Source organism: Podarcis muralis, chromosome 3, assembly GCF_964188315.1.
Source record: "Podarcis muralis chromosome 3, rPodMur119.hap1.1, whole genome shotgun sequence".
In the NCBI taxonomy this organism is placed as follows: Eukaryota; Metazoa; Chordata; class Lepidosauria; order Squamata; family Lacertidae; genus Podarcis; species Podarcis muralis.
The window spans coordinates 30529632-30673810 of NC_135657.1; the positions used below are offsets into that span (position 1 = coordinate 30529632).

Consider the following 144179-nt stretch of genomic DNA (forward strand, 5'->3'; position numbering starts at 1 on the left):
GGGCTAGTGGTTTAAAGGCTAAGAGGACCCTGCTACTGAAACAAGCTTCCCACCAAGGATGTGAATTGTGGAAGAAACACCACTGTGTTTGATCCTGTGTATATGGATGTGGGCCTTTCAACCAAGGATAGCAAACATAGTGCCCTCCGGATGTTGCAGTCTACAAACTCCCACCAGCCTTCTCAATGCTGAGAACATAAGAGAAGTCATCCTGGTTCCTGTAGTCCAGCGCTATGTTCTCACAATAGCCAACCAGATGCCTATGCCCAAAGCAGGATCTGAGCATAGGTGGGTGATGGGGGTTGTCCTTCACAACATCAGGAGGACACCACGGCAACAACCCCTGCTTTAAACATTAAAGCCATTATCATGGGATGAACCTACAGAATGAGGCTCCTCATAACATGTAAATGGGCATGTTATAGTTTGTGCAGAACACTGTCGTTTGCCAGCACAGGAAGAGCCAGTTTTGTTTTTTAAGAGTTTATTGAGATTATAGCTGGAATAAATGACTGAAAACCGGAGGAATTTTTTTTTTGTCCCCTTCAGCATTATTGTGTTCAAAGTTAATAAGCATAAACTGCTGTGGAACCGAAATCCCTGCAAGCCATCCCATAAATGTATGCTTTTAGGGGGAGCAGGGAGGAGAACTGGGCCATGGGCCAGCAATTAACAAATAGGCCAGTGCCATGAATTATTGATACGGAATTAACTGAAGTGCTGCATTCACAGAATGGGCTGCCAGCATCTTGCACAGACTGCTTTTTGCAAAAGGTTTTCTGCTGGGCAAATGCTTGGGTTGTTTAATTACTAGAAACGTTTGCAGTCTTTTGAAGCAGTACAGATATCACTTAAGAGTTTATATTTGTGACAAAATAAAGAGCAACCTGCCTTTTTTACTGCTAATCTGGACGGCATATTGGAATGGCTCTAACCCCAGATCAGGTTTAATCCAAAGCCACCAGCAGCACGGAGAAGGGTTTTGGGGAATGTGTGGGCAAACCAATTGCACACCAGTCACTTCATTGTCCATTTTGGCTATTAAAAACCTGACAGCAGAAGTTCCCTCTCCTTTTTTTCTTTTCTTCAGGCATTCCCATTTCTCCAATGCGCAAATTCCATTCATCCCCAGTCAACATGCCAATGCAGTGATTATGGAAAATGTAACCCAGATGGCACCTGAAAGGCCACATTTTCTCCTTATCAGCTGCAAAGTAAAAGGAGGACCGCCTAAAAAGCATAAATTGTCAACCTCATCATATTAAAAAAACCCAAAAGTTTACTGCCCCAAGCTCATTTTAAAAAGAAACTATGGACAAGGTGATTCACTAACAACTGCAATTTCTGGATGCCTATCAGATGGGTTAATGGAGGTTGAACACATGAACTCAGTAAAGGCTGTTAACTGATATTCTTCCACCCTGACTGGGAGATGCTGGTGACTCAGGAACTGTTAGTTAATAGGAACATAAGGAAGACAGACTACTGCAACACACTGAACACGGGCCTGCGCACAACGACTGTTCAGAAGCCTCAGCCAGTGCAGAATGCAGTAGCAAACACAGTGAGGAAGGCTGTGACAAATATATTATATTGTCACATCAAATCTGCATTGACTGCCAATGTGCATCCAATTACAATTCAAGATGCTGGTTGTTACCTAATATTATGCATAGCCCAATGATAGCACTACCTGTGTTTGGTTTTCTTTGGATGGAGGTCATTGGAGGCTGGTTGGTGCTTTGCAATATTTGTGTTTATTTACAAATATACAAGTTACAAATATATATGGGGGTCTCATCCACATGGCTTCTTCTTGTGCAAGCAGGAGGCCTCCACCTACAGATTCAGCAGTCTCTGTGTGAATGAGGCTGCCCATCAACACTCACTCACCTTTGATGTACATCCTTAATGTACATGCTGTTCTTGGCAAGGCTTTCATACCAGACTTGAAATACAAGATTCCTTGTCCCCCAGTGAAAATATTATTAGTGGGAGTACAGCCTCAAAGAACAAAGAGAGCCAACAGTGCCCTCCAGATGTTGATGGATTACAATTCCCATCATCCCTGACCATCAGCCATGGAGGTTGGGCCTGATGGTCCAACAACATTGGTGGTGGTGGTGGTGGGATTATCACCTTGGCTCAGAAACATCAAGCTGAAGATCTAGATGTGATCAAAAGCATTTCTACAGAGCCATAAATTAGCGACACTGAACAAACCACAGATGCACACAAAGAGGAACTTGGGCATACTGCTGAGCTTGTAAAAACTGACCTGCACTGCTTGCACAAGACACAACCAGAATCAAGCTGTTCTAAGCCAACAGTGACTTCAGCTTTACCGCCCCCCCTCCCTGCCCCCACCAGAGAGCTGGGAAGCATGTGCAACAGGGTGTCTGCCCAGTTCCTTCCCTTTCACCAACTCTATCTTCCATGGCTTAAGCAACAGCAGGAGTCAAACATGTCCTTTTTGCACGGCCATTCTGAATTCTGAATGGGGATGGGTAAAAAAAGAAAAGAAAAGAGGCCTCAGGAGGTTGGGTTTTGGACAAAGGAGTGGCACCATAGTGTGGGGATGTGTGCATGCGCACCCACCAAGACTTATCCTGACAGCTCTTCTGCTCAAAATAGTTCCCTACCCAGCTGGTTCCCCTGCAGATCTGAGATGTGTAGAGGCGCCTCCCTATTTGTGCATGATCGATATGTGTATGATGTTTTCAGCACCGCAAGGGGACGGGGCAGGGGCAGAACGAGGTGGGGTGGGCTTACGCACATCCTGCTAATGCACCCTGTGCCTCGGAATGTAATTGCTGCGTAAATAGGAAGCCGCACTTGTAAATGTGCATCTGGAAAAGAAGCTGCAGGGAATTTTGAGCAGAAAAGCAGCTAGTTGGGAAAGGGTTAAGTATTCCTCCTCCCCTTCTCCTTAACCCACTGCCATTACTCTCTTCAATATCTTTGCCTTCCAGCATGCTTTTCAGTTAAAAAAACAAAAACATTATTATTATTATTATTATTATTATTATTATTATTATTTGAATTTATATACCGCCCTGTACCCAGAGGTCTCAGGGTGGTTCAGACTAGTAATTACTTGTCCCTAATTCTTAAAACAGTCTCACCACAAACTATAGCAAATACAGAATACTGTTTGCAACCAAAATACAATATTATAACCAAACCAATATACCGATGCCATCCTTTCCAATATCAAAGATGTAATGAGACTTAACATTATCATATATTCTTGGTGCCTCAGACTGAGTTAGACTGTTTCTATTCCAAAAAGAAAATAAACATGGGGTGGGGAAGGGAATTTATTTTCCCCCACCCCGTGAGATTCAAAGTGGTTTACCAAAAAGAAAATACAAAAAAATTACCAGCAAGAAAAATTAACAACAATTTAAAACCATTCTGCCTAATAACTACTTGATCTTGTTACTGAAATTGGTCTGAGTTCTTGACATGCCCGTGATCTTGCTCAGTGACTTGCAAATGCAGAGACAGAAAATGGGGTGGGGGGAGAGGTAGAGAAATTAAATGCCATATTCAAACACACCAGTTTATGTTATTGTATCTGATTAACATTTAGTCCCCATCCTTCCTAATATAGCTTCATACAAATCATGAGCAAATTGAGCAATTAAATGAGCTATGTAACTTGTACTATTTTCTGAAACAGTAAAGCTGTCATATAGTATTTAAGAATTTATAGAGTTATATAGCTCATATTCTTAAGTAGTGGAAAGGCTCCGTTTAGCTATATCACAGCATGTTTTATGGTGATAACTTTAACCTTAGGCAGGCACCCTTGCAATCCTGTTTTAGATGCCTGCTAAAACTTTTCCAGGCACATAATTTAGCTACATATACTTGTTTTTAAAGGTTGCTGATCTATGTAACTGATTTTTCTCCCTCCCTCTCTCTCTACCCACTTACCGTATTTTTCGCTCTATAAGACACACTTTTTCCCTCCTAAAAGGTAAGGGGAAATGTGTGTGCGTCTTATGGAGCGAATGCAGGAGCCTTCATCCCGCTGCCCTGAAGAGGCTGCACAGCTATCGCAAAAGCCAGAAGAGCAAGAGGGATCAGTGCGCACCGATCCCTCTTGCTGTTTTGGCTTCAGGGATAGCCACGCAAAGCCTCTTGAGCGCAGCGGGAGCGCTCCTGCCTCTTCATTCAAGAGGCTTTGTGTTGCTTTCTTGTTTTCGTCCTCTAAAAATTAGGTGCGTCTTATAGTCAGGTGCGTCTTATGGAGCGAAAAATAAGGTAGCAGTTGTTTGATTCAGGTGTTTATAAATGAATCTCAAACAAAGAACAAGTAAATTAGTGCGCACTTTTGCTGAAGAGAAATAGCCAGTGTAGAAGTCAGAAACCTGATCTCAAAGATCCACTGAGAGCAACCTTTTAATTGTCCAGAAATATAGTCCAGCCTGATCTAAAGGCTTAAGGAGTGCGGTAAGTATCAACCCCTACTAATCTTACCCATCTGTACAACAATCCTATGCTGTAGTTCAAAGTGGGGAAATCCAGGCTTGTGACATGAATGTGGCCCTCTGTGCCTCTCAATCTGGCCCTTCAGGCTCTCTCCAGCCACACTGCCTCCCCCAGTTGCACCCCTCACCAGCTCTGCTTCACACTTTTGCCTGACTGGAGAAGAGAGGTGTATTTTTTCCGCTCACTTTTGCCTGTGGCCCTGCCCACTACTGATATGTGGCCTATGGAAATTTGCCCAGAAGGGGAATGCAGTACTTTGACCAAAACAGATTACTCACCCCGATATTGATCCACTGCTGCTCCTGTTTCCATACAGGGAATCGGCTACTTGCCAGATCTGCTTTGGGTGGGGCTAAGGTTCCCCCAGTTAATAGGTGACCTTTCAGCCAGTGGATCGTATCTGCCCCTAGCAAACAGGAGGGCCATTTGCCCTGCTCCCACAAATATTGGCAAGAATACACAGCTCACATTGCAACAGTCAAGGTCCAGCCAGGCCCTACATTCTCATTCCCCACTAAAGAGGAAAGTATTAAAGCAGGCATAGGCAAACTCCGGCCCTCCAGATGTTTGGGACTACAATTCCCATCAACCCTGACCACTGGTCCTGCTAGCTAGGAATGATGGGAATTGCAGTCCCAAACATGTGGAGGGCCGGAGTTTGCCTATGCCTATCAGCCTTCTGAGATTTAAAAAAAAATAAAAATCCAGTGTGACTCAGAGAACAGTTCTCTTTTTTTAACAGGAACGTGACATGTTTAAAAGGGATCTATCCATAGAGACACTTTATGCACACAATATGAGTCAAATAGGTTTCCTATCTAAAATATTCCAGAGATTTAGCAAACTTCAAGCTGATGATTTCATTTGGGAGTGAGGGTGGTTTGAATTGGAAAGGACTGGATCCTGCACTATTAGTAAAGGCACGTCAAAATTGCATTAAAGGGGAATGCAATACATTGTAAGGGAAACTTCAATTTCTACACTTGATTAATAAATTTGGTGTGAAGGACATAGGGTCAGAATGCATCCAGCACACCATAGTTTTACACACACACTCCCAGTACATACAAGTCATTCAAGGCTGGATAGTGTACGGCTCTGGAACTGATTTTGAGAGTTCACCAGAGCATAGGGGGGCTGCAAGGGAGAAGAGAGGAGGGGAAAGTTCTGTTCTGCTAGTGCACATCTCTTGCATTGGATAACATCCCATATTTGGGGCTTTAAATACTTAAAGTCCAAACATGCCCCGTCTCTGTGTGCAGGTGTGATTTGAGCTCCAAGCCTTAAATTAAACAGTTTAAAGAAATCAGATAGTTGCTATGCCTTCAAGAGCTAAGAATACAGCAGCTTTTTGTCTAGCTTTGCAAAAGAAAATATTTATATTATGCAAGGAAGATGATCCAGGATTAGTGGCACGAAAGGTAATAGCTGACGAGATTAAAAACACTCACACAACAATGAACACTCATGGTAGTCTAGCTATTCCAGATTACATGTATTTTATACTTAGGGTCTGTCACCCAATTACAGTAATTGTGGTCAACCAAACAACAAGATGTGATACAAAATATCCAGTTATTTTTTCATATGAGTAAAACACTAGTTTTCAAGCAAAAAGCATTCAAATTGTTGCAAACCACCCTAAGTGGTGTATGAAAATAAGGAGGGCTGGAAAAAAATGTTACAAACAGTAATAAAACTGTTCTATTTTAAAGGAGCAACATTGCAGTCATTAAAGTTGAGAAAATAAGCTTGAAAATGAGTCAGCAATGCCTGCTGAACTTCCAAGTGCTAGGGATGTGGCTGAGTAAAATTCCAAGGCTTCACCAAAATCCTTTCTCTTCCCTTGACTAACAAACACAGAAGTGATTTGAAAGCATGAGAAAATTCTGACCGATTGATAATGCAATAAAAATTGCCTGACACTGATACCTATCTGGAATGGTTTACTCAGACACTGAATTTGTCTTGTTCCTTGTTCTCACTGACAAACCCATCTGAACACTTCCCCTTTAATAAACACGTTGAACAATACTAGGAAGTTGTCTTAAGAATGTAATATGGAACACCCAAAAGAAACAAGTTACTGTCTTTCTTTTTCATCAGCTGCAAAGATGTTACCTGTATTATTGTAACTTGTTGAAATTCTGGTTAGTAAGTTCGTTCTGTACATTACTCAATTACAGTTTGCTCTGTAATGGAAGCAGAATGGAACAGCAGCTGCTCCTTGTCCAAGTGTTCCCCTTAAGCTAAATTCATTGGCAAAGCACATCAATACACGGTAAGCTAAGGTATAACTTTAGGACACAAATCAAGGAAACATGAGATCAAGGGAAGGATTCACTTAAGGACTCCTGTCACCATAGGAAGAGACTTCTGCTATAGGGATTCCCCACTCTCCTCCCCAGCACACACCTGGTGCACCCTAAAATAGGATTCAAGGGAGTTGGGTGAACCCCCAGAACAGCATGCAGAGTGGAGACGATCATTCCACCTGGAAAGCTGCAAGGATGGAAATAGCCTATAACTTACTGTAGTATAAGGCAGTGAAAGGAACAGAGACAATCCTATAATGGTACTCATTACTTGGACACTACTTATCTCTCCTGAGCTTTCTAAAGCCATGTATGCACACTGGGATTTAGAAAGAGAAAGCAGTAGTACCCACCCTAATCTAGCTAAAATACATACATGAATTGCACCCATTTGAAAATCATTCATAACATCAAAAAGCTGGTGGGGCTGATACAGCATTACTGCTGATCATTAATTGATGAGATTAGGCATGCACAGCCCCAGCCACTGAACATGCGCACCACTGGATTGGAGGTCCATGCTAGGACTGAAATCTGGATGCAAGGCTGGTACATTTATTTCTGTAGTGGGGAACTTCAGGCCCAGGGGCCTTAGCTACGTCCTGGCTGGACTACTGCAACACACTCTACATTAGGCTGCCTGAACACTTTTAAATGTTCAGAAGCTTCAGCTGGTCCAGACTGCTGCAGTTGGACTGCTGACTGGGGCCACTTACAGGGAGCATATTTCTCCCTTGTTAAAAAAACTTGGTCTGTTTCTGGTCTGCTACTGGTCTGTTTCTGGGCACAATTCAATGTGCAGGACCTATGAAGGCCCATATGGCTTGGGCCCAGGCTGCCTGAAAGGCTATATCTCCCTGTCTGGGTGCTAAGATCCTCAGGTGAGCACCTTCTCTTGGACCCATAGGCATCAAAAGCACAGCTGGTGGTGAAACGAGAGCGAGCCTTTTCTGTGGCTGCTCCCATTTAGTGGAATTCCCACCCAAGAGAGGCTGGATTGTCTTTGCTGTCCTTCTGCCAGCAGGCTAGCAACTTCCTATTCTGACAGGACTTTGATAATTCAGGAGCAGATAATGCCGCTCACTGGGCTGCCGTTAGGGCAAACTGCATTTTAACTGCTAGCATTTTAACGTGTTTTGGTGTGCTTTAATTATTGCTTTTCAGTAGTGTGTTTTTATTAACTTTGTATTTTACAAAGTTGTTCTTAAATGTTGTGAGCTGCCTTGGATTCCTATGTGGGAGAAAGGTGGGATATAAATATATTAGATGAATAAATATAAAAAATAAATATCTGTCCGGTCCTCAGAACTCTTTGCAGGCCACACTCCTCACAGACCCACTTTGCACCCTGGTCTTTTTGTCCAGATGGAATGTGTCCTTGAACTCTGATCATGCCTAGTTTGGATGGCGGACAGAGAGGATTGTGTAGAAGCTAGTACACTGTGCAAAGGTAGTGTTTCCATGCCCCCATCCACGTTTGCCTCTGGCCCCACCAACCTCTGTCAAGTGCCTCTCAGGTGGCTGTCCATAAGAGAAGGTGGCTCAGGGGTCTGAACCCTGCTTAACCTCTTGAACCTGTGCTAGTAACTGGCTGACTGACCGAACCCAAAGGGTGCTCATCAATGGTTCCTCTTCATCCTGGAGAAGAGTGACTAGTGGGGTGCCACAGGGTTCTGTCTTGGGCCCGGTCTTATTCAACATCTTTATCAAAGACTTGGATGATGGACTCAAGGGCATCCTGATCAAATTTGCAGATGACACCAAACTGGGAGGGGTGGCTAACACCCCAGAGGACAGGATCACACTTCAAAACGACCTTGACAGATTAGAGAACTGGGCCAAAACAAACAAGATGAACTTTAACAGGGAGAAATGTAAAGTATTGCACTTGGGCAAAAAAAATGAGAGGTACAAATACAAGATGGGTGACACCTGGCTTGAGAGCAGTACATGTGAAAAGGATCTAGGAGTCTTGGTTGACCACAAACTTGACATGAGCCAACAGTGTGACGCGGCAGCTAAAAAAGCCAATGCAATTCTGGGCTGCATCAATAGGAGTATAGCATCTAGATCAAGGGAAGTAATAGTGCCACTGTATTCTGCTCTGGTCAGACCTCACCTGGAGTACTGTGTCCAGTTCTGGGCACCACAGTTCAAGAAGGACACTGACAAACTGGAACGTGTCCAGAGGAGGGCAACCAAAATGGTCAAAGGCCTGGAAACGATGCCTTATGAGGAACGGCTAAGGGAGCTGGGCATGTTTAGCCTGGAGAAGAGGAGGTTAAGGGGTGATATGATAGCCATGTTCAAATATATATAAGGATGTCATATAGAGGAGGGAGAAAGGTTGTTTTCTGCTGCTCCAGAGAAGCGGACACGGAGCAATGGATCCAAACTACAAGAAAGAAGATTCCACCTAAATATTAGGAAGAACTTCCTGACAGTAAGAGCTGTTCAACAGTGGAATTTGCTGCCAAGGAGTGTGGTGGAGTCTCCTTCTTTGGAGGTCTTTAAGCAGAGGCTTGACAACCATATGTCAGGAGTGCTCTGATGGTGTTTCCTGCTTGGCAGGGGGTTGGACTCGATGGCCCTTGTGGTCTCTTCCAACTCTATGATTCTATGATTCTATGATTCTATAGTAACTTAGGTCCTCAGCATAATAAGAGAAGGCTAATATTTTCCTGTTTTAGGGGACAAGAAGAACCACTGGACAAAAGCTTGAATAACAGGTTTAAACAAAATCTACTGGGTGTCAGAGTCTACAATAGAGATGCTGGGGTTTCATATATTAACACCCTGCTCCCAATCTCCAAAAAGGTTTGAAATATGACCTTTCAGTATCAAGCTGCATCTACAGAAGAACATTCAGTTCTCTAGCCATTCGGATGCATCCACACTCCCAAAGGCTGCATAAATCATCCTTCTCTTAGAAGCCAGCAGGAAAGAACAATCCAGCAAGTTTAACTTCTGCAATTCTCAGTTTGCTGTGATGAGCCAGCAAGATAAGATTCGCTTGCCTTTCATGTTTTGATCAGAAACTTCCATAGAGCAGAGGTAGGGAACCTGTGGCCTTCCAGTTGTTGTTGGACTCCAGGTGTTGTCTCATCAAACCCAGCCAGGATGGCCAAGGGCCAGGGATGGTGGGAATTAGGCTCCAACGACATATGGAGAGACATAGGCTTCTCAACCTTGAAAGCAAATATGACCACCCTCCCCTGTGTGGGCACAGATACTGCATGCAATAGAAAAAAATATGAAAAAGTAAAAGCAGACAAATAATTACAAAATGATAAGACCTACAGAACTATGGGGGGGAGGGGACAGCTTAAAGTACACACAAGAATAGATTAAATGTTTTCCAATATTTACATGCACATGAATTATTGTCGACCAGTGTAATAGCCTCTACCAATAACATTATATAAACAAAGGCAACAGACAACAGACAAAGACCAGACTCTGCCTTGTGCCTTGCTTACTCTAACACACCTTTCTTTCTTTCTTTCTTTCTTTCTTTCTTTCTTTCTTTCTTTCTTTCTTTCTTTCTCTTTTTGCCCCAAACAGCTGCAGGGTCTGCAATCTGCTTCAGTGGGAAACTGGCATCAGGTGACAAGGGAGCAGTTTCTTGCCTCTGACATTTTCTCTCACTAAACACCACCACACTAAACACTGCCTTTTCCCTCATGCAGAAAAAAGATAACAGGTCCTTGCATCACTTTCCTCATGGGGAAAGATTCAGGTACATAGCCACGTTGGTCTGACGCAGTCAAAATATATATATAAAAAAATTGTCCAGTAGCACCTTAGAGAACAACTAAATTTGTTCTTGGTATAAGCTTTCATGTGCATGCACACTTCTTCAGATACACTGAAACAGAAGTCATCAGACCCTTATATATAGTGGGAGGGTGGGGTGGAGTTTTTCTAAGGAGGGTAGTAGGAGATGGGTGATTGACTCAATGGGGAAAAAGAGCAGCTTGGGGTAGTGACAGTTGATTTTAAAGGGAAGTCTGTTAAGAAACCTCTCTACTTCATCAGCTGTCCACACCTTTTGCAGCTGATGTAGGTTAAAAAAACCCAAAATAAATCACCAGTAACTTAAACAACTACAGTACTGGCGTTTGGCCTGAAGTCCATCCAGCAACCCAGGTTGGTCGATATGTATGGTATTGTTTAAAGGTAAAGGTAAAGGTACCCCTGCCCGTACGGGCCAGTCTTGACGGACTCTAGGGTTGTGCGCCCATCTCACTCAAGAGGCCGGGGGCCAGCGCTGTCCGGAGACACTTCCGGGTCACGTGGCCAGCGTGACAAGCTGCATCTGGCGAGCCAGCGCAGCACACGGAACGCCGTTTACCTTCCCGCTAGTAAGCGGTCCCTATTTATCTACTTGCACCCGGGGGTGCTTTTGAACTGCTAGGTTGGCAGGCGCTGGGACCGAACAACGGGAGCGCACCCCGCCGCGGGGATTCGAACCGCCGACCTTTCGATCGGCAAGCCCTAGGCACTGAGGCTTTTACCCACAGCGCCACCCGCGTCCCTATGGTATTGTTTACGAGGGAGCAAAATTAGATATAAAAAGAACAACTCTGAAGGCACTGTTCCAACAGTCATGGAACAAGAGGCAAGTCCTCTTGTGGGTCAGGAGTTGGTTAAGCAGCAGGAAAAACAAAGTAGGAATAAATGGACAGTTCTCTGAATGGGGAGATGTAGAAAGTGGAATCAACCAAGAATCAGTATTGGGACCTGTGCTTTTTAACTTATTCATAAACGGGTTAGGGGTGAGCAGTGAGGCGGCCAAATTTGCTGATGATACTAAATTGCTCAGGATTGTTAAAACAAAAAAGAGATTGTGGAGAGCTCCAAAAGGACCTCTCCCAACTGAGTGAATGGGCAGTAAAATGACAGATTCAATTCAATGTAAACAAGTGACCAGGAACAAGATCTTGGGGTTGTAGTAGAGAGCTTGATGAAGAGGCTAACATGGCTGATGAGAAAAAGGCAAATTCCATGCTACGAATCAGTAGGAAGGGAACTGAAAAATAAAACTGTTGCTATCATAATGCCGCTATACAAACCTATAGTGTAACTACATTTGGAATACTGTGTAGTGTGTGCATTTCTTTCCCCCTCACCTCGAAAAGGATATTGTAGAGTTAGAAAAGGTTCAGAAAAGGGCAACCCAAATGATCAAGAGGATGGAGTAACTTCCCCTCTGAGGAAAGGTTGCAGCATTTGGGGCTTTTTAGAAAAGATAAGATAAAAGGTTAAGAGAAAAAATAAGAGGTGACTTCATAGAGCTTTACAAAATTATGCATGGCATGGTGAAGGGGGTAGTATAACTCTCTCTAGTATAATGCTAGAACTCGTGGCCGTCCAATGAAGCTGAACGCTGGAAGATTCGAGTGTTGTGAAATCCTTAAGGTTATATTTACCAATGGGCATTTTGCAATCTAAGGCAGAAGCGTTCTGCTTAAATCATTGTGGCCATTTCCCTTCACGGTACGGTTACCAAATCTTGCTTAGAACAGCAGGCTGTTCTTAAACAGCATTTTACTACGCCCCCAACACCTCCATGTTCCTTCCCCAAACTAGGGGCACCAAAAGGTGAAGTATGGCTCAAGTGCTAAGGAAATATGCAGCATCTTGCTCCCATCCCAGATATGTAGCCCAGCACACAGGCAGATGGTGGGGGGGGATGAGCTCCAACAGTATTCAGGGGTGCTTTCTTCATTTCATTTCTTTCAGGCATTCCTCTCAGAGTTAAGCTCTTTCGCTCTCCCGCCACATGTGCACGTTTGGTGGTGAAACTTCACATGGAAATACAGTGGTACCTCTGGTTAAGAACTTAATTCGTTCTGGTGGTCCGTTCTTAACATGAAACTGTTCTTAACCTGAAGCACCACTTTAGCTAATGGGGCCTCCCGCCGCCGCCGTGCGATTTCTGTTCTCATCCTGAAGCAAAGTTCTTAACCCGAGGTACTATTTCTGGGTCAGCGGAGTCTGTTACCTGAAGCATCTGTAACCTGAAGCGTCTGTAACCTGAAGCGTCTGTAACCTGAGGTACCACTGTACACTTTAAACATGCTCAGAGGCACTAGCTCATTTGGCCCTCCTGAGACTAAGGCTGTCTCTCAAGGAGGGAATAGTAGCTTACCTTGGGTTGTTTCCTATATTCCTTCCCGGGCTCTGCGTCCCATGACAGAAGGGAGAAAAGTGAAGAGGAGGTGACCATGGCCGCAAGCAGAGACTCTGTGGCAGAGGCGGGGAGAAGGCGTCCCTCCAAGCCAGACGTTTCCTAGCTTACGCCTCGCCCACCCACTGCCACCCGCACACCTTCGAGGGCCAGCGAGGAGTCCGACGGAGCAGGTGCCTCGCGCTGCCCTACCTGGACGCACCTGGATGCAAAGCAGGGGCCCGACGCGACCACTGAGCAACGGGAGGGGCAGAAGCCGCCTAGGCAGAGACCCCTCCCCTCTAACGAACAATATAGGGCTTCCTCCCACCCCCCACTGTCCCGTGGCCAACTAGTTCCGCCCAAGAGGGTGGCAAAAGCCAAGCGCCCCCTCAGAGAAGCGACCAAACGGTGCCTGTGCGCCTAACTCTCCAGGCATGGTCACTCCTCCTCGACCCTCCTGAGGACTAGCTACGTGCGCTTGCTGCATTCAGCCCCCTCTTTCGTCACAAGGCGAATGCAGGGCAGAGGCGCCGCCCTCTTCCTTGAATCTTCCCCTCGTTAATCCTTCCGCCGCTCTGCAAACTGGAAGTGTAGAAATAGGAAAGGCGCCTGTTTTTCGAGCCTGTAGGGGACTCTGTGTTTTTTAGCAGAGAAGACGCTCTTTTCTTGTCCGGGAGCCGCGTCGACTGCGCGGCCGCTTTCCGGGCCCATCCTCCCTGAGAGCTTAGAGTTGGCGTCGCAGGAAAAGAAAGCCCCCCTCCCCACCCTGGTGGGTTTGCACAAGGCAGGAAGGCTTAACACTGCCACAAAAGAACTGCCCCAACTTTTAAGGAAGGCGACGGACCGGGTGAGCGGCCCGCGCTTTCTCTGTATGTCAACACTGCAGCGAGGATCCTGGCAATGGATCCTCTGCGCAGCCCTGACAGGAAATCGTGCGCTTCTCCAGGCAGTCAGGGAACAACAAATTCCAAAGGGCGAAATTCAGGTGCTGTTGGGGCTCCTGCAGAAAGTCGGCCTAAGGCCAGTTGAGGCGTGCTAGAGACCACTGGAATTAACTATTCTCCCAGGATACCTTTAAAACACATTCCAAGCACATTCCTTTCCCCCAAAGAATTCTGGGCACTGTAGTTTAAGGGTTGCTGGGAACTGTAACTCAGAGGTGTGAACTACATCGCTCAGAATTATTTGAGGGGAAAGATAGTGCTTCGAATATACAGTGGTGCCTCGGGTTAAGTACTTAATTCGTTCTGGAGGTCTGTTCTTAACCTGAAACTGTTCTTAACCTGAAGCACCACTTTTAGCTAATGGGGCCTCCTGCTGCTGCTGCGCTGCCGGAGCACGATTTCTGTTCTCATCCTGAAGCAAAGTTCTTAACCTGAGGTACTATTTCTGGGTTAGTGGAGTCTGTAACCTGAAGCGTATGTAACCCGAGGTACCACTGTATTATTAAAAGTCCAGTGAGTATGCATCCAAAGGATTGCATGCTCTATAAAATCTCTAACATGTTCCCAGCATCTTCTTCTTTCTTCTTCTTTGGCGATCACTCGTAGCCGAGAGATTGTCTTCCATAAACAAGGTTTTAACAATGAGTCCGTAGGTGACTGTGGAGGCCAATTCTGGACCTGATTATTATCTTCCAAAGCAACTACAGTTGCTCCCAGCATAGGCTTCTACCAACAAGGGTGGATTATTTCACACACCTGCCAATATAAGGATTTGATTAGCTGTGATTCCTGCACTGGGGTGGGTTTTGATGGATTGGTTATTTAATTTTTATACTGCTTAATATATTTTTAAAAATCTGTAAGCATTGCACAGAAAAGTGAAGCAACAACAGACACCTTAAACAAAATAATACAAAAATGCACCGTTACTTATAAAAATGCACCCCATACATTTAAGAGCATGTTTAAAACTCTTGGTGTCCCCCAAAGAATCCTGACAGCTGTAGTCATTTGGGAATTGGAGCTCTTTGAAGGGTAAACTACAGTTGCCAGGATGTGGAGTGCTTTACATTTATGGTATACACAACAGCATCAGCAAAGGCAAAATATGGAAATTAAAAGGCCCTAGACCTACTCAACAAGCTCAGCAGGAGGAAATGGGACTTTGACAACAATTCATGCATAACCACCCAATTGGTTGTGATGTCCTTCTTCCTCCACAACTCTTTAAGAAAACATGGAGCAACATTGCTAGATTTAGACCCTAGATCTTATCTGCTGTCCTTTTAAAGTTGCACAAATAAAACAGCTACAATCCAGATTCATAAGAAAAAGTAATGAAAAACAGCAGAATTTGTTTTAAGAGAGATGGCTTCTGTTGGGGGTGTTCTGGAGTATCAAGTTTTAAGGCAATACTCAATCTTATACTTTTTTGACTTATTAAATATGTCAAAATAAACTAAAATATGTATGATTCATTGTAAAGTAACTGAATGTTTAAAAAAGGATTCGTGTTTGACATCCATAGAGAGGTTGGTATATATGCATTTGCATCAAGCATGTTTGTTGTTGTTTAGTCGTTTAGTCGTGTCCGACTCTTCGTGACCCCATGGAACAGAGCACGCCAGGCATTCCTGTCTTCTACTGCCTCCCACAGTTTGGTCAAACTCAAACTATACGGATCAAGCATGTTTAAGACCCTGTATAAAGGCTCCTACCAATGTGGGTGAATTATTTCCCCAAAATCTAAGCATAAATATAGGAAAAGCAAACTACTTGGAAGAGGAGCTAATTTATAGAAGGCGCTGGTTCTCCCTTTGAAATGCCAGCCTTTACTAATAGGTGCTTTTGATAATGCCAGTTGGCTTGGTCTTTGCTCATCTGTCATCTTTATTATTATTTAATATGACATTAAGCAGTAAAATGCTCCTCTAAGTGGTATAGAAGAGCCAGTCCAATAATACACACTCTACACATGAAAGGAAAAAAGGGAACAGAGTAGGGAAGACCAGGGCTGGCCTAAGCTATTTTGCTGCATGAGGCGAAGGTAAAGATGGCACCCCCATCCATTTCAAGATGGTGACCCCTACTTTTCCATATATGCCACACTTGAAGGCAGGGAAAGCTGAGTAGCACACACAGATACCTTGCTGCCACACACCAACACCTTGCTGCCACTCACCTCTTACTCCAGCATCTGCTGTCTGAGCCAATTGCCTCACTGTCTAATGGTAGGACTGGCCCTGAAGAATGTAGTAACCCACATTCGCGCCAACCAGCTTCCAGATAGAAACCAATTTAGTTCTTAAAAAGCTGGCTCTTGATAGGGGCTCACACGTATTGTCTTCTTCCAGGTCATATGCTGAGTGTCAGACCGATGTGGAAAGTCTGCAATCAGGCTTTCCTTCATTTTAAAGAAGGTACAGGGCTGGGGGGCTGGGCCTGGACCAGGGACTAGTGGTGTGGGAATCTGCCCCATATTTTCCCTATACTGTTTTCCAGATTTAAAATTCCCACCCATCTCACAAAGCTGTTTGCCCTTTGAGAGGAAACATTCACTTACCTTATAGGCCAGGGGTTCCCAAAGTGATGCCCTCGATGATATTCGACTCCAACTCCCATGAGCCCTAGCAAGCACAGCCAATGGTTATGGGTGTTGGGAGTTGTAGTGCAGCAATATCTGGAGGACACCACATGGTTACCGCTGGTATAGGTAGAGAAGCTATTTAAACCAGTGATTTTCAAAGAATGAGGCAGAGATTTTGGTGATTTGGTCAGAGCGGAGGGAACACCTTTGGGAGGTTATGGAATCCTTCCTTGGAGGTTTTTGAGATTCCTGCATTGCAGGGGGTTGGACTAGATGACCCCTGGGATTCCTTCCAACTCTTATGATTCTATAATTCTAAGCCTCACCTTCTGCAGTTAACAGTAGTGTAGTTTTTCTGAGTCAGCATTCTAGCAGACCAAGGAAGGGGTGGCTGTAGCATTTTCATAGATCTTGAGCAATTTGATACAGAGTGTTATAAGAATTTTAAGGTCATATATATATATATATATATGTTCATAACTGTATATATAAACCACAGGTCTGAAACCCCACAGATTAGGTCCTGAACAAATTGACCTCAAATATTTCTCTGCAAGGTCAAAGTGGGAAACCTCGACATTGTCTCTTTCCTCACAAATCCTGTCCTCACAAATCCTGTCTTAAGGGTATATTCAAGATATGAACAGGGTGTGAACCTGTGATTTAGATTCAGGAATTAAGTAGTTATAATAACAAAAGAGTAGCCAAAACCCAGATAATGCAATCAGGTAACTTGCCAGACAAGAGATAAACAACGCACTCAGATTTCTGTTGTTGACCGCCTTTTCTGTGATGTAGGTATGATGTATCTGGGGGGTGGTCTTGGACTCCAGGGCGGGCAATTTAAAATGTCTATATAAGGGCGGGCACACCTATGTTCTGGGTCCTCCTCCTTTCTCCTGCGTGTGGGGGAGCACCCTGTTGCAACAGTTAATAAAGATCAGGCTTACTAGCTGCTTTGCTTCTCAATATTCTCTGGTTGGTCTCTGTTATTTCCTCCTACTGATAGAGAACATAAAAAGAGGACTCTATATGGGCTCTTGGGTACCTCATAAGGGGAAAAGAGCAGTTTTTTTTCTTATAACAAGAGCTTTACTTCTGGAGTGAATTCAAAAGAAGAAAATGAGTTCTAAACTTGCCCATTATCTCACTACTGAAGTTTATAAAAACACTGAGATTTGCATGCACTGTGGACTATGAAAGAGGAACTTGACACCTCTATATTCACCCTGACAACTCTATATTTGCTTTATATCTAATTGCATTTACTTGTTGATAAGACATTTTGTTGGATGTTTTACAAAAAAGGATATTATTTCTTTTAGGGGCGTGCTTGGGTTAACCCTGTAAGAAAAAAACAACCACTGAATTATTTCTCCAGTTTTGACTAAGCAGTACACCTTGCTCTAGGACTATTTCAAAGCAACACAGTTTGCAAATAATATTTTCGATCTCTCATTCCCAAAAAGCAGGTATAAAAACTGATCATTGATATTTTATTAACTGGATGTTGGTCCAATAAAAAGAAATAATTCATAATAGATACTGAGTCTTTCTTTCTCCAGTACCAAAATAGCAACAACTCTAACCTCCAACGTAATTTTTGTCTACAAATAGCAAAGCCCACAAGGGCTTGAATGAATCTGCTCCGCAGGGATGTGTTTGTGCATAGTCACGCATAACACGCCCACCTTGTAATTCATTGGGCTGAGCTATATGTTTTATTTGCGAGTGCATCTGCTCTCACACTTTGGGGTACCAGGCAAATGTAAACGTCCTCAGTACGGTAGTCTGAAGTCTGTGAGTGTGTGTTTTCCCCCCAGAGTGTTCCCCAGTGTGTGTTTGTTTTTTGCCAACTGTCACATCAACAGGGACGACCTCAAGAGGGAGGTGATGGCCACAGCATGTTGTTTGCATGCAGCAACTGATTTTCAGTCGCTGCCTTTTCAGAGCTCAGCCATTCCATTCCATTCCTCCTCCCCCTGGTTTTCCGTTTTCACTAAATCAGCATTTTATGGTCATGGAGCATTCTCCACATTGGGCTGTTTTGAGGTCCCTGCCTCTTGGTTATTTCTCTCCAAAGGAAAATAAGCTGTTGCCTCTCTCATAGTAAACAGAAGGAACCCTGCCATCTCTGTCCATGGAGGTTCTAAACAAAAAAAATGTTTTCCTTCCAGTAGCACCTTAAAGACCAACTAAGTTAGTTCTTGGTATGAGCTTTCGTGTGCATGCACACTTCTTCAGATACCTGAAGAATATCTGAATATTCTTCAGATACCTGAATATTCTGAATATTCAGAATATTCTGACTATTCTGACTATTCTGAATATTCCTCAGATACCTGAAGAATATTCTTCGGGTATCTGAAGAAGTGTGCATGCACACGAAAGCTCATACCAAGAACTAACTTAGTTGGTCTTTAAGGTGCTACTGGAAGGGAAAAAATTTTTTTGTTTTGACTATGGCAGACCAACACGGCTACCTATCTGTAACATGGAGGTTCTGTTTCATAACCAAGGTTAAAGGTTATTCTCCACAAGCTTGTCTAGCCCTGTAAAACTACCAAAGCTAGCAAATCAATTTAAAATGTTAATGATGTATTCTGTAGGTAAGTACTTTTTGTTTGTCCTGCCTTAACTCAGATAGGTTTTATTGGGTGACACTCCCCAGAATCCTGGTATTATACGAGGGGGGAAATTCTACCCATTCTGTTGTTAACTGTTTCTACATCCTCATTTATTCCCCTAAGACAACCCCCCAGCCTCAGGTGCTCAACGTTTTGTGGAACTGGTTATCTTGTTACAAAATCCCCAAACTATTACTGAGGAAGTTATTTCCTCATATTTAGCTTGAAGCGTGCTGCTTTTCAGTTTGACCCTTGGTAAATTGTCATATAGTGGTACCTCGGGTTACAGACGCTTCAGGTTACAGACTCCGCTAACCCAGAAATAGTACCTCGGGTTAAGAACTTTGCTTCAGGATGAGAACAGAAATTGTGGCGTGGCAGCAGCAGGAGGCCCCATTAGCTAAAGTGGTGCTTCAGGTTAAGAACAGTTTCAGGTCAAGAACGGACCTCCGGAACAAATTAAGTACTTAACCCAAGGGACCACTGTAATTTTCTTGGGCAAACTGTCACCTTTCTCTTTCCTCTAAACCAGGGTTTCCCAAACTTGGGTCTCCGGTTGCTGTTGGACTACAATTCCCATCATTCCTGACTACTGGTCCTGCTAGCTAGGGATGATGGGAGTTGTAGTCTAAAACCAGCTGGAGACCCAAGTTTGGGAAACCCTGCTCTAAACCAAGAGTGGGTTACCTCATGTTCTCCAGGCCTCCCTTTCTGCACCTTGGGACTCTTCCCCAGGCCACATCCTTCACGGGACTGCAAGCCCTCCAGGAGTGCATCGATCTGGCTGGAATGTGTCCTTAACTTGTGATAACATCTCTTGCTTGCCTGGATAGAGTGTGGAGTGTGTGTGTGTGTGTGTGTGTGTACAGGCGCGCAAAAGGGACCAGAACTGGTGAACCAGCTGTAGCTGGAAAAGGGTATTCTTAGCCATCCAGGCCACCTGAGCCCCCAGTGACAGTACTGAACTTGGGACTTGGGCATTTTCGTCTCTTTTCCTTTCCTGACAGCTGCAACATGAAACGGTAACTTCAGCCGACAGATTCCTCAGGAAACACCATACATACAAACTCTAGCTCATTGTACTAGTTAAATATTAGCTAGGAAAAGGAGCCTTTCAACTTTTCACTTCAGGTTACAAATACCTTTTTAAGGCCAGCACAGCAGGCCAGATCCACACAGCACAAGTCATCTGAGGGACAGAAATTCCTTCAAGCCTGAAGCAGACCACACTATCTTCCCCTGTTCCTGTTATACAGACAGTAACACACACACACACACACACACACACACACACACACACACACATTTTTGTGTAACATTCTAACACAGCCAGCACAATATTGGATCCCATTCCCATTATGGCTATCACGTTAGTGGCTCGAAACACAATGAACTTGTTTCTCCCCACGGCATATCAAGTCAAACTGTTACATTGCTGTATATAATGTGGGGTGGTGAGGATGTCTTCACCCAATGTGTTTTATCTGATTTGTTTACCTGCATTCCCCCCCCCCAGCTCCAATTCAATGGACAGCAGCTGTCTGAAGTGTACACAACTCAAGATAACCATGGCTTGCATTTTCAAAGTAAATAGAAGCTAGCTTGAGGGAAAACACATGACACGGGAGTATTTCTCAAGAAGCTACAGAATACATATGGATTTATGACTAGCATGATGTGTGTTGGGCTTCAAACACCAGTGGTGAGAGCACATTGGAGCCTGAGTAAATGGAAATGTGTGCACAGCCTCTCTCTCAAGCTGCTGCTTAGTTTGTTCTCTCTCTCACCCCCATACCCATCAGTCAAGGAGGACTCACTTTCTCAAGCTGATGGATTTCACATTTCCAGCATGCCAGATCTCCACCTTGAAGTAAACGCCTCTGGCCATATTAGCCCCCTGTAAAGAGTCCCTGTATCCCTGTAAAGGGATGCGGGTGGCGCTGTGGGTTAAACCACAGAGCCTAGGACTTGCTGATCAGAAGGTCAGCGGTTCAAATCCCCGTGATGGGGTGAGCTCCTGTTGCTCGGTCCCTGCTCCTGCCAATCTAGAAGTTTGAAAGCACGTCAAAGTGCAAGTAGATAAACAGGTATCGCTCTGGCAGGAAGGTAAACGGCGTTTCCGTGCACTGCTCTGGTTCGCCAGAAGCGGCTTAGTCATGCTGGCCACATGACCCGGAAGCTGTACGCTGGCTCCCTCAGCCAACAAAGCGAGATGAGCACCGCAACCCCAGAGTCGGTCATGACTGGACCTAATGGTCAGGGGTCCCTTTACCCTTTACCTAAAGAGTCGTCACATTACCCGAACATCTAAGGTCTTTCCAAGCAATTTGTCAGGGAAGGGGAGGTATGACTAGGTCAGCATTTAGAAGAGCCCTGCTGGATCAGTCCAATGGCCCATCTAGTCCAGCATCCTGTTCTCACAGCGGCTGACCAGATGCTTGTGAAAAGCCTGCAAGCAGGACATGAGCACCACAGTTTTCTGCCCACCTGCAATTTCCAGCAACTGGTACTGAGATATGATGCATTCATAACAGAGGAGGGATAAACTAAAACACTCAAATACCACAGACATGATTTAGGTATTCAGAGAGAGAGAGAGAGAGAGAGAGAGAGAGAGAGAGAGAGAGATGATTTTACTCAGGATGCTAATGCTACAAGGAGCTGCCTTATACTATGTCAGGGCAAAGTACTATCAGCAATAATTTGTAACAGCTTTCCTTGATCTCTGAAGCAAAGGTTCCCCCTGGTCCCAGGCTTTCATCCACCATATATTTGCTAACTAGATATGTGAGGGATTTTTACTTGAGGCTTCATGCATGCAAAATATGTTTCATGACTCAACCGCAGCTCCCATCCTGCACTCTGTCCCTCATGACTTAAAATCTCCGACTGGTATTTTACTTCAGCTCTAGAACAGTGTTTACTCCTGTAAGCGCCCCATGTGACAGAAGAAAGGAAGGCAGATTTTCATAATTTATGGAATTAAATTATGTATTTAACCAGTGTAAACATGTTTAATTAATGTCACAAACAATTAGGGGAAGTCTGACTCTCTGCCTCATATGAAGGATATATGGTGCTGTCATGCTGAAATCAGACCACCACTTCTAAATAATATTTATTTGCCTGGAAGGGGAAAAAAACCCTCACAGATCTTATCTCAGACTGAACAGACTGAAAGGATAGATGAATCACCAACTATGCTGTGCTGGCAGCAAATTAAAAATGTAGTGTTAGAACATAGTTCATAAGCGATAGACACAAGTGCTATAGTGGAACAAGCACTCAATATCTGCGAATCTATAGTTTTGAAGAATTTATAATGCTTCATTAAAAAAAAAAATAGAATGCAGCTGTTTAGATATTTAGGAGTTAGCCACCCAAAGTGGCTCCTTTCTTCTTCTTCTTCTTCTTCTTCTTCTTCTTCTTCTTCTTCTTCTTCTTCTTCTTCCTCATTTCATTTTTATACTGCTTTATATTTTTCAGAAAAAAATCAAAGCGCTTCACAACCTACATTAAAATATCCACTAAAACAATCCAGAATATAACCTTGCTAAAGAAAGTCAAATATATACACCCAGAGCAACATAATTAACAGGAAACTGAAATATTATCTTAAAAGATTTCAAAACAGAACATTACAAAGGAGGTCAGCTACAGAACGCATCTTTAATGCAGCAAAGTTAACAAACAAAATATTAATTAACTCATGGAGATGTTAGATGTAACAAGTGCAATCTAATATAATTCTGTTACCACCCTGATATTACTGATGAACTGCCTTGGTGATATTGTGAGCGACCCTGGTATTCTTGATGCAGGGTTTTACCGAAATGCTTTAAATAAAATCAACACAGGGACAGGAAATATTTCAGACTGCCAACACTCCTATATGGTGCTTTTGTGCAGTGTTCTGCTTAGTTGATAGATAAGCTGATGAACCTATCAGTCTGTTTGTCACTGAGTTTACTGTTTTGGCAGTGAGACATGGATGACTCCAAGAAGGGCTGCTTGCCACACCTTCCTACAAGCTGCTGTTAAACAGGCTAATGTTCATTTTTCCAGAGCACACCTTTGAATAGAGGAAGGAAACAGCTCTTTCTGAAGATTCTGAGGAAGGGAAGTGATCATGCTCAAACCAAGCAGGATTGGGTTGGCACTAGCAGGTGTTATGTGCAAAACATGCACCAGTGTAAGATATTAGTGCATACTGGTGCAAAATGCTACACCCAGAGCCTATTGCTGCCAACATTCTTCCCTAAAACATTCTCACCTACCTTCCATAGCATGAGCATACATGATGTCCCAGTTTGAACTGTATCCAATGGTTGTGTGAATGGGAGGCAGCCCACACAAGTGATCTTTCTAGTTTTCTCTTGCTCTTTACAGCCCCTGACAAAAAAAACCCCTTTTCAGAGAGATGGGAAGCCCTCCTGAACAGTATATATTGTATGGTAAGACTTACTCTGTGTGTGTGTGTGTGTGTGTGTGTGTGTGTGAGAGAGAGAGAGAGAGAGAGAGAGAGAGAGAGAGAGAGAGAAAGAAAGAAAGAAAGAAAGAAAGAAAGAAAGAAAGAAAGAAAGAAATGCCCCAAAATAAGGCAGAGAAATCTTCTGCAAGCTACTTACTAGCAAACAGAGATACAGAGATATGTAATTTTGTTATTCTTACTTTAATTGTATTTAACCACTTTTAGGTTTGTGAGCCACTCACAAAATTGTTACTTGAAGGGCCTCAAAACAAAATATAACAATATAATAAATTCATAAATGATTCCTGTCTCTTAAGTTTTTGTCTGCTGATTTTAAATCCACAGGTTAAAGTTAAAAATGCAACAGGTCAAATGCCTATATGCAGCAATGGAAGGCTAAAAAGAGTGGGGTGTATGTGTCAGCTAGACCTCTATGGCCAGCGTGCTCTAGAGCGTTGATTGTGGCCACAGAAGGTCCTGGTTTGGCATCACAGCCAAATCCAACTCAGATGGAAGCTGGTCTTTCCTGATCATTATCCCTTTCTGGGTGACTAGTGGGGTGCCACAGGGTTCTGTCTTGGGCCCGGTCTTATTCAACATCTTTATCAACGACTTGGATGATGGACTCAAGGGCATCCTGATCAAATTTGCAGATGACACCAAACTGGGAGGGGTGGCTAACACCCCAGAGGACAGGATCACACTTCAAAATGACCTTGACAGATTAGAGAACTGGGCCAAAACAAACAAGATGAATTTTAACAGGGAGAAATGTAAAGTATTGCACTTGGGCAAAAAAAATGAGAGGCACAAATACAAGATGGGGGACACCTGGCTTGAGAGCAGTACATGTGAAAAGGATCTAGGAGTCTTGGTTGACCACAAACTTGACATGAGCCAACAGTGTGACGCGGCAGCTAAAAAAGCCAATGCAATTCTGGGCTGCATCAATAGGAGTATAGCATCTAGATCAAGGGAAGTAATAGTGCCACTGTATTCTGCTCTGGTCAGACCTCACCTGGAGTACTGTGTCCAGTTCTGGGCACCACAGTTCAAGAAGGACACTGACAAACTGGAACGTGTCCAGAGGAGGGCAACCAAAATGGTCAAAGGCCTGGAAACGATGCCTTATGAGGAACGGCTAAGGGAGCTGGGCATGTTTAGCCTGGAGAAGAGGAGGTTAAGGGGTGATATGATAGCCATGTTCAAATATATAAAAGGATGTCACATAGAGGAGGGAGAAAGGTTGTTTTCTGCTGCTCCAGAGAAGCGGACACGGAGCAATGGATCCAAACTACAAGAAAGAAGATTCCACCTAAACATTAGGAAGAACTTCCTGACAGTAAGAGCTGTTCGACAGTGGAATTTGCTGCCAAGGAGTGTGGTGGAGTCTCCTTCTTTGGAGGTCTTTAAGCAGAGGCTTGACAACCATATGTCAGGAGTGCTCTGATGGTGTTTCCTGCTTGGCAGGGGGTTGGACTTGATGGCCCTTGTGGTCTCTTCCAACTCTATGATTCTATGATTCTATGAAATTCTCTCGAGGTCAAGTTGACCACAAAACAAACTGGTGTTGTTACATTGCCAAGATTTCCCCACACCAATCTAGCATGTGGGCATGTTTTGTTCATGACACATGCAAGTCTGGTTGAGTAGGGTTTAAGCAGCTCAGTGCTCACTCTCATGAGTTCATGCTTTCAATAGCACCCGCAAGCAGCTGGGCGACACAAAGGTGAAGCGGGCCCACTTTCCACAGCATGTTTCCAACGCAGGAGTGATTTACAGGAGCCCTCCTCTAACTGGCATGCCTCATATGAGAAACAGGCTCCAGAGATAAGCAAATCCAAAGGATTCTCAGTTAGTTGCTGACAAAGGAATTGCTCCTGGCATCTGCTGCGAGGTTTCATCTATTCAGCACCAGGTGGAGACAAGTGCATCAAATCAGTCTACAGTTATCATTAATGCATTCCTAGCTGCTTTCCATGAAATGCAGATTATGAAGTGCAGGGTATAGTAGTGCTAAAGAAAGCTAATCACATTAACTGGCTTAGACTGCAGAAGATATCACACCAGCCATTTCTATTACAGTATTAAGCCATTGCAGAGGTCTGTCTCTCCCTCTTCAGAGTCTGACGCATTTGAGCCCCCGAGGGATCATATTTCCAAACCACTTTAATGTCCCATGTACAGACCTTGCAAACTGTTGAATGACAGCATGCCCATGTCAGCAGAGGAAAGATAAAAGCGTCACGGGGAACCTGTTTTTGCTTAACGCCCCTAGTTGTCAGGCAGACAATGATGACACAGGCATAGAAAAGGTAATTAGCAGGGGGAAATACAAGGCATCAAATCACTGCAAGACAGTCACAATACTGTCATACTGGAGAGGACAAGAAATACATGAAAGCTGGAAGCATCCCAAAGACCATAATGAGAGAGAGAATGAGGATGAGAAACCACACAAAAATGGCAAACAGGGGCTTATGCAATTAGATAATTCAGAAGCAAGTGTGTGAGAGAGAGACACACTACACAAAGGAACACACAAACATGGTATAGGGGGCCTTATATGCCTGGATAGGTCAGAAGCAGCAAAGCTTGCCCCCACTTTAAGGGTGGATGGCAGAGAGCACTGCAAAATGAATTTCGACAGATTTTGATGCATTAGCTTAATGTAGTTGGTTGTTGTTGAGCTGGCAGCTCAGCAATAATTTTGCACATTGATAGACAAAATATCCATGCAGGTGCATCAAATAATGGAGAGTTACTTCTCTGAATTGCTCAGAAGTCGGTGTAGCAAATGGAGTTTTCACAACAGAGAATGGTAAGCAAAGAAATGGAGCCAGTGTTATTCATAAATTGATCTGGACTGTTAAGAAAATTGTTGTTGTAGTTTTAAAAAAAATGTTAGATATGTTTAATTGCCTTGGCCATGCTGAAGAAGAGGAGTTTGGACTTGATATCCCGCCTTTCACTCCCTTTAAGGAGTCTCAAAGCGGCTAACAATATTCTTTCCCTTCCTCCCCCACAACAAACACTCTGTGAGGTGAGTGGGGCTGAGAGACTTCAGAGAAGTGTGACTAGCCCAAGGTCACCCAGCAGCTGCATGTGGAGGAGCGGAGACGCGAACCCGGTTCACCAGATTACGAGTCCACCGCTCTTAACCACTACACCACACTGGCTGTACTCTGTAACCTGGGGGTCTTTATTGTAGAGCCAGTCCATCAGTACAAGATCATAGAATTGTAGTCTTGGAAGGGATCCTGAGGATCATCTAGCCTACCCCCTTGAAATACAGGAATCTCAACTAGATCACACACGACAGATGGCCATTCAACCCTTGCTTAAAAACTTCCACCTCTCATGGAACAGCTCTTCCTGTCAGAAAGTTCTCCCTGATGTTTAGTCAGAATCTCCTTTCCTGTAACTTGAAGCCATTGGTTTGGGCCCTACCCCCTGGAGCAGGAGAAAACAAGCTTGCTCCATCTTCCATGTGACAGAATCATAGAATCATAGAATCATAGAATTGGAATAGACCACAAGGGCCATCGAGTCCAACCCCCTGCCAAGCAGGAAACACCATCAGAGCACTCCTGACATATGGTTGTCAAGCCTCTGCTTAAAGACCTCCAAAGAAGGAGACTCCACCACACTCCTTGGCAGCAAATTCCACTGTCGAACAGCTCTTACTGTCAGGAAGTTCTTCCTAATGTTTAGGTGGAATCTTCTTTCTTGTAGTTTGGATCCATTGCTCCGTGTCCGCTTTCTCTGGAGCAGCAGAAAACAACCTTTCTCCCTCCTCTATATGACATCCTTTTATATATTTGAACATGGCTATCATATCACCCCTTAACCTCCTCTTCTCCAGGCCAAACGAACCCAGCTCCCTCAACTATTCATCATAAGGCTTGGTTTCCAGACCCTTTGATCATCTTGGTCACCCTCCTCTACACACGTTCCAGCTTGTCAACATCCTTCTTAAATTGTGGTGCCCACAACTGGACAGTTCTCCAGGTGTGCTCTGACCAATAGAGTGGTACTATTACGTCCTTGGATTGGGACACTGTATGTCTGTTGATGCAGCCTATAATAGCATTAACCTTCTTTGGTCTTGTATCACACTGTTGACCCATGTTAAACTTGTGGTCTACTAAGATCCCTAGGTATTTTTCACATATACTACTGGCAATCCGAGTGTCCCTCATCTTATATTTGTGCAGCTGGTTCTTCCTGCTGAAGTGTAGAACCTGACATTTGTCCCTATTAAAATGTATTTTGTTAGTGTGGGCCCAATTCTCCAATCTGTTAAGGTCATCTTGAATCCTGTTTCTTTCTTCAGCAGCACTGGCTACCCCTCCCAGTTTGGTGTCATGGACAAATCTGATGAGCATCCCCTCAATTTCTTCAAGTCATTTACAAAGAAGCTGAACAACAATGGGTCAAAGACAGATCCCTGCAGCACCCCACTTGCCACTTTTTTCTGGTATGATGAACCATTAGTGAGCACTCTTTGAATGGATAATTAAACAGTCTATGAGCACAATGAGTGTGGGGTTGCTATGTAAAGCTTTTAAAAATATTTCCTAGAACCAGTTTTAGGAGTTCTCCATTACAAAATAGCTGTCTATAACATATATCATGCCCCAAAGCCTTTGTTCCCTTCCTGCAGTAGAGTTACATTTTTTAAAAGGTCAGTGTTTTAAGCATCAGAGGCGTCACTTGACTGTTTTATTGCAATACCTGAGGATTCAGTAACCACAAAATGAATCAGCAGGGTAAGTTCAAAAGGGTAGCACATGTGGCCATTGAAGACTTTGATATCTACTTCTGTGCACTGCAGACTCTGGTTGCCTAAAATGGTGATGGTTTAATGGCTTAAGGAGATGTATTAAACAAAAAACAACTCTTACCTGATATTTTCCCACTTCACCTCAGGTGCTCTTTGCCAGCAGCCTGAGAAAGATCTGCTCCATTAAGTCATGAGACAGGTTCAGATGCACTGTCTACAAACTGTTGTTGCCACATTTAAGAAACTATTTTATCTAAAATGTCCAAGATCAGATTTGTAAACTCCCTTACTGGGAGTTAATTCTCATTAAACTCAGCAGGATTTACTCCTGATTAAACATGTATAGGATTGGACGGTGAGTTGTGTAGAGACTAAAACTTCCATGGATGAAATGCCGCTGCAAATACATTTACTTGAATTTATACCATATCTCTTGGATTTTTCTAGTTATAATCGGGAGGTGGGGCTTAAGTGCTGAACTTTCCTTAGCCTCAGGACAGCAATAGAGGACCAAGTGGGGATGGATATAGCAAGAGTTCATGATGTAGTGCAGGAGAGGGATGGCCCCATTAATTGGGAGCAATGCTTATGAATTATCCACCTGAAATGGGACTCTCATGAGGTTTTTATCTCCAACATTCTTCAAAATCAAGGCAAAATAAATGGAAGATTTTTGATACATTACAGCAACACTTTTCTCTAAGTCTCACAACAAACTCTGGGAATATTTGGATACTACTCAGCAGCCATAGAACATCGACAAAAATACATGCTGTTTGTTACACGACAGTTTCCCAAGGCTGTTTACACTCTTCAGTGCATGGTTCTTCAGCAGCCATTGCTTTCAGACAATTGCAATTGACTCAAATACCCCTGCTTGCAAATACATTTCCATGATGCTTTGTCTTATTTCAACCATTACTTATTTTCATTATCATGAGCCGAAAATAAAAATATAAGGCACAATAGCTGCACTGCCAACCTAAAGAATCCCTCCTTCCCATTTCCCTATAGTATTCATCTTTTTTATCACTGTGTACCTACACAAGTGGACTCTTCAGAGCATTTTCATTGTGTATGTGGATGATTATACACTTAAGACTGAAAATAAGAAGTGGTTCGGGATCTTTAAGAGCGTTTACAATGAGCTCTTTCTTCTACTATAGAAAAATGAACCATATATACCTGGATTGGTAGTAAAGGTGGTACTCCTCCTGGACTATTTTTAAAATCATGATTTAAAATCTAAAAGCAACCTAGTTGCATTTTCTCTGTGCTTTACTGTGAGGCTATATAATGGCAAGTTGTAGCTAATATGTCAATAGCATTTGTAATCTGCAATGCTTGTACGGTTGGGAAAAGGTATTGTTTCCTAAACCAACCAGTATCAAGCTTCGAGAAAATTCTTCTCAGAAATTACATACACTAGAGAAGTAAAAAGTGCACACATTTGGAAAGCGTCCAAAATTGTCCTATTTAACTGTTTGTCTAGATATATACAAATTGTTATTGTCACAGGTCAAGATACAGGTGCACCATGCAAATATCTCCCTATCTGCACAAGCATTTTAGATAGCAGAAAATCCAGTGCAAAAACCTATTTGCGGGTGGGTTTTTTTGCATTTTGTTCCATGTGTTTGTTCATTTTAAGCTGTATTTATGTTGCAGTGCTGTGTGAATTAGTCACACTTTTGCATTCCATCGCTAGAATCTTTTGAAGAAGTGTGGTTAAGAGATATTTTAAATAGGTAAAATGAATGCCATTGTATTATGGAAGATAATTTTTGTACATATCTTCAAATACTTGAGCATGTGGAAGCATAAATGAGTTGGATTTAACAGTAGCTGAAGTAACAGCTTAGATGTATTGAGTGGGGAGGAGAAATCTGCCCTTGCCCTCCCTGAAATGATATCCATGCTTCCCTTTTGTGTCAAAAGAACAGCAACAACAATCAAGACCATGGAACAAAAGAAAAAGGTTAATCGACACAGTTGTGATCTGGATTGGGAGTGAGGAAGAAGTTGAAGAAAATTCCAGATACAGTGGTACCTCGGTTTACAAACTTAATTCGTTCCGGAAGTCCATTCTTAACCCGAGGCACACTTTCCCTACTGAGGTCTCCTGCAGCTGGTGCCCTTCCACCGTTCGGATTCCGTTCGGCTTCCAGGGCAAAGTTCGCTAACCGGAACACCTACTTCCGGTTTTGCAGTTTGTTCACCGAATAGTTCGTTAACAGGGCTGTTTGTAGACCGAGGTACCACTGTATACAGTCTGGCATTTTGTGTTAATGAAAAAAAGGAAGAAAAATAGGAAGCTGTCTTATACCAAATCAGACAATTGATCCACCTAGCTCCAGAGTTTCAGTCTTTCCCAACCCTTCTTTCTGCACGCAGAACATGTGCTCTGTCACTGAACTATAACAGTTCCTGATCATACCATGTGTAGTAAAAGGTAAAGGGACCCCTGACCATTAGGTCCAGACGTGACCGACTCTGGGGTTGCGGCGCTCATCTCGCTTTATTGGCCGAGGGAGCCGGCATACAGCTTCCGGGTCATGTGGCCAGCATGACTATGGCTCTATAAAGTTCTTAGTACAAACCTCAGCTTAGGAGTGAAAGCACTAGTAACTAGTAATACTAATCTCACAACAGAGCCAGTCCGGTCTTCCTCCAGGATGTTCCTCCTTGTAAGTAGCTCAAACAGGCCAATTAACCTCCCTCCCTCCCACCCACCTCACCAGTTTCATCTTTTCCTTTTTCAGCTGACATTCAACATCCCACGATTCTTAGATGCCACTGAGCATGCTCATTCCTCACTGACCTATTTAAGCAGAGACTTACTCTTTGAGTTGGGGTCCAACCAATGCCATTGCCTTCCTCTTGTTTCTCAGTGGCCTCATTAAACATGGGTGCGAGACACTACTATTTCAACAATTGCCTAAGTGTGGCTTTGCTACTTTTGTTTATAACTTGGAACATTTATGAGAAAAAACAGGTCAAATGCAATGCAATTGCGATAATGTTTCATAAATACTTCTATTTTAGATCTTTCTTTTTTAAAAAACAAAACAAAAAACAAAACCTTTAGATCATGACTCAAGCCTCTTCTTTCCTTTTATTATACATTTACCCAGAATAAGTTCTTTCTTGAACTCAGGTGCTTTGTTGCTGCAGCCGCATCTTTAAGTGACATCACCACAAGAGTTTCTCTCTACAAGCATGGTTAAAACAGACCATTCAGGAATGACCTTTTCCCAATTTTAATTTCAACACTGTTTATTTCCCCGCACCCCATAAATTAGGATTCCTTTGTAAATTGTGGTCCATCATAAATATTTAGCAGCTTCAATAAAGCAAAATTTACATCATCTGACATGCTTTCTTTAGGCAGTTTGTACCTGTGCCACAAACCACTTTCACTGGTGTTTCTAAAGAGCAGTTAAGACTTCCTGCGATGCAGATACACTCATCACTATTCCATAAATCTATAGTTCTTTTGCAGTGACTAGTCTCATCAAATCCTCAGGATTCATTTTTGTAAAGCTGCCGTTGAATAGCTGATGCTCTCAACCCCCAAAGTTGATTAAGATATGTGCACAAAAAAAATCTGGTGACATCATAATGTGGAAGATTTATAAAAACCGAAAATGCCCTCCCCCGATATTTATTCAGTCTTTATATAGAGATTTATATAGATATATAGGTATGTTTGTATACATATGTGCATGATTCTTTTACGCCCTCCTCCCCCCCAAGAGGTGTGAGCAGGTAATGATCAAGATTTGTGCAGATTAAGGGTCTTCATCCATCAATGGAATTTCTAGAAAATAAAAGAAAGAATTAATTGGGTTTTAATAGTGAACTCTGTGAAGGGAGGACCTGAAATGTTATTTTGCTATAACATGCCATTAACAGGGCCACTGTTGCTAAGATGTTAAGGCACTTTATGCATGGAGTCAGACAACCCTTTTTTTCCCTTTTACTTTACTACATAGCGACCTGGTGCAATCACAAAGTACGCTAAGTGGCTGCATACAAATCAGGCTAATTGTTCAAAGCACTTTGCAGGTGGCTGTGCAGTGAAGTAGTCCTCTGATTATTCTTTCTTAGGCCAGGCTAGTTTTCAGAATGAGAATTAAATGAAGATTCAATTCCCCACCCCCACCCCCCGTTCAGCTTGTGTGCTTGAAGCCTGGCACACATTCATGACTAATTTGGAGTCATTTAATTAGTATGTTTCATGAAGCAGTTCAATGTGCAGAGGAATAAGAGGCCATGAAACCTTCAACAAGCCAAATTTTAAGGATGGCCAAAAATCACATTGGCTGTGGAACCTATTCAATAATGCTGCATCCTAAGCGTGATCTTACTAGCTGGGGAAACCCAGCCAGATGGGCGAGGTATAAATAATGAAATTATTATCATTACTATTATTATTTGCTCTCAGCATAAAAGATGACTTAGCGTATGTCTTCATTAGAGTAGGTGACCATGAAAATCTGCCACTAACACCAGTTTGCCACTGACTCTGACTTTGAGCGTTACACAAACCACAGTAAACTATACATAGCTCATTGAAATACACAGCTGGATGTTGAGAAAAATCAATATTACAACAAGGTAATTGGATTGGACTTTCTGACAGAGTAACAAAAGACTAGGTAGATACTATGTTGAATTTTACTGTAATGTAGTGTGTGCGCTCATTACTAAAAAAAAAGAAACACAGAGGAAAAAAGAACTAGCGCATAGGCTGATGAAACAGGGCATTTTTGGCTACTCTCATACTCCAGGCCCAGACTATAACTCCACATGTTTTTAAAGATGTGCCATGTACCCAAGAAAACTAGCTAAGCTGACCTCCAGCAAATGTTCAGTCGTTTGCAGTGGGGAACACGTTAACCCTCTCCTGCCATAAATGAATTTTTAGGCACAAATCCTTGGTAGAATCTGATGCAAGGTGGTGGTGAAACTTTGAGTTGTAAAGAATTTGCGGCTGCTGCTGTTGTGGTTTTTTTTAAAAAAAGTCAGAAGCAAAAGAGACATAGGCTGGAACAGAAAGAAAGACCCAATATGCAGTTAGGTTCCTTCTCCAAAGCACAATCTCATGGCTTCTTCATATGGGAAAAAAACAACCTCTGACACTAAAACAAGCTCACATAATGTTCAAAAATCAAAATTACCATCTGCAATGTCAATGCTTGGGCTGGTTGATGCTACTTCCCCGGTGGTGCTATTGATAGCATCAGTTCTCTCTGAGATAGGATGTGCTCCCACTTGACACACAGAAGATGTGTACAAACTTTGAAGAAGTTCCGAAGAGCCTGAAATGCTGTCACAGGTATCAAATTCCGCTGGCAACCTGCCCAAGTCATCTGGCCCCGGATAAGCTGGAGGGTTCTGATCATCAGCCTGTAAAACATACCCCTGGCCAGCAGGGGACACACATCCAGGTGCCAAGGCATTCAATCCACTGCTCACAGCTTCATCGTAGGAAGGTAGCATCACAGGAACACCGTCCACCACCACGAAGTCGGGGCCACTGCTGCAATTCTCCTGAGCTCCTCTATATTGGAAGGAGAGAAAGAGTGTGCGTGAGTGTGTGTGTGAGAGAGCATGAATGGCAGAATATCATCTTCCAGCAACATATGAGGTTCACCACTTAGAAAGTTTTTAATAACCCGAAATCGAGGCAATGCATCATTAATATTTACTTCCAATATGCCCAGGTATCTGTTCAGACCGATAGCCATGTGCAATTTGTCACAATAAGCTAAATAGCTCCAGCAAACCGGGGAAGAGGTGGGAGAAGGAAAGCAAGCAGCTGGGTGGCAAAGATAAGGAACTCTCTTATTCCTCATTCCGCACTGTGAACATCAGCCTACATTAAGATTCCCAGAATCACAAGTTAGGCTGGGAAATCCAAGGTTGGCAGTGAGAAAATCTCAGCTAACTTTCATGGTATACTGCATCTGTACTGTGCATTAAGGCGACGGACACATCAATTGTGAATAGCAACTTTATTTACTTTTATTAAATTTGTCAGTTGCTTTATTTTGCCCAGGGCAACCGAAAGCTACCTACAACTAAACAAATAGACAACAATTCCCACATGAATACATTAAAACCAAGAGGAAAGAGAAATACTTTAAAAACATCCCACCCACTTCTAAAAGGTCACAGATAGTTAAAGGCCAAAGGCCTGGTTATAGATGAAGGTTTTTGCCTACAGATACATAATGATGGCACCAGGAGAACTTCAGTGGGGAGAGCATTCCACAAACAGGGAGCCACCGGTGGCAGCCACCCTAGTTTAAGATAAGAGGGTTGAAAGTGCATTATTGATTTGCTTGTTCATTCAGGGCTTTTGTTTACCACCCTTGATGATACATATAAGAGAGTGGTTCGCAATATTTATTAAAAAAGAATATAGCGCAGTAAAATCAAGTAAGGATTAAATACAGTACCACACTGCCAACTACTGGGAGAAGGAGAAGGAGGAGAACATAAGAGAAAAGCGTTACTAACCTTGGAAGAAAGCGTGCCTTAAATTTGGTCTGGAACATTCTGGCAAGGATAACTAACAGAAGCACCAGAAGAACACTGGTAGCAGTGAATGCCACAATCTTCCATGTTGTCAGGAGAGTTTCCTGTGTATTTGGCCAAGTTTGTTCTGTAGCACAAACGATAATGAAAAAGTGTCATGTTAAGTAATAATGGTTTAATACTTATTTTTCATTAGAGCCATAAAAGATCAGGGCCCAAATACTTTACAATCATGCAGATGACACAAAACTGGGAGGGGTAGCTTATGCCTCAGAAAACAGAATCGGGATTCAATATGACCTTAAGAGATTGGAGAACTGGGCCCAAACTAACAAAATGAATAGTGATAAATGTCAGGTTCTACATTCAGGCAGGAAGAACCAGCCCATATAAGATGGGGGACACTTGGATTGCCAGTGGAACATGTGAAAAGGATCTAGGGGTCTTAGTATACCACCAGCTTAACATGAGTCAACAGCGTGATGCAAGAGCAAAAAAAAAAAAGGCAATGCTAATCTGGGTTGCCTTAATAGAAGTATAGTGTGCCACACCTGGAGTACTGTGTATATATACCGTATATACTTGAGTATAAGCCGACCTGAATATAAGCCATGGCACTTAATTTTAGGACAAAAAAACAGGGAAAACTTATTGACTCAAGTATAAGCTGGCTCACCACACCACAAACCTGGTGGTGGCGGCAGCGGAGGAGGAAAAACAAGCAGCCCCAAAAGGCTGCTTTCGGGCTGCTCGTTCCTCCTCTGCTGCTGCTCGCTGCTCGCTCCTCCTCCATCTCCGCTGACAGCGGAGCAGCCGCTCATTCCTCTGCCGCTGCCTCTGCTGCTCGCAAGAGCAAGCATAGGAGCCCGGTTGGGAGAAGCACAGCGCAGTGCCTCTCCCAGCTGCGGCTCCTGTGCCTTCCCTTGTGAGAGGTGGGCAGCGCCGGAGGGACGAGCGGCAAGAAAGGGCTCCTTTCTCACCGTTCGTCCCTCCGCAGCCACCCGCCTCACTCGAGTATAAGCCGAGGCAGGCTTTTTCAGCATAAAAAATATGCTGAAAAAGTCAGCTTATATTCAAGTATATACAGTAATATGCCCTTTAAAAATTATCTGCATATAAATGTTACATTGATAAGATTGTGCACTGTTAAATAGGGGACCCCACCTTTCTACTTCTATTTGCCTGAATGTTTACTGTCTAAACCAGGGGTTGTCAACCTGGTCCCCACTGCCCACTAGTGGGCGTTTCAGGATTCTAGGTGGGCGGTAGGAGGTTCTGCGGCACAAGCTGAATCCTCCTTCCATCGAGCACTGGTGGGAGGTAAGGAAATTTTACCATCAAGAAAGATGCATTAGTGGGCAGTAGGTATAAAAGGCTGACTACCCTGGTCTAAACTTTCATGTACAGGTCAGGTTCTCAAGTTGTTGCTTATTACCTGTTTTGACACAGTATACTTGATATGACGGAAACCATTCTCCATACTGGCAGGTGATATATTTGTAATCGTTGGTGAGAGTGTAGCCAGGATCACAATAGAACTCAACCACAGTCCCATGGTTGTAATGCTCGCAAGGCCGCGGGTGGCAAATGTAATCTCCATGAGTCACCATAGGAGGTAGTGGACAAACTTGGACAAAAAAAGACCAAACATATGTGAGGATGAGTGAGGTACAACATTGCATGACCGACATCAATAAATATAAAATGAATGCAATGTTGGATGATAATCATAATCATAATTTATACCCCGCCCATCTGGCTGGGTTTCCCCAGCCACTCTGGACGGCGCCCAACAGAATATTAAAAACACAGTACAGCATTAAACATTAAAAACTTCCCTAAACAGGGCTGCCTTCAGATGTCTTTTAAATTAAGATAGTTGCTTATTTCCTTGACATCTGATTGCATGCAATCTCAATACACAAACAAGCTTGTGCACATCCCTTTATTTATGCCATTTACAAACCAATATATTAGCAAACTACAAGCCTGAGCCCTGTGCAATGGCAATTATAATTTTCATACCAAGGCAATAAAACTAACAAGACACAACCCAGCAGACTACAGAGCAATTTCTACCTCTATTCTCCCAGTCATTATAATGATTATTTTGAAATGGTTTTGTGGTATCTTGTGCTTTATTGCACCTATGTATATGGTTCGTCACAAGCTTGAAAATTTATACAAGTGGGCAGTCTATAAATATTCTCATAAATAAGTAAGTAAATAAAATGAAGGGTTTTTTTTTTAATAGAAGAGGACTACCTAGGCATTCAAAATTCAGCCTTGACATCTCTAACGTAGTTCAGGCAACAGAGGTTTATCACCTCCAGCTCTTAAAGACCACAGAAAGCTACAAGTACACAAATAATTATTTCAGGTGGAGGAAGGGGAATAGTAGTTCAATTACTTTATTGGTTTCGATAAATGTTTCTATCCCCACTGGAACTTGCTATTTGTCTGTGGAGCAGATATACATACACCAAACATTAAATGCTTCCTTGGAACCTCATAAAGAAAGAAAAGTTCAGAAAACAGAAGCACTTCCTAATACCACCAGGAGGGGATGAAAGCGGAGTGCAATCCAGCACAAGGTAGGCATATGTAAAACTCACTGAAATTGACGAAATCAATGAAGTACACAGCAAAATACTCATCCCACTGATTTTGTTAAGGAAACCTAACTTTCAATGAATTGTACTATATAGCTGCAACAGATGTTAAGGACTGTCCAAAAAGGTACATATGAAAAGAAGCATCAACAGTTTTATATTTCACCACAATTAAATGTGAAGGGATAGCCATCAATGCACCACCATTTACAAATTGCTCCAATCCACTAGCATTTCATTTATTTTGTGAAGGTTGTTTTACAAAGAAAAGAAGCAAGCAACAGGTGTCTAAATTGGCATTTTGGTGTGCAGAGTATTATATAAACATTCACTAACACATCAAGTAAGGCAGGTAACTGGCATTCCTATTTTATAGATACAATTATTTGAATTCATAGTATTTTTTACTAAATATAGTTGTGCATGCAACATTAGGAGCAGTTTTGCAGCTGTTTAGAAAGCACTGGATAATTTAGCTCCATACCATATCCACACAGACTCCAGAAACTCTCCATTTACTCATTGCTAAATAAAAGGTAACCACAACCACTCTCACTTAGATTAGGGCTTCCAGGCAAGAGGATAAAACTAATGGGCTGAATTCAGCCCTGGCGCCCTTCCTTTTACAATTTAAGAATCACCTGTTGCCAGTGCTGCATTAACCATTTACACAGACTCAAAAGAACCTTTTTTTGGGGTCTTAGCATCATTTGTGTAATGGATCTTTAGAGACTAGAAAGCAAATCCGCTACCTCAAGCCAAAATAGTTAACAGAACAACCCCCTTCAGATAAGTTCCAAAAGGACTTACTCTCAAGTAAGTGTATGATTGCTCTGTATGCTGAATTCCCGCTACTAGCATTTTCATTTCAATAGCTGAACTTGCAGAATATTAATTTATTATTAAACAGCAGCAGGTGCCTAGTGCACTGGAGAGAGATTTGGGTTACCTAAAAAGGGTCAGGCTCGGCTCCTTTCCAGGAAAGAGCAAATTTGTTCACTGCTTCCTTCCACAGGCTGCTGTGTTTGGATTTCATGCCTCTATTATGCAGTAAAGACCTACTGCATAGATATAAATAATGCACGCATCAATTCACAACAGTAGATTTCCCACAGAAATCGCAATTCAGTAACTTCTCCCTATGCATCTACTTACATGAATAATGTATTTCAAAAGTAATTCCCTACCCCACCTACCCAAAAAAGCACAACAAGACATTAAACGAACCTTCAGAAGAGCCTGATTGTAATGTGCAACACTTTCTGTTCTGCATGCCCTGGAGACATGGCTTTGTTTGCATTTTCACTAGGCAAAGCTTTATAAATTATAATATCTGGAAACTAGAGCACATAATTCACACAGAAAGCAATATTCTACATCTTTTCCAAGCTGGACTCAACCTAAGGGAATGCAAGATGATTCATTAGGAAGGTCTGAAACGCTTTCCTTGTTTGGCTTAAAACAACTGCTCTAAATGGGAAGGAACCAAGGGAAAGAAACTGCTGATAAGCTCTCTCAATGAGCAAACCTCTCTGACAAGAATAATCTTAGCTGATTAGGGGACACTCTATTACCTGCTGTCCCTAGCCATTTCTCTGCTTCTCTATCTAAACATCTTTGCAATAGTGTTGATTTGCAAGGGTCTGGCATAGATAACAGGCTGTCAGAGATGTGTCAATACAGAGCAGTGATCCAACGCCAAGCAACATGAAAAGATTTTCCACCAGAGAGATTAACTACTTTAAAGAAGCAAAATTTCAAGCCTGCAGCAATGCCACCTGCTGCCTCTTCTGACATTCAGAAAGGCCCAGTGCATTCACCAAACTGCGAAAAAGACTCCATGAATTTGTAGCACCCTGCTTGTGGTTAACGCTTAGCTGGAATGAAATATTCAACGCAGCAATAGAGAAATTAAAATAATAATTTATTTGTCAGACAAATAAATGAGAGGCACAGTGGTATATGGTTACCAAGCTCTGGCCTGGCCTCCTGCCATTATGGCCAGCACTTATATTCCCTTAATCCAGCCCCCTTTGCTCCTCCTGTGGCTGCATCTGTCCAATCAGCCTGGTTGGATTTCCTATTGGCTGCCTGCTATATCCAATCACAAAAGATACACCCATATCCTCCTGTCCTTATATGGAGCACAAAGAGCTATATATTGTTACATCTATAAATGACAAATAAGTAGTAATATATCTTACATGTGTCTCAACAAAGAATATTAATTACCAGCTCACCTCTTGCCCTCTTCGCCCTATTGCCTTCTAAAACAAATGGTTAATCTTAAATTTTTATCTTAAACATATGTCAAGGATCTTGAGTTTCACATCAACATTGAAAGATCTCCTTCATTTTGAAGGTTTCTAAACAAATGTCTGACAACTATATATCAGGAGCGCCCAGATGGCGTCTTCCTGTCCTGGCAGGGGGGCTAGGCTGGTGACTGACTTAATTTCAGGATAAATACAACTCTTACAACTATATGAAATAAGAATCTAGCATTTCTTAAATCCTTTGCATAATTACATTTAAGCCAATATATTTAAGCTAATATATTTCATACATTATCATAGGTAACCTTTTAAAAGAATAAAGCTTCTCAAAGTAGAAAGGAAGGAACTCAGTAAAAAATAGCTTTTAAAAGGAACCTCTTCAGTTCACCCCCCCCTTCAGCCATCTGCTCTCCTCTTTAGCTGTTCCCAATATTTATTGCTCTTTTTAACTCTCTCAGTTTAAGAAAGAAACTGCCTTTAAAAAAGACTTCCCAGAAATGCTCTTTTTCTGCCAGCTAGATGCTTCTCCATTGCTCTTGGCCTTTTTAACCTTAGGAAGAAGATCTGGCTCATTTTACTGGGAGGCACATTGGTATCATTTTACTCATTCCTAATTATGTTTATCTGAGTAACCTTGTTCTCAGCCTGTAATTTCCTTTTTATGACTTTGAAAGTTGTTTTCCTGCTATAAATCAAGGGGGGCCCCTTGTCTTAGGAGAATGGCCAAGGTTTTCTAAGCAGCTGGTCTCCTGCCTGGCATGAAACATTTGTGAATTTAAGCCCTTTTTAGACTTTATGAACCTGATCAAAATATAAGCCAATATAAGTCTTGATAAAAAATGCAGTCTATATTCAGATGCCACATTCCCCCCTTTCAAGCTCAAGGACCTTCATACCAAGTGTCCTTGATAGCTTGACCTTCATCATATTCCTGAGGTAAAGCTCTGTATAGGGCCATGATATGAGGTAGAGTTTCATTTGAAACCATCTTGCTAATTGTACTTCTAAAACATGAAATGATACATGGCATCATACATAAAACCATTACCACTACTGTCAAGAAAAACAAGCAAGACAATAGTATCCCTTTGAGTCCTGTGACATTAGGTAACCAATTGGTGAGCCATCCCATATCCCATCCTTCCCATGTTTGTACTGGGACATGTGCTATATTCTCCATCTTTGTAGCCAACACACGGATTGCCTCACCATTATCAGAAATGTTAAAGCAACAGGCATTCCCTGTCAAGTTCAAGACTCCACATAGGCCTCCCTGCCTGGCAAGTACATAATCCATTCCCATTTTCAGCTGCAAAATGGCGGCTCTACTTTCATCCAACTGTTGTGCAATAAGTCTCAAACTCTGGGCCGTTGCATTGGTTACCAATTCCACTACTGCTTGCAATCGAATTATTCTGTTTAGATTATAAATAGGATCCCGTGCCCCTTGTATGAGCTCACCAGGATTCCAGGAGGCAGGATCATAATAGGCTATAATGCGCTCTGGCGGCCAATCATCAGTACCGCTCCAACTTTGGGTACTTCCTCCTGCTATACGAGAAATATCAGCATTCCTTCGTGTTCGCTTGGCCGAACTAGTGGGCATAATCCACATTGGTGGTAATACCCATCCCAGGAAACAAGTCCCACTCCATTTGGAAGGGAGTTTCTTGTATGCCCATTCTCCACATATCCACCACAACCATCGGGTCTGAGGTTTTTGGTACGTGGAGTACAGAAGGCGAAATATCAAAAGAGGTAGAGAGTTCACAGTGCAGTATGTTAGATTGCCTTTTTCTGTCACAGTTATGTTCCATACCACTTTCCATGCATGAATAAAAGGAGGTGCACAGGGCAAGGTATTCCGAGTTCGATAGGTAGTACCGTGTGCCCAGGTATGACTATTCTTAAAATAATCCCAAGTATAGTGACAATGAGAAGAGCCTATCATGGTAGAATCAGCTGCATCTGATGATTTATGTACACAGAATTCCCCTTGTACAGGTATAACTCGTAATGGTTTAGTTGAGTTCCATCCGGGGAAATTCTGTATTTCTGTTTGGTGTGGCATTTCGCTTACCATACCAATGGCATCTAATGGTATCGGTAATAAGGGCATACCTCCCTCTGAATCATCTGGCCCAAGAGAGCAAACAAGGCAATTGGTCCTATTTGCAACATTGGCTACCATTTCAGCTAAACCTACCCACATATTGTGGTCATGGCTGAATCCATATTTAGCAAATTTGGTCAGATTCAAGGACCCTTCCCCTTCCCAAGGGATCAGGATTAATAATAAAATCATGTTGATGTCTAGCATATGCATTCCTTCCACAAAAGATTACCTTATTGTGATAGCATAAAACTATTAGTCCCAATATAATTCCCCCAGTGACAGAAATGGGGAACCACCAAGACCAAAACATATATCCCGAGGATCCCCAGTGAGTAATATCTCTGATAATTGTTCCACAAGGGGGGGCCAGTCAATTAATTGTATTAGAGAATCTTCCCGTTCACAATCGCTGGTTCAGATGCTCCTCAAGCTTCAGGCGTGCGCAGGTCAGCCAGCTTCCAGGTTGTGGCTGCAGCAGGCCGGTCGTCTAATGTTGCCCGTGACCTAGCCCGTTCCCGGTAGGGCTAGATACAGGGGTTTTTGGAGAGAGTCAGTTTTAAAGGATTAGAGGGGTCACCTTTGCACGTCCAACTGCCTTCGGACTTCTTCAAACGGGAGTGATGAATCCAGGGGGTCACCTCAGCTACCTTCACCGCTGTTGGAGTAGAGAGCAAGACGGTGTAAGGTCCACGCCACTTAGGTGCGAGTGGATCACGTTTCCACTCTTTCACCCATACGCTATCGCCAGCCTGGAACTGATGAATCGGCTCGGCAATGCTGCACGGCGTGCGCTCGAGGACCCACCTGTTAAGAGAAACAAAAACACGGGAGAGAGATTGCACTTGTCCCTGTGTCACATGGTCTCCTATTTGTTTAAGGTCAGCTGGAATATCCTGAACAAAGGAGGGCGGTCTCCCATACAGGAGCTCAAAAGGTGACAACTTAAGTCTTTTTGTGGGTGCACACCGAACACGAAACAGTGTTATGGGTAACACATCTACCCATCCCAATCCCGTTTCCTGGGTTAATTTTGCCAATTGGGTTTTCAGAGTCCGATTCATTCTTTCAGTTTTCCCTGAACTCTGAGGCCTATATGCTGCATGCAGTCTCCATTTCACTTGTAGGACTCGACATACTTCTTGTACTACTTGATCAATGAACGCTGGCCCATTATCACTTCCAATGCATCTAGGTAATCCAAACCTCGGGATCAATTCAGTGAGGAGTCTCTTAGTTACCTCTCGTGCCTTTTCAGTTCGGGTGGGAAAGGCTTCAACCCATCCGGTAAGAGTGTCTACAAACACAAGGAGATACTTGAATCCCTTAGAAGGGACCAGCTCTGTGAAGTCCACAATTAGACTTTCCATGGGGACATATCCCACATGTTGGATTCCAGGAGGTTGTACCGGTCCCTGCCTGGGATTGTTTTTAGCACAAAGAACACATTTCTGTGAAATGCAAGTTGCTAATTGTGATAGGTTAATAATATACAACTTCCGACTGAGACTCTCTCTGGTTGCAGTACCGCCAAGGTGAGTAGATTCATGATAATTTCTTACAATTGTGCCTGCTAGATGATGAGGTACATAAATCCTATTGTCCGGCAGGATCATCCAACCGTCCTTCACAACTGCTCCTTCCTGTTCAGCCCACTTCCTCTCTTCTGGGGTATAGTGAGGTTTAACTTCTTCTGGAGCTACCTCTGGTATGAGGGCTGCTATAAATCCTCCCACAGGCTTTTGGGCTGCCTCTCGGGCTGCTTTGTCAGCAGCATGATTTCCTCTGGTTATTGGATCCCTTCCTCGTCCATGACCTTTGCAATGCATTACAGCAATCTGTTCTGGAGCCCATACTGCTTCTAACAGGATTTCTACTTCAGGTCCATATTTCAAGGCCTTCCCGTGGGCTCCTATTAGACCTCTTTCTTTCCATAGAGCTCCATGTGCATGCAGGGTTAAGAAGGCATATTTAGAATCAGTATAGATGTTTGCCTTACATCCGGCTGCCAATTGCAGAGCTCTAGTTAAACCTATAAGTTCAGCTTTTTGTGCTGAGGTGCCGGCAGGCAAAGCTTCAGCTTCCACAACTTCCTCATTGGTGACCACAGCATATCCTGCTCGTCTGGCACCTTCATGCAGGTAACTGCTACCATCAGTATAATATACAACATCTGGATTTTTCAATGGTTCATCTTTCAGATCGGGTCTACTGGAATAAACTTCATCCATTACTTGGAGACAATCATGTGATTCCTCATCATCTACCTCTGGTAGGGGCAGCAAAGTCGCTGGATTGAGCATATTCACTACTCGTAGATGAATCCTGGGATTTTCACACAATAGGCCTTGGTATCTAGCCATCCTTGGGTTCGTTAGCCAATAACTACCCTTATATTCCATGAGTGTCAGAACAGCATGAGGTACATTCACATACATCGTCTGGCCGAAGGTAAATTTATCAGCTTCTTTGACAAGGCTTGCAGTGGCCGCTACTGCCCTTAGGCATGGAGGCCATCCTTTTGCTACTGAGTCCAATTGTTTTGACAAATAAGCTACTGGACGGTTCCAACTTCCTAATCTCTGGGTCAGGACTGCCGCTGCAATCCCATTCTGTTCATGTACATACAGCTGAAAGGGTTTTTCCGAATTAGGCAGTCCAAGGGCTGGGGCCTCCATAAGTCGTTGTTTGATAACTAAAAAGGCTTGTTGCTGCTCAGGTCCCCATACGAATGGGTCCTTCTCTGCACCTCGAGTGCTTTCATGTAAGGGCTTGGCCAGACTGCTGAAATCAGGTATCCATAGTCTACAAAACCCTGCTGTTCCCAGGAATCCTCTAAGTTGTTTCCTTGTGGTAGGTTCCTTGATAAGGCAAATAGCTTCTTTCCTCTCTGGTCTCAATGCTCGTTGTTGGTGTGAGATGTCAAAGCCCAAATATTTGACCTTTTCTAAACATAACTGTGCCTTTTTCTGGGAAACTCGGTAGCCAGCTTGCCAGAGCAAGTGGAGCAGTTCCTCTGTCCCTTCTTTACAGGTATCAAAATCCTTTGCTGCTAGTATAAGGTCATCTACATATTGCAGAACCACCTTTTCTCCAGGTATTGAGGGGTAACTTGTTAGATCCTTCGCCAAGGCAGTGCCAAACAAAGTTGGGGAATTTTTAAATCCCTGGGGCAATCTTGTCCAGGTTAGCTGGCCTTTTGTTCCTGTTAAAGGGTCTTCCCACTGGAAGGCAAATATAGGTTGGCTCTGTGGTGCCAGCCGGCAACAGAAGAATGCATCTTTCAAATCCAATACAGTAAAAAATGTTGCTTCTGGTGGGATCAAACTCAGCAAGGTATATGGGTTTGGTACATTTGGGTGCAAGGTCTCGATAGCCTGGTTTACGAGCCTCAAGTCCTGCACTGGCCTGTATTCATCTGTCCCAGGTTTTCGAACAGGCAAAAGGGGTGTGTTCCATTCTGATTGGCAGGGCTTAAGCAGACCATATTTTAATAGGCGGTCCAAATGTTTCTGGATGCCCTCTGCTGCTCGCCGGGGTAAAGGATATTGCTTTACAGATACAGGGGTAGCCATAGGTTTTAAGGTTACTACAATTGGAGCTATATTCTTGGCCATTCCTGGTGGGCTATTTTCGGCCCATACTCCTGGTGGCACCTGTAGGGTTCGGAGGAGCTTGTTTAATTCTGTATCCAATGTGGGTTGGACTTGCAAGGCTGACATTAGGCGCCATGATTGTTCCTTAGGTACTGAGAGGGTAATTATTCCTGCTGCCTTTGATGGCAGTTTCATTTCTGGACCTCGAGGAGTGAAGGTGATTTGGGCCTGCAGTTTGGACAGCATATCTCTACCTAAGAGAGGTATTGGACACTCAGGTATATACAAAAACTGATGGGTTAAATGATGTCCCCCAATCTGGCATTCCAAAGGTTGGAGGAAAGACCTCTTAGCTGACTGACCAGTGGCACTTTTAATGACTACACTTTTGGATGCCTTTTTCTGCAATAGTTCTGGGAGTACTGAGTATTCAGCCCCAGTATCAATCATAAAGTCTATTAAATGGCTCCCTAATTGAATCGTGACCGTGGGCTCCTGGAAGCCTAACTTTATGGAGTCCGGTCGTTCCTAGTCTTGGGTAAAATCCTCCTCTGCCAGTCCAATGAAATTGTCTCTACTCTGTCCTTGTCCAGGTCTCTGATATCTTCCATTTCGGATCATTCCCCGTCCCCGTCCCTGGTTTCTTGGGCCGGAGCCTGGGCCTGGGCCTGGGCCTGGGCGTACTTCTTCCAACCTCAGGGGTTCAGGACACTCCCGCTTCCAATGACCCTCCTTCTTGCAATTCGCACATTGATTCCTTCCCAGTGGTGGATTCCTTCCCCGCCCTCTTCCTCCATTTAAGGGGCGGTAGTCTTGCTTCACTGCTGTGGCTAGCATTACCATCTTTTCCTTCTGCCACTTCTTCTTCTCTTGCTTCTCAGCCTCATCCCTATTCCGATAAACTCGGCGTGCAATGGCCATAATTTGGCTCATCAGCATCCCTTCCCATCCTTCTGATTTCTGAATTTTCTTACGAATGTCAGAAGCGCACTGGGCCACAAATGTAGCAGTAATCATTCTACTGTTTTCAGGGGCTTCAGGGTCAAAAGGAGTCCATATACGATAGGCTTCCTGCAGCCTCTCTAAAAAGTCTCCCGGACTCTCATTTGGTTTCTGTTCTACTTCTGAGACTTTAGACATATTAGTGGGCTTCTGGCATGCCCTGCGGATACCTTGCACAAGCGTCTGGCGGTAAGTGGTAAGTCTGGCCAGATGAATTGCATTGTTTGGATCCCAATTAGGATCTTCCAAGGGAAAGTTATCTTGGAGATGACGGTCAATATTAAAAATATTTCCCACTCTGGCCTGCTCACGCAAATATATCTGTGCCTTTTCAATTATGTCTCTTCTTTCCTCAGTGGTGAACAGAGTATTCAGAAGCTGGCGACAATCTGTCCAAGTAGGACTATGAGTATTTATTATTGAAGTCACCAAGTCCATCATAGCCTGAGGTTTTTCTGCAAAAGATGGGGTGTGTGTTTTCCAATTCATCAGATCCGTAGTTGTGAATGGAATGTACTGAAGGGTCGAAGTTCGAGGTGGCCTTGGTCCGGGTTGCCCGTTAACCAGCACAGGCTCCTCAAGTGCATCAAATACTCTTCTGAGAGGGGCTACTACGTGATCTTTCTCTTCGCTTTGCTCTAGGGGCCTCAAATCATAGGGGATGGTATTTGTCCCAAGGCGTTCTTTTAGCAGCTTAATACGCCTGGCTGTATTGCTTGCTGACCGATTAAGGTCTCCCTGTAACTTCTGTAATAATTCTCTAGGACTTGGATGTACAGGGGTTTGGGGTAGGCAATCAGTTGTTCCACTAAAAGAGACTGTAGATGGAGTTCTACTGGGACTCACAGATGGAATAACCACTTCTGCTTGGGCTTCATTATAGGACTCCAATGCCTCCTGAAGATATTTATCATAATCTATCAAGGAGTCAAGTTCTGTGTCTCTACCCCCATTATTCGTTCCACTTTCTTGCCTTGGGGTTACAACTGGTGGAGGGTTTGGATTATGCTCCCTTCGATGTGGAGCATAGGGTGGAGGTGGAAGCACCTCTTCCTCTGGTCCCTCAAAAATGGGTTTGAGTTTATTTGGCAAGATTCCTTTCCTAGCTTCGGCTTTTACAGCCAATAATTTGCATCGTTGGACTTTGCATTCCCTTATCCATGGAGGATTTTTATTTAATGTGCTCAGCCAGGAATCTATATATGAAAATTGTTCTGGGCACCCTCCAGTTTCTTTGGTGATGTTAGACCAAAGTTTGCTTACTAAATTTATATCAAAAGTTCCCTGAGATGGCCATCCAGTATTTTGTTTTGGCCATTCTAGTTCACATAACGTTCTCAAGCGCTCTGGCGTCATTTTGACTCCATATGCCCCTGAGAAGGCTTTCTTAAAATTATTTAACATACATTCAAGAGGTGTATTTCCCCCCTTTGAACCCCCAACTCCCATTGTATGGCCCTGTGAAGTATCCACTCAGTCACTCACACACACGCTTCGTGGGGTTTCTTGCCCAGATGGAGTCGCCTCACTGGGAACCGAAGTACTACCCACTCCACACTCAGGTCAGCTACAGATTGCTCTGTACTTTCTCACACATACAATGCGCAAGATACTTCACCACACTCTACCTCCCAATTTCCCTTTTCCCCCACCAGACCACCATCTGATATACCCAACCACCTAGCGTACTCAGTTCCCACTTACTGAGACGCAGAAGTTTGATCAAGACTTCTCTTCCTCCCAATTAATTGGAGGGCCAAAAATCCCTTTGTGCACTTACCCCTTGGTTGGTTCCGTTTCCCCCCGGTCCGTCGCCGCCAGTGAGCAGGGTATCAGACAGACGAGACTGCTGCGTTCCCCTGGAAAAAATTTTCCCATGCGCGCTGGGTAGGCAGTTTAGAGATCCTCTCTCTTGTACCCTGCTCAGTAGAGCGAAGGGGCTGCGTTCCAGCAGACCACTTATCCGAGTCACAGGAGCACCATAAAATGTAGCACCCTGCTTGTGGTTAACGCTTAGCTGGAATGAAATATTCAACGCAGCAATAGAGAAATTAAAATAATAATTTATTTGTCAGACAAATAAATGAGAGGCACAGTGGTATATGGTTACCAAGCTCTGGCCTGGCCTCCTGCCATTATGGCCAGCACTTATATTCCCTTAATCCAGCCCCCTTTGCTCCTCCTGTGGCTGCATCTGTCCAATCAGCCTGGTTGGATTTCCTATTGGCTGCCTGCTATATCCAATCACAAAAGATACACCCATATCCTCCTGTCCTTATATGGAGCACAAAGAGCTATATATTGTTACATCTATAAATGACAAATAAGTAGTAATATATCTTACATGTGTCTCAACAAAGAATATTAATTACCAGCTCACCTCTTGCCCTCTTCGCCCTATTGCCTTCTAAAACAAATGGTTAATCTTAAATTTTTATCTTAAACATATGTCAAGGATCTTGAGTTTCACATCAACATTGAAAGATCTCCTTCATTTTGAAGGTTTCTAAACAAATGTCTGACAACTATATATCAGGAGCGCCCAGATGGCGTCTTCCTGTCCTGGCAGGGGGGCTAGGCTGGTGACTGACTTAATTTCAGGATAAATACAACTCTTACAACTATATGAAATAAGAATCTAGCATTTCTTAAATCCTTTGCATAATTACATTTAAGCCAATATATTTAAGCTAATATATTTCATACATTATCATAGGTAACCTTTTAAAAGAATAAAGCTTCTCAAAGTAGAAAGGAAGGAACTCAGTAAAAAATAGCTTTTAAAAGGAACCTCTTCAGTTCACCCCCCCCTTCAGCCATCTGCTCTCCTCTTTAGCTGTTCCCAATATTTATTGCTCTTTTTAACTCTCTCAGTTTAAGAAAGAAACTGCCTTTAAAAAAGACTTCCCAGAAATGCTCTTTTTCTGCCAGCTAGATGCTTCTCCATTGCTCTTGGCCTTTTTAACCTTAGGAAGAACATCTGGCTCATTTTACTGGGAGGCACATTGGTATCATTTTACTCATTCCTAATTATGTTTATCTGAGTAACCTTGTTCTCAGCCTGTAATTTCCTTTTTATGACTTTGAAAGTTGTTTTCCTGCTATAAATCAAGGGGGGGCCCTTGTCTTAGGAGAATGGCCAAGGTTTTCTAAGCAGCTGGTCTCCTGCCTGGCATGAAACATTTGTGAATTTAAGCCCTTTTTAGACTTTATGAACCTGATCAAAATATAAGCCAATATAAGTCTTGATAAAAAATGCAGTCTATATTCAGATGCCACAAATTGAAAGTGAAGACACTAAACATACTTTTCCTTATTTTTTTGTTTTGTAACACAAGAAAATCTTTTTTTAAAAAACAACAACAACCTTTAAAAAATCAACAACAATATTAAGGAACCAAAAACAATAGAGTGGAAGTAAAATGAACAATGCACCACAGGCTCGTTTGTCTATTAGGAATTACCACTTCCAGTTTTTGATCACAGAACAGCAGTGTGCAGGGATGAGCTCCCACAATCACCTCCCAATGAAGTCCTACTAGCACAGATCAGCTATCAAGCCAAATGTCTTCAGAAGACTACAAGAGAACACACAAGGCACACACTACAGTGGAAAGAACAATACTCTCTATCTGTGGTAACGAAACACAACAATTATGTTAGCTAGCGTGTTGTTATCTTTTGGAGAAAAGAGGATATGTGTGTATTTTGGACCTAGAATGCATTGGAAACAGACACAAATAACAATATATACATTTTAAACAGGTACGGCAAATGCTATTTCTCTATTATTATTTAAACAACAACAACAACCACCTCTTGCCTGCTGCTCTCCCCCCACTCTCAAGTAAGGACCACAGATGAAATAATAATGGAGCAGGTTTGAAATAACCAAGTTATCCTTGATTCAAATTGTACTTCGTTCTTATTGTAGTTACACCCATGGGAATAAAGGCTTTCCATTCACTCAGTAATGAATTTTATGCTAATGCAGGCAAATTCAGTCTCTTGCTTTCCAAAAAATCTGTGTGTGCACTAAGAGACGCATTGTTATATTTAAGCTCACAAATTGAGATATTGATATTTTAATTGATAACCTGCAGGCTCGCACAGGCCTTTTCAAAAGAAGTCAAGCAAGTGAGCAATTCTATGACTAAATCTTTTGAAATCCAAGCAGGTGCTGGACATCAAACAGCTTGTAATATTCCCAATTCTCTTCCCAATACGCTGTACATCAATAATGCTAGAAGACGGAGCCGTCATCTGTCAAAGCCACTAAAAACATTACTGCTTCATTCAACATTATTAGCATTAAGACCAATCTTTTGCAGACTATTAATTCAGAATAGAGCGAGCCGGTTAGGTGATGCCTTTGAGATAGTCCTGTGCGTTACAAAACTTCTAGCCTAACCAAATGAAGTGGGGCCTGCTGTGCAGAGTGCTTCTGCCCAGAGCTCTAGTCAGCTATGCTTTCTTTCATAATACTTATTTCCACCCTCACTTGAGTCTTCTGATTCACCCTGACACTTTGTATTGTGTAACACTGAGCATGCTCAGTCACAAGAATGCAAGATGAGCCTACTGGACTGGGCCAATGGTCCTTCTAGACCAGCATCCTGTTGCCACAGCGGTAAGCCCTCCCATGATTCCCAGTGGAGATAGAATATAGCTGTTGATAGCCCTATCTTCCATGAGTTGGTCTGAGCCTTTTAAGCCATCTAAGTCTGTGGCCATCCTTGGGGAGTGAATCCTCCATTGGACAGAGATTTTATTGTTGTTGTTTTTTGCAGCGGGGGGAGAGGATCTGCCCCCTTAGGCTCTATTCATAAGCATTTTTCAACTTCTACAAAACTTGGGCTTCTCAGTAGCCCCATTTTGGCTACATAACCTGCAAAAACCCTGAGCTCATTAGTAGCGTTTATTATTATACAGTGGTGCCTTGGGTTACATACGCTTCAGGTTACAGACGCTTCAGGTTACAGACTCCGCTAACCCAGAAATAGTACCTCGGGTTAAGAACTTTGCTTCAGGATAAGAACAGAAATTGTGCTCCGGCGGCGCGGCGGCAGCAGGAGGCCCCATTAGCTAAAGTGGTCTTCAGGTTAAGAACAGTTTCAGGTTAAGAACGGACCTCCGGAACGAATTAAGTACTTAACCCGAGGTACCACTGTACATTGAAAGCTGCTGCCTGCTAGGGCTGGCGGGAGAAAGGACAGGACAGCTTACAGCAGGTGGCGCTAGCGGTAGGCAGAACACACTGGACAGAGTAGTTTAAGTGGTGGTGAGAAAGAGGTTGAGGAAGGGGAGGGAAAGCAGCAGCAGCTTTTAAGGGATGAAAGGGGGAAGGAAGTGCAAGACAAAGGGCTGGGAGGTGGCAGAAATTGGCTAAAAGGTGGTGCTGGGGACTTTTTTGTGCTGCATTGCAAGAACGGAAGGTACTGTCTTGCACTGCAGCACTAAAACCAACGTGATCTTGTCGTGGTTCCCCCCCTGCTCCTGCTTTCAATGAATTCAGCACCACCTGCCTCTCCAAAGTGGAGTGTTGGCTATCAGTTTCACAACTAAAACGCAGCAGTGATCGGTTGAAGCATCCTGCATGAATTCTGATTTGGTCAGAGGCAGCAGTGCTTCTGAATACCAGTTGCTGGAAACTGCAGGAGAAGAGAGTGCTCTTGTGCTTGGGTCCTGCCTGTGGGGCTTCCTACAGGCATCTGGTTGGCCACTGTGAGAACAGGATGGTGGACTTATCAATGGGCCACTGGCCTGACCCAGCTGGCTCCTCTTATGATTATTCCTAGGCCACAATCAGAATAAGATAGGTGGATATATTTTTTAAGAGCTTCCTGTGGATCTGTTGTGGGAATCTGTCTGGAAGAAGAATGCAGGAAATAACTGTGTCATCCTGACTGGCTAGGTGTTTCCAGTGTCAAGGAAACAATGCTATTTTTTCTGAAATACAGTACATCCTTCCCTTTCCCTGGAGAGTAATGGGGCAGTGCCAGGTCAAGCAACAGAGACTCCAAAGCAGAAAGGCATGCAGAGAGTGATCATGACATGGAAGAAGGGGAGAGTTTAAGTTCTGGAGCAGGGGTAGGCAACCTAAGGCCTGGGGTCCTGGATCCGGCCCAATCACCTTCCAAATCTGGCCTGCAGATGGTCCGGGAATCAGCGTGTTTTTACATGAGTAGAATGTGTGCTTTTATTTAAAATGCATTTCTGGGTTATTTGTGGGGCATAGGAATTTGTTCATTTCCCCCCAAAAAAATATAGTCCAGCCCACCACATGGTCTGAGGGACGGTGGACCAGCCCATGGCTGGAAAAGGTTGTTGACCCCTGCTCTGGAGGGAAGCGGGAGACTGATTGCTGCTGGTCAGCTAGTGCCCATGTTGTTCTTATGAAAAAGCCACCACTGATATTACTGTCCCACAGACTGTAGGGTACTTGCCTAATCTATTACCCATTAAAAAGGGATGTATATTTTTTGTCTTCTTGAGAAGGTATCTAGGAGATAATGGGCCACTTTTGGTCTTCATTCTGATTTTACCAGGCATTGTGATCCAAAAGCATCTTTCCTCTGTACAAAAGAAGCAGATGGCAGCAGAAAAAGCAATTCAAGTTCGGCAAGAGATCCGCCTGCATGGGTTTAGAACCAACCAGATAATCCATTTTATTAGCGGAGGAAATGCACAGGAGCCCTTGCTCCTTAAACCTTTGCTTCCTTTCGTGAGGTTTATCACCCTTCAAAAATGTTTTTGAGCCTTTGAATAAAAAGGTATTACAATCCTCTCAAATCCAGATTAGCTGCTGTATTACAATGCACTGGAAAACTGCTGTTCAAAATACTCTGGAAATTATAGAATGCTTTTCAAAATAAGTCCTGCCTAACCTATTATCCCAAAAAAGAGGGAATCTTTCTTCCTGACAGATGCATCCAGCAGTTAATACCGAATTTTATTCTTCATTCTGGTTTATCAAGTTTACAGTTCCATTCCTTTTGCCTCCAAAATTATAGTGCAAGCACACTCACTATGACCAAAACCTTGTCAAATGCATTTTTCTCAATTGTTGTGATGCCATAGAATATTCATTACATATAATTGATAAAAACAAGGTCCACTATGGGATATTACAGATTTAGAAAATGCAATGATAAAAGGACAAAGGTTAAGATTATGGAGCAAAATGTATGGAATTATTAATTGCTGTGATATTTCCATTAATACATATCAAAACATGAGTTCAAAACATGAACCTTGTTATTTCAAATGATGTATGGAATTGGGGCTGTGTACAAACTATATATTTAAAGCACATGACTTCCTCAAAGACTTTTGGGAGCTGTAGTTTGTTAAGGGTGTTGGGAATTGTAGCTCTGTGGTGTGGTGGGTAAACTACAGTTTCCATGATTCATGTGCTTTGTATATATGTTGTGTACACAGCCTGGGTGTGGCAAAATGTCCCACATCAATCACTAAGTTTTGTTGATGGTGGTACTTGACACCTGTCAGACTGAATCAAATATGCTCAGGAGTGGATAACAAATGTAAAACATCAAATGATACATTTTGATCATAATCTAAAATAATGGTTTTCTGGACAAAAAGCTTTACACAGCAGAGCTTCATAATAAAATTAAATATATATTTGTCTCTAAAATAAAAAAGATTCATTTTTTAAAATGTAAGTACTGTATATAAAGTCACAATGTGTTCTAATCAGTCTTTTCTATCCTTCTAAGCAGTGCAGAATGTTATTCATGCAAGCTGTTATTCATTAAGAAATAAAGCAGAACAATTTTTTTTTAAAAAAATGTACATCTCTGTATTAAAAAGTGCTACCAGAGCCATGAAATGGGAATCTAAATTTAAAATCTCAATTTATATTCCAAGCAACCTGGGTACAAGATTTGCATCTGAATACTCATTCAGGTGTGCCAAGGCAAGTTGGAACATCCTTGCATGTGAGACTGATGCTCTGAGTGGGAGAGAGATATCATTCCACAGACTGTCCTAAGAAATACAACATCCCTAATTAAAGAATTGATATGACTGTGTTGCCATATTTAGTTGCCTGTAGCACAAACATAATAACAGTAGCAAAATCTAAACTACTGCCAATGGTCTTTTCTGTTATTTGACGAAGTACTAACCAACTGTATAGAGGTATAAGGGTGTGTACCGGCTGTGTGTGAGCTGAATAAACAAGATGAATAAGGCAGATTCAGTAATCTCTACCAAGTCTAAATGTGATGTCAGTACTCCCTACACACACACACAAACAGAGAGAGAGAGAGAGAGAGAGAGAGAGAGAGAGAGAGAGAGAGAGAGAGACTCATTGCTATACTTGTATACTGTTGTGAATTTGTGGGTGACAGACCTTTTACCCTCTGGACCCAGAAATTTCCAAAGGACATCATTTATAACTCTGAGGAAGCTCCTGGACCCCATGGAATCTCACCCTGCTATGGAGACTGGGGTGGCATGTAACAATAATTTTCCGTGCCATATAACTTTGTTTAATTAGGTGTCTATGTTTCTCTAGGTCCATGGGCAGGAGAGTAGTCCAAAATGTTGAGGCTTTGGGAGTTAGAAGAAATGCAGATTCCTGTGTAGGCATTGAAACAACAATAATGTAATTTATCCAGTAATACCAAATAAAGTGGAACTTAATCCAATTTACTAAAAAGAAGCAAACATCCTGCAGCAAAAGATACAGTACTAAACTATTCTTTCACAGCAATGTTGTCAACATTTAGTGAGAAAAATCATAGCCCTGTTGAAATATAGACTAGATGGGGCTCACTATTTCCCACTATTTCTCTCAAAGAATGGGCACGAAGGGGAAAGGACAATAGAAAGGAAAGATATCGCATCAAATTAGGGGATCTATTGCTAATGTTGACAGACAAGTTATATAAGGACAGTAGACATTTCCCCTTTAGCTTTCCATAGAGATTTCAAAGTACCAAGATTAGTCTCTCAAACCTCTGACTGGAAGAAGGCTAATCTGACTAGATTTTGTGCCTTATTTACTGCAAGCATTTGCAACATTTAATATAATTAAAAACCAGACCACATACCTAAAACTACAGAGAAAGCTGTAAAAGAGTGAAAGCTGTAGAAGAGTGACTAGTGGGGTGCCACAGGGTTCTGTCTTGGGCCCGGTCTTATTCAACATCTTTATCAACGACTTGGATGATGGACTCAAGGGCATCCTGATCAAATTTGCAGATGACACCAAACTGGGAGGGGTGGCTAACACCCCAGAGGACAGGATCACACTTCAAAACGACCTTGATAGATTAGAGAACTGGGCCAAAACAAACAAGATGAACTTTAACAGGGAGAAATGTAAAGTATTGCACTTGGGCAAAAAAAATGAGAGGCACAAATACAAGATGGGGGACACCTGGCTTGAGAGCAGTACATGTGAAAAGGATCTAGGAGTCTTGGTTGACCACAAACTTGACATGAGCCAACAGTGTGACGCGGCAGCTAAAAAAGCCAATGCAATTCTGGGCTGCATCAATAGGAGTATAGCATCTAGATCAAGGGAAGTAATAGTGCCACTGTATTCTGCTCTGGTCAGACCTCACCTGGAGTACTGTGTCCAGTTCTGGGCACCACAGTTCAAGAAGGACACTGACAAACTGGAACGTGTCCAGAGGAGGGCAACCAAAATGGTCAAAGGCCTGGAAACGATGCCTTATGAGGAACGGCTAAGGGAGCTGGGCATGTTTAGCCTGGAGAAGAGGAGGTTAAGGGGTGATATGATAGCCATGTTCAAATATATAAAAGGATGTCATATAGAGGAGGGAGAAAGGTTGTTTTCTGCTGCTCCAGAGAAGCGGACACGGAGCAATGGATCCAAACTACAAGAAAGAAGATTCCACCTAAACATTAGGAAGAACTTCCTGACAGTAAGAGCTGTTCGACAGTGGAATTTGCTGCCAAGGAGTGTGGTGGAGTCTCCTTCTTTGGAGGTCTTTAAGCAGAGGCTTGACAACCATATGTCAGGAGTGCTCTGGTGGTGTTTCCTGCTTGGCAGGGGGTTGGACTCGATGGCCCTTGTGGTCTATTCCAACTCTATGATTCTATGATTCTATGAAAATGAGGTTGGTGAAGGAAGCTTGAGGACAATTATTTATCCAAGTGGATGATTATGACAGGCACTCTCCCCATCATAACCCCCAAACTGAGTGAATTCAGGCAACCACCACCTACTGTTAATTTGTATGTTCCATGGCTTGATGGCTCTCTTAACAGCTGTTTTTTTAAAAAAAATGCTAATTATACAAATGTCTGTAGTGGCAGTTGGAGGTTTAAAATTGCTTTGGATTTATATATGATCACTTTTAGTTTTATTTAATTGAACCAATTCTTATGTTTTCTGTTCTATGATATAAATCGCCTTCAGATCCCATAGTATAAGGCAATAAATAAAGTACAGTGGTATCTTGGGTTACATACACTTCAGGTTACAGACTCCGCTAACCCAGAAATAGTGCTTCAGGTTAAGAACTTTGCTTCAGGATGAGAACAAAAATCATGTTCCGGCGGTGCAGCGGCAGCAGGAGACCCCATTAGCTAAAGTGGTGCTTCAGGTTAAGAACAGTTTCAGGTTAAGAACGGACCTCTGGAATGAATTAAGTACTTAACCCGAGGTACCACTGTAGTAACAGCAGCAGCAGCAGCAGCAGTCTGGAAAATGAAATAATCTGAGTATCATTCAAAAGTAACTATAAATGGCATAATATTGACTTTTAAATCTCCTCTGTGTTAGCTGAGTTTGAAGCTATGACTGATAGTATAGCTTCTAATACAGGGGTCAGCTAACTTTTTCAAGCAGGGGGCCAATCCACTGTCCCTCAGACCTTGTTGGGACCTTATTTTGAAAAAAGAATGAACGAATTCCTATGACCCACAAATAACCGAGAAACATTTTAAATAAAAGTACAAATTCTACTCATGTAATAACACCAGGCAGGCCCCACAAATAACCCTGAGATGCATTTTAAATAAAAGGACACATTCTACTCATGTAAAAACACGTTGATTCCTGGACCGTCCATGGGCCGGACTTAGAAGGTGATTGGACTGGATCCAGCCCCTGGGTCTTAGTTTCCCTACCCATGTTCTAAAACATACAAAACCTTTAGTGGGAATAAAGCAAAGAAGATTTATCCACTGACCTCGTGCTCAATCAATCAATCAATATGGTCCAAGATACAAAACGGTAATACAGCTCTCCCTCCATGACAAAAAGCAAGCATGCTTATCCTTACATAAAAGGTAAGTTCAATATTAAAAGGCAGGCCTCGGGGAGTAACCAGCTCTTCTCTCTTATTGCCTAACCCTTTAGCACAATTTGATAGTCCAGGGAGGAGGGGAAATGCATTTTTCAAAAGATATATATTGCAACACTTTGGGGAAGAAAATGCAGCTTAAAAAAAAAAAAGATGCTTAGAGATTTGATTAACTAGAAACTGTACCAAGGGGTTTCTACACTGAACACACAGGTGACAATAGGAATAAAGCAGTGATTTAGTTTGACAACCCTATTATCAAACTGGAATAGAAGCCATAAAAAGGAGACGCAGATAACAAGCCAATATTTTGTTCTCTTAGCACTGTATTGTGTGCATGGCTTCAAGCATTATCAACATTCAGCAATGGAGAGGTGGGGAGGGGGAGAACTGCTGTTAGGATATGCAACAGGATAGAGTCACTTTGCAGCCTCTGCCTCCTGCCTATACAAGCCTACAATGTCCACAGACAGGGAGGAAAAATGTGTTTGCAAACTTACTACAGTATGGCATATTTCAAAACACTTCTATTATTTCAGCAGTAATATGCTTTCCAGGATGCCATAATGGAGTGGATGGGGGGGGGCAACCAAATCGGGTGTTTATATGCACAGATATGACAGCCTTCAAAAATGGATAATATAATTTCATTTTATTCATGCGACACTAACTCAGTATTATTTTATTTAGGTTTATTACTAGTTGAAATGCGAAAAACTGTCTCCGAAAGAAGAAAAACGCAAACCTTGCAAACGTGTTATTATAGAGTAAGAAAGAATCCTACATAAACTAGGCCGATTTTGAAAATTCTTCTTATCTCCAGTGTTTTTATTCTACATACAAAATACTTTGCACCTATCTGTTAATACTGAACATTTGTGTATGTATATACAAGCAACAAGCTACAATACAGGTGTAATTCCATAAATATTTGCACCAGTGTTTATGCACAGATCAAGATAAAAAATTGACACAGTAAAGGCCAATGAAACCAATTTTCCTGACCTTCAGCAATACCAATTATATCCAAATCATTCCTGACAGATCATCTAATTATCCTTTTTTTAAAGCCTCCAGTGTTGAACATCTACATGTTCACATGAATATTTGTTCCTCTGCCAAACCATTCTTGATAGACAATTCTTCCTGGTTATTAAAACCTTAATTATCCATCTTCCAACTTAAACCTGTACCCTCCCTTCTCACCACTAACCACAGGAAGTAACTTTCCCCATCTGTCCATATTTAGGAACATAACAAGGAAATAACAAACGTAATTTCTGGAGCCAGGGGCTAAAGGAAAAGAACAACCCCGCCCCTCTATCACAGACACACTATTCGTTTTTAGAAGCCAAGCAGGGGCTCTGAACAAATTTCACAGGTGTTGTTTGTACAGCACACTAAACTGTAACTTAGTATTACGTGCACAAACAAGAATAAACTGCATGGGTATTAAGTTAGAAAGAAGTATCAATAGAGTTTTAATTTCCACACCCTGCTTGCTCAAATCTCCTTTTGGCGAAGCTTGACAAGTGGGACACAGAAAATCAGTCACAGGTACTCATTTTTCTATTCGACAATGCATATCTTTAAGACATTTTTTTTTACTACTTGTATTATCATTATCTGTAGAACCCCAGAGTTGTTTATACTGTTTGTTTTTTGTAAACTCTGAAAACCAATAAAATACAGTTATGAAAGAAGAGGAAGGAAAGATGTCAGAGAATCAATGGGGGCTTTGGACTACTGAAGGGCAACAAACCAAGGAAAAGCAACACTGAAGATATATTGCCAAAATATTACATTGTAAGACTGTCACACACATTCTATAGGACTGAAAGTGATACAGTTCAACACAGTGCCAATGAACATGATCCCTCCATCTTCACACAAAAGTGAGCACCTACATAGGGCAATTCTTTTCAGTTGGTTAGTTGTGCTGAACACTATCCCTAATAGAAGTTCCTGCAGAAAAAGGTTTCAGAGCAAATCAATAGGTCCAAAAGCAATAATTCACCAGGATCAGATACAGTTTCATCCAGGGTTTTGAAGAAACTTAGATGTATGAAATTGTTCAATGACTGAAAATGATATGCAGTCTCCACCCCCCACCCCCCCAACCCCAATTGGCCTATGTACTGGAAGGTTAAGAAGTAGATAATGCACTACAAATTCTTGGAATAGGCTTGAGAAATGATCCTGGAAACCAGGAGTACTATTTCAGATGCCAGGACTGAGGAGGACATATTCTCAGCAAAGTTTAAATGGAAGCAATCTTTTTTTATACATTCACATTTAAATTTCAAAAAAGCAGTTTATTTTAAGGGCATTTGTTTGTACCTCAGAATAAACTACATTAATGTTATTACTATTCAGGCAAGGACTCATATTTGCTGGACTTGTCAAGAAATGCCAATTGGCGGAAAGACTGAAGGATAGAGGAAAAGCAGAAACAGTCTGTTCTCATGGGCATGTTTTCAATGAGGCACTGCAAAGCATGTGAGAGGGTCATGGGCACACATTTTGATAAAAAAAAACAGGTGAGAACAAATGCAGGCAGGGTGGGGGGAATAGAGACAATAAATACATTCAGGATAGTTAACCCGGGGCGGGGGTCATATTCAGAAGAATCAAGTGGTGTCCAGTCCCCTTGGAATTGTACCACTTCAGAATGAAAATACAGTGGTACCTCGGGTACTTAATTCGTTCCGGAGGTCCGTTCTTAATCTGAAACTGTACTTAACCTGAAGCACCACTTTAGCTAATGGGGCCTCCCGCTGCTGCAAATAGAAGGCATGGGGGGGGGGGTGACCTGAATTGGCACTGCAGCAGCAGGGAGAGGGTTAAGGGGCTTTTTTCCTCCCATGTCAGACTGGTCCCAGTTTTGGATCCCCCACCCCAACACCTGCAATTTACTTTTAAAAAACCTTCCACATAATAGTTAATTGTGTGAATGGAACATCTAAGTTTGGCTCTAGAGAAAGGTGAAGTGGAAAGTCATTAAATGAAGTAAAAAAATATACCAGATATTATCTGACAAGTAATAAATATTTTAAAAAGATATAAGATGTTTTACCTTCCACATCAAGGCACCTAGGTGGGCTATCTGACCAGATAAGGTTATACATGCACTCAAGGAACTCTGTCCCCTCTAGTTTATATCCAGGAAAGCACTGAAAATATATCATAGTTCCTACTGGGAAGGAGGACTCGAACTCAGATATGTTAATGTAACTATGAGGAAGAACCAATGGCCTCAGGCAACCTGCAAATTAAGAAGAAGGAGGTATCTTATTATGAGACGCTTATTTTTAAAATATCCCAATTACAGCTATCAGACTAAAATATATATTCCCTTCTCTCCCCACAGCGAATGTTACTCCTGCTCATCTGACTCGACTCTCAGATTCATGTACCAGATCACTAGTCCTACTTGTTTAGCATACAGCTGTTGCGAATTACAGTATACCATCTGCAAAATCAGCATAGGATTAATTAAAAATGGCAGCATTTTCTCTTTTTCTACATTCTGCCCCTCCCCTTCAGTTTCTAGTTTAATAATTATTCTTTTTCACATGAAAGCCTTCATTTTTAGACCGAAACTTAACAAAACAATTGCTTATTCACTTCCAAGGTGTGATACTCAACATCTTATATATCTTGTAATCGGTGCATGCAGTTAAGAAAGGAATATTGGCTAGTTCCAACTAGTTGCAGTGGGTCTGAACATCCACACTAAGAAGCTTCCACAGTTACCCACTAGCTGCAAAAATATTTAGGCAAGCAAATGGATGCTGCTTGAAAGGAGAGCTTTGTAGTGGGCAGCAAACTTTATTCTTACTTTCTCCATCAAACAAGGCTCAAAGATTCGTAAAACGATCTCAATGAGCACCACGTGTATTTTGTGGGCCTCCTATTCTGAGCTTCATTTAATATAATAAATTTAATGTACTCATTAAATACACTAACATATTTTTAGCTGGCAACAAAAGATCCCCAATGAGGATATTTCAAATAGGAACTTATAGGTTGCACCCAGTGTTAGCCATCATAGTCAAAGTATTTCCATTGAAGTTAATAGACAAAACTAACTTCAGTCAATTCATTTCAGTGGATCTACTATGAGTAGAAATTAATCCAATACAACCCTATGTGAACATACCAAAAAGGTACTCAATTCTGTGACTTTTGTGACTTTGCCATTATACACACACAACAGTATATTATCTGCTTTGAGGGGTACACATGGTTTAAGTTTGTTTACAGTGTCAAAAGGCACTATGGCCTTGTCTATTATTTTGTCTATTATCCAGTCGTAGTGCAATTTGTGCTCCCTCAGCCAAGTGTAGCCCATTTATTGTAATTTGCCCTGCTTGGAAACTTTAGGTAACAGGGCATGGCAGATCCTCACCTGACATGGATGGGAATGTCAGTCATCTATCTGCACTGGCATCCAATTCTACAGCATGATACAAGCTCCAGATTTACCTCAGAAACCGCCTCTCCTCCTTATGCTACATTTTTTTCCTAGACACCAAGAATACATTCTTACCACCTGTGCAGATGCTTATAAATGACACTAAGGCATTCTTGCAGGCCGCTTCAGAAATATGCAACTTTCTTTTTCTGGACATGTGGGGCTGCCTTTAAAGTACAGAAACTTAACTGCAAAGGAATGCTGCCACCTTGATGTTGGTGATCAGAGTATGTAAAACCTCTTCTTCACCAGCTTTGTGTTTCCAGGACCAACTGAAAGTGTAGGTTTTGACCGAAAGTACAATTGGGGACCAAGTTATTTGAAGGACTTACACCCAAATGGGTCTTTCCCAAGCACGAATATTTGCTCATCTTTGTTTCCTTGGTCAGTGCCATGGGAGAGAAGGCCTTATTTGTGGTTGCCCCAGTTTATGGAGCGCTCTCCCCGTGGAAATGGAGAGTGCCTCAACTTCTCAAATTTATAGGAGGGTTTATTTCAGGCAGCTTTCCCCCCTCTTTGAAGTCTTTATTTTATGAGCTTAAAATAGAAAGCTACTTTAAGAAGTATAGCTCTTTAGCAGCGAGAATCTGCACAGCTATTTATTTTTAACCGACCTGTGTTTTAAAAACGTTTGTACAGTTGCCATTTTAATTATATAGCTGTGTTTTAAAACTGCATTGTGTTTTTATGATACATAGGGTGCCTTGAGTGGGCTATACCTAAACAGGCAGTCTATAAATAGATTTTATAAGCAAAAATACAAACACCTCTCCCTTCTAGGAAAAGAACAAGAGAATGGGAGCATGCCTTAGGGCTCACTTTTTCCTTACCTGCTCTCCAAGACTTTTAAAATAAAATATATCTGCTCATTTTCACTTATGGCAGGAAAGCATAATAGACACTGCATAACTCCACCAAAAGTAAAATCTGAAACCTTTTTAAAAAGTTTAAAACCTAAAACAAAGCAGTCCACACCTGAAAATAAAGCTTTCCCTGTCTAGCAACAGGGGCAACTAAAATGTAGCTAGAACTATTCTCTAAATATATATGCAGAAAAGTTATTCAGTGTACAGTAAAGGTAAAGGGACCCCTGACCATTAGGTCCAGTCACGGACGACTCTGGGGTTGCGGTGCTCATCTCACTTTATTGGCCGAGGGAGCTGGTGTACAGCTTCCGGGTCATGTGGCCAGCGTGACTAAGCCGCTTCTGGCGAACCAGTGCAGCACACGGAAACGCCGTTTAACTTCCCGTCGGAGCAATACCTATTTATCTACTAGCACTTTGATGTGCTTTCGAACTGCTAGGTTGGCAGGAGCAGGGACCGAGCAACAGGAGCTCACCCCGTTGCGGGGATTTGAACCACCGACCTTCTGATCAGCAAGCCCTAGGCTCTGTGGTTTAACCCACAGCGCCACCCGCGTCCCTTCAGTGTACAGTAGGCATATGCAAACTTTATACAAATCTAACATCTTCCATCCACTCTTTAGGGGGCATTTTATCTTCTGCGGTGATGTGCAAGTGGTCATCCTAAAACAGAAGTTGACTTTTTTTTCCCCACACCTGTGGTTGGTGCAAGACATAAAAGTGGATGTGGCCAGAGACATAAATGGACAAAGTAATGGATGTTACTTTTTGCTTTGTATAGTAAAGCTACATTTCAGCCACTCAAAAGCCAGAGGTTTCTATCCACACACTGCCCCGCTCCCTGCATCCTTCATCCAGGCAAGCAGAAGACACTGCCACAGTTCAAGGACACCTTGCAGACAGGCAAGAGTATTTGAGGAATGCCCAGTACAGTGTGTAGGGAGAGAGGTAGGGCCTTGGGACTGAGCATGGCCTGGGAAGAGTCCTGAAGACTGGGTAGAGTAGCCAGAATGCTGAGCTGAGGTTCCCTACCTTTGTACTAAACCAAGTGGTATGCAAATATGTTTTTTGCCCATGTTCATTGAAAAAAAGTCATTTGGCAAAAGGTACTGTATTACTGTACTAAGAACTATAGGTAACCCTTATCTCTTTCAGCAGTAAAAGAAATAAGAAATGAGAAAGATAAATAGGCAAGTTACACTGAGACAAGGCGTAAGGTCTATAAAAGAGGATGTTCTGGTGTACTAAACCTTGACAAATGGGCAGATTATCCCACGTTCCATCGTCTTGACACACTGAAACCATGTTGTCTAAATCAGGGTAACGGATCTGGAATCCTTCATGACAGCTGATTATTAATTTATCTCCAGTCCCGTATGTCTTGTTATGAACCTCTGCATCTTCAACAACAGGTGCAAGGCAATCTGTGGCTTCATAAAGAAATTATATATTATTAACTTAAACGTCAAATGTTGACCAGCTATGTGAAAACACTCTTACACAAAGTCAACCCACAATAGCAGTTATACTATAAGAATCTGCGAATTTTTGTGCCTAAGCTGATTTAACACCACCCTTCCATTAGCATCGAGACTATTATAGGATATTACATCCTGTGCATTATAGGCAAGTTCTCAACAATATATTGTATGTATAGTTAAACTACCTTTACAGCAAAATAAAAATACAACCACTCCATTAACAATATTACTATAAAGAGTAAAAAACAACAACTGGAGGTATAATATGAAGAAGAGTTTGAATTTTTTAAAAAATTATTATTATTATTATTATTATTTACTGGGGGGAGCACTGGCAGCAATGGTGCCTACCTGAGAGGTGCCGGAATTGCACTCCGGCTGAAAAAAAGCATTGTTCACATACCAAACTTATCTGCTACAGTATTAGACTAACTGAAAGGTAGTAATATGTCTTCCCTTTTATGAAATGTATTTTCAAATTATGTATAAATTTATAATGCGTCAGTCACATCCATCCCCGTCCTCAGTCATCTTCAAACCTCAGAGCGCCTCCACAGCATCAGATTACAGTGGTGCCTCGCAAGACGAAATTAATTCGTTCCGCAAGTCTCTTCGTCTTGCGGTTTTTTCGTCTTGCGATGCACGGTTTCCCATAGGAATGCATTGAAAATCAATTAATGCGTTCCTAGGGAAACCGACTTCAGACCAGGTCCAGGGACAGTCTGTCCCCCGACCTCTTCTGAAGGCTGGGGGGGGGACGGGGGGACAAGGGCTTTTCTTCCCACTGCCAGCCTTCAGAAGGCTGTTCTGAAGGCTGGCGGTGGGAAGAAAAGCCCTTCTTCCCACCTCCCGCCCCGCAAGCTCCGGGGACAGGAGGGCTTTGCTGCCGACCGCCAGCATTTTAAAAGCCCCTGCTGTCCCGGGGCGATTTTAAAATGCTGGCGGGCGGGAGCGAAGTCTCCGCTGCCCCGAGGAGATTTTAAAATGCTGGGGGTCGGCAGCGAACGCTTCGCTCCCGCCCGCCAGCATTTTAAGATCGCCCGGGGCAGCGGAGAAGTCTCCGCTGTCCCGGGAAGGCAGGCGGGGGGAGCAAAGACTTTTGCCCCCGCCTGCCTTCAGAAGAGGTCCAGGACCTCGTTCCGATGCCCGGCGGCGGGGTGAGAGGTTCCCGCCCCCCCGCCCCACTTCGGAGCAGCGTTCCGAAGCGGGGCGGCTGGGGCAGGTGTTCCCGCCCTCCCGCCCCGCTTCGGAGCAGCGTTCCGAAGCGGGGCGGCTGGGGCAGGTGTTCCCGCCCCCCCGCCCCGCTTCGGGGCAGCGTTCCGAAGCGGGGCGGCTGGGGCAGGTGTTCCCGCCCCCCCCCCCGCCCCGCTTCGGGGCAGCGTTCCGAAGCGGGGCGGCTGGGGCAGGTGTTCCCTCCCCCCCGCCCGGCTTCGGAGCACCGGGAGAAGCGATCTCCCTGCAGCCCCTTGCTTCAAAAGAGGTCCGGGGGCAGCGGGGAAGAAGCGCTGCACTTCCCGCTGCCCCCGGACCTCTTTTGAAGCAAGGGGCTGCAGGGAGATCGCTTTTCCCCGCAAACCCTTGCTTCAAAAGAGGTCCGGGGGCAGCGCGAAGCGCTTCCCGCTGTCCCCGGACCTCTTTTGAAGCAAGGGGCGGTGGGGAGAAGCGATCTCCCCGCAGCCCCTTGCTTCAAAAGAGGTCCGGGGGCAGCGGGAAGCGCTTCCCGCTGTCCCCGGACCTGGGGCTGCGGGGAGAAGATCGCTTCTCCCCGCCGCCCCTTGCTTCAAAAGAGAAGACCCGCTGTCCCCTGGGCAAGCTTCGTTTTGCGAAGCAAGCCCATAGGGAAATTCGTCTTGCGAGGCAACTCGAAAACGAAAAAACCTTTCGTTTTGCGAGTTTTTCGTCTCGCGAGGCGTTCGTCTTGCGGGGTACCACTGTATTTCAAATCCCTATTTACTTCTTTGCATCACAAGTGGCATTAAAAGGAGTGTTTGCATATTTATACTTTAGTTTCCTTCTGCTCCACATTACTATGAATTAGTTTACTCATTCCCTTTCCCCCCCTTTGTGATTTACACAAGAGTCTATTACAAGCTGCAGCACAAAAGGACATTTAAGGTCAGGAGCTCAACTCCCACCTCAGCTCTATATCTATCCTATAGATTAGTCATAAAGAGTGTATGTATCAGTTGATTAATAGCAGCAGAGGCTCCTGCATTCTTAGCTGGAAAAGGGGCTGGGGAGGGCAATTTTCACAGGTTCCCATCTCAGCAGCAGCCCCCAGCACTGCATCCGACAGCACTCTGGTTGGCCTCCTAATTCCCTTTTTGGGAAACCAAGGAAAATCTGTGATATGCTGATGTTTGGTTTGTGCTGGGTGACGTGAGCGGTCTGCTGAAATAATCAGTTACAAATTTTATGGATTTATTGATTTATTTTGGTATTGTACTGAGTGCTGTTTGTACTGATTTGCATTTTATAGTTTCATTGATTTATTGCGAACTGCCTTGCAATCATAGTACAGAGCTGCCTATAAACGGAACGAATCAATACTAAATTGTGGGTGTGAGAATCCTGTTCCACTGTGCAGGTCAATGCTGAGGCTGGGTTTGGCTGGGATTCCCAGTTTAGAATCCGCCATACCTCTCAGGTGGCAAAAAGGTCAATTTATTTAAATTGCTCCCCCTCAGACCTCTTCCTAGGCCAAATCAAGCACACATAAGCCTCAGGTTCCATTGACTTGCATGACGGCTGGTCCTTTGAAATGTTCCAGAAATCTTAAAAACAAATATTTTTTTTTCTTCAGAAAGAAAACCAAGGTAGAGCAAAGATTCCTATCTTTTCTGCTAACTTTTTTTTTCCAACCTCCCTAGGCTCAGGTGACACATACACACCAGGAGTACACAGCAACATTTTGTCGCAGAGCACCACTTGCTTGTACTCTAATATTTTTAAATACAGTACATAATAACAAAACCACTTAAGAAGGGCTTGTAGCTGCTGGGTGACCTTGGGCCAGTCACACTTCTTTGAAGTCTCTCAGCCCCACTCACCTCACAGAGTGTTTGTTGTGGGGGAAGAAGGGAAAGGAGAATGTTAGCCACTTTGAGATTCCTTCGGGTGGTGATAAAGCGGGATATCAAATCCAAAACTCTTCTTCTTCTTCTTCGTCAAGTGCTATAAAGGATACTAGGTGTTCTATGTCGGCTCTTACTGAACTGTGCCTGTTTTTTTTTTATCAATTTCTTTTTATACGTTACATTTCTATTGCATTCCTTTCTCCAAATTAGTCTTTGAGAACTACAATAGTCAAGTAAGGTTATTTAGACTGAGAGGTAACACAATTTGCCCAAGGCCACTCAGCAGTCTTCTTAGGTAAGTGGAAACTGTGAAACACAATTTCCTCACGCACAATGCCAGCACTCTACCCCACTGCATTATGCAGTGTGGGGAGGATATAGGGCATGGACTCTATCCACAGCAAGCAGTGGGGAGGGGGCAGAAGACCAAAGAAGCAAAACTAAGAGAGGAAGAAAGCACAGCATCTTTGATCTCAAGAGTGACATATACAGACCAACTGTGAGCAAAAACATCAATGAATACATCATTGACTTGTGGCTTGCTGTTGTCTTGGAGTCTTGCTGTTCCACAAATAGACACGGAACACAACTGAGGTGAAATATGAGATTTTCATTTTCAAAAGCAAGAAACATTGATCCTGTTATACAATGACTTCACTCTCATTTATTTCAGATGATGGCTTGTAGATTGCACCATTTTAATTGTGTGGATGCTGGCCAGAAACACTGCTTCTTTCACTGAGCTGTTAGTGGACTGCCATCCCTGCAAATAGCTTCTGCTATTAAACCAACTTCAAAGCTTCAGCCAGAGGAGACTTGTTCAAGAAGGAAAGTCTGCTGAACACGTATGTACAAAGGATGAAACTGTACAGTTTGTTTTTTACCCAAGACTCTAAAATATTTGGGGGAAAACCCTGTAACTACTAGCTCCCACTTTAGCAACTGGGGTAAGTAAATACATATTCTATATAGAACAGCTCAAAGTTAAAACAGAAAATTTAAAACTCCTCATTTGCTGAAAAGATGCTTAGCCCCTCTATTTTCTCAGTAAACACACTGTTGAAAGCCCAAAACACAATCTCTAAGCGGCAATGGAAATGAATATTAACATGCTTTTCTCTAGACTATTTCTTTTAACTATGATATCTGTGCCTTAAGATATGCAAGAAGCAAAACAAAACAAACCCAGCTTTAGCAGATCAATGTGGTGCTTACCTTTTAACAAAGATAAACAGAGAAAATGCAAGCTCTGAAATCCCCAAGTGTAATATTCTGTTATGACAGAAGTATAGCACTAAGACATCCAACATTAACGAGCCTGAGAGGTACTTTGCACATTACATTTTGCACATGACCTAGTCCACTGTGGCCATGCACAGAGCCCTGTTTGTCCCCCCTTCTCCCACTTATGGATGTAAGTAACACGAGGGTTGTTAGGGAATAATAGGTCTGTGTGCATCATTCATATGCCCACTCAGCCATCCTCTGCCGCGTCATGCAAGTTACTTGTGTTCCATAACATGCATACACACAAAAACCAGAGAAGGGGGAGGAAGCAACAGTAAAGACAGCATCACAATGTATAGGGCTAGTGAAGAGAAGAGGCATAAGCAAAGCAAAACATTCAAATTCTGCTCCCTCTAAATAATAAGTTGAGTCAGGACATGAGTGCTGCGAGATTAGTAAGTGCAAATATATTGTGTTTTCTGTTTCCCTGTAGATTGATCACACTTGAACTATTTACACAACACAGATGTTTGTACCTCCTGTCCCCTCTACATTTGAAACTGCTCAGAAAGGTGTGCTTTTCTGTCAGTGAATAGAAGCAGTCTAAATCCCCAGCTTCTTTTAGTCTTAACAAGAGCATAGCCAAGATTGTGTCTTGAAAAGCAGTAGCATATGTTAGTTTGCTATGTTGTCAAATCACCTATTTGCCTGGTTTTGGCTCCAGTTTGTAATTTGAGACAGCATGACAAACTGAGTTCCTTTTCTGGGAGTACTTTTCTCTGGCTAGGAATGTAAAAAAACCACAATGCTTCTGAGCTTGTGCAGTGCAATTGTCTTCCTAGAACGGGTTCCTTGTATACTGAAAGGATTGTAGCAAAGCTAATGTTGTCCCACCCAGTCTTGACATATCAAGTACCAGAACTGTTTGCCCAATAGACATTTAGCGCAGAATTTCCATACTTTGTTCACTCACTTTTTACAGGGCATCTGTATGACATACTGATGTTTCCCCTATGCTCATTCCATACTCTGCCCCCCAACAGAAGAAAATCCAACTAATGGAACAGTCACACAATCATCCCAAGGGTAGATTGACATGGGTTGGTCCAAGACATTTTGGAGGCTGCATTTTCACATGCAGGGGAAACTCACCGAGGGTTTGAGACCCATCGGCTACCCTCACCTGGTTTAGCTGGCCAGTCAAAGCAATTTCCCAAGGTGTGGCTGCTGCTGCATGCTGACAGCTTCTAAGAGCCACAGGTGAGAACTGAGTGCAGGATGGGGACCAAAGGTGTACAAACTACCCCAGAAGAAGCACAATGTGACCTCCGCCAAAAGTAATGCCCCTCCCCTAACACCCATACACCCTGAAAATGTATGGCAGGATTATTCCTAAAAGGAGGAGTTAAGCTCAAAAGTGTTTATTCCTGATATAGATACCTCGGTTGATAGTTAGCGGTAAAATCTATTAGCAATCTATCAATGCAACTCAACTTGTTTTTTAGGTATTCTTCTACCAACGAACCCAGGATATGGTTTGATCAAAAATTTACAAGTGAATAGTAAGACCTCGTGACCTGTATGTGTTATCTAATCCAGACAACTACAACTAATCCAGAATGCAGCAGCTACACTGGTGATTGGGACTGGCCGCCGAGACCACATAACACTAGTCTTGAAAGACCTACAGTGGCTCCCAGTACATTTCTGAGCACAATTCAAAGTGTTGGTGCTGACCTTTAAAAGCCTAAACGGCCTTGGTCCAGTATACCTGAAGGAGCGTCTGCACCCCCATTGTTCTGCCCAGACACAGGTCCAGTGCCAAGGGCCTTCTGGCGGTTCCCTCGCTGTGAGAAGCCAAGTCACAGGGAACCAGGCAAAGGGCCTTCTCAGTAGTGGCACCCGCCCTGTGGAACACCCTCCCACCAGATGTCAAAGAGAAAAACAACTACCAGACTTTTAGAAGACATCTGAAGGCAGCCCTGTTTAGGGAAGCTTTTAATGTTTAATAGACTATTGTATTTTAATATTCTGTTGAAAGCTGCCCAGAGTGGCTGGGGAAACCCAGCCAGATGGGCGGGGTATAAATAATAATAATAATAATAATAATAATAATAATATATTATTATTATTATTATTATTATTATTATTATTATTATTATTATATCAGATTGTTTAAAAATGCTGCTGTGGGTTTTGCCACCAATATGATATACAAATCTGTCTTATCAGTCTGAGCAGAGGATGTGGTTCAGTGTTTTTGGCGCTGCAAATAAGCAAATGTTTGTGTTTCCTCATTGACAGCAATTCCAGATCACATCAGAGCATTGGTGGGAGGCCAGGAGGGGGCAGCACATGCTTACACTGAGAGTAAGTGGGGGCCACATCTAGGCGCCTAGAAGGCTGGAAGCAGGGGTTTTTTACTTGCTAAAAATAACGAAAACATAATTACAAGGCTGTAATATGCAATCTTACATTGTGGATATGCGGATACATCATTTGCCGTCCCCAACCATTTAAGGGTTCTGCATATACTGTCGCTTCATCCTTTACCTTGATACTATATGACTTCCAGTGCCAATGTCTGCAAAGGTGTGTGGGCATGGACAAAGAACAGTGCACAAGTGCAAAGCAAAACATAAATAAATACCTTTCATGAGATTACTACCACAGCATAAAATGCACAACCATCATTCTAAAGAAAAATTGTCTTCTAGGCCTAAGAAAATTTGATTCTGTTTGCCTTCAGAATGTAATAATGTGGAAAACAAACTTAGTATGCACACAAAGCTTGCTAACCTGAAGCAAGAAAGATAAAGTGTAAAGTGTGGCAAAGAATCTCAAATATAGTGTCACTGCCATGCAGCTAATGATCATGGCCCAAAGAAAACAGAACAACCTGCAATCCCAAAATCATTGGGTTCTACACATTATTCAGCTGATAGAAACTAGGAAGGCTTCTGATTCTGATTGACTTCTTTGAAGAGCTGGTGCTCCTCGTGATTTCACTATTCTCATAATACACTATTGCTTGGGACTCCATGCTACTGATGACAATACCTTGTCATTCCCCTCTTTTGAACCATCACAAATGTCCAAAATATCTATGCCAATTTTGCTTTAGCCAATGGCAACTTATGAAATAAACATTTCACACCTCCAGTTAGGCCAATACCACCTTGTTGGCAGCTGCAACACAAGGAGGAGACTTAAAACATGACAATACTTGAAGTGTCACAGAGGAGGAAAAACCGGTTCCCCACCTCTTTGCCCCACGCCCACGCCCACCCCCAATGTTCAGTTGATCTAATTTGCTGCAAATGCATGTATTGCTCATGACAAGGGCTTGATCAACACTATTAAAATACATAGCAAGCTGATTCTTCCAGCAAAACGGTATCTGAACATTTTTAGTGGTGTGTTTATCCATGTTTGCACATTTATGCACAAACACACTAAAGACAGCCCATGTTTTTAAATTTCTTGATCACAACATTATCACTGACAAGCACCCAATAAATCAAAGAGCTGGAGTTTTAGTGCATGTTGTTTAATAAATGGTGAAGCTTTTCCACAGACAAAGATTTTTTCCAAAACTACTGCTGGCAAGAGCCAGAGTTAGACCAGCAAAAATTGTCAAATATGTCTGAAACAGAAAATGAGCATAAGAAAATTGAACTAATTACATACAAAAGAAAACAAGTTCTTTTATTCCCACAGATGTGTTCCTAAATATAGAAGTAAAATTGCATTATTACTGCATTTTATAATCTGGCTGCCATTCTTTTCCGAACCCAAATGAATAATTTACAACATCCCCCGCAATACATAACTGATTTAATACTCCATTTAACACATACCCTTATCATCATTATAAATTTAACCATAATGCCCAGTAAAACGTAACATTAAAATGTTACAAAGAGCATTCATTTGTCAGAATAGTAATTAAATACAACTAATAACATCAGATGAACTTTTCATCTGTTCATTAAGATGTATCAAGAGACTCCTGAATCTTCTGCCCCAATTCAGAGCCCACCAAACACACAGGGATAAGAATGTACCAAATTTGTCAGCACACAACATTCTTTATAAATATTTTAACTCTAATGATTGTTTGCTCAAGAGGAATTGAAGGTTTTGCCTGGGGAACCCAGGATGACCTGGAATACTATTGGTCAGAATGAAAATGATATTGCATTTATTGCCTGGATTCAGCTAGGTCTCCAGTTTCCACTTGTTGTAAAAAAGTCTTCTCAGAAAGAAAGAAAAAATGGGCATGATCCTGTGAGCTGGAAGCAGAGATATGATAGAAATATGGAGTTTTCACAAGCAAAGTTTGTCAGCAGTAAATAGACTTACCTTCTTGGAGGCACACGGGTTTCTCGCTTGGCTTCCAGCTGAGGGAGCCGTTGAAATGTCTCTCACAAAGCTTTTTGGATGGGCCCTTAAGCCTGTATCCCTCTTGGCAATGGAACCGGACTACTGAACTTTCAAAGAAAACACCTGCGCCAGGCATCTTGTATCCATATTCAGGGAATCCAGGATCAGCACAGGCATGGAGTTCATCAAAACCTACGTCAACAAAGAGGCAAAATATTTGATGTTTGGTCAGAAATGTAGACAGTGTTCTTCCCATCTCCAACATCTGCCAAACTGAGATTCCAAGGCAATGTTACAGTCATATTAGTTTCATAAAGTGACAAGTGGGGTCTGCAATAAAATACCGCTGCTAATTCCCAGGTTACTCTATGTGTTAACTTTGTTTTGCCAATATACAATCCTCTCCACTGCCAGGCCATTTTAATCCCATTTCCAACTTCCAGCCTTTGTTTGCTAAAATTACGTCTTTTCAAAAACGGTGTTCAAGGCAGTCAACAGCAGTAAAATACAGATTAACAGGGTTTTTTAAAAAGCAAATAAAATGCATCAATGAAACTAATGGAGACAACAGCCAGTTTAACAAATTTCAACACATTTACTCTGGCTGTAACAAACTCAATCAAAGCCCTGTCTGAATAAATCTCTGCCTGTTGGTGGAAGCTCATTAGAGAAGAGGTTAGGTGGGTCTTCTATGGTAAGTTGCCTGTAGATGCAGCTACCAAAAAGGTATTTCTCTTGAGTTTCCAACAAATGAACCTCAGCTTTTGGTGGGAGAGAAAAAGGAGCGTCCCTCAAAGATCTTAAAACATGAGCAGGATGAGGCTCTTACGGAAGAATATGCTCTTTCACTGCAGCAACTTTCCCTCTGATCCCTCTCTTTGCTGACTGCCTTTCAAAGGCTTTTTCTCATCCACAGACATTGAACCCCTGACCTCAAGAACCCCTCCCTTGAACTCTCTCCCAGGTTTCCAACTCCATGTTTCTCCTGCACCCACCCCCATTCTGACCTAACTTTTTGTCTTCTGCCACATCACTTTTAACACCAAAGTTACATTTTAGAAGTCTCCCCACCTTTGCACACATGTACACCAGAGGTAGCAATGTGCAATGCTTGTGGACTTCCCATGTACATCTTAGAGTAGCAGCAATTATCATCAGATAGGATCCTGCAGACACTGTTACCTACATACTTATCCTGGTACCCTGATTTCAGCCAAGTGTTTTGTTCTACAGCACAGTTTTGGTTTCCTGTCAACAGCAGATTTCTGCCTGACTTCTACCAAGCTGCAATGGAAGCTGGTCCATTAGGGCAAATGTGACACCATCCTCAGCTCACCAGAGATCTCTCTGCTAAGCTGTCTCAGAGCCTAGTTTCTAGGGCTACCTGAGCTTTATTTAAAACCTGGGCTGGAAATACTCCAGACTCTGGCAGGCTGAGATTTTGAGCAAGGAAAAAGCAAACAACAAAAAATTGTTTTTGTGAAACCTAATGTAATATTAGGAAAGTGAGAAAAACAACCATAAAAACAGTATGTTGACATGTTAAACTCCGGAGGTAAGGAACAACTATATCAAGGAAAGAAGGCTGGAGTTACAGCAGTTTCTTAGAAGGCTTACAAGCAATTGCATTTTTACTCTCAACCAGAGAAGAGCCCTTCTCAAACTGATCTTTTTTACTGCTGCCCAGAAAAAGGAAAAACAACTTCCTTTGTAGGAGGAAAACTCAGTTAAAGGTGCAGAGAGGGCCAATTGACACAGCTACCAACCTGTCTATTGTTAAACCGGGAATTCAATTGTTTAACTAAAAAGGTCAGAAGACCTGCATGTGGGCCCATACTTCATGCACAAAATATAATGTTGTGACAGATACTAAATCCCTGTGATTCTTGCACTTCAAAAAGGAGCTGATTGCAGCACATTGTGTGATGCATGTGTTTTGCCTCCAAGATTGACCCACCAATGCCTGAAACCACATACCTCCGCAGTAGCCTCTCTGACCACTGCCTTTAAAGCTGACAATTCTATGATTCTATTATGATCTAGTTGAGATTCTTGCATTGCAGGGGGTTGGGCTAGATGACCCTCAGAGTCCCTTCCAACTCTACAATTCTAGATTCCATTAATATTCTCTCTGTGTGTGAAAATCTCAATGTGTCTATGCCCATATCAGATAGGAAATTCCCCGATTTAAGCTGGGAGAGTGATCATGCTGCTCAGGTTTACATGCTGGATTTCATGCACATTCATATAACCTCTTTCCTCTGCATGGGCATCAAGCGGCCTCAGAGATGAGGCAGCTGCACTACGTGTGAGCAGGAAAGGGAAGCAAGATAAATGGCAGACCAATCAGGGGAGTAATATCTGTAGTGTGGTAGGGTCAGCAACATGATTCAGTGCCAGGCTTCGTTTTCCATCTACATGTTAAGATGAATTACCAAGGGACGACCTTTTGTAAAGTATAAGGTGACAACTGCTTTATGAAGCTTATTTCAACATACACAGTGGAGGTTTACAAAGAAGCTTTACAGGAAACGAATAAACCCCCAGAAAATGAGACAGACAAACTAAGCAGGTGCTGAATGTTAAACAGCTTCACAACTGGCACAGCAGGAGGGCAATTAATGCCAGTGGGGGAGAGACCTGGAAAGTTTGAAAGCTACCAACTTCTGACTTTTAATGCTTTGATTTTGAATGAGATGTATCTTAGGGGCTCGCTATTTTCTGCACATTAAGCATCAAGAGACACCAAGGGAGAAAAGTATCACAGTGGCTCAACACAGAGAACAATTTTCTCCCAGACACCCCACCCCCCCAAAAAAAGTCTGTATTGCATGGTACATGTATCAACAACAACAGAAAATCCCGCCACCACACCAGGCTAACAGCTTAGAGAGGAACATCGGTCCCCCAATGTCCCCAAGTGCAAATGATGCTGAAACAATTAACTTTAACCAGGATGAGGATATAATGTTTCCTAGCCCTAGGCACATAAATTCTCTGGTGTATAAAACTGGAATCCAACATCATTTGAAGAGCCACAGGTTCCCCACCCCTGGGATAGAGCCTTTTTGTCAATTCATAATCCAAGGTCACAGTTTATTAATGCAGATAGTGTCACATTTATATAAAGGTCAGCCTTAGGAAGAAGTGTCCAATAACTTACAGCTGTGTGTGTATATGCTGTAATGTTTCTCATATGTAGACTCCTCCGAACAAAATGCAAAATATGACCACGCTGGACTTCATAGAACTTGAATAAAGGCAATATCAACACAGATATTTTTTACAGTTTACAAAGTAGTTAAAACTCAAAGAACCTCAGCTTGCCAAGAAACAGTGTTAGCAAGGCCAGTTACTATTCAGAAGAGAAAGATGCCTGCAGCAATCTTGAAATACATTTTTAAATGGAAAGAAAAGAGGAGGTATCATTAAGACTGCTTGGATAGGTTATCCACTCGTGGGTGTTTCTTCCTCCTCTTTCTCTCTCTGAAACATAAAGCCTGCCTGTTCTGTTAGGCAATTCACAAAAAAAAAAAAAATAGATAAAATGTAAATATAAATGCTTTTAAAGCTGCTAAGTAGTCCCAACGTTAAAGTCAGTTATCATAACAAACCCTTAAAGGCCACTAAACATGAACTACATTAAAGAAATGTAACATAAAATGGGCTGCTGCAATTCTTAAAAGTCTGCTCAGGAAAGAGATAGTGTGCTTCTAGCAGAATACGACATTGTGAATAGTCACTGTGGGTTACCCCCCCTTAATATTTTAAGTTTCAATATAATTATCAGTATCTGTACTTTTTGCTTCTAACATGACTGCTTACAGTTTGCCTATCACTCTACAACCATGCGGCTCTACCTGCCAACTCAAAATAACGCTGTGTGTATCTGATGAAGCAGACTCTAGTCACTGAAAGCTTATGCCATAATAAATGTGTTAGTACTTGGGGTGCATAAGTAACATGGCTACACTCCTGGAAATTCTTAAACAATCTAACTTGGTGCATATTTAATTTTCAAATGAGGCACCCAAAGGATTTGTGCATTTTGCTCCAACTTAATCCAGAGAAAAACACAAACAGATGCCTCTTTAAAGCAGCTTTGTAAATAATCTCAGAAAAGTTACTAACCTGGGGGGGGGGACCCCAAAACCTAGCCCATTCAGAGGCTAGTAGCCTGTATTTTTATGCTGGCCTCAAAGAAGAGGAAGCTCTCTCCCCTATAGCCAGCATGGAAACACAGGATAATAGCTTCTTACCAAGATAGTGATATAGAAAAAAAAACTTCTACCAAACAGGCTGGTGGAAAAGGGAAGAACTGAGGGATATTTCCTTCATTCACAGCCAGGACAGAAACCATATGATTCTATCATTCCTCCACCAGTCCACTCACTCACCCCTAGCTACCTTGCTAGTTTTTACATAAGAGTTCACTGTCAAGAGGGTCTGAAGGTCTTGTATTCTTTCTCAAAATTCCATCCTAGATACGCCTCTCACATTGAAAGCATAAGCACCTGATCCAGTGTACACCAAGGGCCATTTTGCAAGAATGACACATCCACATACTTGCTATGAAAGCAGGCCAGCCCAAGATGTTTTGCCGCCTCAAGTAGACAAGCAAATGGTCCCCTCTCACCTGCAAATCAAGGTGCATAATACCCACAGCTGACCAAATTATTCTGGCATCTGGGGCAGAATAACTTTTCCCTGGGAGTGAAAACAAAAAAATAATAAATGGTTGCAAATTGGCTGCCCTTTCATAACACCCAAAATCAGATACCTCCCTCTGCCTAAGGGTAGGACCGGCACTGGTGAAAATAACACTAATGATGCACTTCAGAATATATGAGATACTCTTATCTGTACGCAGAGATTACCACTACATAGGAAAAATATAATGTGAAGCATTGGGTGTGAAATAGAGGATTAGAAACTAGCTTCCCACCCATACTGCTTACTGCATTTATCTGGTGCAGCTAGTTATCATGTGTGATGAAAGATAGAATTTTTCAACATATCAGGCATCCTATTACTAAAGATATCCTGGAATGATGTTAGTATCAAGATATCAGGCTTCCATTTTATTTAATAGCACATTTTTACCATCTCAATAACCTTCTTTCTATCCAATCATAACAGAAAAAATGTGCTCCCAGTAATCAGTTTATATAATGTTATGACATTTAGTGCTTTTCACTGACTATTCAAAAGCCTCCTCCTATTGCTCATCAGCAAATTCAGAAGAGTTAAAGTTTGAGCAGCTCTTTCACATTAAACATATTAAATTAACTCCAGTGTTAGTGTAAAGGCCTTGACATCTGTTGCCCTGGTCACTATAGAACATTTTTAAACCAGCCAAGAGAATTTTCAGAGATAAGCCTTTGAAAAGAACCATGGAAATGTTGTAAGCATGAAAACTAATTGAGCTGGTTCCAGCTGAAAAGCCTTATCTTGCAGGGAAGGTTATATCCAGCTAGGCAAGAATTGCTTTAGAACCAGGTCTGAATCCATTTCTCTGTAAACTGATAGAGAAATAATACAAGTTTTTATTCTATTTTCCGGAACCCTTCTTGTTGCTGTACTGAACAGCCCATGACCTACCGACAGAATAAAAACTCACAATATCAACTGTAAAAGCCCTCACAATATTATAAACTTAGAACTGGGTTGCTGTTTCTTTATATACTGCTACAATGCTTGTAATCTAAAGAGGTTAAAAGTAATGTCAAAAACCCTTAAGGATAATAAATATAAAATCAGCAAAATTAAATAAGAGCAGTAGTTTTCTTCCCTAAAAGGTAAAGGTAAAGGTAAAGGACCCCTAGCAGTTAAATCCAGTCGTGAATGACTCTGGGGTTGCGGCACTCATCTCGCTTTACTGGCCGAGGGAGCCGACGTTTGTCTGCAGACAGTTTTTCTGGGTCATGTGGCCAGCATGACTAAGTCGCTTCTGGCGAAACCAGAGCAGCACACGGAAAATGCCATTTACCTTCCCGCTGGAGCGGTACCTATTTATCTACTTGTACTTTGATGTGCTTTCGGACTGCTAGGTTGGCAGGAGCTGGGACAGCAATGGGAGCTCACCCCATCACATGGATTTGAACCACCGACCTTCTGATCGGCAAGCCCTAGGCTCAGTAGTTTAGACCACAGTGCCACCCCTATGTAACCACAAAAAGCGACAGTTGAACAATGTCCAAAGACCATATCAGATCCAGCGGCCACACAGCAGCATCTTGACAACATTTCCCTCCCAGCAAAGGATGGAAAATAATGGCTTAAAGTTAGAGTACAGTCCACACCTGTAACTTTTTCAAAAGATTTTCATTTTCCTTAATATTTAAGGATGAATGTCTGTGTTTGTCATTTTCACATTCATTCATTCATTCATTCATTCATTCATTCATCCATTCCATCCCATTTCCATATTACTCTGTGAATGTTTTTAAAAATCTGCATGAAAAATAATATTTATCTCAATGTATGAGATATAGCCACAAGGTGACTACATTTAAGTGTGTTTGTGGTAAAAAATATTTGTGGAGGCTTTATCAAGAGTGAAATTCACTTTTTTTGACAGCCCAAACAGAGAAGAGAAGCTTGAGGGTTGAGTAACATTAGCTTTAAGTCTCTAGAGACTGACTACAGAGGAATTGTGAGACTGCTATGATGTCATAGTCAGAGCCCCAAGAGACAATCCTCATTTTCAAAAAAAGATGGGAAGCAAAGACATGTATCCAAGGCAATTCTGTCACCCTTAAGAACAAAATTGTGTAGATCTGAGCATTGTCCATCTTTCTACTTGCCAAGGGTTCGCCTTGGTTGAACCCACTTTCACAAGCAAGTTTTCTCTGAAACCAATTCAATTTTATTTCTTAGGCTTCCAAATTCACCTGGCCTTTTTTCTCTGTTGCTCTGCTGTGTCAGGAAGCATAGGCTTTGCTGCTGACAGCAGGACATGATCTTGTGCTCATGCTTCTCATATTCACTCAGTGTACACTGCAGCTGCAGGGTTACCTCAGATCAACTTGGAACAAAATGCTGCAGAGGGACTACAGCAGAAGGGGCACAAATGTGCCGTGTGTCACACGAAAAGAGAAAGAAGCCATTAGAGCCTCCTGAACAATAGCAAGCACTAAGAGCCCCTTCTTTTAAGCATGCAGATGCAGAGCTCTATGCCTCTGGGTGGTTTTCTCCCTCATTAGGGACATTAGCTGAAGTGCCCACTTACAGCTATGACAAGAAAAAGGACAGACGTGCACAGATTAGCAAGCTTTTCCTTAGGTACTGAATGCCACACTTACCATTTAATCAGAGAAGCAACTTCTGCAATTGCACATGTGTGTGCGTCTTCCACACCTATTCCTTAGGGGCTTCGGTTACCTACTGTTACCTGTTTAAGATGCAGGCATACAATAACCCTGTTTAAGATGCAGTTTGCTTACCTCTTTTGTCAGATGACTTTCTGGGATGGGTCTGGCATTAGCAAGCACAAGGAGGATAGCCTTGGCTATATTACGGTTAGGAAAACCAAGACTGAGGTGGGATAAGCCATCCAGCAAGATTGGGACAACTACAGGGCTGTTTATAGGGTAGTGTGAATAACAGGAAATAAACAAAGAGAAACAAAGGAATAAGAACAAGGCTGCAAAGCTTGGTGTCGGCTATTACTAGAGAAATGTAGGTAAGAGCCATTGAATAGAATGCCAGTGGCTTCTTTTAATCCTGCCACCACCCCAGCAAAAAAGGAAAAAAAGGCTCAGGAGGTTTAAGGAAGGAGCTGGCATCTCCCTTAGCAAGGGAGTCAGAAACTGTGAGCCCCCAGAGCCATGCATCAGAATGAGTGTCAAATAGGACCTGGGCTTAGATTCCTGCCTCAGCTGAGAAACTTACAGGGTGACCTTGAGCCAGTCACTCTGCATCAGCCCAAGCTGAGGCAATCAACAAACGGCATCATTTGCCACACAATCACAGGAGAGCAGAATGCGATGTCATCCACAGCCTCAGAAACAGTCCTGACATCTTAATGAAAGAGTCTGGAAAAGGAGAAGCTGTTGTCATCATGAAAAAGTTGGAATACATTACAAAAGACTGAGAGGCAATTATCCAGCACCATATTTGTCGTGACATGTAAGATAACAGACCCAGTTCAGGGCTCACAACCAGCTGCTGCAGATCAGATCACTGTGCCTGAGACTGTTCGAGAGGATCCCCCAGAATAACCTCCTTTACCATCAGGTTATTTGCGGCCAGATCACGATCCTCACAAGTGCCTTCTGCTGAGCTTGAGGAAGCAAATGCCTCTCTCAGTACCACACTAGTCCAGCAGAGCAGGACATACACCAGGTGGGCGAGCTAGGGAAGAGAGGAGTGCTCAATTTCAGGCCCAGAGAGTTGGCCCTTTAAGAAACTGAAGTTCTCAGCCAGGCGGAGGTTGTCTGGAGGCTGAGGTTTAAGAGCCCTCAGACTGGCTCTCAACCTCTGCAGGAGCAAATTGCTCACTCAGAGCTATCCATGGTCCTGCAACTCCTCACCTGCCTTGCTGCCTTCTCCATGGGATCCGGCAGCAGACTAGAATACAGCCATATTTTACAGGCTCTAGTGAAGAATACCGGAAAGAATCACATATCCTGATGAAGGAACTTGCTACAGATATGCAGAAGCAATCCTATACTGACACATCCAGAGAGCCTTGGCCAGGGGATCTACTACCCAAAATAAAGAAGCCAGCAACTATTGTTGTGTATTCATGTTATCACCGTCTGGTTATATTAACTCCATTTTCGGACCACATGCCACCAATACTCCGAGTTACTTGTGGAACACTACTGATTTCCTGATGAAACTACAGCACATTGACAGTCTGCCAGAATATACCACCATAGTGACCATGGATTTTGCGGCTCTTTAATCAATCCCATAAGCCATCAGGAATATCATCCCTGATACAACATATCTAGCTTCCAAATCCGACCACTTTATATTTATATTTACCCACAACTGAAGACACCTTGTTCATATGCTGTCCTTTATATAATGTGCTGCAAAGGCAATACTTGGGTCATATTGTAGGGAGAGATGGGGAGGTGAGGTCTGACCATGACTCAGTAATTAATCTTCTGGTGGACAAGATAAATATACAACTGTGGAAACTGCACATTTTTTGTACAACTGTAGTAACTGATGGGAGGAGAAAAGTCTTAATAAAGAATGCTGTGTCTTGACTGGGAGATTCAGAATTCAAAGTTTGCTTCATGCCCTTATTCACTTAGGTTTTATATAACTTTATTCAGATTTGTGATGTTTTATTTTATTTTATTCAATTATATTTTAATATTTGTTACAAGAGGACCATTTCTTTTTTAAAGGGGTATGTTGTGAACTGCCAGAGATAGTCAGCATTTTAAGTTTATACTGTAATTTAATTGGCTCTGAGTTAACTTCTGTTGATGTTACCTTATGTTACTTTCATATTGTTAAACTTCTGTTTGGTGATGGCTTAATAACTAGATACATCAGAAGTAACCAACATTACACCCTCCATGTAGCTGTGGAACTAAAACTCCCATCCTCTTTGACCATTGGCCGTGTCAGCTGGGGAGTAATGGAAGTTGTAGTCCAACAGTATCTGGAGGGAGGGCATCAGAATTTCTGTTCTTTTTTTTATGAAATAGGGCTGCCATATGCCAGGGATTTTCCAGACATTAGTGGTATTTCAAAGGTGGAAGTGACGTCCATGGCAGCTTTTCCTGGATTTTCAGCAAGTAAACTGAAAAATTGTGTTTTCTTGGACTTTTTTTTTTTTTTTGGCAACTTTGGGGTTTGTCTTTAAAAAGCTCAACTTTTGGGCTTTCCTATAAAAGCTCCCCCTTCATGGATCACTTCCTTGTCATGGCGAAGGGGCCTGGATAACTCCAGGAAGCTATGAACTATGCCGTGCAGGGCCACCCAAAACGGACAGGTCATAGCTGAGAGTTTAGACTAAATGTGATCCGCCTGGAGAAGGAACTGGCAAACCACTCCAGTATTTTGCCAAGAAAACTCCATGGACATAAAAAAGGAGAAGCTTTGAGAAGAAAGTGAGAGTTTCCAAGGCATGCTCTGGTTCAAGTCGAACACGACTAAGATGACTAAACAACAACAACAAATAAAAGCTCAACAATTTTTGGGGTGTCCTGGTTTTTACTTTTTGAAATATGGCAATCCTAAAATAGTTTTATGAGTAGCTACATTTTTATAATTGGTTTCACACTACTTATTTTTCTATTGGCTTGTATTTGTTTGTGAACCACCTTGGTGTATTTCTAGAAATCAAAAGTTGTATATAAACAACAACATTTAGTTTGAATAAAAAGATGGAAAATGACTCCAGGCAGCAGCAGTACTCAAAACTGAGATTTGGATTGAGCTATTCATATACACAAGGCAGATTTTAATGCTTCCAGCCATTTAAAGGAAAACAACATGACAAGGCCAACTGCATAATTTATGATTGCTTGTTAAATAGGTGTTATGTACTATTCAGCAATTCCCTGGATTTAGTTCTTAAACAAAAGGCAAAAAATTTACAAAGCAAATCTGCCAAAACTTCTTTCAGAGCATTTAGCTCTTACTAGCATAACTTTTGTTTCCCTATGAAAAGATTGCTATAACTGTCAAAAATGGTTTACTGTATGTGTATACTACTTCCTCCCCTCAAGGGAATTTTTAAAATTTCAGACAGGAGGAAACAGGCCTGCAAGTCTCGAAATGAGTTTTATTGGTTATGCCACCAATAAAAATAAATGTAACTTAAAAATTAATGAAGAAAGAAACAGAATTATAACATCAACAGTATTGTTACTTCTGGGTGTTGATTTTAGAAAATGCATTTAGCGTTCATTTGAAGTACTATAGTGCTGAAGCACTTGCAGTTTATCTGTCACATTTTGGAGCAGTCTGGAGGGGGTAAAATTAATTACTATTGCCATTCATTAGTCTGAATAATTTTATACTGCACATGTATCCCTTAGGAAATGTAGCAAAGCAGCATCAGAAATGAAGTGTGTGTTTGTGTGTTGGAATTCAACATCACACTATTCTAATCATTTAAATTGTGCAAGCATTCCTGCTTGCCAGACAAAATGTTCCCCCCTTCCCCCCCCCCATGCTCTGGTCTCCGGGCTCTCAATCCCCAAATCGAATTTGCAGGCAGTGTAGGAGAAGGAGAGGGAGAAGGAGAGGGAGAGGAAGTCCCATTGCAATAGTCTTTGTGTATTGCTTCCGCTGATGGGGTTGGTTAGGTGGACCCCACTCATATGTTTTTATTCTAGGCCAATAGCACAAGTATACATTAAAGAAAACACAGTGTGGCACTTACTCCATTCAATAGAGGCCTTGGTTTCTTCAAGTCTCTAGAATCAAACACAGGTGTCACTTGAAGTCACAGCATTAAAGTGTAACTATTATAAAGCTCCGTTGTACTTAATTCACTGTTTTCTTTTTGTTTCGGGCATAATAGCAATTTTGCATATCTACGAGAACTTCCAGAAATTCTGCATCATCCCACATTAAGAATATCTTTCCACAAGCAAATTATGGTTTGGGTCAGATTCAACATACTCAGGTCTTCTTGCTGTTTCTGAATAATCAGAAAGAACTGACAACTTAACAAGGACAGGACCTCCTGTAGTACCTTCTTGCAGCTAACATCCTGGAATGCAGCTACCTGACCTTTTCAAGTTTTCGGATTACCTTCACTGCAAACCCTGTTTTATAATTAATTGTTCTTCACAGCAGGTCCATGTAGTCATGTTCTCTACATGTAAGCAGTCCCAAATCACTGTCATAACTCCTCCATACAGGCATATGTTAGTGTGAACTAAGCTGCACGTGCAAGGCCAGTCCTTACATTAGGCAGAATGAGATGGCTGTCTGAGGTACGCAGGTGCAGGGGTGAGGACTGGGGGGGAGCTGTTGATGCCCACAGCTGTGGGCACCATGTGGCCTGCACTGTACCCTCTAAACTACCCATCTGCTCTCAGCTGCAGTGGAGACAACCACCAGTGTTCAAGTAAGATAAAGCTACCAGTCCAAGATAACTGGAGGGTGAGTGTTGCTGCCTTGTTCTTTGCCTCAGGCAGCAACATGTCTTGAATGGCAACATGAAAAGGTGATTTATTTATTTTTAAAGGAGCAATTAGGTAGTTCAAGGGTGCAAGGGGGACTTCACATTGCTTGAAAACGCTGGTGCTCAAATTGTGGGAGACTTCCAGGAAGTAGTATACCAGTTTTAGAGCAGCTAACAAGAATTCCACTTTTTCTCTATCCCTAGTTACATTTGCAGGTAACTGAGAATGTAGTCGTGGCAGATACTGGATTCAGTTTGTGAGATTTCTGGGCACACAGCAGAGGAAGCTACCACTCTGGGCTCATTCAGGAAGAGCCACAGAGGTTCCTGGTGCTCAGCGAAGAGACCATTACTACTTGGCTTCAGTTGCTAGCAAGGTGTCAAACAAATCCGCAAGGTCAGCATTGTGACTATGCCTCACCTCAAGGTTTATTGAGGGTACTAAGAGGCCCCAAACCAGGTAGAGTATTCTGCCTTCATTCCTTGCCATCTAAGCATGAGTTTATTTACTTATTTGCTTCAGTAATATTTCTTATAGCACTACAATTTTGATTTGTGCAGAGTTCATAGTTTCCATCAAATTTATCTTTGCTGTCATTTAAATTTCTAAAGGTTTTCATCTGGTCTTATATTACAATAACATCCATTTGATTTATGCTGCTCCTTGTTTTCTATGCTTCTGGCAAGCCCCCTTTCATTAGTCACATGAGAAATCTTGCCCCAACCTTTATAGTTGCTCTTTGGAGATGTGCTAGAGCTTTTCTTTTCAGCTAAACACTCCTCTGAGATGGAATGACCAAAATGAAACCAAGCATCTGAACTGAGAGCAGGAACAACCTGTGCCCAAGAAACATCTCTCAGTTTTGTTTATTTCTCCCAACCCCAAAGCCTTTCTTTATCACCCTTTAGTTAAAAACCCATCAGGTGCTCAGTAAATATATATATATAATACTGCAGGAATAAAACCAACATTTAAAAGAAAGCCATACATTTCAGTAGAACTGGTGAAACCACAATCAAGGAAAGTTAACAGCACATGCTGTGCAAATTAAAAGGGTCTTTTTCTGGCACCAAAATGACAAAGCTGATATCAAGAGAACCTCTTGGGGAAGCTCCAGCTCTTTCTCCTCCCTCTATGTGCCAACCTTCTCTATGGAAAAAGAAGGGCTGCAGGGTTCTGGGACTGTGTGTGTGTGTGTGTGTGTGTGTGTGTGTGTGTGTATGTTTATTTTAAAAACCCAACAGACATAATAGTGTACTCTTCATAATACTGCACACTGTAATTATTCTGGTTCATTAAGAAATGCACAAAATAAATGTGCTATCATAGATATAGGACATATCCTACTGCAGTCTTCTTTCCTTGGCAAAATGTTTAAGAACAGGTACTAGAGAAACCTCCTGCTTGCTTCTGTGAAGAGGAGGTTAAGGAGTGATATGATAGCCATGTTCAAATATATAAAAGGATGTCATATCGAGGAGGGAGAAAGGTTGTTTTCTGCTGCTCCAGAGAAGCGGACACGGAGCAATGGATCCAAACTACAAGAAAGAAGATTCCACCTAAACATTAGGAAGAACTTCCTGACAGTAAGAGCTGTTCGACAGTGGAATTTACTGCCAAGGAGTGTGGTGGAGTCTCCTTCTTTGGAGGTCTTTAAGCAGAGGCTTGACAACCATATGTCAGGAGTGCTCTGATGGTGTTTCCTGCTTGGCAGGGGGTTGGACTCGATGGCCCTTGTGGTCTATTCCAACTCTATGATTCTATGATTCTATGATTCTATGTGATTGACAAAACAGAAAGAGAGGAAACAGAAAAGAATCCAGGATCTCTCTTGAGATAATGAACTATTCTTGTCACAACGAAATGACCACATTACTGAAATTCTACATTATCAGTTCTCTGCTACACAATGAATCATCCTGTCTGTGGTTTGCAGGTTGAAAAATTCTCAGAATTAGGACAGAATGGATGTGCACTTTTTGAATCCCAGTTAAAAGCACGCATCCCTCCATCCAAAGAGGAAGGCAGAGGACACATAATTAGAGCTCATCACAATGAATTGTAGTCATGTCTGGCCAAGGATTGGGGCAGCAGGGTCTGGTTATGACTTAATTAATCTAGTCTGCAAAGGACTGAATGCTAAAGGAGGAGCTTCAGTGCCTAGTTCTTGAAGGACAAAGGTGCCAGTGGGACTGATATTAAGAGTCCTCTCTCCCAGAGACCTAGAACAAGATGAAATGTTATGCATTTCCTATACAGACATTTCTGAGTAAAAATTTAAAAAATTGCATGGAAATGTGTCACATCTATCAATCACAGGCATACACATTCCCCCTTTGGCTGTGCTTACAGACATTTATTTATTTTTTATACTTACAAAAGTATTAATATGCTGCCATTTATACTGCAGAATCAGGGTGGTATACAGCAGTAAAATGTAAAACATCAATAAAAACAGTATAATACAATCATTAAATGATTTACCAGTAAAAGAAAAGCTACTAGGAAGCCGCAATTAATCATTGCTACCTATTGCAACTTTGTGCAACAAAACGCACAGATTTCATTATTCTTTTCTACATGGAAATGCTTTCCATACAGGAGAATTCATTACATTTGAAGCAGATCTTAGCTTTAAATGCAGAATCTGAGCAGATCTCACTATGAGCTTCGCAGCTAAGTCAGAATTCTGTCATAGCTGTTCCAGCACATCCCCTTTTTCTAACACTCTGGATCTTGTGTTTAAAGGGAGCATTATTACAAATTGATTGTGCCAGTTAAGATGAAAAAGGAACTTCAGGCCAGCCAGTTTTTGCTGGCCAGGGGAAATGTATTTTCTTTGCTTGTTTACTCCAGGCAAATTCAAATCTCTTGCTACTCTCAATGCCTTGTCCAAATGCTGGGAAAACATTATAGTTCATTTATAATGCAAAGGGGAGATAAAGCTGGCTTACCAACCTATTGTCTATTTAGAAAGGTGCATAGATCCCCATCGGTTTGGCTCAAAGAATCCCCTACCCATCAGTGAAAAGTAGAAGAAGAAATTGAGGGAAGTACAGAGGGTGGCACCAACTAATAGGCTCAAGAATGAAATCTAATTGATAGTGTTATCCATGAATGCTTCAAAATCATCCCAAAATGTTCCCAACATGTGGGGTCAAACCAGCCTGATTCATTCATATATAGTTCATCTATATGGGCAGGGAGGACAGTTATTGGTTTGTGTTGGGGTTTTTTTGTTCTTGTTTTTATCTTGTATGTTGTGCTTTCATGTTGTAATTTGATGTTGTGAATCATCATCATAGTTTCATTGGCCATTTCAGGCACTATTTCTGGTGATACTAAACCCTGAGCAACTTGGGACCCAAATACCTGAAGGAGCATCTATATGAATTTGCCTGTTCTTTAAGACCTTCTCCCAAGAGCTTTCTCTATGGTACTTCCTTCATATGAAGCATGAAGATCACCTACACAGGAGACAGCTTTCTCAGCAGCAACATTCTGATTATGGAATGTCTCGCCCTGCTAACATTCAGCCTCCAGGCAAAGATGTTTTTGTTAACCCAGGCATTTTAAACTATTTTATTGATTTAATCAAGCAGGTTTTGGGCTGCTATCATTTAACTGTCAGGCAAATGCATTTTTGTTTACCCAAACACTGTAAAGTACTGTATTGATTTACTATAACAAGTTTTAGGCTGCAGTCCTATATACACTTATGACTTGTCCACATTTCTGTTTGTCCTATGTTTACTTCCGTTTGTCCCATGTTTTCTATGCATGTGTCCAAGAGATTTTTCTTTTGTCTCACCACTTTCCCCAGGAACTCACCCACTGTTTACTGCTGAATCAGAACAAACGTTAATCCCCAGAAACTTGATTGATTCAGTGGTAAACAGCGGGTTTTCCTGGGGAAAGTGATGAGACAAAAGTAAAGCCTCTCCGACCTAGAACTCACAGTAGAAAAGGAAGTGGACGAGCCCATACCTATCTTCTTTTCATATAAAAGGTAAAGGGGACCCCTGACCATTAGGTCCAGTTGTGGCCAACTCTGGGGTTGCGGTGCTCATTTCACTTTATTGGCCGAGGGAGCCAGCGTACAGCTTCCGGGTCATGTGGCCAGCATGACTAAGCCACTTCTGGCAAACCAGAGCAGCACACGGAAACGCCGTTTACCTTCCCGCCGGAGCGGTACTTATTATCTACTTGCACTTGACGTGCTTTCGAGCTGCTAGGTTGGCAGGAGCAGGGACTGAGCAACGGGAGCTCACCCCGTCGTGGGGATTCGAACCGCTGACCTTCTGATCGAGTCCTAGGCTCTGTGGTTTATCTTCTTTTCATATAGGCATGCATATAATTGTACTTTTAGTCTTTTGTAAGGTTTTGTCTGCTGGTTTTATCTTCTGTTCTCTTGGGTTTTGTTGCGGGGTGTGTATTACACTTTCCATCATCCTGAAATCTGGTATTATGAAAGGCGGCATAGTTTTTAACAAATTACATATCCAGGGCACAAGTTATGGGAACCTTTTACAAAGGAGAGGCATAAGAACATGGTAGACCGTATGTGTTTTAGAAGTAACAGTTTTTTGTTGCTAATTAATGTAGCTCAAGTTTCCAATTCCTAGGCAACAACAACAAACTTTTGTAAGCCAAAATCAAATGATTTGCTGACAGCCCTACACAAACAATACTGCAAAAACAGAGCATAACAAATTATTAGGTAATAGCATAGAAGCTATAAGACCTGGGCAACCAGTCACAGGCAATTTTTCAGCTCTAGAGATAATGACTTTCATATGCCAAGTAAAAAAAAGAGGAGAGCAAGAGAATATTTTGAAATGACAGTTTGCCGCAAATTAAGGGGATTCAAATGACCACATTTCTCTTATTGTGAATTAATTTATGCAACCCAACCACCACAGCACAGTCACAACGGAACTGTACAAACTGAAAGGGGCAAATGCATGAACACAGCCAGATACTATGTTTTCAGCAAACTATTTTTTGCAGGTTGCAAAAAGATTGGCAATATCAGAAGGAACTATGTACTGCATCCTTTTAGGCGACTCCCTTCCATACAACTTCCAGGGACTGAAAAAGTTAAAATCTATGGGTTGGATACAGATCTGTTGTTCCATGATTAGACAGACCCCTTCAGTTTGCAGGATTGTGCCAGATGCAGCAGAGGCTCTTGTTATGAGAACTGGATGCTGACACAGGTGGAAAAACAGCCTCTTGCTATCCTTGGTACCACCTCCCACACTGTTCTGGAGGTTCAGGGCCTCAGAGGGTTGAAGGTGGGAGAGGGAAACCAGAAAAAAACACCTCTCATGCAATCTTATCTTGCCTGAACTCCTCCATATGTAAGATCCACAACTCACGATGAAAAGAAAGCAAAATCCACTGAAAATCCATGGAAAGGTAGATACCTTTTGTGCATTCTACAGATTCCTGGGTGCCATCACTTTTTCTGCCATGTGACATTCTTCTACCCCTAACCCAGATATTTTATTCTGATTCTGAACTTTCAGCCATCACAGATTCCCTCCATTATCTATCTATCTAATCTATCTATCTGCATTAGGCACTAAGGCACTAATGATTGGTGGAATCACAACAGAGAATCTATGGAGTCTGATAGAAAGATCAATCATTTAAGTGACAGGGAGAAAATAAGGATTACAGCCAAACATGAAAGCACTTGCTAATTCAGAATACATTTGACTTTAACAGAGGTTTTTGGTAAAAGGAAACTTACTATGCTATTTGCTCAAGTCAGTGACTAAAGCAAAAATAAAGACACATTAAAATGTTTCTTCAGCAGCTTAAATTTCTCATAATTAGGATCAACACACTTGACCACTTTAAACTGAACAGCAAGCCACTGAGTTTGTCTCTGCAGCAACTATACTAAATTTAGATCACTTTTTAAGAATGCATGCTTTTCTAAAGGAAAAGGGCTGCTAAGTTTGTGTAGATACAATTTCTTTGTTGTTGCAATGTAAATATATATTTATTGTGTTTGTGCCTGTTCCCATGCCCTACTGCAGCCTTTGTTGACTGCGGCTTATGGGAGTTGTAGTCCAAAACATATGAAGGGCAATTAGATTGGCAAAGGCTGTCCTATGGTAACCAAGCCTGGGACCAGGCCTAAGTACATGTAACTGAAATAGCAGCATATTCCTTCCCTGTAAACTCCACCTACACTTCCCATTGGTGGTACTATACCATTTTATAGATACATCGATGTCTGCCCATGATCCAGAGGAACTAGGAACTCACATGTCTTGAGGGAAAGGCGTAGTTCCAGTAGAGAAGGAGTTCATGAAAGACAAAATGCTATCAAATCCAGATACTGAAATCAGTAATGCCATCCACTGGATTAGAGTTAGACAAATCTCTCAATTTCATTGCCTCTCATTTTTCCAATACTTCTCCCCATTTCCTTATCTGTTCTAGATTGGAGAATTTTAAGAAGTCTGGATTTCAAAATTATACCTTTGTTTTGGTTCATCCATTGGTTCAGGAAGCACAAATTATGTAGGTTAACAAACCAAACAAATTTCTTCTCTATTCCTTTCCTTGAGTGAACAGCTCAAGCCTTCTAGGAGATCTACTCATCAATTATCCAAACCCCACACTCCCCTGTGTATTCTTGCATTATGCATTGAGCTGAGCTGAGAAGCAAGGCTTCGGGGGGTGCAGGACCTTTCAGCCCAGGACAGAACATCAATATAGGGCTCAGTAAAGTTCTGCGGCTTTCAATAGTGATCTGTCAATCTTAGAACTGATCCATCATCCAGCTGATATCCCTTTGATTCAGACTAGGACTCAGTTCTCAAAGAAGCAGAAGAGGCAGTAAATCTGTTTCTGGTTTATTGTATCAGTTTTGACAGCTAGGTACCAGGGAGGAGAGTCTGAAACTAGTTTTCTTCCCCACATGCTATTTTTCTATATGTAGGGATCATTAATTTTTACTGGGGTAGCATTCCATTATGTAACATTTTACACCTGGACCTAAGTGAAACAGTTCAGACACTAGTTTACCTGTTCAATTGCCATTGGTAAGCATTAACTGCAGAATTGCTATTGGCATCTTTCTTTGCCGCCTACTCTCTTCCCCACAAATTACCAGTTGTCATAACCTTCTGCCAAACCATTATCAAAGTCAAGGCTCAGAGGAACTCACCTTGGTACCTATGGGGCCCAGTCAGCCAAATCAACTCCTTCCTTTTAAGGAACCCAAGATGGATATAGACTTTCTCATTTTACACTCACGTCTGCCCTGTGAGGTAGGTTAGGTCAGGAAATACTGACTGGTTTCCATGGCTAAGCAGGGATTTGACTCCACGTTTTCCTGGCTCAGGTCTGATACTTTGTTCATTGCTCTGGCTTGATTCATGAGTGCTTTCAGGAGGCATCAAGTATCAGTAAGAATGATAGCTATATACCATCACTGGTCATGGTGTGCATCACTGGAAATCATGTCCCAACGGCCTCACCCACAATAAGGACAAATGTGAAAAAGGGGAAGAGGAAAAAAGAACCCACATTAGCTGCAAAATCAGTGAGCCTATACACAAGCTGACGTATCCACCTGGTTGGCTCCTGAGTGCAAGCTGCACTTGAAGATTGAGAGGTTGCCTTGCCCTAAACCAATTTCCCTTGAATACTTGCATTTCTCTGGAACAAACAGTCTCACTTGTGTCCAGTCTTAAATGGGTGGTTGCTGGCCTGTGCATTACCTTCAGCCACTCAGTCATGCTAAGTTAGCTTGTCCATGAAGCACAGACAGTATAGGCCCCTAGATACAAACAAGCCAAAGGTGATGCCAGCATGGTTAAATATCAGGATTAAGGATAATCCACATAGCTGCCTGCTTTGTATTTAAATGCCAATCTACTATGGTCTGGAGTTTCAAATTTCTGTAGGAATATTTCCATTACTAAATCCAGATGTAGATTTTATCTCATGGAGCGGGTCAACCTTCCATAATTCTTTCTGCCCTTCACTATATTTAGCATAAGATCTGTTTCTTAAATTCCCATTTTGGTATTGCAGCGTTGCAAATAGTTCCAACAGGCATCTATAATTCAGGCATGCATTTTGCCCCTTGTCCGGTCATCTAGGGTGGGGGCAACCATTAAGTATACATTTGTTGACCCTGGGCAAACAGATGAATGGTAAAGAATGCCCCTTTCTGCTGTTAGCTTGCTCACTGCATCACTCCTGGCGCAAGGCAGACACAAAACAAAAGAAGACACGTAAAAAATGAACACAAAGTAGTAAGCACTGAAGTTGGCACAGATAAGATGGCAAAGTAATTACGTCTGAATTCCTCCAGAGTAATTACACCAGAATTGGATGTAATTACTCTGAGAGAAGTTGAAAGGGATTATGGGCAAACATGACATTATAAAACATTTAACCTGATTTCTTGGTTTGCTTATAATTTAAAGTCGCCAGCCTTTTACAAAAGTATGCTTTTCTGCTGAATGCTCTTTATGTAGCAATAAGCCAATATCTCCCCTATCTGAACTCATTGCATGCAAACTTAAAACATCCAGCACTGGAACATCAAAACATAAAGAGATGAGCTTTTAAGTCTCCTTAGTGTTGCTTTTCAATTGCTAGCTTGTGTGATCAGTTGGCTGCTTGAACCACTCCCTGAAGGAGGAGGTCATTCTTATTTTCAGTATGTTTTAACACTACCGTTGAACACATGCCACAAGCTGAAGCTTGTCACTCAAGGTCATACCCCAGGTGCAAAGACTAGAGAGTCCAATTATTTATTTAGGGAAATTGGACCCCATATTTTGCAATGAAACATGACAGTTTCCTTATGCTATATGGCAGGGGTCCTCAAACTTCTTAAACAGGGGGGCCGGTTCACTGTCCCTCAGACACTGTTGGGGGCCGGACTATAGTTTGAAAAAAATATGAACAAATTCCTATGCACACTGCACATATTTTATTTGTGGTGCACAAAAAACAGGAAAAATGTTTAAAATGAAGAACCATTTTAATCAACATAAACTTATAAGTATTTCAATGGGAAGTATGGGCCTGCTTTTGACTAATGAGATGGTCATTTGATGGATATCTAAATAGGAAACAATTTTTTTATTTTTTTTGGTGAATCATTTTTCAAATCACAGAAGCGTTGGAAGGGGCCACCATAATCATAGTCCAACTCCCTGCCATGCAGGAATATTTCACCCAACGTGGGGCTCATGACCCTGAGACTGAGCTAACCAACAAGAAATACTGGAGAGAATCTGCAGCCACAAACAATACGTTCTTAGCACACACTTCCTATTTAGTGTGTGTGTGTGTGTGTGTGTGTGTGTGTGTGTGTGTATCATAAGGATTCATTGCTTGCCCTTTGCATCTTGTTGCTTGAATAATTTTCATGGTTAATTTATCATCAACCTTGCACTGTATCAAAACAGACCATGAGCACTACATGCACCACCACCATGGAGCATCACTTACAATAGTAGCAAAATATTGCATGGATGTGGTTACAGATGAGCAAACATTACAGTCATAAGCTGATGTATGCATATGCACTCTCGGTGTCCTTTAACATTCTCTTCTGGTGGAGAAAATAGACTGGCAGTCACCACAGACCTTTATTGTAAATACAAAGAGCAGTTTAGCTCTCTCCTTGCTGCACAGAGTGCAAGCACATCAAGGCTGGCTTCTTAAGCTATTTCCTCTGCAGGTACTTTCTTTAATACAGTTGTTTTCTACCTGTGCTCAGTCTGTGGGGCCTGCTATACAGATGGCCTTGCTGCATGGCAGAACTTGGCAATGCTTAGACTTCTTTAACTCTGTTATTTTCAAGTACTATTTGTCCATTAAACTTAAATCCTTTGAGAATTAAGGATTTCCTCTTAATCTTAATAACAGAACTTTTGAATGATTACAGTCATGACAAAATTTCCATGAACCCCCCTGGTCTAAGTGTGATAAAACATGACCCACTTTAAAAAGAAACCTGGGCTGAAAAAAACTCTGTTAAGATATGAGGGTCCAGGATTCTTGAGGCTCTTGTTGGGGACAAAGGATTGCATTGGGAAGGTCAGGTAAGAGCCTTGCTGTGTAGTCCTCCAGGGACAACTCCAATTAACATGGGGAAAGAGCAAATAGCAAAACTTATTCATCTAATCCAAAAATAGATTTCTTGTGTCTGTGTGTGAACCCATGCCATTAGATTATTCACTGTTCCAGTAGACACTGTGAGAAGGTTAATAGTTCAATAATCCATTCTTTTTCACTGTTAAGATATCTCTGGAGATTTCCCAACGGTACAGAGTAACTTGTCTATCCTCAGTCAATATAAAGGACTTGCCCAATATGAATATAGCATACAGACATCTCCATGAGATATCCCTGGATATGTTATTTTGGAATAAGCTAAGAACCAACATAATAAATAAGCAGTATATTGAGCAGTACAACATAAGCATCCATTTGCTTCATCTGTCTCCCCAACACCAACTCTTTGATTATAATCTATCAGACATGACAGAAAGTTCTATGTGCCATGAAATTTTCGTGTAATTCAGCTGCCTTGTAATATTTTTAAAGGCTATTGAAAGCCAGGCCAAGAATTACAGGGGTATCCTGTTCTGAACATGAGCAGGAGCCCCATAGACAATGGATGCCTAAGTGTACCTTAGAACGGGCAGGTAGGACCTGGTAATAGTTGCAGGACCTTGGACAGCTCCAAGCAGACAATTGGTTTCAACTGGATCTTCACAGATGAGAGACTCCACTTCCTTCTTGAAGAGAGGGAAGTCTTAAAGGAATAGTCTTCTAGCCTAGAGAATAGCACTCTGTCACTTCTCAATCTGCTCCTGCCTTGTTAAGTTGTCTGAGCTGGTCACTGGGCAGCAATGAATAGGCACTAATGAGTACAAAGGGAGACCATTTCCTCAGAGGAATATGGCTCAGGGTACTTTCTCTAGGGGTTCCAGTTCAATAAGCTCTTAGCTGACAAGCTCCAGATCAGTTCTAGGACCTGAAATGAGCACCACTTATCTTCCTAAACCAGCTGATTCAGAGTCCTGGCTGCTGCTCAGGGTCAGAGTCATAACAGAGGAAGACCTGAACCTAAGAGGGAGGACACACATGTCACATTTACAAGGTCCCAAGTTCAATCTCCAATTAAAAGGTTAATGGGGAAAAATCTCTGCTTGAGACCTTGGTGAACTGCTGCCAGCATGAGTAGAAAATATTGGGCTAAATGGACAACTAGTCTGATATAGTTTTCAGCCGCTTCCTGTGTCCCTAGTCACTTGGCATGGGTGTGTGGGTGTGTGCTCTTCTGTACAATGATGGGTTTTAAATTTGAACCATCTCTTTAATAGATGCAAAACGAACACTTCACTTTTCCTTTTCCTGCCAACGTTACAGTTTATTTATAAGATAAGTTTTACTCAAGAACTTTAAAATTACAGCTCTGTGAATGGACATCACACACAAACACAGCTGAAAAGATGGGGATAGTGTGCCCCACCTACAATTGCTTAGGCACTTTCATAATGTCAATGTTTCACTACAGCTCAGAAAATAAGGTACTAAAACAGAAGAGATTATGAGTAAATGCCATGCTAGTTTTGCCCTGTGGGGATGAAAGAACAGATGGACAAATTGGCATGCATGCATGCCAAAGCTATATCTAATGCAACATCATACAAATCCTATAGAGTATATACATAGCAGAGGAATTAAATATTAATACTATTGATAGCCTAAAGAAACCTACCACCTCTCCACAAATTCTAAAATTATTTTATCCAGTAAATAATCCATAATTTACATTATTGTGGGATGTATTCGATGTGAAATATGATCTCAAATATCGCTTCTGAGCTCCTCTGCAATTAGGTGATATTGTGATCCTTCTGCAGAGAGTTTATGCAAGTTCAACTCCCACAATGTTGATTTTCCTTGAGGGTAAACTACAAACAACAACAACAAAGCAGACCTACTACACTGAGGCAGCAAGGAGGCAACAAAGTACACCCACAGACCCTGGAATATTTAGCTGCTGAATCACTGTAACACTCACTATTAGGCAGGGTTCCTCCATGCTGAGGAGGCTTCAAAATAGCACTGTTGCAGTTTGATTGCTTCAGCTTTGCCTCCCAGTGCTGATGCAATTGAAGCTGCCAGTTCCAATCTTTGAAAACTGCTCACGTATGTAAAAGATGTGTGCACACAATCAGGGCTTGTCACACTTCCGCTTGTACCATGCCTAGAAAGCATGGGTCTGAGAGGGTTTCCCTTTGCCCCACTCCTTTCTCACAGAAAACCTGCTCTTTAGTGCTGAATTGGAACAACCATCAATCCGGAGGAAACCCAAATTGTTATTTGCTCCGACTGAGCGCTAAAGACTGGCTTTCTCTGGGAGAAAGCAGTGGGACAAGAAGGAGTGTGGATGTACAAGTTTAAAAACAATAAACAGGTGTGCATCAACAGAGATTTATGCTGCAGGATAGGGAGCAAATATATGCACAGCCACAAGACAGAATACCACGTGTATACAGAGCAAAATGTTATACCATTAGCTCTATTTTTAAAAATATGAAAGATGAGGTGCCCTAATGCACAGTACCCTGGGGTTTTAAGCAGCAGAGCTGAAACACAAACACTCTACCCAGCTATTGTTTACAGACACTGTCTTTGCTTGAAAATAAGATTGCCAGAGTCAATGTTGAAAGAATGCCAAACAGTTTCTGCAGGAGAAACTGTCAAGAATAGGTTGCTGTCGTCTTCTTCAAATGCCAAGGTCAGCACTGATTTAGGTTATCAGTCATTACAAAGCTGAGTTAAGTTGAGACAGACAGAAGGAAAGCATTCAATGAAATGTCCTAATACCAGCACTTGCTCTCTTAAAAGTGAAGTTTCTAGTTCACACATTGCACTTTCCCCAGTCCTCATCCTCTACAAGTTCTCTTATTTATTGTTTTGCCCACTACTTTCTAAAACAGAGGTCTCTAGCCCAACACCCAATGGTATTGGCCTTTTCCAGATGCCTTTTGTATGTATATAGACTTCTATGATCACAACACAGACCCAATTAAAAAACTACAACAACCAGCTATGGTGCCAATTCTGTCTCCATCAGAAGTGTCTTGTTTGGTGCCTACCAGGAGGGAGAGAGGTGAGGGAGTGGGGTGGTTGGCTTGATGCAGTGGCTGAGTCAATCTGGTACTCTTGCTGCTGTACTCACACTATGCCAACCTTCCCACCACATTGTTCCTTCCCATCCTGGTAAGCACAGTGGCATACCTGAAAGGATGCTTTCTTTGTGGCTCTGCCTCACTGGGCAAACCACATCTGTCCCCCATATCTACTGGGACAACACCTTCAGAAGCTTCACACACATTTTCTAGAGTGATACAAGCTACAATCTGCCAGCAATGCCATAACACCATTTCTGTGGGTCAAATAGGCTGCCTTACATAATGACGATTCTGGGGTGGTTCCCAACATGTCAGGATAGACTAGTCTGTACACAAGTAGATAAATGGACCCACAGACAACATAAAAAATGGTTGACAGAAAGAAACACTGGCCTGGTTCACATATAGCAATAAATCATAAGTGCGGCTTGCTTGGATGTTCAAACCCAGCCCTGAAGACCAATCATGGTTTGTTTTCCAATAACTAACTATGATGTGAAGCCATGTTTGTTGTTGGCCTATGACCCATGGCTTGTTTTGGCACCATGTCTGCACCCAGCAGCCATATTTAACTGTGATTTGTTTGGCCACTCCAGTCCAGATGAAATTACACAAGGTCAGAGCAGCTGGATAACAAGCCAAGCTTTGGAGGAAATAAGACACGACTCTGCCCTTTAAAAGTGTGTGCAATTTATTAGCCTTCTTTTGTTCCAAATCTCTTCTGCTGTTTTCAAATTTTAGGGGGCGGGGGGAGAGCATGCATATAAAACCTTTATAAGCAAACACAAAAAATATGCTATTTCTTTTTACTATTATTTTGTCATGGTTCTATCATTAAGTATCTACATCCATTAAGTATGTGGCTTGGCATGAAATGACCAGGAGCATTTCAAGCCCAGATTAAAGGTATCAAAACTCTTGCTCAGAAAACATGTTAGAATTTAGACAAGGGGCATCACCGCCACCACTGCCCTGTGAACTATAAACAATCAGTAAGAACAGGAACCAGATGACTGGAATGCATCATTTAATCTGTCCTACTTTTAAAAAAACGCATTATATATTTAGATGCAGTAAAACCCAAAAGCTTGGCTGCGTTAGTATTATAATTTTAGTCTTGTTTGAAATACAAATAAACCCTTTAGAAAATGATGACCCTGAAAAATCTCTCTCATTGCCAAAAGGAAAAGAAAACTCTGTACATTTAGAACACCTTTAAGCAGACATCTCTCCCCTCCTTCGCTTATTCTGTCTTGGCATATTACTTTAAATTCACATCCAAAAGGCAAACTTGTTGATCTTGGTACTGCTTTTTCAGCTTGGAGGTACAACACAGTTACGGTAGTTAGTTATTTTGCATGTTGTTTGGGGAATAACCCTCAATTTTTGTTAGGTTTATGAAGGAAAGAAAATATACCTCATGCCAAGATTTATTCTTATATTAACTTGGCTGCCAAGAGTGGGTAGCATTTAACAGGTGTATTAAGAATAGATTTTAACAATATTTGGTCACAGTTCCTGGGGCTACTTGACATGCAGATTCCTGTACATTCATGTCTATAGCACTTCTCACCTCTCTTTTTATCTCCTGCTATGCAAGTTGATTGACAGTTTAGTTGAAAGCTTGTGGTGGTAGTAGACAGGATAACAACAAGTGGGGGGACCTACTTCTCTATTGGTATTTGAATGGTCATAAAAAATTAAATAAAAATCTAGTTAAATTTGCTGGACCTCCCTTAAGACAACCACTTTATATGCAATGTTTTCTCCAAAAGGCTGTATATACAAGTATATGCGGAAGATTCTATACACCAGAGTGTGCTGCCATGCATACCTGCTATTGAAAGCATCAAGGAAATTATTTAAAGTGTCTCTTGTAATGTGATAATAAATTAGAATATAATTTTATTCATATGCACTCCCACAGCAGGGGGTGAGGAGAACCCAACTGGGCTGCCAATAATAATAAATTCTGAGCTTCTCGGTCTTGCATATGATTCAAAGTGCTGGGATGACACAAACTTCTGGAAGCAGAGCAGCCATGATGCTTCAGTAATTCACAGGTGAGTCCTGGCCTACTACAAAGGAACTGCAGGAATTTCAACAAGACTGGAGTGGGGAGGGGGAGGTTTGCTTTTCAAATCCATTCAAACTCAAGCTAAAATGCCAACTCTGACCCCATTTACAAGACTAGCTGTCCTTGAAAAATTGGCCAATTCATTAAGAGCATAACTACAGCCCTGCTGGATCATCCAGCCCTGCATCCAAATTTTTCCTGTAGCTAACCAGATGCCTCTGTGAAACACAAGAGCAGAATAAGATAGCAATAGCCATCCCAACTCTCATTTCTCATCAACTGCTATTCAGCCGCATGCTGCTTCTGAACCTGGGGAGCTCATACAGTCACTGTGACGAGTAGCTGTTGAAATACATCATCCATTACAGTCTCCAACATGTTCATAGATGGATTAATTATTTAGTTATTTTAGTTATTAGGTAGTTATTTTGCATCTACTTGCTCTCCTGTGTTGCCAGTTCCGTATTGCTTACTGTACTTCCAGTTCCAGCTCACGTCTATCTTACCCCCAAGTCTTTCTGTACCATCAGTATTCACCTCCTTCTTCTTTCAGTGAACTTTTTTTGTCCCACATACGGAGTGTGGATCCAAGGTCCCCAGTGTTTTGGGGCCTAGGGGCACATTTGGAAACTGAAGGAACTGTTGTGGGCACCACAAAATACACATTTCACAGAATAATTAAAAAAGTGTGACGTCCAGAACCCTCCAGCAAACAGGCAGAATACATATAGACATATAGACACACAAATAAAACACAAAGAAGCAGAAACACTCTCCCCACAAAAATAGGACATTTCCTCCAAATCACCACCCCTTGCAAACAAAAAACAAACAACAACAACAACCACCCCTCAGTTTAAACCATGGTAAAATTTTGGGAAGGGTGTCCACAGGCACCGCACTTGAGATGCCACCAGGAGACCATAATGGACTTCAGGTTGAAACATTTCTGTAAGTTGCTTCAAGCCTAGCATAGAGAGGGGTGTCTCTCAACAGATTGCTTCCATTTCTCCTTTTGGAATTTCTTTTTAGCCAGACCTTTCCCTACAATTAAGTGCTATTAAGTGCATACCTTTCCTTGTCCCCACCTGCCCCATAAGCAAGTGTTTTAGTCATCTGCAAAGAAGTTTCTTCCGCTGAATTACCTTATATAGTGCAACACTGCCCACAGAACAAGAAGAGCGGAAGTGACTGTGTAGACTTCACCCACATGCACATTTTGCCTACAATGATAAGCCATTCTTTTGCCGCCCTTGTCATTTGGTTCCCAGGTTGTTGTGGTTAAGGTTAATAAGCAAATTAGTCCCAATTATGCTGTTCGTAAAGGGCACTTAGAATTTCAAGCTATGCTAGCAAAAAAAAAAAAACCCAAACCAAAACACCCCTAATTACTACATTATTTATTTGTCTTTTGGAGTGGGCTGAGTCTTTTCAGTTTTACATTGTGCACACAGGGTCTTAAAATATTGCAGCATTGTTTGTGTGATGTGATGCAGAGAAAAATGTCTGTCTCTTTCATAAGTACTTATGCTGCTTGAATACTAATTATTAGTGTTACGAGAATGTTTTATATTGGCATCTAACACATTGCTTCATACGCTGCATGCCAATAAGTAGACAAAATAGTGTGATCCTACTTCTTTATTCTGAGTTAATGCCTCATTTCATTAACTGGTGGATTTAGCTCCACTACAAACCCCAATCATCAAACTGTCAACATCACCCAAGTCAAACCTAATGGTGCCAATTGCTGTTCTCACAGTTTGTCATCCACTGGTTCCTAGCAATTTATGGGCAGTAGCCCCTGGCCAGGGACGCGGGTGGCGCTGTGGGTAAAACCTCAGTGCCTAGGACTTGCTGATCGTAAGGTTGGCGGTTCGAATCCCCGCGGCAGGGTGAGCTCCCACTGTTCGGTCCCAGCTCCTGCCCACCTAGCAGTTCGAAAGCACCCCTAAGTACAAGTAGATAAATAGGTACTGCTTTATAGCGGGAAGGTAAACGCCGTTTCCGTGTGCGGCACTGGTGCTGGCTCGCCAGTTGCAGCTTCGTCACACTGGCCACGTGACCCGGAAGTGTCTTCGCACGGCGCCGGCTCCCGGACTCTTGAGCGAGATGAGCGCGCAACCCTAGAGTTGGTCACGACTGGCCCATACGGGCATGGGTACCTTTTACCTTTACCTAGCCCCTGGCCAGCACACTGGACAGGAGCCATGCCACCTCCGAGTGCAGTTGTGTTGTTGTTGTTGTTGTTGTTGTTGTTGTTGTTGTTGTTTAGTCGTTTAGTCATGTCCGACTCTTCGTGACCCCATGGACCAGAGCACGCCAGGCACCTCTGTCCTCCACTACCTCCCGCAGTTTGGTCAAACTCATGCTGGTAACCTCGAAAACACTATCCAACCATCTCGTCCTCTGTCGCCCCCTTCTCCTTGTGCCCTCCATCTTTCCCAGCATCAGTTGTGTACTGACATGCAAAATAGTACAACGATGAGTGTGTCAGCACCAGCTGGGCAATAAGACTTGAAATCAACACATGCACAAAGCTTTTTGTCTGCACTGGCCAACTGTGTATCAATGATTGCCATTCCAGACAATAATTTTAGTGGGGGTGGGGGGAGAGAAAATGCATACCCCATTGTTGCTAAGGAAGCACCATTCCCTGCCATTGTTAGAGCCACCTTTCCTCAAAAAGCTTCCATTTTGTCTGGAAGGGTAAGCTAGCACAGGACTAGTCACAATGGGTAGGGGAGCACAAGTACATATTGAATAGCCATGATGAATATAAAAGTGCAGCCCATGTAACTCTGGTCTCTCCAGTGCAAAAAGGAAACCTCCTGGTTCCCAGCAGAAACCTGAGGGAGTGTCTCCCTCTACCCCATTCATTTTCAGAAAGCTATTCCAACTCTGATCTCCCCTCCCTCCCTGTTTCCTTTTTTGTCTCTCCCAACTTTCCCAGTAGTTATCCATGACAATTTAAGCATGGTGTTGCTTTCGTTTTGTTCTCCTCCTTTACACTGCTTTGATTCTTGTGTGCCTATCACCTTCTTAAGTCTTATTTGACATTATATTTCCCTTTCTTAGCTTTCTTCTGCTGCTATTAGGGTGACTGTGACAGAGTGGTAGACCATCAGCTCCGCACATCTCCACGTAGGGCTGGGAGAGGCGCTTGTCTGAAATCCCGAAGAGCCACTGCCAGTCAGTACAGACAATACTTAGCTAGATAGGCCAGTATAAGACAATTTCCTACGTTCTTATGTTCCCAGTATATTAACTCCTCTGTAGATTTAACCAAATTCTTCCCAGTTTTTTCTAAGTTCTTATTTTTTTAACAAACCACATATAGGAGTACTCTAAACTCTGCCTTGTTGTCTCATTGTTCCTGGCCCTTTGCAGAAGCACCAGTCCTCTGTCACAACACACTATGGCTCAGTATTGAAGATCCTTACACATATTGTTTGGATCTACTGTATTAGCCAGCGTGGTGCAGTGGTTATTGGAGGGCCTGGAAGACCAGAGTTCAAATCCTCACTTAGTTAGGCCTGAAGCTCACTGGGTGACCTTGGGCCAGTCACTGCCTCTCAGCCTAACCTACATTTGTTGTGGGGATTAAATGAGGAGGAAAACCCTGTATGCCACCTTTAGTTCCCTGAAGAAAAAGATGGGATATAAATGCAGTATAGATGAGGACCTTAATTGTGCTCTCTCTTCTGAAGCCAGTGTACTTGATGCAGGAGATGCAGGTGCTTTTTCTTAAACTAGCACTTTTGTTGCAGGAAAGTCGCATGATGCCAGCACCCAAACCACAATAGCCTGGTGGCAGAAACCCACTCACTGCTTTCTTTGCAACTGTTAAATTTTAAGTGGACTGCAATTTTTCCACAAGTTAATTTGGTACCTTGGACAGTGCCCATGAGAAGTAGCACAATCTCTCTTCCCCACCCCACCTTTCCATCTCACATTATTTGGTATACCTTTTTAACGGCTTTAAAATATAAATTAGCTTGAGTGCACAAACACTTGCCACAAGACTCATTAAACTGAAATAGCAAGTGTCAGCAGAATTATCTCCTTTGCAGCAACTCCAGAGATATTTCAGGCCTTCTGGTTTCTTTATTAAATTTATATTATTATTATTATTTTATTATTATTATTAGGGAAACTCCACACCCCCTTCTGCAATGCAGGACATGTCTCCCACGAGCACAAGAACATATTGTCAATTTCATTTCTCAGCTTTCCATACATAGAACAGGTCAACTTGGCAAAGCTCCATAAACACAGGACTGCATTGCTGTGCATTGCCGCTGTGCTGTTAACTTTTGCCATTGGTTACTTTTGTGATTTATTGATGATGATGATGATGATGAAAAATTCACTTCCTTTAATTGTGAGAATTTTTGCAATCCACCTTGGACCATTTGGTGTAGAGAGGCTATAAGTACAATTAATAAAACATTTTTAAGAATTAGAGGCTTACTGAAGATTGTGAAAAAAGAAAAAAGAAAAGAGCAGCCTACTCAAAATAGACATTGAAATTAATGGCTATGACTAGCCTATGTACATTACTTTCAATGGGTCTACTCCTACCTTAGAAACAACCCTGTTTGAGGCTGGGGTGCACTTTGAAGAGCCATCTCACACAACTAGTCCTGTACAAGTGCAACCCATTTCATATAAACCATTTCCCATGAAGAAAATTAAACCATTGATTCAATTAAGTAGTATTCATACAGAACTCCAGAGATCAGAACTTGATTCAGTTAGTTGTTAGAGTTGGAGTTTGCAGGTGGTAGCAAAAACCTAACATTAATATGTCTGAATTTTCTCTCTGATATGCAAGCTTAAATCGGTTTTCCTAATTATACATTTCACAGGAGCAAACCTGCATGTCTTTGCTGTGCTTAGGTGGGAAAGGTTTATATACATGCCTATTTCTGGGGGGAAAATATCCATGTAATGTGCCAAGTCATTCCATATAAAATAAGACAATATGACATGGGTTTCAGGAGGCTGCTTCCTAACTCCTTGTCAAAAACACCAGTCATGCTGTTAATGGACTTTGATGCACAATATATGTGTTGCAGGGGACGCGGGTGGCGCTGTGGGTAAAACCTCAGCGCCTAGGACTTGCCGATCGCATGGTCGGCGGTTCGAATCCCCGCGGCGGGGTGCGCTCCCGTTGTTCGGTCCCAGCGCCTGCCAACCTAGCAGTTCGAAAGCACCCCCAGGTGCAAGTAGATAAATAGGGACCGCTTACCAGCGGGAAGGTAAACAGCGTTCCGTGTGCTGCACTGGCTCGCCAGATGCAGCTTGGCACGCTGGCCACGTGACCCGGAAGTGTCTGCGGACAGCGCTGGCTCCCGGCCTATAGAGTGAGATGAGCGCACAACCCTAGAGTCTGTCAAGACTGGCCCGTACGGGCAGGGGTACCTTTACCTTTACCTTTATATGTGTTGCAAGTCAGATAAGTCTTTAAAAGTACAAGGCTGCTCTTTGTCCCAGAATACCTCATGAAAGCGAAACTGTTCTGTCCTCCACTACAACAACCCAGTGGAAAAATATGGAATCTATTCGCAAGATGCCACAGAGCTTATTGCACAAGTTAGCAAGATGAACCAACCAGCTTCAGAAACGGAACAAATTATCTGCATACCTACAAATTAAATGCATCCATTCATGCACTCTTTGAAGGGTAAATTCATATTAAAAATGAATATGAACCTATTTGTAATTAATGTTGATGTGAATTCAAATATGCAACCCTCTCCCATAAAGCCTATTAGGATAACTACAGCATGTATAGGTGTATCAATGAAAAATCTATGGGACCATGAACAGCATGAATTGAGCCTTTTGGCAAGGTATTAGAAAACAGTTTCCTTAGCCCTGTTTTATTATTAACTAAACTATTTCTATATCACCTTTCACTGCAGCAACAAGTCAATGTACAGAAAAATAAAAGCTAATAATAATAGTAATAGTAATAGTAATAGTAATAATAGCCCCAGCAGCCATAGGTCAATGGAAAACAAACAGAAGCCAACTGGTATTGCTTGCTAGCAAATGGGTTTTCAGCAGGTACTGAAAAAGTCTAGAAACAGGGGGAGGTCCAAAAACAGGGGCCCCAGGCAAACAGGGATGCAAGTCAAGGACAGTAGCGGAGCTTCATGCTCCAGCACTGGGGGCCAGAGAGCAGGCGGGGGCTGGTGCACATCTCGGGGGCATGGCACGCCGCCCGCAGGGGTGTGGTGTGTGTCCTGGGGGTGTGGCACACTGCCTGCAGGGGCGTGGTACCCATTACTTTTAAGGAATAGCTAACTCATGAGTCCCAAGGGGTGCTTCTTCCTCTGGCAAGCTTTCTGACTGATGGAGCCTGCATCTTTAGGTGCTTGTGCTCCTTAGGACTTAGTGGCCACTCTGTTTCCACCTCATATTCTGTATCTTGAGGTGGTTAGGTTATTGTGACCCTGAAGGCCCTGAATCCTTCTGCTCTGCCTCATGGTCCTTTGATGAGGGATGCTGCATTGTGATGTTTGCTTTGAGAAGCTCTAGGTCAGGCATAGGCAAACTCGGCCCTCTGGATGTTTTTTGGGACTACAACTCCCATCATCCCTGACCACTGGTCCTGTTAGCTAGGGATGATGGGAGTTGTAGTCCCAAAACATCTGGAGGGCTGAGTTTGCCTATGCCTGCTCTAGGTCATCCTCTGAAAAGGATTACTCCAGTGGTGGCATGATAGGGAGAAAATGCTCTTAAAGTGCTTAACTTGGACTACATTATGCCTTAAGAAGCTGTTGCTACTAAGTTTTGCAATGTTCTTAACTGAGCAAAGGTGGCAAAGTCCAATAAGGAACTTAAACATGAAAATCCAGAGTTTTATAAGCTCTATACTTTTCTTTTAGAAGTCCAAGTTTATATGTAACTTATTAACATATCCACCACCATCAAACTTCCCCAATAAAATGTGCTGTTTTATTATGAGTGTAGGTGTAGCTGTGAATCATTTATGGACAAATTAGGCAACAGGCTCTCTAAACACATTGAAAAGTAAGATAGCAGATAATTTCAGATTGGCAGGATTATTAGAAGAAATGGTCTGTGTAGTTTCTTCAGCGTTAAACTTTCCCACATCAGTTGGCAAGTTCCATCGCTCCAGTGTTTCATAGACAGAACAAAATACATTAACAGTTGCACCGAACAAAATATGTTATTCACCACAAACACAAATTAAAATTCCGTTAATCTTTTTCCTATCAGAGGTAGGTAACAAGTTATATCACTTTCTTAATCCCCCCATGTATTTAAGGGTTTTGTATTACACCCTTCACCAGTAGACCCTGGTTTACATCAAGAAAAATATATAATAGCCTACAACGAAATATAATAAAAATAATTATATTAAGTCCCAACACAGGGAAGAAAGACAGCAGCAGTACTTTCTCCAAAAAGAAAATACTGAAAGAGGTATATCTTGACTCGTTTTCTACAACAGTGTAATGTCAGCAGAGAGTGAATTACAAAACACAGAGTCACCTTCAAAAAGGCCCTTCCCTGAGTCCCTACTACGCTATGTAGGTACTTCTCCAAGATCTCAAGGCGCAGGCAGGTCTGTGTGGTTGAAGGCATTCTCTCAGATACTTAGGAACCTGGTTATTCAGAGCTTTAAACACTTTGAATCTGGTCTGGTATGTAGGCTTATATACAGCACAATAAACAAAGTATATCAGCGGTGAACATAACACATCCATAAAATAGGATAAAAATGCTTAGTCAACATCTAGACAGGGATACACAATTGCTGATCGCTGAGCAATGCATCAGAAAAGGTCTGTGTAAACAGAAGAGTCTTAAGCAAGTGTTTGAAACAAAGTACCGTACTGATGGTGCATGCTTAATATTAAAGGACAAAGAGTTCCACAAGCAAGGCACAGACACACCAACTGCCTCGTTTATTGCTGAAGCAAGGCAAACATCATGTGTTACCCTTAATAGTGTATCACTGGCTGAACATAAAGATCTGGAAAGAATGTACTGTATAACTTTCCTAGGTGCTATTCATTTAGATTGACTTATGGAAATAATTTTATTCTGCATCCTTTTCAGGTTTGCGTCTTTGGGAGCAAAAATAATATGGAAGCGGAATTATTCTTTACAGAGTTACTGACAAGAAAAAGAAAACGTTTGCATGTTATATTGATTTGGGGTAAAACAGCAGAGCCTTGCTGTCAACAGAGCCTTCAGAGCAGGAAGATGTAAAATAAAAGGAGTTTAGAAGTTAAATTCTGTCCTCAGGCAACCATTAATTGAATCCATTACAGAACCAAACATTAAAACAGCCAGGCACTTCATTATTACATGGAACAGTTTGCCATTGCTTACTTTATTCTCAGCATTTTAGAGTAGAGAGAGAGGTCAGCTTTCAACACAATTCGTACATTTCAAAAAATGAATCTGTTTCTATTCTCTGCAGGAATAATATCTTGTGCAGATTGTATTTGTTTTATTGATATTTTATTTTGCTCTTTGGCAGAATGTGTGTGTGTGTGTGTCTTGCTGTTAAATGTCTGCTACAATTGTTTGTAAGGTTTGCATTGTATTGACTTCGTATTGAGTTAATTATGTACTTTTCTCCATCTATTCTATGGTGGCCTGTGGCTGACAGCAATAAAACTGAATTGAACTAGGCTTATTTCTATAAAAGCTCTGTTCTTCACATTTAGCTTTATTATGTACACTTTAATACCATTAGACCTAGAGAACACTTATATTAGTACAGATGTTGGGGGGGTGCAATGACCACAAGATTCAGTTCAGATCCCAATTCAGCACTTGAGAAAACAACCAACCTCAAGCTTTGCAGGGACTACCCAAATTTACTTCATTTATCTCTGTTTGTTGCATATTCACCATTGGACTTTTTAAAAAAAGATTTTTAACTTTTATTCCTTCTGAAATAACTTGATAAAATTGCACACTAGCCCCTCCAGAGTGGATAAAGCCTGCCAATTTACAAACATATAGGTCCAGGGACTTTTATTGTGGGTAACGTCAACCTTGTGTGTTCTTTTTTAAAAGGAAGTATTTATAACTGGTGGCATTTGGTGGCAGAATTAGATTAAAATTAGCAGGGAAGTTCACTCATTCTCAGGGCATAAATCCTGACAAAGGTCAGAAGGATAGCTGCCATGGTTCACCTGCAAAGGCAGTCATTACAACCTGGGGGTAAGTTTTTTAAAAAATGAACTCCATTTCCCTTTTCTGGTTTGAATATTGCAGGCACAGGAGAGATGCCCTGGGTAAGAAAGATTGCAGCCTCAACAAAACCAAAAGAAACAATGCAATCTGGCAGCAGTAATGATGCTTTCTTGTAATTAAGCAATGCCCACAGTGGGATGAAAATATGTAAAAACATCCGTGGTTACAAAGCTGTTTCAAATCTTGGCCATCTGGCACAGCACTTAACATCATGCCATAGAGCCTAGGTCAGGTAGCAGCCCCACCTACTGAAATGTGAGAAATGAGGAAAATATGGGAATTGCATGCACAAGCCTGCACTGCCAGGTTTTGTGGAAAGCCTTATCTGCAGAAAGAGCTGCCTCGTTTGTCTGCCATTGGCTGGCCCACAGAAAACTGAGTGACACTATCACATATTTCACAGCACTTCAAAACATTAGTATATCCCTCTAGTTTTTATTTTCTATATGAGACACCCTCACTTTTTTAAAAAAACATCAGCTTGTTCGTGTCCTTGGATCTCCTGCCAAAGTACCCATACAGCTTCCTGCGAACTCTCAGGCAGAGAGAGTTAAACAGAATTAGCAGAGTTAAATGTGTATAAACCCATTGGTTTCAATGAGCTTAAATCCTATGTTGACTTGTGCCTGGATCATTCCCATGGAATTTCCTCTATTAAGCAGCTCCAACCTTGTAAACGTACACAGAAGCATAGCACAAAACATCTGACCACAGATACAAACTTAAGCTGAGTGCATACCGATGATGACCATCTTCATGGCCACCAAAAACCTTCAGATTCCAGTTAAAACCAAGAGGCATTACATACTATTTGAGTCCCAGCTTGGCACCTAACCTTGAAAGGCATCTCATTTTCAACCACCTCTACATGAGAAACCCAAGCAGTTATTTCACATACAGACTTCCCTTCAGTAAATGTGAGGGATTTGATGGCCACATCTGGACACAGCACTATTACATAAACCAAGGATGTGGGCTCCTCAGATGTTGTTGGACACCAACTCCCATCAGCCCCAGCCAGCATGGCCAACAGTTAGGGACAGCTGAAGCTGCAGTCCAGCATTAACTGGAGAGCCTATTTGAACTGGTGGTAATAGTTTGCCTTGTTCCAAACACATCACAATCATAGAATATTAGGGAGAAACAAACAAACTGTAAGTGCTGGTTTGGAAATAATAACCAAAACCTTAAATCCTAACTAAAGAGTTTTCAAAGTTGATGGAATAAACACAGATTTGAAAGTTTCCAGTATTATCCCCAAATGGAACAGTACTCTTCTGAAAGCACTGCAAGGACTTTCTTCTGGCGCTGGCCCCAAAAGTTGAAAAGCATCTTACAGAAGACAAATTTCTCTTTAGAAAAGTGGGGGTGGGGAGGGGATTTGCAAAAATGACACATGCAAATTTGCTCTAACAGTGGCATTTAGCTCAGCTAGTACTCTGGACAGCTACCGGGAATAGTTTCCTAGTAGGGTCACTGTGAAAAGCCAGTTGGGGTGATGGACTAAGATCTTCGCCTCATCTCACTGGCCCTTTCTGTCTCACTGCTACAACAATCCCTCACTGCCAGTCTTGTCTCGGGGTTAGCCACTGGGTGTGGGGTTTCTGCCTGTATCGGATCAGCCTCCAAATGCTGATCCCAAATAGCTATTGTTTTACCTCAGCCTGTTACTCTGAAGAGGGGGGTGCAAGACTCCCCAATATTTAAGGACTGATTTGTTCAGATCATTGTTTATATATGCCTGGAATATCCCAGGGGGATTTCTAACCATGTGAGTGGATGCCTCATATCACTGTAGGAGGATTTTAATATTTTTATCATCAGGGCCGAGAGGAAGTCTTTCCCCCACTGAGCATCTGTGTGCAGCCTTTCCTCGTGTACATTTGGGAGTGCAAGGGTGCTTGGACTTCCTCTGATTAATATCTCTTTTTCTTGGAAGGCGAAACACAGTGGTTCTCCCTTTAGCATGAAGTAGAGCATGAACAGATTGATGACTATGTGTTTTCCTGAAGAAGAACCTTCTGTGTTTGAGCCGGGTGGGAGAAGGTCCTTCCATGTATGGAGGGGGACTGAAACATCTTTAGAGGAAGAATCAGATTCTTCTGCTCTTTACAAGCAATCCTCATTTTCAGTACGTTTAGGTAGCAGTCATTTAAGAGGTCATTTCCCTGAGCATTTGCAATGAGGGGAAGGGGGGGTGGCCACTTTGCCTTCAAGATGGGATGGCTGGGTTTTCCCCCTTTTTTTGAACCGGCTGGTTTGAGAAGCAGCCGGGCAAGACCGTGGGATGATCATTTCCCCCCTTTTAGCATTTGTGCATAGGAGATCAATAGCCGGAGGCTGTCTCCTCCTACGTGAAGGGGGAACCTGCCCGTCAGCAGCTTGCCAGCCTCGCTCGCTCCCTCCCTCCCGGTTCTGCCTGTCACATGAGTTCGCCGCTCACTCACCGCCTGTGATCTGCGCGGGGCCAAAGCACAGAGCCAGCTGGAACCACAGGACCACCAGGGAGAGTCTGGACTGCGAGCGCTGAAGCAGCGGGGGCGGTGGAGGTGGAGGGGGTGGCGGCGGCGGTGGCTGCTGCTCCTGCCGCCGCCGCTTCTCTAGGAACGGATCCCCGCTGCTCGGGTTCATTCCATGATACATCTTTCATCCGCAAAGGGCATCGGGATTGCAACGGTCTGCAACGACAGGAACAGGCAGCTTTGCTTCAGCAGCGCACGGGCAGTTCCCTCCGCACACCTTCCCGCCCCCTCCCGGAGGAGGCGCCCCTCACTCCACGGCACTTTCTGGCCCTCCGCCTGCAAAAAAGGAAAACCTATCCCACGCCGGGTCGCCCCCCGCGCGCTGCCCTTCCGTCGCGCGCTCCCTGGCGGCAGGATGGCAGTGGTGCTTTTGCATGCAAGAACCGGCCTGCCCTCTCCAGGCTTCGCGCCGGGAGGCGGCCACCCCCTCCTACCAACGTCACCTTAGCCGAACCCAGAAAAAAAGCCCCGCTCCGGCGGCGGGAACTCCCGTCCCCTCCATTCTCCCCTCACCCCGGTCCCTCGCCGGCGACGAATGCGCCGTTCCTCGGCGCCGCGACTCCATTCCTTTCTAAAGTCCCGCCGCTGGGGGTCTTCCTCTGACTGACCGACCCGCCCGCCCCTTCTCAGGAGCTCCCGGTCACTTTGGGAGGCGCGCGCCGGAGTCCCCCGCGCGGTTTTTGGCGAGGTGCCGAAAGGGAGAGAGAGAGCTGCGAAGTTCTTTCACCTCCTCGGGTCTCTCACCTTCCCCCGCCGCCGCAACCCTCCCTCGTCGGTGGCCACCAGCCCCTCTCGGCTTCCCCGCCTCCTCCCTCCCCGTCCGCGGCGCAGTGCGCCCTTTCCTTACCTGAGAGCTGCCCGCCTGCATGAGGGAGCCTCTTTGCTGCCTTCCTCCCTAGCCAAGCTCTACCGCTGCAGGGCACGCGACCCTTCGCCGCCGCCGCTGCTGCCTCCGAGTCCGCACTCCCCTCAGTTGCTAGCGGAGGAGGAGGAGGAGGACGGAGAAAGAGACACACGGCGCGCGCCGCTGCTCGCGCTCATCCTACCTGTCTGCAGGGGGGGGGGAGGAGGGGAGCGAGGGAGAAGGAGGCAAGAGCAGAGAAACACCCGCGAGGCGCCGGCTGCCGCAGCTGCTGCCAATGAGGAGGCTGAGCGTGCACCTGCTTCAGTGCACGAGCTGCCTGCCACGCTGCTGCTGCTGCTGCTCCCGGGAGGGGGGCCCTCCGGCTGGCGCGCGGAGCGGGCGGCCCTCGCTGCGTTTTCCCGGTGACGAACGACGGGCGCCAGGAGCGCGAGCGGAGGAGGGCGAGAAGGAGGCGGCGGCAGCAGCAACAACTGTGGAAGCCATCCTCGGTACTACGGTGGCTCCCGAGGCTGTCCCCAAGCCTGCTCTGGGACTGCTGCAAGAGCGGCGGGCATTTCGGAGAAGGAGGCGCCTGGGCTGCCGGGCTCCCCTCCCGCCCTTCAGGAAGGGGGAACGCGCCTTTGGAGCCGAAGCGCGAGGCTGGTGCTTGAGGGGCGAGGGGCACGTTGGTCGCGATCCCTTATGGATCGCCACCGACAGTAAAGGGGCATGGAGCTAACTCCTATGTGGCAGCTCTCTTTTTTGAAGTGGCGGCCATTTTCCAAAACTGACACCCGGAGAGGTGGAGAAGGAAGCCGAAGGAGGCGGTTGGCATTTAATAACTTGCTTTAACATTGTAAACTGGATGCGATTTCGCCTCCATTTTCAATTTGCAGGAGGGGGCCGCTGGGGGCGCTGTGAGCAACCTTTGCTCCGGCATACTGTATCTAGGCTCGCGCGCCCGCGGTTGGAAGTTCAAGAGATTTTGGCCTGTGGTCGGCTCCTACGTCTAAGAAAAACCCCACCGCCCATAAATATTGTTGAACATAATAAAAACGCTGGTTTGCCACCGTGGAAACAAAGTGCAATTTCATAAACGAAACCGGCTCCATTTGCAAACCCACAAGCCCCATCCCTTGACCCCCAAAAGTGTTCACCAAGCCACGGGCCTTGTATAGTTAATTAACACAAGGACTGGTTTAGGGACTGAATCTCCCAGATGTGGCAGGTGGCAGATTAATTTGTCACTAGGAGGGTTTGTGGAAATTTGGCTCGACCATAGTGTTTTGGCTCCTGAGAACACATTGACTGTGAGCAGCTTTAGTAATAAGATTTATTGCATGTTAATCATACCCTATTCATTCTGAAGTGCTTGGTTTCCAAGCTATGTTTATTAAGTTTGTTAATTGCTTTACAATTTTAGGTTTGTAATTAAAATGTGTGGTTTCAACGAGTAGGCAAATGTCATTCACAAATCAACATGGCATCCACAGCAAAGGAAATCAAGCACATTGCTCATGTAACTGTAAGAGATTAGCCATGCAGTGATAATAGCATTGCAGTTTTGTGGCCTGCATGGCCAGTTTGTTAAAAGAAGCAAAACAAAACAAAAACTTCAAAGCTTGGTAAAATTAAAATTCAATTATCTGACTGAACGTTCCAGGCAGGAATCTCTCTAGACCTTACCTGGAAATGGCAGGGATTGAACCTGTGACCTCCTGTAAGTAAACTATGTGTTTCACCACTGAATTATGAGCTATTAACAGCCTTGTACCTGGCATTGCTCAGGGATTCTAAGAAACAAAAAAAAGCAGTGCTATTTTGAAAGGTTCAGCCTGCCATCTTGATGCAAAATGCTGTCCCAGTTGTATCCAAACATTAAGGAAAGCCTGCTCCTTGTTCTCATGAACCATTATACAAAATTTGGTTACATTATCTTAAGAGGTGTCCAAGTGCATAACTAACAAGCAAATCACTTTCCAAAATATATAGTAGATGACCCATCTCCTGTTTTTAAGTCTCTCTTTCCAAAATGAACAGAGCTTGTTTCAAATGATTAAGTTTCAACAACATTATTACATATACACTGATTGTAGCCATTGCTAGTCTCAGGATCCGATCTCAGGGATGAGATGTGCTCCTGGTGTTTGAAAATGTCATAAGAGAAGTAATCTGGAAAGTCATATTTACTATGAGAGCTTGTTTGTCTTCCTAACTCTATTTGTGAACACAGCCAACATAATATAGTTTTTCCTACACATGCCCAACCAAGAATGTATGCAGTTTGTGTGCCACATGTTCTCACAGCTGTGGTGGGAAACACTGACCACAACGTCCAAAGACTTATTCCATGGAATGGGCATTTCATTTGTGCAGCATCCAGCTAAACTGTCCAGCTTAGATCAATATGCTCCCATAATAGATCAGTCACTGCCAAGCCACAGCAAGTCTGCCAAGTTGCAGAAGGATAATACAATTACCACTAGCAGCACCAGCTGTATCTCTCAAGTTGAAGGTGTCGATATTTCCTGAAATGTCAGCTGATACTCAATTACATTCTGGTGCGAACTCTTCAGACGTTGTGAAAAAGGGAACGTGCAGCAAAGGGTGCAGCTGCAGCCCTCCAGATGCTGCAACTTCTATCGTTGGCCATGCTCTCTGGGGCTGACAAGAGTCCAACAGCAAGTGAAGGGTTAACCACCCCCCCACCACACTGTTAGACACACCACAGTAGGAGTGGGGAACATTTTTTAGCATGAGGGCTGCATCCCCTTCAAGACAACCTTCTGGGGCCTACATTCCAGTAGTGGGCAAGGCCAGAAACAAAAACCAACAGAGCATTGGATATAAATTTTACTTTTGTACAGTAGGTTTGTTTATGTGCACACACACCTTTCTCTATCATCATCAAGATAAGCACAAGTCATTATTAGAGTTTAAGAACACATTCTAGCCAGGCAAATTAACATTCAAGGAGGGTGTGAAGCAAGGCTGGTGAGAGGTGTAACCCAGGGACAGAGGGTGTGACTGTGGAGGTACTGTGGCCTGGGGATTTCCACAAGGTCCAGACAGAGTGGCCTGGAGGGACATCTTTGTCCCGTAGGCTTAAGGTCCAGTCCCCCCGCACACGCACATACAGTGGTACCTCGGGTTAAGAACTTAATTTGTTCTGGAGGTCCGTTCTTAACCTGAAACTGTTCTTAACCTGAAGCACCACTTTAGCTAATGGGGCCTCCAGCTGCCACTGCGCCACCGCCGAACAATTTCTGTTCTCATCCTGAAGCAAAGTTCTTAACCTGGGGTACTATTTCTGGGTTAGCAGAGTCTGTAACCTGAAGCGTCTGTAACCCAAGGTACCACAGTACTGCACTATAGCATTACAAAAATAAACAACTGCACTACATGTAGCTTGGACCTAAGAGATCACACAAGCATGTGTGAGTACTCCATTCCCCAATAATTTAGTTCATGATTTCACAGAGAAGCACAGTGACCCTGAGTAAGCACCTGGAACACCTGGGACTTTGCACTGCTCAGAGATTGGGGTGGCATGCAACCATATTCATCGAGAAAGGGGGTTTGGCTCAAACACATTGATGCAGGGTGAGCAAAATTCCAGCCTCTTTTTGCACCCCTCTGGCTCTTTTGCTCTGGAACTACAACCTCAAAATAAGACTCTGCTAGGAGAGTGCTATCAAAGATAGATGATCTGGGATTCTGCATGCCTGATGCAAGCTGCAGGTTGCCTTTGAAGAAGGTTTTTCTGTATTTGTTCCATCTGTATCTCCTTCTAACTCCAAGTTGCTCAAAAATGTATTTCAGGTTCACCTGAGGGTAGCATGACAGTATTTTACTTTATTTTAAACTGCTTTACAGAGAGGCTAGCTGAAAGCAGCAAGGGGGGAGTGAATTCATATCCATTTCCCTGCCACATTTCTTTTGCTTCCAACTGACCCCAACCTAAATTGGGCTTCACGTATACCTATTCTTAGCAGTATGATGTGGGGCTTTTTAATGGTAACTTGTGTTACGGCAACCACAAAGAAGTGCTGAAAGGCACAGGAGTACAACAACAATATATTAATGAGAAGAAGCTTACAATAAAGTAGACAAAATATCATTACAGTTGCAAAGTGTACTTTTCAGTAAGGCTTACAAAGAACAGTATAGCACAAAATAAGGATTACTGTACAGTGGTACCTCGGGTTACAGACGCTTCAGGTTACAGACTCCGCTAACCCGGAAGTAGCACCTCAGGTTAAGAACTTTGCTTCAGGATGAGAACAGAAATCGTGCTCTGGCGGCGGCGGCAGCGGGAGGCCCCATTAGCTAAAGTGGTACCTCAGGTTAAGAACAGTTTCAGGTTAAAAACGGACCTCCAGAACGAATTAACCCAAGTACCACTGTATTGATGAATGCTTTAAGCAGCTTGCAGGAGACGAGCTTCCGAATAAGGTCCTATTTTGAAAAATTTCCTCAGATGATAACACCTCAAAAATGTTTCAGGGCCATGATTGCAGTTTCCAAAACTGGGAGGACTTCAGGAAATATTTATCTCTCCAAACAAGTCACACAGTTCCACGAGGATAATACCACTGCAAGGGATTCAAAATTGTAGGCAGTTGACTTGTGTTGTGGGACTTTTACTAGTTTTTAGATCTAGAGTCAGATTCACTCAAATAGGTTAGAATAACAGAGTGGAACAAAATCCAAATGAGAGCATGTATAGAGATGAAGACAACCTTCTCCAACCAGGGAAGCATTTCAACGCAACGGCCTGCTATGGCGATCATTCCATCAGGGCAGGTGTTTCAGTTTTTCAGACAGAACAACCCCCTTTCTTCCCCCTTGTGCTGTTTGGGGGTTCCGACCCCCAAGCTAATTTCAGGAGCCATGGGGGACATAGGGGCAGGGGGGGCAGGGAGCCCTGTTGTGAAAGCCAATGTCCTTGTGCAGGGTTTCTACTGACGGGATTCATTAGCTGAATCCTGCCCCTGGTTTCCCACAGATATTCTGGACTATTTTTATGCAGTGTACTGTCCTCGTAAGCTGCCTTGCAGTCATGGGAAAAACATGGTACAAATGGATAAAAGAAATGAAGTTTTGCAGGCAGTGCTTTTAGCAGTGTCATCTCCCTGGCTGAAGATAGTGTTGCTTGTACAATGGATATGTATTCTGCCTTCTTTCTGCTTGTTGAATCAAAGGAATGAAATCAGGAAGGGGGATTCATTATCACTTACAGGCAAGAGCACAACCATAACAGATCTTCCAAGCACAAGTGTAAAATGTAGTTATTATAGTTTTACCAATTACTGCTAATTAAGCGTTATTAAAAAGGCTGCAGGCAGAGGAAGAACTCTGATTGACCCTGCGCATCCCTTTGGCTAATGTGACCTATATAAATTATTATTTGACTTTTAAAAGCTGGTTTCAAATATGTTGATGCCAAAATCAGCTTCGGGAAACGTTTTTTTTTTTTTTTTAAAGTATTCTGCAGACATATGAAGCTGGCTTATACCAAGCCAACTGATATATCAAGCCTAGCACCATCACAGATATCCTAGTTTGCTTTGACACTTGACCTTTCCTCTGGTTCACTCATTTTGCACAGAGCATCCAAACTACATTCCAGTGTTTTCTGTGGTCTCTTCTCCTGCTTTTTCAACTGTCACGGTGTCCATTCCCATTCCTGCAGGGGTATGGGTGATTTCAGGAGCGCAGGCAAATATATATGCCAGTTCTTGAAAGTTCTGGCTCATAGATGTGGTCAGAGAGTGCTTCCCTTCTGTTCTGTTCTGCAGTCTGAGAGCAAAACTATAGTGTATGATTTCAGAATGTACCTCTCCTTCAAGTGTTTGGTTTAATCCTTCTTTACGTTTCTATTCTACAATTCCTCCAAGGATATCAAGGGGCTATACAGAACTTTCTGCTCCATCCCACATGAGTTAGGTGAAGGTGAGGAACATAGCTGTCAACTTGCAGATTTGAAAATAAGGGATCAGCAGCCAAAATAAGGGATTTTCCGGACACAGGTATGTTCAACTTCTGAGCCAAAGGCAGAAAGCCCAGCCAGCAGCCAAACGAAGCCTCATCAATAAGGGACATCAGCGGGACATGGCACTGGGATAAGGGACTGTCCCGCCAAATAAGGGACGCTTGACAGCTACGGTGAGGAAAGGTGACTGGCCCAAGATCACCCAGTCAGCATTGTGGAATCGTTCCTTGTGTCTCCCTAATCTAGCAGCTCCACCACACTCAAAACAACAAAAACAAAGCATAAGAACACAAAGCATAGCTCGCATGGCCTCCATCCAGCAATTGTCTCCGTTGTCTACTTCTTCCCCATCAAAATTTAGACTGTACACTCCTTGAGACTTGCCTTTTTGCTCAGGTTACTATTTAAAGCATTATATACATCCTGTAGATGTGCTATAAGAACACAAAAGAGCCTGCTGGCCCAGACCAAAACACCATATTATCTAGCACCCCCAAAGTGGCAAACTCGGATGCTTCTGGAAAGGGCAAAAAATGAAACCTTACTTAGGTAAGTAAATGAAAATATCTCTTTAGGCCCCTATTTCCTGCAGAAAAGGTTCACAGTGCACTCAACAATGAAGCCTCATTTTTACCAATTTCAAGCAGTGCTCTACATTATATCTAAGAATAGTTGCCCAATACTTTCTTCTTATATAGTCTCAGAGGAGGAAAAACAGATTCCTTGAGCAATAATTAAGCTCTTTGGTATTCTGTATTGATTTTTAACACCTATCTGAACAAGAAAGCCATGAGCAACATGTATGAGTTTATGATTAAAGTTTCTAGGGCAAGGCAGAAGTCATAGGGGATATTGTATTTCAGATGATATAAAATAGGATACAGTGCCTTTCACTTGCATGCTGCCTTTTCCTGCTCACACTTTCTGAAATTGGTTACTAAGTTCAGAATGCTGAGAAAGAGAAATATTATGCAAAATGAATTTACCTTCAGCCCCATCTGAACACATTGTTTTCCAAATAATATAATCTAAAATATCTCCCAATAAAATAATATATGGGACAGCAAAGGATATAATAGATTCTTATAAAATAGTAATATATTGTAACCAGAAGTTCAAAAGTAAATGTATTGTTAGTATTTTCATTACTGTAATAGTTACTATTATTTCTTATCGGTAGAAGGCAATGTTAATTTAGGCTTCTTCGTTTTGCTGTCTGTATAATTTTCTTAAGTCAATAAAAAGGGGGGGGGGAATATCATCTAAAATATAAAATCTTTAAATTTTCAGGTGAAAATATTTGTTATGTACTGAGCTTGGATCCTAGAACAATAGGCAGGTAGGATCCTAGAATGCAACAACCTGATTGGCCTGCAGAAGCAGTCCAATCAGGCTCCAGGAGGGAAGCAGAAGCAGCCAATCACACGAGACCTATTGTATAAATAATGTATACAAAGCCAGCGGTTTGGGGGGAAATTCATTCACTGTTTTGATGAGCTGCGATAAAGAGCATGAAATCACTATGTGACTCTGAGTATATTTCATCATCATCATCATCATTATTATTATTATTATTGATTTTTCTGGAAGATCTGTGCTGCATTTTTTTTTTTTAAGTGTGTGTGTTTACAATTAAAATAACAATGCCCACAATGTTTGGCCACCATGTTTCTTCACTTTTCTCAGCTCAACTTGTTTCCAATTATTGCTTTTTCCCTCAATTCTTCATTCTCTCCAAAATTAAACTAAGGCATTATAGGCAATTCCTCAACCCAAACCATTGTTTCCCTATAACAATGGTCTCTCATGTCTCAATAACTGCTTCTTGCTCGCTGACCAGTATAGGCCTATTTGTCACAATTGCCCAGTATATGATAGCTGCTGCCTGCTCTGACTTCCAGACGCAGGGGCTATGTGCAGAGATGTGCACTATGCTGACCATTGACATGTCCAGAACCCCACACATTGTTTTAGCTCTCCACTGAGCTTGCTGAGGGTTCTCAGCAGCCTGAAAAATGCCTCTACAAGTAAAATCCATGAGCTGCCAGCCTGCACAGGCAGGCAGTGTGGAAACTGATCCATAGCCATAATCAATCATATTTCACGTAAGGTGTATGGTGAGTATGGTGATTTCAAGAGAGGTCACACCTGGAGAAGCCCTCTAACACTTGCATGTGTATGAAATATTTTGGGATATAGATATATGCCAGGCTTTTAGGCAAATTCTTTAGCTGAAATTCAGTGCCTAGCTTTCTTACCTTATAAGTGAGAAAGTGTTAACTGGTAGGGCAGAGCACAAGAGCTACTATTTGTTTTTGGGTCTCTAATGACAACTTTGTGAGTATTCAGGGCTAATTCAGCATTTAGGAACCCAGCCCTTTTTTACTGATGCCTTCATCAACCATTCTTCTTTTGTTCTCAGTGCTTTTCAATTCATCTGTCTCTTCTCTAATCATATTATTTACTAGCATTTTAGTTTTATTTTATTAAGCTTGAATCCTGCTACTTGCCCAAATTCATCAATTTTCACCAGTGCTCCTTGTACACTAGATTGTGGATCTTCTGCTGTTAAAACCAAATCATCTGCAAAGGCTTTTAATTTGTACTCTTTTACACCAATCTTTATACCTCTAATTTCTGGCAGCTCTCTCAAATTCTTATTTAATACCTCAAGGTCCTTGAGGTTCTCAGTGCTTTTCAAGAGATTCTACAGGCCCGTGTTTGAAACTGATCTGTGCAGGTGTGGAGAGCTTTGCCGTGTTTTGTTTCCATGCATAATTTGTCTTCTCCAGTAGCACATGCAAATGCATGCACAGCGTAATCGGAGGCATAAAGCCCTATGCAGCACTGACCTCAGAATCTGGAAGCCACTTTGGGGATTGAAACATGCCATAGAAATCTTCCAAAATGAAGAAAACAAAAGGGACACCAGAAGTGGCAAAAAGGACAGAAGGGAGTGAACCTCTGGATTTGTTTAGGGAGTAGATTTTGGTGCTCAGACCCAACATAAGACCCAACTCTCTCGCCCTGACCTCGCCACTGTGATCCATGCAACGGTCACCTCCAGACTGTATTATTCTAACTCTACGTGGGACTGCCCTTGAGACTGACCCAGAAATTCCAGCGGGTGCAGAATGCTGCAGTGAGATTCCTTACGGGGTCCTCGCTGTGGGATCACATTCACCCAGTGCTATACCAGCTGCACTGGCACCTGGTGGAGTACAGGATCAGGTTTAAGGGGCTGGTTTTAACCTTTAAAGCCCTATACGGCCTAGGACCCTCATACCTATGGGACCACCTCTCTTGGTATGTCCCATGGAGGACCTTACGGTCTTCAAACAAAAACATCTTGGAGGTCCCAGGCCACAGAGAGGTTAGGCTGGCCTCAACCAGAGCCAGGGCTTTTTCAGCTGTGGCTCCAATCTGGTGGAACGCTCTGCCACAAGAGACTAGGGCCTTGCGGGACTTGACATCTTTCCACAGGGCCCGCAAGATGTAGCTGTTCCACCAGGCCTTTGGCCAGGGCACAGCCTTTTGGTAATCCTCACAGAACTCCAGCCCAATGGTTGCCATTAATTTGATTTGAACTGATTTTATAATGAATTAATTTTAGAATGCGGTATTATTTTACTATTGTTAGCCTCTCTGAGCCCGGCTTCAGCTAGGGAAGGAAGGATATAAATAAAATATTATTATTATTATTATTATTATTATTATTATTATTATTATTACTATTATCAAATAGAAGAGTATTTCATCATGTCATGTCCATTAAGGAGGAAAGAGACACATTTCACTTGAACCTCCATAGGCATGAAATCAGCCCTTTCCAATGTTTCTCAAAGCGTCGGTCTTTTAAGAAGAGAAATTCACAAGTTCCCTGGGCTTTCTAGCATAAAAGCAAGTCCCTCCAGTCCTAGCTGAAATGTTTCATATTACTGTCAAAAAGAGGCTTCTCTTGCTAAGCAGTTCATTTCTTTTTATAAAAGGCCCATTCTTTCCCTTCACAATTAGTGGTCAGGAGTGAAATATTTATATTACACTGAAAATGGAATCTTCTTTTAAATGAAAGAATTCAATCACAGAAGAAGGAAACAAAATTAAGCCAATTTCTCTTTTCACTAGAATATGTCTCCTCATAGGACTGTGTGTGCTTGCAACACAAAGCAAATTGTTTTCTTGGAACAGATGAGCCTGAGGCTAGGGCTGTGACAAATTGCTCCACACGGAATAATAATTTGGAAAATCCTGGAATATGCAGTAACATACTTTGGGATGCTTTCTTGGCCAATGTTGTGGAATTTTACTTTTCTGTCTATAAATCCTCCACATATTTGATTTTAAGTTCAAAAATTTGCATTTCTCAAAACATTTTTTCTTTGTTATATTTTTTATTACTTTTCCAATATACCCCAAATAATAGCCAAATTATAACAATAACAATTAATTCCCAAATTATACAATTATCAAAGTGCCAATCAACTTCCAATTAATACATTTTAGTTAAAGTGGCTCCCCGCATGATAGTTTGGGTGCATTTCCAATCTTATATCACTGTGTTCCATAACCTTAATTAAGCTCAGTTACATTTCAGTCATAATAATAATCCCTTAGTCCAACAGTTACATAAGTAATGATTTCTATTCATGATGTTACAATATATAAATTTGTAAAGATTCAAGTGAGGAACTCAAACTATTATCTTTATTTTGCCCTGTGCGTATAAACTGTTATATCCATGGAGATTCCTTCTCTCCATACATGGTGTTGTCTCTTTCACTTCCTAGATGTTGTTTTCTCCCATTGTGGCTTGGAGCGGAACTGAATCTCGAAGTTTCTCAGAGGTCTTATCTCTCCATCCCTTGCTTTGATGTCTCTGAACAGGCAACAGTCTGCTAGAAACCATTCCGTCTCATTAGTAAAACATGTCACAGATCTTTGCCATTTTCCCCTCAGCCTAGGAAAAGGTGGGCAGTTTTTGAATGCACTGAAGATTTAATACTCCTTAAGAACTCCCAGAATCTCTGCAGTGTTCTTATCACAGCCCCCCAATTCTTTTCCTTCCAACAAGAGATTTATAGCCCAATTAAACTTTATCTTAGATTACATTCCGTCAGGAGTACACACAAATCTCAGTCTCTTTTTCCTTGTCTGTTGTTTTTAAATGGGGGTGAGGGGAATTACTCTGTTTTTCCAACACAGTCATATTGGGGTTCCCCTCCCCCTCCTTTATTCATTTCAGATCACATGCAGTTTCCATTTTTGCTTGCTAATATCACTATTACTCCAATGTCCCTTCCTCACTTGTAAGTATCTTTTTATCTTATAGTCCAGAGAAGGTTGCCGAATCATAAATATATAAAAGAAGCTTAGAATAAACAAACCGTGGGCATCCCTCTCCCCAACTGACTCTCACGTCAAAGAAAATCTTATCTCAATTCAAACCTTTGATCCATGTAGCTGGTATATTCCGCAGTATGTTGTTGCATCCCATCACACAACAGTTCTTTAAAGCCAATTAAAGACCCAATTAAATAGAGAACCTCTGCTTCTTAATGGCAGTGTAGGAGGGGTTTTGCCAGGCGAAGTGCTTTTGCACTCAGCGCCTCCCTGCCTCCCACATTCCATGCCGCAGCAAGAGTCAAGTACCAAGACGAACTGCGAATGCAGCCCATTCCCCCGCCCCCCTGTCCCTGGGGTGAATTTACAAGGATGATTTACCCTCTGTCATCCTTGTTTTTTGTTCACCGACGATCCCCCTCTGTCATGGTGGCTGCCTCCTTTAAGGCAGGCGGGACCGGAAGCCTCAAAACTGGTCCCCCACCCCCCAAACAATTAATTTGCTATAACACAGAACATCCAAAATACTGTATTTCTAGAAATCTAGTTATCCAAAGTTTGGTTCCGAATCTCAAACAACACGTTGTGGTTTAGATGTTTGGATGGTGGGTGGCAAGATCTAGGCCAGGGGTTGTGAACATGGTGTCATCCAGCTGTTGTTGAAGTACAACTCCCAGCAGCCCAGCTTAGCATGGCCAAAGGTGAAATCACGGGAACTTTAGTGTAGAATCTGGAGGAAACCACATTGGTAACCCTGACCTGTACTATTTTAATGAAAATATAGGCCTAGAAGATTGACTGTAGATCCTTTTATTTAAGGTATTCAGCTTCTCCAACCTGATGACCTTCAGATGTTTCAGAATACAGTTCCCATCAGCTGGCTGTGACTGATGGGAATTGTAGCCAAAGCCCTGGGCAGCTCCAGGTTTGGACAAGGCTGATCTAGACTACATAGTTTAAATCATGGTGTAGTCTTTCACTAAAAGGAAGATCAACAGCCTTCAAAAGCTTTATAAATCATCTTAATATAGAAGATACATTTATTCTCTGGCAGTTTGATTTATTTGGAAAACTAAAGTACTTTAGTGCAAACTCCTCAGGCAGAATGGCAACATTGGTAATTATTGTACCACACTCTATTTTAATTTTCTGTATCTTATACTTTCTGCATGCAGAGTACCCATGAATGCAAATCAGAGGAATAACTTCATTAAATCATCCATTCCCACCCTCCTTTTTACTTTTTTCATAACTACTGAACCTCAGTAATTAATTCCTTTCCATATCAGCTTCGAAGTGGTATGACACGCCAGTGAACTACCTTTATTCCTTTATAGCCAAAAGGTGTGGTTTACAAAATCAAAGATTAGCATTTGAAAAGATTTCAGGAGAAACAGAGCACAATGGTGAGTGATGTAAATTTATTCACATGTATTAGCTTTCCCCCAAAAAAACTCACATTGAGACTAGTACCATTGCACATAAAATCTTTAAGAATTGTTCTGGTTCTTAGCAATGGGAGTGGGGGGATCAGAAAGGAAATACAGTTTTGCAACACCATTTCAATCCATTTCTTTACAAAAAAAATAAAAATCCTGTTTCACCTGGAAACATATTTTTAAGCAGTGCTATTTTCCTAGGAGAAGAGGTGTTGGAGCTCGCCACAAACACCTCCCTTGTACTCTTAAAATGGCTATGGCACCCACCAGAGAGGTGCCAGAACTGAGTTCCAGCAAGTTCCAGCTGCAAAAAGACCTATTTTTAAGCATGTTCTAAAATGTTGGATTAAAATGCCTTCCACATTGGGAGGACCAGCAGGGCCAGCTCACCCATGAGACAAGGTGAGGTGACTGCCTCAAGTGGCAGAATTCACCAGGACAGCAAATCCTGATGTCAATCTTTCTTCTCCCATTGATCCTGATGTAGACATTCCCTCACCCCTTCTTTCCTGCTGAGGAGGGGACACACCATTTCAGGGTCCGCCTCAGGTGCCAAAATGTCTTGGGCCATTCCTGAGGATCAGAATAGCTTTTGTCCAGACCTTTCTAGTACAGCCTGTACAGGCTTTCTAGCACAGCAGTAGGTTTTGTGGCAAAATCTGGCCTTCATTGTGCCTAGAAAATGAACACACGATGTTCCAAATTACAGCTTTTCTAGCAAGGAGATAGAGAAATCTCAGTGACAATCTCCACCAGTGAGAAACATCTCCCCCAGTCCTCAGCAGGAATCAAATTATGGCCATGCATTGCCAATATGTGATTGAATCCTACCCCAAAATAGCAATGATCTAAAAGTGCACCAGATCCCAGGAACTGTAGCATCTGGGGAAGGATTTCCTAAAATGAAGTAGGTATCTGGGAAGGTTCATATAGGAGGCTGCAAGTGACACCAGGAAAGCCAAAATAAATATACAGTTCGTGTAGCAGTACTGTGATGCTTCAAAACCATGTAGAGCCTATTTTGGTATTAAGTGATATACAGTATATGAAATAACTAAATAGTGCAACATTTTAAGACTGCAAGCTGGAAATCTCTCTCTCTCTGTTGTTGTTGTTGTTGTTGTTGTTGCTTCTATAGTTCAGTCACCTTCAGTATTCTGCACAGAATTAGAGTTCTTGCAAAGATTGTAGATGATCTAAGCTACATGGCCAAATTTTTACAGGGGCTGAGCTGTCTTCCAGCATAGTTTTGCTTTGATCTGGCAAGTTCAGTGACGAGAAAGCTTAACTTAATTGTCAGTCCTATTGTATAGGAAAAGAAACTTATTAGAAGAAAGCAAAGGAAGCAGTTCTCTGAGCAGCAGGGATGAGGATCAGTTTTTTTAAATACAGCAAACAAAGTGCTCAGAGACAGAATGAATATGCCCGCTTGTAGGCAAATTTTGTTAGATAGATGGAAATAATTTGTTTTGAATAAAGGAGAACTTCTTAGGAAGCAGAAAGCTGCTTCTGGTGGGTAAGCAGTCTGATTTTGCAGGCTTCAAGATGGTTGTACACCCTGTTTCTGTAGAGACATAGGGATTCCAAAATATATTATTTCTGGCCACAGTGTATTCTTCTCTGACACACGTAACTAAAAACCATAACAAAAGTATGGGCAGGTTTGTGCATGCAGCATTTCATATCAAATAACTAAAACCAGTGCTTTTTTTCCTACAAAAATGTTTAGAGATACTCTCATTTCCCTACTCATAGTGAAATAATGCCCCTCAATGAGGACAAACTTAGATTCACAAAATGTTTAGTGGTATGTGGACCCCAGGGGGGAAAAGCACTGATTAAAACCATAGCAAAAGTATGTGCACACAGTGTTTCTGCCTAAGCACAGTCTGGCTGTGAGCTTGCTGGTGTCTGAGGAACACCCTGGCAAGAGTGCCCTAGCTTAGGCATGCTATTGGAGGTTCCTTTCATCAATAAATCTAGGGATGAGCTTTGCTGTGCAGATAGAGAATAAATGTACTATAGCAGTGATGTACTTAAGATAAATGTATGGGGAAGGAGCATAGAATTTAAAAGCAAAACAAAACACACAAGTATGAATTATGTGCTCCAGCAGCTGTCCTCCAGCTCCTCCCTCCCCACCGGGCAATGTTATTAAAGAGACATATGGATTCATTTTCACATCTGAGATTAGCAGAAGCCTCATTGTGAATATTTAGGGGGAAGCATACGACCCCCTGAGGACCAGTGGAGGTTTCACTCCCCTTTGAAGAATCTGTTCTAGGAGCGACAGAATTGGTCAAGGTCATAAAAGGGATGTGCAGTGCTCCCCTTCCTGTGGCGCGGCTGGTTTCAATTTTTGCTGCAGCATGATATCAGCATTTGCATAACAACTTGCTCTTAAGCATCTTACAAGCATCATCCAGCCATTAGCTAAGTCAGTACCACTCTCCATTTTACAGATGGCAAGCAGGCACAAAGCCCAGTTCTGTTGCCACTGAAAAGCTGCTCTTTGATGCATTGCAATAGTGACCGAGAGCGAGAATTTTCATAAAGTGTTTGAACAAATAAAAAAAGCTTCCTGGCACTGCTACATGCACATGCAGTGAAGGGTCAGAATTGAGCCCCAATCCTGGGCTTCACTCATCCGCATGGTGTCTTATGTGCCAGAGCCCATAGCACAGATGCCTAACTCATGCTTTCTGCACACCTTGAATTTGCTTTGCACAAATTTGGCATCCACTCAGTGTGCTCTCTATGGGACGCGGGTGGCGCTGTGGGACGCGGGTGGCGCTTCGCTTTTGCCAGGCGAAGTGCTTTTGCACTCAGCGCCTCCCTGCCTCCCACATTCCATGCCGCAGCAAGAGTCAAGTACCAAGACGAACTGCGAATGCAGCCCATTCCCCCGCCCCCCTGTCCCTGGGGTGAATTTACAAGGATGATTTACCCTCTGTCATCCTTGTTTTTTGTTCACCGACGATCCCCCTCTGTCATGGTGGCTGCCTCCTTTAAGGCAGGCGGGACCGGAAGCCTCAAAACTGGTCCCCCACCCCCCAAACAATTAATTTGCTATAACACAGAACATCCAAAATACTGTATTTCTAGAAATCTAGTTATCCAAAGTTTGGTTCCGAATCTCAAACAACACGTTGTGGTTTAGATGTTTGGATGGTGGGTGGCAAGATCTAGGCCAGGGGTTGTGAACATGGTGTCATCCAGCTGTTGTTGAAGTACAACTCCCAGCAGCCCAGCTTAGCATGGCCAAAGGTGAAATCACGGGAACTTTAGTGTAGAATCTGGAGGAAACCACATTGGTAACCCTGACCTGTACTATTTTAATGAAAATATAGGCCTAGAAGATTGACTGTAGATCCTTTTATTTAAGGTATTCAGCTTCTCCAACCTGATGACCTTCAGATGTTTCAGAATACAGTTCCCATCAGCTGGCTGTGACTGATGGGAATTGTAGCCAAAGCCCTGGGCAGCTCCAGGTTTGGACAAGGCTGATCTAGACTACATAGTTTAAATCATGGTGTAGTCTTTCACTAAAAGGAAGATCAACAGCCTTCAAAAGCTTTATAAATCATCTTAATATAGAAGATACATTTATTCTCTGGCAGTTTGATTTATTTGGAAAACTAAAGTACTTTAGTGCAAACTCCTCAGGCAGAATGGCAACATTGGTAATTATTGTACCACACTCTATTTTAATTTTCTGTATCTTATACTTTCTGCATGCAGAGTACCCATGAATGCAAATCAGAGGAATAACTTCATTAAATCATCCATTCCCACCCTCCTTTTTACTTTTTTCATAACTACTGAACCTCAGTAATTAATTCCTTTCCATATCAGCTTCGAAGTGGTATGACACGCCAGTGAACTACCTTTATTCCTTTATAGCCAAAAGGTGTGGTTTACAAAATCAAAGATTAGCATTTGAAAAGATTTCAGGAGAAACAGAGCACAATGGTGAGTGATGTAAATTTATTCACATGTATTAGCTTTCCCCAAAAAAAACTCACATTGAGACTAGTACCATTGCACATAAAATCTTTAAGAATTGTTCTGGTTCTTAGCAATGGGAGTGGGGGGATCAGAAAGGAAATACAGTTTTGCAACACCATTTAAATCCATTTCTTTACAAAAAAAATAAAAATCCTGTTTCACCTGGAAACATATTTTTAAGCAGTGCTATTTTCCTAGGAGAAGAGGTGTTGGAGCTCGCCACAAACACCTCCCTTGTACTCTTAAAATGGCTATGGCACCCACCAGAGAGGTGCCAGAACTGAGTTCCAGCAAGTTCCAGCTGCAAAAAGACCTATTTTTAAGCATGTTCTAAAATGTTGGATTAAAATGCCTTCCACATTGGGAGGACCAGCAGGGCCAGCTCACCCATGAGACAAGGTGAGGTGACTGCCTCAAGTGGCAGAATTCACCAGGACAGCAAATCCTGATGTCAATCTTTCTTCTCCCATTGATCCTGATGTAGACATTCCCTCACCCCTTCTTTCCTGCTGAGGAGGGGACACACCATTTCAGGGTCCGCCTCAGGTGCCAAAATGTCTTGGGCCATTCCTGAGGATCAGAATAGCTTTTGTCCAGACCTTTCTAGTACAGCCTGTACAGGCTTTCTAGCACAGCAGTAGGTTTTGTGGCAAAATCTGGCCTTCATTATGCCTAGAAAATGAACACACGATGTTCCAAATTACAGCTTTTCTAGCAAGGAGATAGAGAAATCTCAGTGACAATCTCCACCAGTGAGAAACATCTCCCCCAGTCCTCAGGAGGGATCAAATTATGGCCATGCATTGCCAATATGTGATTGAATCCTACCCCAAAATAGCAATGATCTAAAAGCGCACCAGATCTCAGGAACTGTAGCATCTGGGGAAGGATTTCCTAAAATGAAGTAGGTATCTGGGAAGGTTCATATAGGAGGCTGCAAGTGACACCAGGAAAGCCAAAATAAATATACAGTTCGTGTAGCAGTACTGTGATGCTTCAAAACCATGTAGAGCCTATTTTGGTATTAAGTGATATACAGTATATGAAATAATTAAATAGTGCAACATTTTAAGACTGCAAGCTGGAAATCTCTCTCTCTGTTGTTGTTGTTGCTTCTTCTATAGTTCAGTCACCTTCAGTATTCTGCACAGAATTAGAGTTCTTGCAAAGATTGTAGATGATCTAAGCTACATGGCCAAATTTTTACAGGGGCTGAGCTGTCTTCCAGCATAGTTTTGCTTTGATCTGGCAAGTTTAGTGACGAGAAAGCTTAACTTAATTGTCAGTCCTATTGTATAGGAAAAGAAACTTATTAGAAGAAAGCAAAGGAAGCAGTTCTCTGAGCAGCAGGGATGAGGATCAGTTTTTTTAAATACAGCAAACAAAGTGCTCAGAGACAGAATGAATATGCCCGCTTGTAGGCAAATTTTGTTAGATAGATGGAAATAATTTGTTTTGAATAAAGGAGAACTTCTTAGGAAGCAGAAAGCTGCTTCTGGTGGGTAGCAGTCTGATTTTGCAGGCTTCAAGATGGTTGTACACCCTGTTTCTGTAGAGACATAGGGATTCCAAAATATATTATTTCTAGCCACAGTGTATTCTTCTCTGACACACGTAACTAAAAACCATAACAAAAGTATGGGCAGGTTTGTGCATGCAGCATTTCAAATCAAATAACTAAAACCAGTGCTTTTCCCCCTACAAAAATGTTTAGAGATACTCTCATTTCCCTACTCATAGTGAAATAATGCCCCTCAATGATTCTCAAAATGTTTAGTGGTATGTGGACCCCAGGGAAAAAAAGCACTGATTAAAACCATAGCAAAAGTATGTGCACACAGTGTTTCTGCCTAAGCACAGTCTGGCTGTGAGCTTGCTGGTGTCTGAGGAACACCCTGGCAAGAGTGCCCTAGCTTAGGCATGCTATTGGAGGTTCCTTTCATCAATAAATCTAGGGATGAGCTTTGCTGTGCAGATAGAGAATAAATGTACTATAGCAGTGATGTACTTAAGATAAATGTATGGGGAAGGAGCATAGAATTTAAAAGCAAAACAAAACACACAAGTATGAATTATGTGCTCCAGCAGCTGTCCTCCAGCTCCTCCCTCCCCACCGGGCAATGTTATTAAAGAGACATATGGATTCATTTTCACATTTGAGATTAGCAGAAGCCTCATTGTGAATATTTAGGGGGAAGCATACGACCCCCTGAGGACCAGTGGAGGTTTCACTCCCCTTTGAAGAATCTGTTCTAGGAGCGACAGAATTGGTCAAGGTCATAAAAGGGATGTGCAGTGCTCCCCTTCCTGTGGCGCGGCTGGTTTCAATTTTTGCTGCAGCATGATATCAGCATTTGCATAACAACTTGCTCTTAAGCATCTTACAAGCATCACCCAGCCATTAGCTAAGTCAGTACCACTCTCCATTTTACAGATGGCAAGCAGGCACAAAGCCCAGTTCTGTTGCCACTGAAAAGCTGCTCTTTGATGCATTGCAATAGTGACCGAGAGCGAGAATTTTAATAAAGTGTTTGAACAAATAAAAAAAGCTTCCTGGCACTGCTACATGCACATGCAGTGAAGGGTCAGGATTGTGCCCCCCTCCCAGACTTCACTCATCCGCATGGTGTCCTATGTGCCAGAGCCCATACCACAGATGCCTAACTCATGCTTTCTGCACACCTTGAATTTGCTTTGCACAAATTTGGCATCCACTCAGTGTGATCTCTGCACATTTAAGCTGTTTTCCAAGCGTTAGTTCCAACTAGAGGGAAGTTAGGCACATGAAGGAGATCCTGATGTCCTATTGTGCATTGAGCTTGAACAAAGAGTTACAGGCAATCTGTGATAAATATTGCCCCAAAGTTGCAGAGTCAGATCAAGCCACATGACAGTTACCCAGGTTACTCATTCTTTACAGTATGAAATGGCCTCCGATCTGATTGCCTTAGGGACTGCTTACTCCCATATAGACCTGTCTAGACATTAAGATTGGCTGCAGCGATCCTGCTCTTAGTGACAGCTTGAGATGTCTGATAGGTGGGCACAGGAAACAGTCTTTTCTGTAGTGGTGCCACTATTTTAGGGACACGGGTGGCGCTGTGGTCCAAACCACTGAGCCTCTTTGGCTTGCCGATCAGAAGGTCGGCAGTTCAAATCTATGCAACGGGATGAGCTCCTGTTGCTGTGTCCCAGCTTCTGGCAACCTAGCAGTTTAAAGCATGTCAGTGTGAATAGATAAATAGGTACCACTGCAGCGGGAAGGTAAATGGTGTTTCCATGCACTCTGGAGCTCATCACATCCTCCATGCGCCAGCAACATTTTAGTCATGCTGGCCACATGACCTGGAAAGCTGTCGGTGAACAAACACTGGCTCCCTCAGCCTGAAAAGCGAGATGAGCGCCACACCCCATAGTCACCTTTAACTGGACTTAACCATCAAGGGATCCTTTACCTTTTCTTCTTTTTTCTTTTACTTTGCTACCATTTTGCAACATCCTTCTATTTGAGATGTACCAGGTCACTCTTTGAGTGTCTTTTTTTTTTCCGCCCTGCCAGAAATGGCCAACTCTTTTATTTCTATAGGCTTTTATTTCTATATATACTGATGATTTTAGCTATTTATTTATTTTTACACTAGCTATTATTAGCTGTGTTTGGTGTTCTAGATAACTGCTGTTGATTATTCCGGCTTTTCACTTTGCATTTTCTAATCATTGATTTGGTTTTATGTGTTTGTTGTAAGCTGTTTCGAGCACCAAAGTAGAAGAGGGAGAAAGAAATAAGAAATGATTGTTGTTATCAGTCCTGAGTGATTAGGTCACAGTGACTGTTGAGAAAGAGCCAAATAATTCTAGTTTAGTCTCCTCTCTCCATCCTCCTCTCTGCTGAGTTCTGCAAGGGCAACACTGAGACTGAGAAGGATACTGACCAGCATTGCTGCCCGCTGGGTTGTTTATAAGATGGAGGTAGGCAGCAGGGGGTGTGAGCTGAGGGCAGACAATTTGGTGGGTCAGTGCCCCATTCGCCCAAATGGACCGGCCTCAGCTGCATGGAGGAGAATCACTCTGGCAATTTCCCTTTGCATTTCTCCTCAGTTCCTGGCATCTCCCCTTGTCCCAGAGAACCAATCAGATTCAGCCACACTGTTATCTTTTGGCAGAGGTATCTGTCGACAGGGAGGGATATATGGGGTTCTTCACATCACTGACGAACCTGCTGCTTCCTGGTGCTGGCAGTGAGAGGCCAGATGGCTGGATCTGATTAATGGCAGCTCTACATTTCATCTGCAATCAGTCCATTAATCAATGCATTCTTTTAGCTCTTAACTATTTTCAAAAGTTTTTTTTCAACCCAATTCCGCCACAATCCCATGTAGGAAAAAAAAACACTATTTTAAACTTAGGAAATATACATTCCAAGCTGCTCAAATAAGACCTGCTGATTAATGTTGTGGGTTTTGTTTGTTTTTTGTCCTGTGATGGAAGAGAGGTGAATCTACCTGGTGGAACATAAAATAAAATCAGCATAAAATGTTAGTATGAGCCCAGAACAAGCATGGTAGCCCTGCAGCCAAGAGCCCCAGGATCAAACTCATGTTCCATCACTAAGTTATGGGATGGCCTAAAGCAGGGGTCTGCAACCTTTAAGACAAAAAGAGCCACTTGGACCGAAGAAAAAAAAACTGGGAGCTGCAAAACCATTGCGACATTTAAAACAGTGGGGAGTGTCGGGGCACACAATGCGCCTCCTCCCCTCGCTAGTATCCGCCCCGGAGCCGCGGCAAAGGTGTAAAAGAGCCACATGCGGCTCCGGAGCCACGGGTTGCTGACCCCTGGCCTAAAGCAAATATCTGCCCCCACCCCATCCCTGTAGTTCACTTTGATAAGGCAATATTAATTATTTTTTTCCCTAGGACTGCTGTGAGAACTGGCTCTGGTGAAACATGCCTTGTTACATCACAACTGGACTGCTGCAATGCGCTCTATGTGGAGCTGCCTGTGCAAAGGGCCCAGAACCTTCAGCTTGTTCAAATTGCAATAGCCATCTTATTGACTGGGGACGGGTGATGCAGACCTTATTTCTGAAACAGTGGCTTCCTGTTTCCCCGTCCCAGATGCTAGCTATGACCTTTAAAGACATACCGTACTTTTCTGTCTATAAGACACCCTCATGTATAAGATGCCCCCTATTTTGGGGGGCTCAAATTTAAGAAAATGGGGGGAGATGGCACAGAGTTGTTGAGTAATTTTTCAGGGGGAATGCCAAACCGAATATCACTCACCCAGCTGAAAAACACTAACAATTGCGAGCGACGCAAGCCAAATTGCCGAAGCGGCAGCCAATCCAAACCAGTCCTTGCTGCATCCACAAATAATCCACCCGATTGACAAATCATGTCTTCTTCCCAGAGAGCACGCGATCATCAAGACTGACCTCACTGCTGTTGTGGGTGGGAGCGTTTGGATAGCCACAACAACCCGATTGGTGGTCCCTCGGTTGCTGGGGTAAATCTGGCCAATGGGATCGTTTCATGCATTAACCAAGGGACCCATATATACCACTGCACATTGCATTGAGGTTCCTCTTTATCGCCTCGTGCACCGGATCACCCGCCCACCCTCCCTTGCTATGCCGTCGTGGGTCGTCTGTTTTTGGGACAGGGGCCCAGTAGGAATTTTCCCATTTGGCTGATTGGCCGGTGCCACTTGGGTTTTGCCTGCTGCGTAGCAAATTGTCACAACTTTGTAAGGTTTGGCGGTTAGGCATTGGTTCAAGGTGTGGTGGAAGGGAGGTTGGAGCACCTGCCCCTCCCATGCGCAAAGGGTATTCCGTTAAAGGAATCCAGGGGCTCGCCTTGCTTTTGTCCGATCCCCTTCCAGGGGTTAGGGCCATGCCAGAGCCCTAACGTGGTCCAATGCTCCCCCAGGATGTTTTCCCTTACTGACTTCTGCCGGAGTCCAGGCGTCAGTGCTGCCCTGCCAAGGTCAAGTGCAGCTAGTGGGGAACCAAGGCCTAAGCAAACCGCTCACGATCTGGAATCAATAAAGTTGTGGCCAAAATTATGCCAATAACCTGAAACTGAATTCTGTGTCAATTGTGTCTTTATTTATTGGGGGAGGTCTTGGGATCTTAACACGCGAAGCAGCAGCCCTTGCAGCAGACACCATTCACCCACCCAGTTACTAGATCCTGCTCACGGATGAACCAGTCGCCCATCCCCCCTCTGCACTACCCATGTATAAGGCGACGACACCCCCCCCCCCCAGTTTTTACTTTATTTTGGAGTAAAAAAACCCTCATCTGATACACAGAAAAGTATGGTATATATGGTTTAGCGCCAGAGCATATGATGGTCTGTTTTCTCCGTAGTAAGCCTGTTTGCCCAAGGTGGAAGGCTCTGCCATTGCTTTTCCTTTCTCCCCGGTTGAAGTGTTTAGCTGCTGCTAATGTGGCAGCAGAGCTGGCAGTCACTCCCTTTCCCCTCTGTTTCACTCTGAGAATGTTGGACCAAAGCAAGGAGAGGACCTACGCCACTGTTGCTTTCTTTGATTTCTACTACTGTGGGAAAGTGACAACACTGCATGCCTTCTCCCAAGCTGTCTCTTCCTGATAGTCTCACTCTAAGGAAGGGCACAGGAGCTGAGCAGATGGTGACAGCAAGGGGTAAGTGGGCTGGCTGGCAGGTCAAGGCAGCGGGGGCTCAATCCTGCAAAGTTACCACCCCCACTGCCTGAGGCAGTTGCCTCAGTTTGCCTTAATGTCCTTAAGGAAGGACTGGACCAGCTGCTAGTTTATGAAGGTAATCTACAGAGGTCCTATTTGTTATTCACAAAAGGTAAAAAAGGTAAAAGGTAAAAGACCCCTGGACAGTTAAGTCCAGTCAAAGGTGATTATGGGGTTGCGGTGCTCATCTCGCTTCCAGGCCAAGGGAGCCAACGTTTGTCCACAGACAGCTTTCTGGGTCATATGGCCAGCATGACTAAACTGTTTCTGGCGCAATGGAACACCGTGACGGAAACCAGAGCACACAGAAACGCCGTTTACCTTCCCGCCGCAGCAGTTTATCTACTTGTACTGGTGTGCTTTCAAACTGCTAGGTTGGCAGGAGCTGTGACAGAACAACAGGAGCTCATCCCGTCGCGGGGATTTGAACCGCTGACCTTCCGTTCAGCAAGCCCAAGAGGCTCAGTGGTTTAGACCACAACACCACCTGCGTCCTGTTATTCACAAACCCACATTTGGCTGTGGCAAAGGTGAGGGTCTTTTCTGCTGCTGCCTTGGTGAGGCCCAGTGCTACACCACAGCATGACAGAGTGACCATCTCTTACCCTGAAGAAAATTGGAGGGGGGGGGAATTCTACCCCCTATTAGCAAAGCTCCAAATTTCCCAGTTTGGCAACCAGCGGAGTATAGCAGAGGACGGTACAATGATGTTTTAATTTGTTTCCATTACGGGAAGAAGCCACATCAGTCAGTCACAGATTTTTACTTCACACTTGTGTAATGAAGTAGCGTTCAGTCTCCATAAAGCTTCACTGAGCCGGTGGTGCTGAATCATAATGATTTTAGATGCCAACAGCCAGGAATCTCATTATTGTAGGCCTTTGCCATAGATCAGGTCTCCCCAGGCAAAGGTTGACAAGTGTGACAAAATTAATATAGAAATCTTTTGCATTCAAGTAGCATGAACACATCACGGACACCAGAGGAGAAGATAAATGGGCCAGAGTGGACATTTTCCCTAATTACAGCACAAACAGAGGCAAGACTAATTTGTTGGACTTCACATTAACTCAAGTCTAGGTTCCGGAAGAAAGTTTTAACTAATAGGATGGCTAATTTCAGGCTTCTGTTTCGCACTGTCAGCCTGATCCTATGAGGTCTTAGCACCCTGCATCAGGTGTTAAAAATGTAAAACTAACCTAATTATATTTGTCTACTTGCAAAGGCAACCCCAGGAGACACACGAGCAGACATAGCTCAAAACTAGAGCCAGCACAGTTTTGTATGCAGTGAGCAATTGTGTCTGGAAATCTTCTCATTTAGCCCAAATCAGAAATACAAGAATAATTTTCCCAAAGGGAAGATGTGATTTGCTATGGAAGACCTTGTGGTAATGCTGTATTTTCAGTCATGCAGACAGAATAATCTGTGCTGCGCTTGTTTTCAAGAAAGGTGGAAGAGCATCATGGGCTCATCTCAGGATACACATAGCTTACATACAGCACAATTAATTCAGATCCATTGGGCAGGGCAGCAACAAGATTTCTACTGTGCCTTTAACTTTAGATAGAGAACATGGGCCCAGAGACCATATACTTCTCCCACCAAAACTCTTTATGAAGGTAGCCCTGTTTAGGGAAGTTTTTAATGACTGATGTTTTAATGTATTTTTAATCTTTTTTTGGAAGCCACCCAGAGTGGCTGGGGAAACCCAGCCAGATGGGCAGGGTATAAATAATAAATTTATTTATTTATTTATTATTATTATTATTATTATTATTATTATTATTATTATTATTGAAATGTAATTGTTCTGCATCCCATCAATTGGGCTCCTGCAGCCCAATCCTACCAAATGTTTACAGCAAAGAAACTGTGAAATAATTGATTTCAATGGGATCTATTTTTCAGGTGCTATATCCAAGTACCTGGGAGTATGCCTCCAAATGAAATGAGTCAGAATTTTAATTCAGAGCATGGGAGAGGAGGTAAGGGATCACATCTCCATATTGTTTTGCCCAGTGTCTTACATGTTCTCTTTTTTGCAAGATGTGTTTGGCGAGAAGCCTCAAGATGGAGATTTCACGCATCATCTCAACAGCAACAAGCGCAGTATTTAAACACGCTCTGGAGGTGATCAGCTGGGCTGGGAATTCTTCCAGGAGATGATTTAATTAGCTCAGAGTAAAGCTAGCAGAGGTCGGATTGCTCAGTCTGAAGAAAGCCAGTTGTTCCTAGAGCACAACTGTTACGGCACTGAAAAAAGACACCCCAACATTTCCAACCAGCAAGATTTGCTAGCTAGCATCAAGGAGTGGGAACAGAAACTGGAAAACAATTGCTGACAAAATAAAATTATAGGCAATATTCATGAGTGGGCCAGAAAAGTACCATTGTCTTAAGTCCTGAGATATATGCAGATTGCGCAAAAGGCCTGAAGTTGGCATCCATCTGTCTCAGGAGACATTTGAGGAGCCTTTGGAGGTGAGGTTACAGTTCTTGCTGTGGCTGTAGAGACATGTTTTGTTGCAGTTGGGGCAGGTGAAGGCGCCCGGTTGTGCTGTTGCAGACGCACCATGGCATTTCTTCTCTCTGCACTCCTCCCAATGGTCATTTCTTCTCTGGTCACTGCTCTGGATGCATGACCTGACTGTGGTCATCTGCAAGGGATTCCCACATGACGGGGTTGATCCTGCCAGCCTTCATGTCACAACTGCGGAAATATTTGTGCTACAGAGTTGGTCTGCCAATTGATCTGGTGCCAGAAGCCAGCTCCCTATAGAGCACGTCCTTGGGGATCCAGCCATCTTCCATTCTGCAGTACCATCAGCTAAGGCAGAACTAAAGTGAGAAAGATAGAGTCATAATATAAATGACAGGCTGATGCCTAGAAAGAGAGCCCCAAAATGAAAAATGAGCAAGGTCCCAACAAAAGAAGAATGGCAACTTAAGTTTACAGAATATGCACAACTTGCAGACTTAACATATAGAATAAGAGAACAAGAAGAACATACGTTTAAAGAAGATTGGAAAACGTTTACTGAATACAGCTGAAACCGTTGGCAGCATTAAGATAAATTCAGCAGTGTAAACAAATTTTGATGGATGCAATAATGGAATACTGAATGGTATAGTTTTTTGTGAAATACGCAGGGATTTATGATATGTAAAATGAACCATGGAAAGAGAAGGGAAGTCTTTGATATCTTAAGGATGTAAAATGAGTATTTTAAATTGTAAAACAGAAAACTTAATAAAAATTATATATAGAACTCTAGAGAGAGATGGAAAAAGCATTAAAGAGGACATATACAATCTAACAATTATTAATCAAAATTAAGCAATTTTAAGTCCCACTGATTTGCATGTGCTATCAGTGCATAGTCTGAAGTGTGGAACTTTGGGAGGTTCATGCTGAGGCTTTGCATGCCAAGAAAGTTGAGAACATAAGAAGAACTCTGCTGGATCAGACCAAAGGTCCATCTTGTCTGGCATCCTGTTCTTGCAGTGGCCAACCATATGCCTGCAAGCAGAACCTGAGCACATTGACATTCTCCGCAGTTGTGATTCTCAGCAACTGGTATCAAGAGGCATATTCTGCCTCCAATGCTGGCTAGGTACTGCCAGGGCCGTCTTAAGCATATCCGGCACAGGGTGCAAATATCTCTCTGGTGCCTGCATTTTCCAGAGTTGTCGACCTTTTTTAAGGGGAGGGACTTCAGCCCGGCGCCTCCTTCTAAATGCCCAGCGCTCCTTACCTGCCCCAGTCCAGGGAAGTGCGCATGACAGGAGGGCCAGCAAGCAGATCAGGTGGCTCACCGGCTGTGCCATCCTCGCTCGGCACTGGGATTGCACAGGGCGCTTCCCTGCTTCGCTTGCAGACTCCGCAGGTAGGCGTGCAGGAAGCAACCCAGCCAGAGAGGGGCAGGAGAGACATGCCCGCCCCCGATTGCACCCACCAGGTTCCCTGGCAGCCCCAGCGGGAGGGGACGCAAAGGGGCGTCCGTGAGCCCAACGCAGCGCGCTCTGATGGGCAGCTGAGAGGAGAGGAGCGGGCTGCCCCAGAGCAGGGAAGGGAGCACTCCCTGACTCTCCTTCCCGGACGCTCAGCCTGTGGCGCCCTCCAAAATCTGGCGCCCTGGTGCCCCCCGACACTAATGTCTATGGGTAAGATGCCCCTGGGTACTGCGTTGCCATGAGGCACATGGGTTCAAAGACGGAGAGATCTGTCTACAAATCTTGCTTCAAAGAAAGTATATGGGCAGAAATCCCAGGGGAGAAATTCCTTCCTAGCCCAGGTCAATTAGACCCTGAAAGTGAAGCTAAACTCATCCACTGAAGAGTTTTGACATGCCCTACATTTCCTCAGATCATTATGTAACTCTCAGGCTCCAACTATGTTCCTTTCTTCCAGGCGCAACTGTCTTCATTCCATCACTTGAGCCCTTTATTTTAAGCTCAAGCCCTTAGGTTGCAAAGAGACTGCCTGACTAGAACTTGCTGTCCAGCAGCATCAAGATTATGTATTACCCGGCAGCAAAGATCATTGCCCTCGGTAGGACAAGTTCTTTGGTCATAAATTTCCTTATTTTAATACCAGAGCATCACAGATATAAATCTCAGTATGCTGATTCAACCGGAGTAGGCACTGCAATATAAAAACACATTTCCCCCCCATGTTTACAAGTTGCTGGGGGCAGGGAGACAAAGAGGAAGTGGTCATCTAGAGACATTCGCTTGGCTATTATTCAAGACAGAATGTTGGAGTAGTTGGACCCTCGTCTAGCAAGGAAGTTCTTGGCATGTTCTCTATCAATGGCTATTAGGTTTGATAGCTAAATGGAGCATCCACAGTCTGAAACAGGATACCTCTGAAAAACAGGTGAAGGCCAGAAACAGGGGTCTCATGACCCTCTTCTGAGAGGCAACTGTGGCGATCACACTGGGTCCCCGGACGTTTCACCATCTATTGATTCCTGTGCCACCAGTTTATTTCTCGCTGCCACCACTCAGGTCCTACCTGGTACAATACTGAGTCCAGTCAGGGTTAAATTGGAACATAAACTTCTGTTTATTTATTGCAGTTTAACAAGCGTGTGGTTTCATAAACGGTATCGATCAATTACAATAATGGGGTGCCTATCCAGACCTCTAACTTCCACTACCTGCTTTCACTCACTAAACCACCTCTCAGATATTTACTTGTCTTCCTAGTCCCTAACTGTTCCTGAATCAGCTTATTTCGCTACACTAACTCAACCTGGCGCGCTCTGCCTGGCGTGCTCTGGTCCATGGGGTCACGAAGAGTCGGACACGACTAAACGACTAAACAACAACAACTCAACCTACCCACAGACTCTTTCCCAATTCACTCCCACTCCAACCAACCACCCAACTCTCAACAAGCTCCTCCCTTCGCCCCCCGCCCCAGCTGGTTTTATAGTCCCTCTGACTCCACACCCCTGGGTTCTGATTGAGTAACCTGTTCAACAATTTCACCTCCAGCACTCTCATATGTTAACATCACAGCAACTAGTCAGTTACTCTCGGAACAGAATGCTGGTTTAGATGAGCTTTGGCCTCATCCCTGAAGATAAGCCTTAAATTAAAAAATAAATCTTACAAACAGGAAGAAACCCCAAATCTCTAGGCATTTGTGACCTTGCCTTCTAAAATTGTTACATGTGGTGTAAAGCATTGCAGATTGTGAGTTCAGACACTAATTTTGACCACATAGTCACTAAGAGTTAATAGTCTCCCAAAATAGCAAGCTAATTGGAGAGTTTTCAAAACTGTAGCATATTAAATAAAGTGTTTGGATTAAATGTATTAGACCAGAGGTGGGAACCCTGTGACCCTTGAGATGTTGCTGGACTACAACTCCCATTATCCCCAGCCATTGGCCATGTTGGGTGAGGGGGACTGAGGTGAATTGGAGTCTCACATCTGGTTCCCCACCTCTCTCATAAACAATAAGCTGGCAAGAAAGAGGCAGCTGCAACCAACATTTCCTACCTATATCCAAATAGTCAGGTTGAGGTGGAAGTGTTTGTTCTATGCATATCCCTCAAGGTTTAAGGAGAAACACACACCCTGTTTCTGCAAGGCAAGTAGCAGATTTAAGAAGCTTCAAAAATTTTAACATCTTCTCCCTTACAGCCATGTTTTCCTAAGATGACTGAAAATTCTACATCCATTTTTCGAAAAACACCATGGTCCATTGCACTAACTTGTTTACACTGAAGATAATGTTCAATGTTTCCTTGTAGAACTTATTTGACAGTCTAACATTTGCCTCAGTGAGGCAAGCCAGGGTAATCTTAAACTCTTCCTTGGAATCTTCTGATTTTGCCACTCACTTTATGAACACAGTATAGCAGTTAACTATCCAGACGAGAGGCGCGCCTAGTCTGCAAAGCCGCAAAGATGTGCAAATTAGTGAGAATAACATATACAAATTCATTACATTTGGAAGGATTGCTTGCAAAAATGCATACATTTGGGAAAACCGCATACAAAGATGTATATATCTGTCAAATGTGCATGAGAAACAGGTACACGTTTTTATGTGGACTTGGTTTTTTTTATTTAAAAAATGCAAACTCTTGTGGAAATGCAGTGAATAGAATTTTGGAAAATTACACAGATGTCTGGAGTTAGAGATGGACAAATTTGTCAATTTCTCGAATTTGAAAAGGGGCTCTGCAAGAACAGCCTTGCCCAAAGAGCATTCCCAGTCTTTGAGAAGTGGAATTAATTAATTTCTTAACCCTCCTGCACTTGTATTTTGAAAAATTAAAAGTAACAAGAAGCAAGTCTCAGTGAGGCACATCAAATTTCCAGCTAAAACCCCTAAAGAAAAATGTTTCCTTCTCTTAAAGGAAAGTGAAGAATGGAAGCTGAAGCCCTTAAGGTATTTCCCGCTCCGGTTTTTAACAGCTACAAGGTGTCCTGTGCAGTGTGCAGAAAACCTTGAAGCAGCAACTTCAATAGAGCAGCATTACTCTCTACACTTGCATACTATATATAGCCTGGGGGCAGAGAGAAATTCAATCCTGTAATCAGCAACTAAAGCAGGCCTTCCACAACCTAGTGTCCTCCAGGCATTGTTAGGCTACAACCCCATCAAGCCTTGAGTCAGCATGGCCAATGGTCAGGGATGATGGACATTGCTGACCAGCCACAACTTTACACAATTGCGTAGCCCAGAAAGCAGTTGCAATGGATTGTTTTGATGCTATATACAATATTGGCATGTCACTGAGAAGGAAGAGACACAAGGAGAGGCAAGAACAAG

At 42.8% G+C, this 144179-nt stretch overlaps 2 protein-coding genes across 7 annotated transcripts in view; both read right to left on the reverse strand.

Annotated features, from left to right (window-relative positions):
* The window catches only part of TLR5 (toll like receptor 5), a 20880-nt gene extending 6864 nt beyond the window's left edge, over window positions 1–14016 (reverse strand). The window contains exon 1 of one of the 2 annotated variants that reach the window (XM_028724564.2): window positions 12970–14016. In XM_028724564.2, coding sequence (XP_028580397.2) covers window positions 12970–13047 — 78 coding nt within the window. In that variant the 5' untranslated portion in view covers window positions 13048–14016. Of the gene's footprint in view, window positions 1–4488; window positions 4643–12969 lie in introns of those variants that run through there. The other variant, XM_077925609.1, reaches the window with a different exon arrangement.
* Window positions 14017–31494: 17478 nt separating this feature from the next.
* SUSD4 (sushi domain containing 4) lies at window positions 31495–113986 on the reverse strand. 5 transcript variants are annotated; one of them, XM_077925610.1, is made up of 9 exons: window positions 113690–113986; window positions 112455–112685; window positions 73349–73561; window positions 64449–64628; window positions 60933–61121; window positions 36387–36578; window positions 34934–35078; window positions 33589–33971; window positions 31495–32225 (listed from the first exon to the last, which is right to left on the reverse strand). In XM_077925610.1, the coding sequence occupies exons 2-9, from the start codon at window positions 112648–112650 to the stop codon at window positions 32197–32199; spliced, it is 1527 nt and encodes a 508-aa protein (XP_077781736.1). In that variant the 5' UTR covers window positions 112651–112685; window positions 113690–113986; the 3' UTR covers window positions 31495–32196. The 5 variants fall into 5 exon arrangements, with proteins under 5 accessions (XP_077781736.1, XP_028580393.2, XP_028580394.2 ...); XM_028724560.2 differs by lacking the exon at window positions 113690–113986 and adding an exon at window positions 113377–113672; XM_028724561.2 differs by lacking the exon at window positions 113690–113986 and adding an exon at window positions 113043–113065.
* Between the last annotated feature and the right edge of the window lie 30193 nt (window positions 113987–144179).

Excerpts from the sequence above, each read along its gene's own strand:
- SUSD4 (XM_077925610.1), bottom strand. The coding sequence starts at position 112,650 with ATGTATCATGGAATGAACCCGAGCAGCGGGGATCCGTTCCTAGAGAAG. Across the intron at positions 61,122-64,448 it reads TAATCTGCCCATTTGTCAAG|GTTGCCTGAGGCCATTGGTT; the intron begins GTTTAGTACACC and ends CTTAATTTGCAG. Across the intron at positions 33,972-34,933 it reads AAGGCACGCTTTCTTCCAAG|AGGAGCTCAGGAGAATTGCA; the intron begins GTTAGTAACGCT and ends CTTCCAATATAG.